Genomic DNA, 144,179 nt, shown 5'->3' on the forward strand with positions numbered 1-144,179 from the left:
TATCTTAAAAGAGATGTCCCAGTCCGAGGTCTGATGTCCTTTTTCTCTATTCCTTTTGAGGAGTGGGGTTCCACTTTTGGAGATATAATACTCATCCTGAACTGGTTGGCCATGAATTTTTTTTCTTCAATTCATAGGAAAAGTGCATGGTTACAGATAGGGAGGTATTTGGTAGCTGCCTGCATATGCCTGCCAAACAAGCAGGGCTTGCTAACCACACCATAAAATGCCAGGCTATAAATCCAAGAGAGTCATCCTAATACTCCAAGACTTGGCTAGAACATGCTCTAATCACTTTAGGGAAACATTGCCAAAGGAACATGTTCCTAGATGTGAAGTCAACATTGTGATGGATCTGAAAGCCATGATTCAACTAATCCTTATGGGGCTTCTACTACGACCACCCGCTGTTCTACGCAGTGTTCTGTTAATTGGTAAAATAGACGCAAATCCCTACTCTCATCAAGCTTTCATTCTAGTAAAAATAGGTACCCAGGAAATAAGATAAATAGGTAAATTACATGGTATATAAGAAAGTAAAATTTTATTTTAAAAAATAATATTAAGAGCCCAGAAGTTTCTCCCAAAAAGAAAAGTTCCAAGAAAGATGTTGTGAATCCAACTGTCAATTCTCAGACCTCATTTTATTTGATCTGTTAGCAAATCAAATGCATTCTTGCCAGTTTCAAAATCCCACACTACTGGTTTCTTCCCATGTTAATGGTTCTTTTGACTTTTTTTTTTTTTTTTTTGGCGGGGGGGAGGGAGACACGCTCATTTCTTCTCATTTCTTCAGCCTCTGAACATCTGGAGAACCCTGAGCTCAATCCTTGACCTCCATCAGTCTACATGTCCCTGCTTGGTGATCTCATCCAGTCTCATAACTTTAGATGCTACTGTCCTCACCAAACCCCCAAAGTTACAACTCCAGTCCAGAACTCTCTGAATTTGCCTACTCAACATATCCACTGGTTAATGTAAATTTAATATAAATTCCTGTTCTTTTTTTCCTCAAATCCATGCCTTCCCACTGTCTTCCCTGTCTCAGTTAATGGTGGTTTCAGCCTTGCAGTTTTAGCTTGGGCTGAATACTTTAGCATGGTCTTTGACTTTCTCTCTCACCCCTGCCCCCATATCAATAAATCTACTTGTTCTATCTTCAAAGTATACCCAGAATCTGCCTGCTCCTCACTTCCTGTGTTACCAATAATAATTCTCCATGCTTCCATCTTTGTCCTCACACTCCCCCCATTTTAATACATCAGCTAAAGTATTTCTATTTTTAATTAAAACATGAATCCAACCATGCCCTCTTCTGATCAACACTTTCCAATAACTTCCCACATAGATCAGTGTAAAAGCCAAAATCCTTGCAGCAGTTTACGAGGCTCTGTATGAACCTTGCTCCCGCCCTCCACCCATCTTACTGACTGTCCCCAGTTTCTTTCTTCTCTGACCACCCCTCTCCAGCTGCATGAGTGCTCCTTGCTGTCCCTAAGTGACACTAGTCACACTTACATCCTAGGACCTCTACATTGGACTTTCATTTGCTTGCACATCCTAAAATAGCTGTGTGGCTCATGCCTCCCATCCTCCAGATCTTGGAGTGTCACTGCAGTAAAGCTTTCCTTGGCTAACCAATTGGAAAATTTCAATTCTTTACCCGGCTTTCCTTTTCTCCTTACCACTAGCCTCTATCATATACATGGTTCATTCTTCGCCTCCCTGAAAGCTCTGACAAATTGTTGTCTGTTTTATTTATTTCTGTTTCCCAGTACCTGGCTCGGATCTGAGTATGTCATCGCTCTCAGCCACAGACACCAGAAACACACTCATAGCCGAACACACTGAGTTTGGGGCTTGTTGCAATGAGGGAGCATGTACACCAGGGGGAATCATGGAGCATCTCAATGAAAGTGTGCATAAAGAGTACTGAGTTTAACTTGGGGGATTTGGAGGAGGATTCCAGGGGCTTGCTCTGAATTGGAAGCTTTCAGGAAACACGAATAATTCTTAGTGGATTTTATCTAGGAGTGATACCTGTCCTGGAAATCAGGATCGGATTGAAGATTAAACACTTGAGAAACACTGAGGCAAGTGTAGAAAGCAAGTTTTACTTAAGAAAGAGAATATAAACAGCTCAAAAAACTTAACACACACACACACATAACCCAATCAATAAATGGGCTAAGGAACTAAACAGACACTTCACAGAAAAAGAAATACAATTAATGAACAAATATATGAAAAAAATGTTCAACATCTCTAGCAATTAGAGAAAAGCAAACAAAAATACTCTGATTTCATCTCATGCTAGTCAGAATGGCAATTATCAAGAATACAAGCAACTATAAGTGTTGGCGAGGATGTGGGGGGAAAGGTACACTCATACATTGCTGGTGGGACTGCAAATTGGTGCAACCACTCTGGAAAGCAGTATGGAGATTCTTAGAAAACTTGGAATGGAATCATTTGACCCAGCTATTGCACTCCTCAATATATACACAAAGGACTTAAAATCAGCACACTATTGTGAGGCAGTCACATCAATGTCTAGCAGCTCAACTCACAAGAGCTAAACTATGGAACCAAACTAGGTGCCCTTCAACAGACAAATGGATATAGAGGTACATATATGCAATGGAATATTACTCAGCCTTAAAGAAGAATGAAATAAATTAGAGCATTTGCCAGTAAATGAAATGAAGCTAGAGACTATCATGCTAAGTGAAAGAAGCCAATCCCCAAAAAACAAAGACTGAATATTCTCTGTGATACGTAGATGCTAATTCATAATAAGGGTCAGGGGACTAGGGAAGAATAGAAATACTTTGGATTAAGCAGAGAGGAGTGGAGTGAAGGGAGGGGGGTATTGGGGTAGGAAGAATAGTATCATGAATTGGACATTAATACTCTATGTGCACATACAATTACATGGTCAGTGTGATCCTACATCATGTACAACCGAATGAGAAGTTATACTCCATTTATGTATTACGTGTCAGAATGCGTTCTACTGTCATGTATAACTAAATAGAGAAAATTTTTAAAAATACAAAACTAAAATATCTTAGTTAAGGTTTTACAGACTAAATAAAATAGTACTTTAATGCTCCCCAAAACAAGAATGAAAGAAAGAAAAGAAAGAGAACAGAGAGGGCAGACTTCTCTGGAGAGTCAGCAGGGCGCAGAGCTGGGTGTGTCTAGCCTTTTTGTAGATCCCAGATTCCCCCTTCCCCTTCCTCCCTCCCACAAAATGTGCTTAAGGGCAGGAAGGAGCAGCCCAGGGGGTAATTGCTTGTGTTGATAGTTTGGATCTCAGGAGGCATTAGCAACCGGTTGAGCAGGAAAGTACAACCAGAGGTGTTAGCAAACCCTTTCCCTTACTTTGATAATCAGTCCTCATCTTTTGAACCTGACCGGATCGATTATTATCTAGGAGGACTACAGGTCCTTTGCTGGTCTCAGAAGGAGGCAAGAAGAAAGAAGCAGCACTCATACAGTGGGAAGAAGGCCATTTTTGGTAATTCTGTGATTTACATACCCACCTTGTTTTGTGTATGTGTGTGCCTAGATAAGACTTAGGAAGTGGTCTTGTTTTTGTTTTGTTTATGACACACTTTCAAGATCACACAGTGGGCTTGTCTAGTGTAGGTGTTTTATGAAAGCATTTTAATCAGGAAAATATTGTGGCCAGACATATGAATGCCAGACCACCTGCTAACGTCATAGAGGGCAAGCTGTTGGAGCCCGGCCAGTTCTCCTTGTCAGAGGTTACTTTTCCCTTTTTCAAATAAAACTTTGGTGAAGGACCAAATGGCTGAGTGTAATGGTGGTTTTCATACATCTATAGGGCTGTTTTGTGGAAGTAAAGTTAGGCTCCTTATTTGGGTAGAGGGGCAGTCCTGGGGATTGAACTCAGGGACTTGTGCATGCTAGGCAAGTACACTAACACTGAGCTACATCCTCATCCAAGGAGTCAGGTTCATTTTCTAAGAATTCAGAGGGTGGAGATGGGACAATTGGGTAAAGTCAGAGAGTGAGCAGCTTTACAACCGAAGAACTGTGACAAAAGGAAGCTCCCGGTGTAGGAAGATGAGTTTCAGTGGCTTGACTTTTTAACAGAGGTTGGAGGGATAATAGTTGTGATATTGTAGAAGTGTCTAAGTGCATGAAAGGCTGGTCAGAAATTTCTGTGACGTTGTGTCAAGATCTGCCAAAGCTCACTGGCCTTGTATCTGCTTCCCATGATGTTCTCTGCAAGAAGCAGACATTGGCTACACTAAGATGAAGGAATAGGTATCCCAATTCTTTCAGACCTTAGAAACAGGGAAATGTGGAAGAAAACATCTCGTAGTACAATTCATTAGGGCGGTTTTAAGTAATTTTCATGAAGGGTGATAGACCCACCACCATCACCACCATGGAACATTTGGCAAGGCCTGGAGACATTTTTAGATTGTCACAAAGGGGGGTGCATAGTTTGCTGCTTACACATAGTCAGTAGAAGGCAGGATGGTACTAAGCAGCATGTAATACAGAGGACAACCTCCCATTCAGTTCATTTTCCGTTGCTACAACAAAACCCCTGAGATTTGGTATTGTATAAATAATAGAAGTTAGCCTGGCACAATGGTGCACCCCTATAATCCCAGAGGCTTGGGAGGCTGAGGCAGGAGGATCCCAAGTTCAAAGCCAACCTCAGCAAAAGCAAGGCACTAAGCAACTGAGTGAGACTCTTGTCTCTAAATAAAATACAAAATGGGGCTGGGGATGTGGCTCAGTGTTTGAATGCCCCTGAGTTCAATCCCTGGAACCTACCCCCACCCCACCCCCAAAATAATAGAAGTTTATTTGGCTCAAGGTAATAGAGGATGGGAAGTTCAAGAGCATTGTGCCACCATCTGCTTGGCATCTAAGGAAGGCTTTCTTGCTGCATCATAACATGGCAGAGGGCATGCAATGGCAAAATAGAGCAAGCATATATCTAGGTCTCACTTTCTCTTCTTGAAAAATGACTAATAATAAGATGGGGTCTTTCATGACCTCATCTAATACTGCTTACCTTCCAAAGGCCTCACCTCTAAATTCCATTAACATATGAATTTGGAGATTGAGTTTCCAACACATGAACATTTACAGGACATATTCAAACTATCACATACCTGCCTCAAAATAGCAATCATGCCAATCAAAGTTTGAGAGACCCTGTTTAAGAGCGAAGGGAAGAATCATAGATACATAGGAAGGAGTAGGTCACGATGACTCTGGGGGTGATGGGGAATTTTTTTTTTTTTTTTTTGGTACAGAGGATTGAACCAAGGGTGCTTAACCTCTGAGCCACATTCCCAGCCCCACCTTATTTGTATTTATTTATTTATTTATTTTTATTTTGAGACAGAATCTCTCTAAGTTGCTTAGTGCCTCACTAAATTGCCAAGGTTGGCTCTGAATTGGTGATCCTCCAGCCTTGGCGTCCTGAGCCACTAGGATTATAGGCATGTACCACCATGCCCAGCTGGGGAAAGATTTTACAGAGGAGGTGGTATCTGAGCTGGGTTTTAAATGAATAATACAAATTCCTGGTAAAAAATTGCTTAAAGCCAGGCACAGTGAGTGGCATACTTGTATGATCCCAGGGCCTTGGAAGGCTGAGACAGGAGGATTGCAAGTTTGAGGCCAGATTTGGCAATTTAGTGAGTCCCTGAGCAATTTAATGAGGCTGTTAACAAGGCTCCACTTCTTGCTCTGGACTTAACCTTGCTGCTTTGTTACTACAGCTTATTTATTTATTTTTTTTAAGAGAGAGAGAGAGAGAGAGAGAGAGAAATTTTTTTAATATTTATTTTTTAGTTTTCGGTGGACACGACATCTTTATTTTATTTGTATGTGGTGCTGAGGATCAAACCCAGAGACTCGCGCATGCCAGGCGAGCGCGCTACCGCTTGAGCCACATCCCCAGCCCATTAAAGCTTATTTTATTTATTTTTTAAAATCTTTTTTCTTAGCTGTTGGTGGACATTATTTAATTAATTAATTTATATAAATGGTGCTGAGAATTGAACCCAGTGCCTTATACATGCCAGGCAAGCATTCTACCCCTGAACCACAACCCCAGTCCCACGGCGTCTTATTTTAAATCTGACATATTTTTTTTTCCTTTCCCCTTTCCTTCTCCCCTTCCCTAACCTTGGGGGGAAGCAAGATTACCCTACTTTCTTCCTGTCCTAGGCCAAGTTATCTGTCCTTGAGCACACATACACAGGAATGAAGTAATTCAGACTTCAGGGATGGCACCAGAAGACCTAAGAAATAGCTCTCTCAAGGCTACAAGTGAATTCTGACCCCTGACAGGGGACACCTGGAATGTAGCCTTTGAGTCACCTCTTTAGAAGGCCTCTGTTCCCCCTGATGGTCAGAATCACAGACTCTGGGACAGGGGTCCCCCGTGTTTCTCCTTTACTAGTAAAGCAGTAAAACTTGTTTTTTCTTTTTCTCAAGACCATGTCCTCATTATTGGATTAACATTAGGGATAAGGACAAAGCTTCTGGTAACAAGACTGTCTCAAAATAAAAAAATAAAAGGGACTGGAGATGTAGCACAGTGGAAGAGCGCCCCTGGGTTCAGTCCCTTATTGCTAAAAACAAAATAAAAGAAAACAAAACAAAATTTAATTTATTATGAATTTGAAATTCTGTATGATAGATGGAATGATACAACATCTGCTGCAAAATAATGCAGTAGGAGAGTCATGTAGAAAAGTTTGGCCAGGAGTTGATAATTATTGAACTGGTGATAGGTACAGAGAGAGTCTTTTTTTTTTTTTTTTCATGTGCTTATTTTTGTTTTTCGTTTTTTTGTTTTATTCCCCGGAGCTTGGGTTCAAACCCATGGCCTTGTGCATGCTGGGCAAACACTCTATCACTGAGCTATACCCCCAGCCTTTCATGAACTTTTAACTTTTGTATATTCTAGAAATTTTCTATAATAAAAAATGAAATCAGTTTTTCTCTTTTTTTTGTAGTAAAATATAAATAACATAAAATTTGTGATTTTAATTATTTTAATATGTACAATGCAGTGGCAGAGAATGCATTCACAACCAGTATCACTATGTATTTGCAGAACTTTTCATCATCCCAAACAGCAACTCTCTACCCATTAAATAACTTACTATTCCCTCCCTCCCTTCCCTTGGTAACCTCTATCCACTTTCTGTCCCAATGAACTTGACTACTGTAGGTACGTTATATAAGTGGAATCCTACAATATTTGTCCTTTTAAGGCTGGCTTATGTCTCTTCCCATAATGTTTTCAAGATTGACTTGTTTTTTTGTTTTTTTTTCTTGGACCTCTGTTTTATTTTATTCACGATCCAGATCTTGTTTTGAAGTTCTTCATGGCACTGAATAAATGCCTTTGAAAGCCAGATCTCTGAATTTATCTCCCTGGACTTTGACTCTCCTTATGAGATCCAGGGTATGCATTTCAACACAAATTTCTTATCTTTCAATTCAGGGAAGAGATATGAAAGAAAGGATGTGGTCTCTTCTGTGAAAGACAAGGAGACACCTGTCACAAGTCCTTCTCGTCTCTTCATCTACTTTGGGCTATTGTACATGAAGACATCACCCTCGCTGGGGCCTCTCATGCTTTCTCATCTCCATTGAAAGGTTCATTCTCCCTGCTTCTTACTTAGAATTCTTGGCCTCATCTTTGAATCTCCTCTTCTTTTTTTTTTTTTTCAAGATTCACTTTTAATACCACTTTTTTTTTGACCCATGTGGTAACATCTATTGGCTGAATAATTTTTCATTATACTATATGCTTCATTTTGTTTATTCATTCATCTATTGATTTAAACCAATTTGTAAAAGGAAATACCTAGCTGGGTATGGTGGCATACCCCTATAATCTCAGCTACTTTGAAGGCAGGAGGATTTGTAAATTCAAGGCCAGCCTTCCCAATTTAGTGAGACCCTGTCTCATAATAAAAAATAAAAAGTCACAGTGGCACATACCTCTAATCCCAGGGGCTTCGGAGGCTGAAGCAGGAGGATCTCAAGTTCAAAACCAGCCTCAACAATAGCAAGGCCCTAAGCAATTTAGTGACACCCTGTCTCAAAAAATAAATAAACAAACAAATAAACAAATAAATAAAAAAAAATAAAAAGAACTGGGAAGGGGTTTGGGGTTGTGGCTTAGTGGCAGAGCACTTGCCTCCCATGCCCTGCATTTGATCCTCAGCACCACAAACATGAATAAATAAAATAAAGGTATTGTGTTCATCTACAAGGACTGGGCATGTGAGGGTGAGGTTAAGTGCCCCTGGGTTCAATCCCTGATACCAAAAAAAAAAAAAAAAAAGAGTTAATTGGTAAGTGTTTATTATAAGATTGAAACTTGTGTTGAAGGGCTCTAAGGAGATTATAGCATGAGTCCTAGATTGATGCAGTTCAGAAGCAAGGGTAATTTGGTGATTCAGTAAAGCTTTGGTAATTTTTATGTAGAGGGCCATAGGGTTAAGGTGGGTCTAGAGATTTGTGATTGGTAAAGGAACTGCAGTCATTTATACTATATTAATAATTTTATGGTTTTAGGGTGGCCTTGACTATCTTTCTCAATTGCAGTTGCAGAACAGGCTTCTCTAATTATTGTTTCTATCCTCTGAGAATATTTTTTGTTAGGAACATTAGAGCCTAGCTGTCAGCAACTTAGGTTATCTTTTTACTTGCAATTCCCCATTTTACTAAAGAGCAGCCCGTGAGACATATTCTGTGAAATTCCATTTCATTATCAAGAGTTCCCTGATCAGAAGGGCATGTAGAAAAAAGAGAGAGAAAAAAAAAGAAAGTTTAGAGAGAATACCCTCTGTTGCTTAATTCAAGTCAATACTTCATAGTCCTTTTGTTGAAAATGAGCTATGAAATCATCAGATGTAATAATGAATACTTAATATCCTCATTTATTTGTTTCCTGGAATCTTTTTAATGGTATTAAAAGCCCAGAGAAATCTGTAAGGATGTAATTATAACATTTTTCTTTTAAGACAGCGTATGTTCTACCTTGAAAAACTAATGTTATATCCACACTCTACAAGTTTATGCCATTTAAGTTTATAACAGAAGTTGCTAAAGTCCTTTCCATTAAGGTTATTCTTTAATTTTCTCCAGAACTTAAAAACTCCTTGTCTAAGATCATGGAGAACCTAATTAGGTGGCTGGTGAGGACAGTGTCAGTTCATACCTGTTGGTTAATTGGTGATAAAACTAAACTGGCTAAGCTATGGATCCAACCTAGGTGCCCTTCAACAGGTGAATGGATAAGGAAAATGTGGTATATATACACAATGGACTATTACTCAGCCATAAAGAAGAATGAAATTATGGCATTTGCTGGTAAATGGATGGATCTGGAGACTATCATGCTAAGTGAAACACTTAAATATGTACATTTAAGTGTTTACATTTTCAAAATTTGTTGCTAGTGTATATTGTGTGTTGATCTTATATCATGCAAATTTGCTGGATTTGTTTATTAGCTCTAATATTTTTTTTGTGGATTGTTTAAGATTTCTATATCTTTGTGTATGTGTGTGGGGGGAAGTTTTGGGACTTGAACCCAGAGACCTTTATCACTGAGTCACATCCAACATCCTTCCCCCCCCACAACGTCCTTTTTACTTTATTTTGAGACAGGGTCTTCCTAAGTTGCCAAGGCTGGCTTCAAACTTGTGATCCTTCTGCCTCAGCCTCTTGAGTCACTGAAGATTTCTATATACTAAACATATGAAATAAGGTCATGTCTTCTGTGAATAAAAATAATTTTGTCTTCTTTTAATTTGGAGACAAGATATGAAAATTAGCCATAAGTATCAAAAACAGTTATAATAGACATTTTGAAAACACAGCAATCAGAAACAATGTTGGTAAGTATAGATCTAACAGGCCAAAGCAGAAAGCCATGGTATTCATGTACAGAATACTGTGGGAGTTCCGATCAGAAACAGCCAAGTCAGATTGCAAACCAAGGAAGACCTAAGAGTTGGTGCTTCAACTGAGTCACTGAGAGTAAAATCTGTCTGGAGGTGGGGGGAGAATATATACTAAATTATAAGTAACTTAGACTAGTAGTTTAATCGCAAAGGAAGGAATACAAATCAGTAGATAATACAGAAAAAGAATCTTACATGGATTGGATTGGGTGGGAATGGAAGGTGGTTTTTAAAATTCAGGTACAATTGAAATAGAAAGACAGTGGGAAGAATTGAAATCACAGGTGAAGAAACAAATTGGGAGAAGATAAGTAGCAATTTTGGTGGCTGCAGAGCTCATGGAAGGGAATAGTGTTAAATATATTTAAATGTCTCTGAAGATAGGTAGGTTAAACTCAGTCTGCGTTAATTTTCAAAACTAGGCTAAGTGAACTGGATCAACAGGGGTGTTCAGTGGGGAAAGTGAAGGATGACACAGGAATGGACATAGGAGTGAGAAAAGGAGAAAGGAGACTTACTTCATCTCTCCTCTTCGAACTTCCAGTTATTGTATGAAAAATGGGCAAGATAAACTGTACTTATAACGAAACAGATGAATAAACTGTCTTATAACCAAACAGATGAATAAACATTTTGATGAATACTTGGTGCAATGTTCTTGAATAGTACTTCTCAAAGTACTGTTCAATCTGGTTTAGGAATTTCTGTGGTTTCTTATTATCTTTCTGGAAGTTTCTTAATATTTAGAATGTGACAATGTTCCGTTTTTTTGGTATCCTTTGTGAATTACCATAGTTAAGGCAAATACCACGTCAAAATTTGATGGATTAATGATGATATTTTTGACAATTAATTTTTTTTACATTGTTGGGGATTGGATTTAGGGCCTTGTACATTTCAAAGCACTTGCTCTCCCATGAGTTACCTTCCCAGCACTCTGAAATTATTTTAACTATATAAGTAATATATGAACATATTTAAAAAAATTTTTTTAGTTGTAGATGGACACAATATCTTTTTTCAAAAAATATTTCTTTTTAGTTTTTTTAGGTGGACACAATATCTTCATTTCATTTTTATGTGGGGCTGAGGATCCAACGCAGTGCCTAATGCATGCCAGGTGAGCGCACTACCACTTGACCACATCCCCAGGCCCTGGACACAATATCTTTATTATTTACCTTTACATGGCGCTGAGGGTCGAACCCAGGGCCTCACATGTGCAAGGCAAACACTCTACCACTGAGCCAGCCCCTACATGAACATATTATTATCATAAAAAATGAAAATATAGCCTGTAGTTCCAGAGACTTGGGAGCTGAGGCAGGAGGACTGCAAGTTCAAGGCCAGCCTCAGCAACTTAAAACATTCAGGGGCTACACACTCCAGCAGATGTTCAGAGTACAAGAAAATGGGCAGGAGAATCATGACCATGTGCTTCTGGAGGTATAAAGTGGCTTTGTTATTTTGTAGCCTCTCCTGGAAACAGGAATAGTCTGTAGAGATGGGCAAGTAGTCCCAGAAGTAGGGATGAGCAGAGTCAAGGGCACAGACTTTATGTTGCCTGGCTTCTGGATTTCAAGAAACTTGGTGTTGACGATAACGTTAGGCACCCAGGGCAACGTAGTAGTGATGGAAGGCAGAGCTCACAGGTGTGATGGGTAATGTATATGAGAAGAATAGGCTAAGTGCTGAGCCTGGAGAAGAAAAACCAGCCAAACCCGTATTAAACCATGTGGACCCCTTGGGAAGATTGTCCTCAGCATCTGGCTTAGACCTCAAATTCCCACAGACCGACAAGTGGATTGTCATTTATTTATTGTTTCTGGGTTTTTTGTTTGTTTGTTTGTTTCTGGGGATTGATCCCAGGGCCATTTTTGTTTTTTGTTTCTGGGGATTGATTCCAGGGCCTCCCACAAGGAAATCTTGCTGTATAACTGAGCTACACTCCCATCCCCTTATTGGTGTATTTTCTTTTTCTTTTCGTTTGTTCTTTTAAACACATGGCCTTGCTGTGTTTCCTAGGCTGGCCTTGAACTCCTGAGTGGGACCATAGGCACCTGCCCCAGTGTGGTTTATACTATTTTTTTTGTTTGTTTGTTTGTTTTTCAACAGTGGGGATTAAACTCTGGGTGTCATGCATGCTAGACAAGCAATCTATCACCGGGTTACATCATCAGGCCTTTAAAATTTTTATTTTAAGAGAGGGTCTCCCTAAGAAGCATACACTAGTCTTGAGTTTGCGATGCTCCTGCCTCAGCCTCCTGAATAGCTGAGATAATGGCGTAGTTATCAAGGTAATAATCATGTAAACAGACTTCCAAGGTGGCTGCACCGATTTAAATCAATGTGCTCACCCGTGTAATTATCTGTATTAACTGCTTATTTTGCAGAGACAGGATTCCCCAAAATGATTGTAGGCCCCAAAACACAAGCCCTGCCTCCAGCCCTGTCCCCGCCCACTTCCCAGGCACTAGCTTAGGCCCTACCCCTTCCGCCCGGTGGTCCCGCCTCTGGGCGGCACCTCCTTTCCCAGGGCTAGTAGCGGGAGGGGCGTGGTGGCCGGCCGTGACGTCACTGCCGGCCGGACGCCATCTTGCTGGTTTGCGGAGGGACTTGGATGTAGCGGCGTCGGTGGTGAGGGCGTGGGGAAGGGTGGGGTGAGGGGGCGAGGCCGCGACGAGCGCGGCGAAACTCTCCTCCCCTTGGCCCCACCGCGTGGGTCGGCGTGAACGCGGTTTTGGAGGGATGTCCGCCTTCTCTGAGGCGGCGCTGGAGAAGAAGCTGTCGGAGTTGAGCAACTCGCAGCAGAGCGTGCAGACCTTGTCCCTGTGGCTCATCCACCACCGCAAGCACTCGCGGCCCATCGTCACCGTGTGGGAGCGGGAGCTGCGGAAAGGTGAGTCTCCTGCGCCTCTTGGCTTCCCTGGCGCTCCGGGGATCCCCTATCCCCCTTCCTCAGCGCCCGGCTCCCAAGAGGGCCCCTACTCGGGCCCCGCCGACTCCGACATCGGGAGATCTGTCTTCGTGCCCTCGCGCGGTGGTCCGCGAGCTTGTAGGTGCAGCGTGCATCGCCCTTCCTGCAAAGTCCGCGCTTAGTACCTATTTATTGAATAAAGAAGGGAATGATACTCTTAAAAAATTCGACTAATTTAATGCAGGTACAGCAGTAGGGGCTTGAGACTCTGCACCCAGCTGGGGCCAGAAACTCAGGCAGTCGGTATTCCTTCCCCCCCCGAAGTTATAGGATGGGGAGGGAAATGGAAAGGAAAATATTGGTGTGAGCTTGGGAGATGGTTCCATAATTTCTAGAACCCAAGTCTTGTAAAATTAATAGATCAATTTTAGAACTGGGAGTCTAAAATAAGAAGACGCGTGATGCAGTAAAAAGAACCCTGACTTTGTAGATTTTTAGAGGATATGGGTTGGTAAATTTCTTTTAACCTCTGTTATTGTAGATAATTCATCTGAAAATGAAAAAGTTAGAGCTAATGATCTAAAGGCTGTTTTTGCTTTATGAGTATATGCTTCTAGTGCAGTGTCTTTGTTTTGTAGAATATTTGACAGTGTTCTTGTAAACGTAGTAAACTTTTTTGAGCAGATGTCTTGCTGAAATATCCAAAATCATTTCACTTATGCAGAGCACCTTTGTGAAAAACAGTTTATGTTAGTGCCAACGGAAAAGAAAAAATTCCACTTTTCTACTTGCTTAGTCTTGAGTTTGTATCTTTATTCTTAATTCATTGGGTTGAGTGGGCACTTTTCTTTATTGTTTCAGACATCCTGATGGACATGATGATTATTAAAGTGTGAAGAGTCTTAACAAACATTAATCAAAATAGATGCTTACTAACTGACTCGTATGAAAGCCAAAATATGGTGGTGACTGTGTAGAATGGAGACCGCCTGTGCTTGTCTTGTATATTTCTGTGGTTAAGGAAATGTCATCCCTTAGAAGAAATTTGAGTTGCAGCCCTGTTTTTCAGTTTATGTAGACATGTATGTGTATTGACTTTGAAGGAGGAATTCATCTATGAGTGGACAAAAACGTTTGCGAAACACTGATAAGGTCTTCAAAGTAACTGTGAACTTGAGAAGTCAATAGTTTCTGCACTATTAGATTTCAAAATCAGCACCTGGTTTATCTTTTGGGGGGCTGGGAGAGAGTATGTAGAAACACCTACAACCAATAAAGTATTAATACCCAGACTACCTTAAGAACTGTTAAAAATTAATAGAAAAATGACAGTACTGTTTTTAAACTTTTCAGGAGGAAACCTGAATGTCAACAAATGATACTTAGTAATGAGGAAAAAATAAACCAGCAAGGTATCATTTTATGTTCATCAGTTTGGCAAAATTAAAATGAATGACAGTATCAAGAACTGCTGAGGATGAAAAGAAACAGTAACTCTTTTTTTTTTTTTTTTTTTTGGTACTAGATATTGAACCAAGAGTTGCTTTACCATTGAGCCACATCCCAGTCCTTTTTATTTTGAGACAGGACCTCACTTTTAGTTGTGGAGGCTGGCCCCAAACATGAACATCAGATCCTCCTGTCTTAGCCTCTCAGGTTGCTGGGATTACAGTTGTGGGCCACCGCACCCAGTGAGAAACAGTAACGCTTAACACTGCTTGGTGGAAATGTAAAAAGGTAAAATAATTCTGGAGGTCAATTTAATAACCTTTAATGAAATTGAAGGTATACACCCTTTAACTTAGCAGTTCTCCTTCTAGGAATATATCCTAGAAATGAGTACATGCTACAGAATTGTTTTATTGCAGCTTTGTAACAAAAATGGAAACAATTTGAACATTCCATTAAAGAATGAGCAACCATATTTTTATATTCATATAGTATAATGCTGTCCAACAGTTTTCATAAATGAACTAGAGCTACATGAAAGAACATGACTGAATTAAGAAACAACAAACAAAATCTTGAGCTAAGAAAACATTAGGTATAGACCAGTATGCCATTTGGTAAAGTTTAGAAACATGTAAGAATGATACTCTTTTTTGTTTACATATAGCTGTAGATATAGTTAAATCATGAATAGCAGTGTTTAACACTATATTCCAAGATAGTAATTATCATAGGAAGAGAGGAAATGCAATGGGATTTGTGCTATCTAATGTTTCATATGTTTTAAAACAAGCCCTTCACAGTATTGCATCTCCCAGTTACTTGGGAGATTGAGAAAAGAGGATCACAAGTTCAAGGCTAATCTGGGCAACTAGAGACCCTGTCTCAAAATAAAAATAAAAAGGATTGTATCTGTAAACTTTGAAAAGTCAAGAATTTACATTGTATTGGGACTGGGGATATAGCTCAGTTGGTAGAGTGCTTGTCTTGCATGCACAAAGCCCTGGGTTCAATCCCCAGCACCACAAAAAAAAAAAAAAAAGAATTTACATTGTAGTGATAGTGTGCTTACCTAACATGTGAAGTCCTGGATTCAATTCCAATACCACAAAACGTTTTAAAAAGGTACAAATATGTGAAAATGATAAAATGTGCTGTTAACTGAGTTTAAGGATGTTTCCATTTTTTAAAAAAAATCCTTCATAATTAGGAAAAAAAAAAAGGCGTATCAATAGATGCTTTAGGAAGGGTGATGATGGTGAATGTAGTGGTGGTGGTGGTGGTGGTGAACATACTGCTGCTGCAATTCTTATATTGGTCTGAATTAGCCTACCAAGAGTTTCCTTTCCTTGACAGTGACTACCTTTGCAGGGTACTTTTTGTGTCCTCTCACCTTCTTGCAGTTTTGTTTTTCAATTTCAACATCCTAGTCTCATGTAGCACAATGATAATGGCAATCACATACTGATTGTGGACTAGGAAACTACCACTTTATATTATGTTGTAGACTGGGTGTGTGTGTCATGTTGGTTATGAAGTAAGGTAGTGGGCTTCTTTGTGTTGTTTTCTTATTTCAATTTTTAGCTTTCTTAGCCCTAGCAGACTACTTTTGTTGAAAGTTTTTGGGTATTTGTTGAATTCATATTCACTAATAAGGTTATAGGTTAGATGCTGGTTTTATGTACTGTACATATCTAAAAAAATTTTTTTGTAGTTGTAGATAAACAAAATGCCTTTATTTTATTTGTTTCATTTCTATGTGGTGCTAAGGATTGAACCCAGTGCCTCACACATGGGAGGCAAGTGCTCTGCCACTGAGCTACTGACCCAGCCCTGTACTGTGTGTGTGTGTATTTATTTTATAAAATATTTGTTTTTTAGTTGTAGTTGGACACAATATTTTATTTATTCATTTTTATGTGGTGCTGAGGATTGAACCCTGGACCTCGCAAGTCCTAGGCAAGCGCTCTACCGCTGAGCCACAATCCCAGCCCCAATACCTTTGTTTTATTTATTTATTTTTCTGTGGTACTAAAGATCCAACCCAGGGCATCCCACATGCTAGGCAAGCACTCTACCTCTGTACTGTATATTTTTAACTGCTTTATTTTATTTGGTTTTAGAAAGTAGAAAGTTAAAGAATATTTGTCAGTTGCTTTAAAAACATATAGCAATATAAATCATTGAAATGGAGATTCTGAATTGATAATTCCATGGCTTCTATACTGTCTGATACTGTTACTTCTTTCTCTTTTAGAGTTAGAATTGAACAAGTAGACAATGTTTATATTTTCTTTCTAAGTTTTTATACTTAAAAGGATTTTATGTTTTCAAGCTGACTTTATAAACCTAATCATATTTTCTGCATCTTTGAAGATAATTGTCAAATTATATTTTGGTTTGTATTTATTTTTTTTACTTTCTTTTTAAAGGTTTTTCACATTCCTTTCCAATAATTAGATTTGTAGTATAAAGTGATTTTTGTAACATTTTGATGGCAGGTTTAAATTATCAGCCAGTAGGCTGATTAAAAAACAAATTATTATAAAAGATGTCAAACAGGTATAAATTCCCATTGTAGTCATTGCCTAGCTTTCACGATTTTAACCTTTAACATCTGAAAAAATTTAGTTTCTTAAAATATTATCAGATATTCAAAAAGTATTTTTTTCCTTGTTATCTTGTTCTTTTTCTTTCTTTTTTTTTTTTAGCCATTTGTTTGATTCAGGATCCAAATAGCTTCCTTATTGCAATTTATTACCATATTCCTTAAATCTATTTACATCTATGGTTTCTCCTTTTCATTTTAAATTTATTCATTGAAAAAAGATCAAATTGGTTATCTCATAGAAATTTCCAGTCTAGACTAGGAATTTCTGAGACTTTTTGGTTTGAGGATTCCTTTACTTTTAAAAATTGTTATAAAGTTAGGCATGGTGATACACACTTGTAATCTAAGCTACTTGAGAGGCTGAGGTAGGATCACAAGTTTAAGGCGAGCCTGGGCAATTTACTGGGATCCTGCCTCAAAATAAAGAAGGGCTAGGACTGTAGCTCAGTGATAAAATGCTTGCCTAGCATGCATGAGAACCTGGATTCATTTCCCAGCACTGGGAGAAAAAAAATATTGAGCACTTCAAGTCTTTTTTTTTTTGTTTTTTTAATGTGGATTAAATCTATTGGTAATTGCTACATTAGAAATTAAAACATTTAAAATAGTTACTAATTATTTAGCTTATTAAAATGACAATACTAAATTGATCAGGTTAACAAAATAACATTTTGAATGAAAAATAATTATATTTTCTAAAAAAAAATTAGAGAGTGTTTTACATTTTTACAAATCTTTTTTGTGTTTATGGTGTTGGTCCAGGGCCTCCTGCATGGTAAGCATGCACTTTACCACTGAGCTATACTTAGACCCTGCAAATCTCTATAATGTCTTAATCGAAAGCACTTGGATTCTCAAGTTCGTTTCTGAATTCAGTCTTGGTGTATCACACATCACATGACCTTTGAAAAACACCACTGCGTGTGTATGAGAGTACAAGAGTTAAAAAAGACAAATGGTAACTTAGCATAATTGTGAAATGGTCTTGAGGACCCCCAGAGATCCACAGACTATTTGTTGAGAACTAGATCATTTCCTGTGAATTGGTGGTAAGATCAAGAACCTACAATATTTTGCTTTGCCTTGAGCAGCCATGTTCCCTTTAAACTATTGATTCCCCTGAAAACTTAGTGAATTTATCAGATTTTCCTTGACCTAAAAAAAAGTAATTTTATTTAACTTTTCTTTCCTATAACATAAATTTAAAATAATATGAGTTGATGTTATTTTGCTATTGGTTAAGCAAATTACCTTGAATTTCTAATAAAAATAAAGGTGTCTTTGTGCATGAAACAAACCTAATGTGGCTGTTTAATTTTATAGTTTTTTTTTTTAAACGAATTTTTTGTTGAAATGGACAACTAGACCTCTCCTGTTCGTTTTCTTTATTCAGAAAACAATTGTTGAACTCCTTCCTCTGTCGTGGACTAATAATGATTCAGCAGATAAAAAAGACATAGCTATCTTCATGGAGCTTACATACCAACCAGGGAAGTAGACCATTAAATAAGTTAACAGTACAGAAATACAAAGGAGAAATATAATTGGACATTTAGTTTAGTTTAGAGAATCTGGGAAGGCTTCTTTTATTTAATTTTGAACTATGAGTAGAATTTGCTAGGAGCTACACAAAGAATGCAGTGTTTCCTATTGCTTTAATCATTTGAATGTAGATTTAGTTAGAACATTTGACATTTTATGTAGAACATTTCAGTTCAGAAATCCTTTTTGTAGCAAGGTTGGATAATATGAATTTTAGGTAAGCCTTTAGTTTTTAATGTATGGAAAGACTTAAAATGGTTTAGGATACATTTTAATCTGTTTGTAAGAATGTATTAAGGGGATGAATTAGACTTTTTGGGTCATTTTTTGTTTGTTTTGTTTTTGGTACTGAGGGTTGAACTCAGGGGCACTCTACCACTGAGCATCATCCTCAGTTCTTTTTCTTTTTTGGAAGTTGTAGATGGATAGCATGCCTTTATTTGGTGCTGAGGATCGAACCCAATGCTTCACACGTGAGAGGCAAGTGCTCTGCCACTGAGCTACAGCCCCACCCCCTCTTTTTATTTTTAAGTTGTTTAGGGCTTGCTAAATTGCTGGGCTGGCCTTGAACTTCTGTCTCCTGAGCCGCTGGGATTACAGGCTTGTGCCCCTGCACCCTGGTTTTTCGGTTGTGGGATGATTCACGGCTATCAGGTGCCCGTCTTACTCTCTCTCTTAAAGCTTCTCTTTAGTTCTTTCTATCTATAATAATTGAGAAATTGAAAAAAAAATTATTATGATATCGTAAATGCTTGGATTTTTCAGGTATAGTTTTTAAACTGTACTCATGTTTGGATAGGTAATAATGTGCACATAATAGAGAAATTCAAAAGGCAAAACAGGGTGGGGCGGCACATCATATATAATCCCAGCTACTTGGGAGGCTGAGGCAGGGAGATCTCATGTTCAAGGCCAACCTTGGCAACATAACAAGAACTTGTCAAAAACTTAGAAATAAGAAATCAACTAGGGATGTAACTCCTTGATAAAATGCCTGCCTAGCATGTGTGAGGTCCCTGGGTTTGACCCCCAGAGAGAGGAAGGGGATAGGGGAAGGAGAGGAAGAGGGAGAGGGAATTTTGTTGCAATTTTTTTTCAATGTTTTTCTTTCTTGTAGAGTATTAAAGATTTCCTTATTCTTTGCATTTTCTCTTTAATATGTCTTTTGAATTGTTACATATTTACAGCATACCTATATGGTGTTGCCTCATTTAAAAAATGATTGCATTGTATTCCATCTTATGGATGCATCAAAATTCATATCACCATTCTATTGATGCACATTTAGGATATATCAGTTTTTGCTATTATGATTTATAAATATGGTACTAAATATTCTAGTGTTTTCTTAATGGTTTCAGCTGGTGTTTTAAGAGACCTTAGTAGAAATGATAGGCATTAGTGTATCATATCATTCTTTTTTTTTTTTTTTAGAGAGAGAAAGAGAATTTTAATATTTATTTTTTAGTTTTTGGCGGACACAACATCTTTGTTTATATGTGGTGCTGAGGATCGAATGCATGCCAGGCCTACCGCTTGAGCCACATCCCCAGCCCAATATCACATTATTCTTTAAAAGTTCATTTTTATTTCTATCCTTTTGAAATGCCTTATCATACATTAATTTTTCATATATATGAGTATTTTTCTATACTGTTATTCTGTGTGTATGTGTACTTATGTCCTACTATAATACTCTATTATTTTCTTTATTTAAAAAAAATGTTTTGTAGTTGTAGATGGATGCAATGCCTTTATTTAATTTGTTTATTTTTATGTGGTACCAAGGATCTAACCTAGTGCCTCATGCATGCTAGGCAAGCGCTCTGCCACTGAGCTACAGCTTCAGCGTATACGCTATTATTTTCATGTGTGAAAGATTATTGCCCCCCTCCATAGTTCTTTTTCAGAGTTTCATTGAGTATTCTTTTGTTTTTCTGTATAAACTCTAGAATCAACTTGTCATTTACAAGAAAAACATTTTGTTATTTTGCAACATATATATATGATTGATTGTTTAAAGAGAATTCACATCTTTATGATGAAAAATCTTAGGAAATTGGGCAATCTTATTTTAAATGTGTCTTTATTGTATTGTTTAAATGGAAGTGGTTCTCAAACTTGTTCAGGTATCCTTTTCTTGATGCTTTTATAAAGATCTGTAAATAATATCATGGAATGCACATTTAAGTTTTAAATAATTGCCCAACATGTGTTATATATATCTGTTTTGTTAGTTTTTTCACCACTGTGACCAAGAAACCTGACAAGCACAAATTTTGAGGCGGGAAAGTTTGTTTGGTGCTCATGATTTCAGCGGTCTTAATCCATAGATGGTCAACTCCATAGCTCTAGTTCCAAGGTGAAGCAGAGCATTGTGGTGAAGGGGTGGGGCAAAGGAAAGTAGCCCAGGACACTGACAGTCAGGAAGCAGAGAGCTCTTCACTGGCAAGGACAAAATATAAGCCCCAGAGGCATGCTCTTAGTGATCTGTTTCTCCTAACCACAACCTACCTGCCTTCAATCACTACCCAGTTAATCCATTCTGGTGAATCAATATACTGATTAGATTAAGGCTCTCATGATCCCATCATTTTACCTCAGAGTGTTCTTTATTGTCTCACTAATGAGCCTTTGGGGGCACCTCCTAGCTAAACCATGATAGTATTTTATTTGATTGTAGTACAGGCTAATAGATGAAAGTGTTATGGGATTCATAAAGACTTAAAATCGAAGAAAATGGTATTTTTTTTGGTAAGTTAGAAAAGTAATATGAATTGGTCGATATTTCTGACAGCATATTTTGGTTCAATTCAAGGCACATTATTTGTTTTTCAAAGCACAGGCTTATAAAAACCTTAGACATTCATTCATTCATTCGTTTATTACATACATGACAATAGTGGAATGCATTCCACTCATTTATTACCCATTTACAGCACATTTTTCGTAACTCTGTATATAAAGTATGTTCATGCCAAATTATGCCATTATACATGTACTCTCTTTTTTGCATTACAATTCTTAATACACATATATACCACAATTTATCATATATCTGTTTGTATATAAGATATGTTGACATCAAATTCAAATCTTCGTACATGTATTTTAAAAACCTTAGATATTTAATCCCGAAAGTTGTCTGCTTCTCTTTATCATTTGCTCAAGTCATAAGGTACACTGTTTTCTATTTTATAGATTATTCTTTAAAACAAATTACAGTTGTTTGTGTAGCCAAGGATTCTATTTTTGCCAAACCAGCAAGAAATTTAGTTTTCTTAGTAGAGTGTTATGAAGTACTATAAAACTTGTAATGGTTAATATGTGTCATCTTGACTGGGCCACAAGGTACCCAGACATTTGGTTAGATATTTTGGATGTGTCTGAAGATATTTCTGGATGAAATTTCACATTTGAATTGTAGATTGCCTCCATAATGTAAGTGGGCTTATCCAGTCAATTGAAGACCTGAATAGAACACAAAGATTCACTCTCCAATGTATAAGAGAAAACTCATGCCCAACTGGCTTGAAGCCAGGGCTTTGTTTTGTTCCTGCCTTTGGACTTGATCTGAAATATCAACTGCTCACCTGGGGTCTCCAGATTGCAGCTTTCAGACTGGTAGTATACTGCTGACACTTCTGGTTCTCAAGTCTTTGGGGTTGGACTAGACCTTCACTGTTGGCTCTCTAATTCGTCAACCGCAGATCTTGGGATTCGTCTCCATAGTTCCATGAACCAATTCAGTATAGTAAATCTGTGTCTCTGTACAGACAACATATTGGCTCTGTTTCAATGGATACCCCTGAGTAAAATCTGAATAAAAGTAACCTGAGCTCTTAACATTTACTAACATTTAGTCAGTAAATCAAATGTGTTTATAAGTTTAGATGTCATTATTTCTATTTTATACCATCAGTTTGTTGACGACTTAGTGATTCTTTTCTCTGTTATGGACCTGAATGTCCACTAAAAAACAGATGAATGGATAAACAAAGGTGGTATATCCATACAGTGGAATATTATTCAGCCCAAAAAGGAACAAAGTACTGATACATGCTGCAGTGTGGATGAACCTTAAAAACATGCAAAGCAAAAGAATGCAGACACAAAAGATCACGTTGTATGATCCATTATATGAAATAACTAGAATAGATAAATCTGCAAGATAGAAATTGGTTGCCAGGAAATAAAGGAGACAAGTGGGGGAGTGAGTGGTTAATGGATGTCATGTGATCTTTGGAGGTGCTGCACATGTACCAGAACTAGATAGAGGTGATGGTTATACCACCTTACAAATATTCACTAAATGCCCCTGAATTGTATACTTTAATGTTTAATTTTATGTTATGTGAGTTTCAACTCAATATCAAGAATGATATAAAAAATTTTGCACTTTAATGTATCTGTGTGCTTTTATGTACTCCTCCAATTTCTTGTTTCTTTTCTGTCCCCTAGTCTCCAGGCTGTAGTGACAACTCCTCTGCAATTTTGTATTCTCTCTTGGGAAGAATTGTTTACCCATCCATGGTCCCTAGTTCTGTTTTTTGAAGTGGGGTTCTTTTTAAAATTCTACTTAACAACCAAAATTTATAACAGCCTAATTTGAACTGATATCAATTTATTTTTAATACCAAACAAAAACTCGTGTTCCTGAATGGCTTTGTCCCTCCTTTACGTTATTGTTGCAAATTACTTTTTTTCCCCTAGTTGTCAATAGACCTTTATTTTATTTATTTATATGCGGGGCTGAGACTCAAACCAAGGACCTCACACATGCTAGGCAAGCACTCTGTCACTGAGCCGCAACTCCAGCCCCTGCATCTTTTTATGTTGTGTTTAATCAATAAACTTGTAAATTGCTTTATGCATTTGGTTTTTAAATCATATACAAAATGAGGTTTTATAAACCAGAAACACAATAATATTGACTTTTATATGATACTCATTATTTCTTACTACTATAAATTACCATCTAGTGTTTTTTCCATCTTAACCTGTAGGTTTTCCTTTAAGCATTTCTTGTAAATCAGGTCTGCTAGTGATGAATTTACTAAAATATTTGTCTCTCTTGAAATATTTTATTTCAGATTTGAAGGGTAGTTTTGCCAGATATGAAATTCTTTGTTTACAGTTTGTTTTGTTTTTCCTTTCAGTATTCTAAATATGCTCTCACTGTTTTTTAGGTGCTATAGTTTTTGAGAAATGGCTTTTAATTTTATCAATGCTCTCTTGTATCTGGCAATCTCTTCTTTCTTACTATTTTTAAGATTCTCTGTGTCTTTGTTTTGATAGTTTGATTATAGTGTGTTTCACTGTGCAGCTGGGTCTGGTGGTGCATGTATGCCTGTAATCCCAGTGACTTAGGAGTCTGAGGCAGGATTGCCAGGTTCAAGGCAGCTTAGTGAGACCTCCATTCCAAAATACAAAATGAAAAGGGCTGGGGATGTATTCAGTTGTAGAGTGCCCCTTGGTTCAATCTCCAGTATAGGAGAGATAGGGGAAGTGATCCAGTGTGGGACTTTTTGAGTTTATCCTGTTTTGAGTCATTTATCATCTTAGATTTGTAGACGGATGTCTTTCCTCAAGTTTTGGAGTTTTTAGCCATTACATTAGTCTCTTCTTGTCCACAGGGGATACTTTCCAAAACCTATATGGATGCCTGAAACTATAGATAATGCTAAAATCTATATATTCTATTTTTTCCTATATATAGTATATACAAATTCAACACATTTTTTTTTATCTTAACTAAACACTTGTCATGCACTGTGGTGGAAATTTACAGTTTGAGGTCTGACAGCAAAACTTCGCATGAGTTTCTTTTTCCTTCTTCACTTTTTTTTTTTTTTTTTTTTTTTTGGTGATGTTGGGGATTGAACCCAGGGCCTTGTGCATGCGAGGCAAACATTCTGCTGACTGAGCTAAATCTCCAGGCCTCCTTCACAATTTAATGTGTGGAAGATTTGTTCTTATTGTGGATCTTAGCAACCACAGTATATGAATTTTTTTCTTTCCTTATTAAAAAAAAAAAAGATCTCATATTCCCAGTTCTTTTACTTTGTTTCTTTTTTCTTTGCTTTCCCCTCGATTGTGTATTCTTTTAGAGTAAAGAATATATTTTCTGCAGCTTCTTATTTTTTTGGTACTAGAGATTGAACCCAAGGGTGCATAACTGAGCCATATCCCTGGCCATTTTTATTTTTTATTTTTTTGAGATAGGGTCTTGCCAAGTTTCTTAGGGTCTTGGTAAGTTGCTGAGGTTGGCCTCAAATTTGCAATTGTCCTGCTTCAGCCTCTGGAGTGGCTGAGATTACAGGAATGCACTACCATGCCCTTCTCCCTAGTTCTTTTTACTACTGTTATTAGAGAATTTATCACATTGTTTTTTAACGGTTCTGTGTTGAATTTATTACTGGAGGGCTGAATCTATTACTTTATTTTGTCAGATCCTTGCACACATAGATATTTGAATAAATATGTGTTAAATGAGTTAAAAGAATGAATATTGGAAAATATGTGGAGTCTGAGGCTCATTGGAAAATATGTGGAGTCTGAGGCTTGTGGAGTTGAAAGAAATTTTAGAATAATTTATTTTTCATTTAAAAACCTTTTAAAGTTTTTGATTTAGGAACTTCTGACTTTTTCTGTCAAATGGTAAAATCCAGTTATGAATGTTTTCTTCATTGATAAAGACCTGAAAATTTTCTAGCCTTTGTAATATGTCATGTTATTCCACTCTTTTCATTCATAAGCATTCTTAGAGACATGGCCTTTAAAATGTAGTCAGCAGAGCCCTGTGGATCACAAGACACTTTTAGGGATGTATAGGTCCACAAGGTCAAAATTATTTTCATAATATTACTGAGATTTTTCCCCATACATTGTGTTGACACATACTTTGATGATGCAGAAGCAAAGGTAAGTAAAAACCAGTAGTCCTAATCATTGGTTAAGGCAAACATGCCAAACTGTACTAAGAAGTCATTGTAGTTTTCATTGTACTTTTAAAAATGTTTTACTAAGCTCATTGAGGCAGCATAAATTACTAATTTTGTTATATACTGGCCCTTGAGCATGTCTTATTTTTTGGTTTGTTTTCCTTACAAGAAATACATAACAGATTTACCATTTTAGTCATTTCTTTCTTTATTTTTTTGCAGTAAGTTCTGGGGTTTGAATTTGAACTTAGGGGCACTTTTACCACTGAGCTACATCCCTAGCCTTTTTTATTTTTTATTTTAAGATATTGAGTTGCAGAGGCTAGCTTTGAACTTGTGATAAATGAAATTTTTATGCATACACACAAACGCACACTCCGCCTTAAAAAGGAATTGCCATACTGTTTTCCATAGTGGCTGTGCCATTTTACAAGATTCAGTGAAGGGGGCTCCATCCTAATGACCTTACCTCTCAAAGACCTCATCTTTAAGTTTTCACCCCTTTGATATTTCACAGTGGGGATTACATTTTAACATGTGACACTTAAACCATATTCAAACTATAGAAATAGCCATCCTTTTAAAAAAAAAAAAAAACCCATCCTAATGGACATGAAGTGGTATCTGTTTCTGGTTTTAATTTGCATTTCCCTAATGACTAGTGATGTTGAGCATTGTTTCATGTATTTATTGGCTATCTGTACATCTTTTTGGAGAAATTTCTATAGAAGTCCTTTGCCCGTTTTTGAATTTTTTGTTGAGTTGTAGTTTAAAAATATATTCTGGCTATTAATCTTTTAGGAGATATATCAGATGCAAATCATATATGGTTTTCTCTCATTCTATGGGTTTTCTTTCTACTTGTTGATAATGTTTTCTTTCTTTTTTATCTTTCCTTTCTTTCTTTTTTCTTTCTTTCCTTACTTTCCTTCTTTACCAGGGATTGAATTCAGGGGCACTCAACTACGGAACCATATCCCCAGCCCAATTGTGTATTTTATTTAGAGACAGGGTTTCATTTAGTTGCTTAGTTCCTTGCTTTTGCTGAGGCTGGCTTTGAACTTGTTATCCTCCTGTCTCAGCCTCTTGAGCTGCTGGGATTACAGGCGTGCGCCACCATCCCCCACCATGCCCGGCTTAATAATGTTTTTGATTTTAAAGCTTTTGATTTTGTCAGAGTCTGCTTTTATATTTTTGTTATTGTTGCCTGTGCTTTAGGTGGCCTAGCCAAGAAGTCATTAGCAGATCTAGTATCTTGAAACTTTTTCTGTATATTTCCTATGGATCTTATCCTTTTAGCTCTAAATGGTCAGATCTTTGATCCATTATGAGTTAATTTTTGAATAGTGTGAAATTTAGGTTAAGGTTTATTTATTTATTTTTTATATACTCATTTGCTCCAGCACCGTTTGTTGAAAAAACTATTTTCCCCCTTCATTGAATTGCTTTTGCACCTTTGTTAAAAATAGCCTGAACATTTTTGTGTAGTTTTCTTTCTAGATTCTCTGTTCTATGTTATTGATTTATGCGTCTCTCCTGCCATTATCACACAGTTTTTATTACTATAGCTATAATAAGAAGTCCTGAAATCAGACAGATTTCTCTCACTGTGTTGTTTTTAAAATTTGTTTTAACTATTTTAGTTCCTTTCTGGGTACAGTGGTGCACATCTGTAATCCCAGCAACTCCAGAGGCTGAGGCAGGAGGATAGCAAGTTCAGGGCCAACTTCAGCAACATAGTGAGACCCTATCTAAAAATACAGAATAAAAAAGGCTGGGGGTTATGGCTCAGTGGTTAAGCATCTCTGGGTTCAATCCCTGGTTACCTCCCCACCCCACCAAAAAAAAAAAAAAGCAAAAAAAACCATGTTCTGGTTCCTTTGCCTTTGTATATACATTTTAGAGTAATCTTGTCTATATCTGTAAGAAAACATTCTACTGGGATTTTGATAAGATTTACATTAATCCTATATATCATTTTAGTGAGAATTGATACCCTTACTATATTGAGCCTTCATTTGGAACTCTTAGACTAGTACTTTTTACTAGTATTTTCTTTGCTTTTGTAGGATTCTTGCTTAGCAAGTTGTATTACTATTTTTTGGTGGGGGGAGTGCTGGGGATTTTATTTAGGGGCACTGAACCACATCCCCAGCCTCATTTTTTAATTTTATTTAGAGACAGGATCTTACTGAGTTGCTTATAGCACCTCAGCCTTCCGAGCTGCTGGGATTTATAGGCATGTGCCACCTACACCTGGCTCGTATTACTATTTTTAATAAGTTTATTTTTAAATTAATTAATTTTTTTTGATGCTGGGGATTGAACTCAGGGGTGCTTAACTACTGAGCTATACCCGTAACCCTTTTTATTTTTTAATTTGAGACAAGATCTTGGTAAGTTGCTTAGGGTCTCGCTAAGTTACTGAGCTTAGTCTCTAACTTGTGATCCTTCTGCCTTAGCCCCCTAAGTTGCTGGGATTACACGTGTGTGCCACCATGCCTGGCTATAGGCTTAATGTAATGGAACTGTGGCCAACACCAATTTTCACTATTTTATTGATTTAAAATGTGCATTTTGTTTTGGTAAAATTTAGAAGAGTAAAAACATGTAATGTAGATAAGTAAAAATTTATTACAAAGAGGTCAGTGACTTCCAAACTAATCTGTAAACCCACAGGCATCTGTAAGAAATTCGTTTTTTTGTTGTTTTTTCTGTTTTTATATTTTGGGTACCAGGGATTGAACTCAGGGGCACTTGACCTCTGAGCCACATCTCCAGCCCTATTTTGTATTTTATTTAGAGACAGGATCTCACTGAGTTCATGAGGGCCTCACTAAGTGGCTTTGAACTCGAGATCCTCCTGCTTCAGCCTCCTGAGATGATGGTATTACAGGTGTGTAGCAACCTCGCCCAGCCTTTTTTTTTTTTTTTTTTTTCCAGAAGTGTAAAGCTAATTCTAGAGATCACTGGGAAAAGTAAACTTGGAAGAAGAGTCAAGATGATTTTGAAGAAAAACTATTAATGGAGGTAGTATGCCATTTTAGGGGTTAAGGCAGACTGTAAAGTCATTTTAATTATAATAGCATGATGTTGGTACAGAATTAGGAATATACACACACACACACACACACACACACACACACACACACATATATGGAGCAGAATACAGTTTTGGAGGAGACTCATTTTATGTAATCCTATGACCTTTTTGTAGTGCAATTTTACTTATCAGTTTTATGCGCTTTATCACTCTGTGGTAAATTAGGCACTTCAAATCCATGGGAGAAGGAATAGAATATTAATAAGTTATTCTTAGATTCCTACATAATACTTTATATAAATTTGACTCTAGTTGAATTAGATACAACACTGAAAAATATCAATTGTGTAAGCATGAAGAAAAGCATGAAATATTATGTAATTACTTCTTTTCTCGGATTGTCAAATGATTTCCTAAATAAGATACAGGCCAGAATTTATGTAGGAAATAGATTGAGCTACATAAAATTATAACATTTCTGAATATGGAAGTCGTAGGACTGTTGACTCACATTAAGGATTTAAAATGTTATCCTACAGAAGTTGTAGGACCTTTGACTCATGTTAAGGATGTAAAATGTTACCTGAAGAACAATAGAAAAAATTTGAAAGATTTTAAGCAAGAAGAGATACAATGAGTCCTTAATATATAATCTTTTCCGAGGGATGGGTGCCTAAAATCTTGTTAATAATAGGCAGCAGTACAGGAGTACATTAGCTTTATCTATTTTTCACCCCAGCTCAGCTATTGCAAAGCAGTCAGCTGTGTCTGTCTGAACCCTTTGTCCTGTGTGGTACAGATGGAATTCATTCAGGAATCATCTGTTGATTATGTACTTTCTATGGCAAAGAAAATAAAGTCAGTCAAAGCAGTTTCTGCCTTCCAACCACCTCTCTAGCTATGACGATGAACATGTCTTCATAATGCCACAGGGCAGAAAGAAAAAGTCCTGAAATTGTTAGAACTTATAGGCTTGGAAACAGTTTGAGAGAATACACACTCAGGATCCAAGTACTTTTCCACAGTGGAGATCTTTCTTTTCTCTTTCTTTTATTGTAGATGGACACAGTACCTTCATTTTATTTACATGTTTGTTTGTTTTTTTTTTTTTTCTTAATGTGGTGCTTAGGTTTGAACCTGTGCCTCACATGTGCTAGGCAAGCACTCTACCACCGAACTACAACTGCAGCCTCCTGACCTTTCTTTTTTGCCTCAGAAAGTACTCATTTCTACCAAGGTCTTCGGAAGCTGAGGCAAGAGGATCACAAATTCAAAGCTAGTGTCAGCATCTTAGCAAGGCCCTATGCAATTTAGCAAGTCCCTCTCTCAAGAAATAATAAGTGCTGGGGATGTGGCTCAGTGGTTAAACTCCTCTTGGTTCAATCCCTGGTACCAAAAAGAAAAAAAAAGTATTCAAGAAATAAAAATTTCATATTTATGAAAATTTCTTTTAAATTTCAGTTTTTTATACTACAATTCTATGAATTCTTAAATATTAAGTTATCCCTTAAGGGTTAAAGGACCGAATTAGAACTATCTCCAGGTTTTCCTGAACTAAAGAATCAGGGTTTACTTGGGAGAGAATCTAGTAAATTGAAGGTAGGCTGTGTAACTGACTCCTTCCTTGGTCTCAAAAGAGAGAACTGGGGATTATTAAGAAAAAAATAATTTAAAAAAATTGTTAAAAATGGAAATGGTAGAGGTGGGAGATTATCCAGAGTTTGGAACAGGCTTTTTAGATTAATTAATTTATTTTTATTAATTGTTCAGTACATTGAAGATTTTGCACAAAACCTTTGTTCATGTCTCACTTGAATTTCACTCAGCTTTTGTGGCAGCATTCTGCATTAAGCTCTAATATGCAAATCTTTTTTTCCCACCTAAAATTGAGTAACATCTCTGATTCATTCTGAATGAGAACTAGAATGGAGGTGCAAAAAAATGAGAAATTGCAATTCAAGATTTTGTAGAATAGAAATTTGCTGTCAGTGAATAGAACTTTTCTTTTCCATCAAGTTCCACTTTCTTACAAAGCAATCCTTAACAAGTGATTAGATGTGGGCAAGGAGGGACTATATAGGAATATAAAAGGCAAATTTTCTGTTATTACAACTCTACTTTTGAATTCTCTCTTTCCTGGTCTTCCTCAGTATTCAGTCTTACCTACTTGAGCTTTCCTAATGTACCCTTCCTCCTGCAAACTTCTAAAACTTCAGCACTTTGCTTTTTGTTTACAAAATGAAATTTAGCCTTATTAATTTGGTATTTCACTTAAAATCCTCAGTTTTTTTTCCTAGCTTCATACTCCGTTACCCGCATACATAATGAACAAGTGCACTGATACGATCATGTGCTAGAGTTTCTGCCTTGAATAATTCTTTTGTGAACATACTGTTGCATTTTTACACTTAAGAGCTTAAAAAGGCTTTTATGAACCTGTCTTTCTTTTATACTTAGTACCTGATGCAGTGTTGGTGAATATGGTATATATTAAATAATTATCTGATGAGTGAATATGTGGCATGAAACCTTGATCATTCATAAATATCCTTTGGTTAAATGTATTTATGGTTCCACCCAACTCAAGAGAATATGATTAAATTATGCTTAACATTTGAGCATTTAATATGTATTGTTTTAGTCAGCTTTTTTGTTTCTGTGATCAAAATATCCAAGAAAAGCTTAGAGGAGGAAAAGTTTACTTGGAGCTCACAGTTTCAGAGTCCTTAGACCTTCACCTCCATTGCTTTGGACCCAGGTTGAGGCAGCATGGTGTTGAAGATGGGCCCAAAAGAGGAAAGATGCTTAGCTCATGGTGGGTTTGGGAAGCAGAGTGGGGTGGAGGGGCTACAGGAAGAACAATTTTTTCAAGACCTGTGCGCAGTAACCCACCTCCTCCGACCATGTTCTACCTGCCTATAGTTACCACCCAGTCAGTCCATTCACACTAGAATGGACTGATTAGGTAGTTCTCACAGTCTAATCATTTTCACCTCTGTACATTCTTGCATTGTCTCACACATGAACTTCTGGGGAATACCTCATATCTAAGCCATACTGTGTACCTACTGTGACTTCATTCTTGTCTATAGCAATTCTTTGTGCCAGGAAAATAAATGAGGCTGTTCATACACTAGGCAAGTGCCTTATTTTGCCACCAAGTTATTACCCCCAAGTCCTAACAGTTGTTAGTAAAACCTCATAATGGATTTTTGTTTTAAGATAATGACTTTTCTCCTGATTTTCTTCTGTAAGACTTGTAGTAATGCTGATTCCTCCAATAGTTATATGTGTGTGTGTGTGTATGTGTGTGTGTGTGTGTATATGCTTCCATTTCTTGCTGTTTTCTGTGTAGACACAGAAAAGGTGGTTCTCTTTAAAAGGTTATTCTTTTGTTTATAGATAACAGTAAGATTTTTAGCCATTTTTTGTATTTATGAGCATTGTCACCTACTGTAGTTTTAAATTTAATCTTCATAAAAGCATGGGTGTTAATTTATACTATGATCTTGTAGATCATAGAAAATGAGTAGGCATGTGGTCTTTACTATTTAAGAAAATAAGTAATGTTCCTCCCACTTTCTCAGTGTTACCAAATAAAATCAGATTATGAACTGATTATGAGTTAGTGAACCTAGATAACATTTCTTTAATTTTTTTTTTACTGCCCAAGTTTATTTCATATTACCTAATAGTGCATACCGATTTCTTCTGAAAGCTTAATAGTTTGATCTTTTATTTGAAATATTTGTGAGACATTATATAACCACTTGTATGATGAACTGAACTTAAGATACTAGGCCCTTGTGGGGAATATGCTCAGCTTTTTTTTTTTTTTAATATTTTGTTATCAATGTATCTTTATTTTATATATTTGTACATGGTGCTGAGGATCGAACCCAGTGCCTCACACATGCTAGGCAAGCACCCCACCTCTGAGCCCCAGCCCTATGGTCAACTTTTTAGGTAATGTTATGTTACCATATATTAGTGGAACAGATTTTGTGTATTTGTGTGTCTGTTGTTATAAAAGGCCCTGGGGTGGGCTGGGGATGTGGCTCAATTGGTAGCGTGCTCGCCTGGCATGCGTGTGGCCTGGGTTCGATCCTCAGCACCACATACAAAAACAAAGATGTTGTGTCTGCTGAAAACTAATAAAATAAAATAAAATTCTCTCTCTCTCTCTCTTTAAAAAAAATAAAAAATAAATAAAAAATAAAAGGCCCTGGGGTGAGAGGAGGGAGTGTTAAGATTTAGTTCAGGGAGGTATGCTATAAGAAAATAGTGCTTTGTAATATAAATATTAAGTGGTACTTATTTGACTTCCCCCTGATTTGGGGAATTGAACTCAGGGCCATGCTGTATCACTGAGATACATCCTCAGACTTTAGTTGTTTTTTTGTTTGTTTTGGTTTTTTAATTTTGTGACAGGGTCTTGCTGTTTTGCCCAGGTTGATCTTGAATTTTTTGATCCTCCTGCCTAAACCTCAGAGTAGCTGGGATTACAAATGTGGGCCACTCTTCCTAGTTTGGCTTGTACTTTATTCATATAAATATAGCAGTGGGACATAATATTTATTTATTTTATTTTTAAAAATATTTAATTTTTTTAGTTGTACACAATACCTTTGTTTTTATTTATTTATTTTTTTGTGTTGCTGAGGATCAACCCAGGCCTCGCACGTGCTAGACAAGCATTCTGCTGTTGAGCCACAACCCCAGCCCAGGATATAATATTTATAATTGCTTTCATGTTGTGATTTATTTGTAGAGAGGTGAAATAAAAGAAGAAAGAAGGAACTAGTGTTTTATTATTTTCTAATTTTCTTTTAGTTGTTGGTGGACCTTTGTTTGACTTATTTATGTGATGCTGAGAATTGAAGCCACATGATAGGCAAGTGCTCTACTACTGAACTATAGGTATCTCAGCCCCTAACTAGCATTTTAGTGATGAGACCTAGCATCTGCCACTTTGTTTAGAACTTGCAAACTACTGATTAACTAGGAAAGATTAATTTTGATCTATGATTAGCATAATCCTGGCATATAACAAACATTGAATAAATGTTATTTGAATTGAACGGAAGATTTACAAAATAGATATCTTTGGGAAAAATCTGTGAACAACAGAAACACAGGAAATGACTAGCTCACACCCCTTGTTTGACCTTATATTCTGTTACCAACAGAGAGATTTTTTTAAGGAATCTTTTTGTTAACTTTGTGCCTTTTCTTTTATAACAAATTAACCAGAATTTGTTTGAGAAATTATTTTTTTTATCATTTACAGCATTGTTTATTGTGATTATTTCCATTAATTATTCGCCATTAAGTATTTAATATTTCCATTAATAATTTCCATTAAGTATTCTATTTTTCCCCCCTCCTTGAAAATTCAAGTAAGGTCATAATTTTTGAGTTTTCTCATTTTTAGCCTGAGTTCTACAAAGAAAAAAACAAAAAAAAATCTTGTTATTTGGACCTTATACTGAATCCATACTTGTAGTATAGAATGTGTCCTTTGAGATTTGTTGGGAAATAGATTTTGAAATCTTGTAAATTTTTATTTTAGTATGCATCATAGAGGCACTTCTGAATTATTTTTGAGAGGTTAATTATTCATGAATCTTTTAATATTCTATATTTTATGGCAGAATAGCATAACATAAATTTATCATCTTAGCAATTTAAGTGAACAGTTCATTAGTATGAAGTACATTAATATTGTTGTGCAGTGGGTTTCCAGAGCTCTTCATTTTGCAAAACTGAAGCTCTGTCCATTAAACAATAACTTCCCAATTTAAATAAAATATTTTCCTCTACCTTCCAACCCCAGAAACCACCCTCATGAATTTGACTCCTCTAGGTACCTCATGTAAGTAAATCAGACAGTGTTTATCTTTTCATGACTAGGTTATTTCACATCCTCGGGGTTTATCCATGTTGTAGCATGCGTCAGCATTTCCTTTTTAAGGCTGAATAATTTCTGTTGAATGTATATGTAACAAATTTTGCTAATCTGTAGAACTTGAATTGCTTCCCTTTTTTGGCTATTGGGAGTGATGCTGCTAACATTCTAAAACATTTTGATTTGAGTTGCTACTTAATAATCTCAGGAGATAATTTCTTTCATTTATGACAGAAGGAATAGTTTAGTTGATTAAGGAATCCTTTGCAGTTTGACTTTATAGATTCAGATCCTGGCTCTTACTTTACTGGCTCTTTTATTGTTGGCAAATAACCTTTTCCATGTTTGTTTGCACTGAAGCAAAATGGGGTTAATAATGGTTCCTTACATTGTTTAGATTAAAATAGATAATACATGTAAATTGCTTAGAGTATTGTGGCCTGTAGCAGAATTTGAATAAATGTTATACTACTAGGAAAAGGAGCCCATTGGTTTAGGTACCCATTCAAAAGTACTGCAGGTGGTCTCTCAATTAGATAATAAGAAAATTTAGAGTTTCTAAACAGATTTGATGCTGAGAAGGTGAAAACCTGATTTGAATGATACCAGCATTTTCTTAGTGGGATTGAGAGGGTTAGGGTAGGTAAAAACGAGACAGGGTTGAGTAAACTGGGACATTGACCTTTATAATCCTTTTCATGGGAAAGGGTCCGAATATCTTCTTAACCATTTAGACTTTGTGGTTTATATAAACAAGACTAGAGACCAGAAGAACCAGAAGTTGTTCTTTATTATTGCCATTTCTTCCTTTGTTCCATGCCAGTGAATTTTGAAAGCATGAAAAGAGGTGAGCAACAACTTTAGATAGGCAGATCAGCTTATATATACAGTGGCATGACCTGAGTTTGTAAAGTCTGATTTGTTCTCTCTCATAATATATTGTTTATTGTGGAAAATTTGGGCTTCTGGTTTGCCCTCATGAAAGATGTGAAACTCTAAAGTGACTTTTTAATACATTGAAGGCTTAAATTTATAAATTAAATACTTAAATCTAGTAAGTGCAGCCTGATCAGCTAGTCTCATGAATAAACACTGGATAATTGATCTCGATCATAGGTTCTCTGTACCATTGTACTGTGGTTGTCACAAGCTCTTTTCCTTCTCAATATAATTGCACTACCATGAATGGTTCAACTTTAATTCTAGTAAAACTGTAACATGAAAATAGTCCATAAATTTACATTAAGCATTGACTTTTCATTATTATGCATATGACTTTTTTTTTTTTTTTTTGGTGTGTGTGTATATATATATTGAGCCAAGGGCCTCACACAAAGCTAGACAAGTGCTCTACCTGTGAAACACACCCTAGCCCATGTGTGTATGAATCTTATTTGAGTCATTTTCAGAATTACTCTGCTACTTACTAACATTGTACCTAGTGAAAATGTACTATGACCCACAGTTGTTGAATTTTGTGTTTCCTTCAGGTGACTATGCCATGTAATATAGTGAGTAGGGGAATATTTTTGTCAAGACAAGTTCATTTATTTAAGGTCATGTAATCCAGAGAGGGAAACATCTAAACTTTGCATAGTGTCCCTAACATTCAATCTGTTAGCTTGGCAAATATTTATTGCATAAATAAAAACATGTAATTTATTGAAGTGGTACCTCTTTCAGCCAATTTTACATTTGTATTCTATTGTTTCACAATGAGTTAACATTGATTTTGAATCAACATGGATATTAAAACACTTCTAAATTTAATGTAAGATTTAGGGTTCCATCTTAATAACATGAATAGTCACCATCTTATTTTAAATGGCTCTATTTCACAGTGTTGGTAATGGTTTTAATACAGTTAAATAAATATAAGATGGAATCATAGAGATGCATTTATATATAGGCATAAGGATTTCAGTGTATAAAGCTGTTTAGTTTGGGAATGATGATAAGACCAGGAATCAGATATGTTAAGTAGTTTGGATGCCTTAGTAAAACTACAAGGAGATGAAAGATCTGTCATTGATCTATCTTTGCTTCTTAGGTTCTCTTTTTTTTCATCAAATGATTATCTTTAGAAGCTGTAGTCAACCTGGTGAGGTTAGTAGCAGTGACTTGATAAGTTTGGTAGTAAAATGAGAAGCTAGGGTTGAACATGATACTTGAAGGTTAGTAGACTTATGTGGTTCTCAAACTGCTTAATTATGGATTGATAAAGTTTGTCTAAGTTGAATGAGAATATTTTAAGTAGATCAATTTTTTTTTTCTTTGAATTTTTCAGCAAAACCCAACAGGAAGCTTACTTTTCTCTACCTAGCCAATGATGTCATTCAGAACAGCAAAAGGAAGGGGCCGGAGTTTACAAAAGATTTTGCACCAGTTATAGTGGAGGCTTTTAAGCATGTTTCAAGGTATGACAATTTGGGGGGTAATAGGTGATCTGTTTTAAATGTGGACAATATTTCCTTTTGCTAAGATTTGCTTTAATCCATATAATAAAAAAAACATATTTCTTTGAAGCTTTCATTTGGAAAGACTTCTAACTGGCATTTGTAAATGTACTAAATGCTTACTGTGAAGGAAATTTCAACTGTTGCTAAGGTAGACATTTTGAGTACTTAAATGATAGCTTTTCTTTAATAGACCAAAAGTACTGCTGTATTGGAATGAACTTCATTGAGAATGATAGACGGTATTGAATTGAAAATTTGTGTACTATAAACTGGTGATCTGGATACACTTAGTTCTCCTTTTCCTTATATCATTTTTAATGATTTTAAGATTTTTTTAGGTATTTGGATGTGTGTTTTAACATTTCCAAATATTGTGGAAATAAAGAATATTTATTTAGGAAAATCAAAAATGTTGAAAAATTTTGCTAAGGTAATTCTGAAGGAGGAAATCTATATTGTGGCTTATAGTCTTTTAAAGACTTATTTCTGAACATTATATGGAGGTATGATAGATTACCAGGCAAACATTGGGATAAATATTAATTTCATCTAAATTATATAATTCATTGGTGAGTGGTGGTGGTCTGTGTTGATTTATATAAGGGTGAAAATCTGCTCACCTCAGGCCATGCAGTTTTAGTCATAGTAGACACATTTTTAAAACATGACAGTGTCAAATGCTGCTGTATGTTGCTTTCTAAATAGATATTATTTCCCTTCCAGTTTAGATGCTGCCTTCTACCTTCTTTTCAAATGTTGGTGTTTCTTAGAGCTAAGTCCTACACTGCCTTCTGGGGCCATGTTCTTCACTTGCCTTCTTGGTGATTTGTACATTGCGTGTATTTACTTATTATCTATACCCTAATGACTTAGAATCTTATTCTTCAGTCCAAATTTTCTTCTGTTCTTGACCTGTATGTCCAGTTGTCTGTTTACATTTCTACTTGGGTACATCTTAAGTATCTCACACTGTTTATTACTGAACTTATAATGTCCAATTCTTCTTTCTCCTTCGCTCTCCATATTCCATATCACACATTTCCTTAGTTGCTTTCTTTTCCTTTTAGTTGCTATAATGTCTTTTTTGTATGTTTATAATAGCCTTTATTATTTTTTAATTCCTATGGGAACATGTAGCTAGCGTTGTAGAGCTAGTGTTACATTTTCTTGCCTTTGAGATCAAGCCTAAGCACTTAAGATTTTCCTTCATGGCACCTCCTACCTTCAGACTTATGTCTTATTTCTAACAGATAAACAGCTTGTAGTGTACACTTTAGCTAACTCAACTTTTTCTAAGTTCTGTCTACCTCCAAGGCTTTTGTATATATTACCTCTCCCTAGAGTTTAATAAAATCTTTATTAACTGCCTACTATGTGCTAGGCCCCAAAAGGTAGTAGCTACATGGATAAATGAATATAAATGAATATTTGTTATAATGCCAGATGACAAATGCTTTAAAGAGACATAGGGCAGGAAAAAAGAAATAGAGAGTATGAGGGTATCCAGTAATAGTATAAGATAATTTGGAGAGATGGCTATTTGAACAGAGACTAAAAAGAGGGTGAAACAAGCCATTTGTCTAGGAGGAAAGGATTCTAGGCAGAGAGAATACTTGGCAGAAATAGACAACTATGTGCAGGGCATGTTTGAGGATCAGCAAGGAGATTTGTATGGGAGAAATAAGTATTGGGGAATGTGGACTATGAGGTTGTCAGGAAGCAGAGCATGTGGGCCTTGTGGCCCAGTGCAAGAATTTTGATTTTATTCTTGGCATGGTTGGTTGTACTTACAGGATTGAGAACAGTATTATCTGATTTAAATTTTGTAGAGTGAAGGAGTACAGGCTGGGAGATTAGTGAGAATGTTCCAGAAATTCAAGCAAGAGATAATAGGGGCTCAGTCTATGATAGTCGTGATGAAGGATTACTTCTAAATGGGTAGAAGTAATCTATTTCTCATTTCTCTCTACATTCAGTCTTCATATCTCAGACTAGGTATCATTTCCTCAAATACTATTCCTTGTCTCTCTTAAATTGGGCAAGATCTCTTTGCTGTCTTTAATGCCTTGTTCTCTTCCATAACACCTATAAATAATAGCTGCTCTAAAACTCCGTTTAATCTCCATGCCAAAGGTAGTTCCTTGCTCAAAAATTATTTGGTGAGTAAATTAAAGACACCTATTGAATATCTCCCGTAGCCTCCCATTCAGCTCTCTTTAGGTTCAGGCATCTTCTTTGTAAACTCATAGGAGCTAGTCCTAAAACTTGTTTAGTTTTTGTAATTTTTTCCTTAAGCAATATGCATCATTCTGAATTGCTGGCCACATAGGATTTTCAGTAAACATCTATATAGTTTTTTTAAGAGTTGAATATTTGATTGTATTTAAAATCATCATCGTGTTTTCCATTGCAGTATGTATTATTGTTCATATTTTTAATTTTTTTTTTCTTTAGTGAAACTGATGAAAGTTGTAAGAAGCACCTTGGAAGAGTGTTATCTATTTGGGAAGAAAGATCTGTATATGAAAATGATGTATTAGAACAACTTAAGCAAGCTCTGTGTGAGTATATAATCTTTTTTTTTTTTTTTTTTTAAAGAGTGAGAGAAAGAGTGAGAGAGAATTTTTTTTAATATTTATTTTTTAGTTTTCGGCAGACACAACATCTTTGTATGTGGTGCTGAGGATCGAACCCCGGCCGCACGCATGCCAGGCGAGAGCGCTACCGCTTGAGCCACATCCCCAGCCCTATAATCTTAATCTCTTATCATTATCTCTTCATTAAAATATTCTTTTATTAAAATTTAAATATTTTTTCAATATAGATGGTGATAAGAAGCCTAGGAAGAGAACTTATGAACAAATAAAGGTGGATGAAAATGAAAATTGTTCCTCTCTAGGATCTCCAAGTGAACCACCACAGGTAAAAAATTTTCACCGATAAGAGTTATATTTTACTTTGCGTGATTACCAAGCCTTATTATTTCATTGTTTTGGGGTACAAGAAAGAAACTACACGAATATCTTTTCTTTCTTTCTTTTTTTTTTTTAAATATTTTTAGTTGTAGGTGGACACAATACCTTTATTTTGTTTATTTATGTGGTGCTGGGGATCAAACCCAGTGTCTCACGCATGCTAGGCAAGTGCTTTACCACTGAGCCACAACCCCAGCCCAAATATCTTTTATTTTTTGCTTAACAAATTGCTTATGTTTGTAGGATGTTGTATATTGTATATTTTTTATAGAAATCATATTTTGCATAGAAATATTTCTTTTTCTTCTGATAAATTCTTTTTTTTTTTAATTTAAGAGGATTTCTAGTTGCTAAGTATGATTAGATACAGTGAGATATCCACCATTTAAAGAGTTTATTTTACGATAAAACATTATGTGATAAGCATATTTTGTTGTAGGATTTAAATACTATTAAGAATTGCATTCTTAGATTAAAAAAAAGAGAATTGCATTCTTAGAGATGGACACTGCTCTTGTGTTTTTCTTTCAAATGTGTAAAACTCTTTTGAAAGATAAGAGTGTTAGAATGGGGGCTGGGGATGTGGCTCAAGCGGTAGCATGCTCGCCTGGCATGCGCAGGGCTCTGGGTTCGATCCTCAGCACCACATAAAAATAAAATAAAGATGTTGTGTCCACCGAAAACTAAAAAGTAAATATTAAAAAAAAAAAAAAGAGTGTTAGAGTGGTAAGTATGTATTCATTCACTAAACCTATATATCACAATGTAAGTCTATGGAGAAGTAAGATAATTCAAATCATTATCTTCGTACCCTAAGTCCTCCCAGGATGGTACAGCATAGCACTTCTTTACCATTAGATGAATTTTAGAAAGACATTTTGAACTTAAATGTGGGCATTGAGTCTTTAAATTTCCCTCTTCTGTTTGAAATATGTATGAAGGACAGATAAAATTTCAAAAGACAAAATGAAGACAGCCTTAAAACAAGGTAAATAGCTTTTTTAAAAAAATATTTATTTTTTAATTGTAGTTGGACACAATATCTTTATTTATTTATTTTTATGTGGTGTTGTCCGTGCTAGGCAAGCGCTCTACCGCTGAGCCACAACCCCAGCCCAAGGTAAATAGCTTTAAGGGCTAGAAATAATACAGAAGTACAACTCATTGTGTGAGCCAGAGGCTGTTTTCTCCTGAGCTCATTTCATTCTCCTCTGGTAGACATGAGGTGTCAAGAATTGGTATCCTGTAGGGTAACAAGAACTGTCAATACTTTATGGAAGTTAGAGGATTGAACCTAAACTTACTGTATGAAAACTTGAAGCTGGGAAGGGCTTTTTCCCTCATGAAAGGAGCTTGAAAGAAAGATAAAAATGATTGCCTAGGAGCTGGGGTTGTGGCTCAGCGGTAGATCGCTCGAGCACCTAGCATATGTGAGGCCCTGGGTTCCCTACTCAGCACCACATAAAAATAAATAAAATAAAGGTATTGTGTCCAATTACAACTAAAAAACAAATTTTTTTTTTTTTTTTAGAAATGATTGCCTAGGACTATGGATTTATATCAGTCTTGGAATTAAGGAGGAAGAAAAATCAGACCAAGGCTCTCGGTCAGGATCAGAGCCAAGCTACCTCTTGGTTCAGTCAGGAATGAGGAATAATGAACTCCTCATGGTAATCATGAAACAGAACTGGAATAGAAAAGTAGTAAGAACATGACATTTGGACCAACCAAGCACTAAATGTGCATCTTTCCCTATTTGCTCATAATTTATGACAGAAAATCATTTTTTTAACATGCCTTTTAAAGAAATATATTTACTTTTTAATTATAGGTGGGTACAATATCTTTATTTTTATGTGGTGCTGAGGATTGAACCCAGTGCCTCACACATGCTAGGCGAGCATTCTACCTCTGAGCCACAACCGTGGCTCCACATTCATTCTTTTTTTTAGTTGTTGATAGATCATTTATTTATTTATACGTGGTGCTAAAAATCGAACCCAGTGCCTCACATCCCAGGCAGGTGTGCTATTGCTGAGCCAAAGCCCCAGCCTCCCCATTCATTCTTAATATTTTTATTTTCTGTGTGCTAAACCTCAGTGATAGCTTTTAAATTAGAATAGCTAATAAACATTAGTAACTTGCTGTCAATGTCATTTTTTATTTTTATTTTTTCAAGAGAAAGAGTCTTTCTATGTTGCTCAAACTGATCCTGAACTCCTAGGCTCAAGCAATCCTCCTTCCTCAGTCTCTTTGAGTAGCTGAGACTAAATGTGATCCTGATAAAGACAGAATTAGGCGAGGCACTGTGGCACACGCCTGTAATCCCAGTAGCTTGGGAGGCTGAGGTAGAAGGATTGCAAGTTCAAAGCCAGCCTCATCAAAAGAGAGGTGCTAAGCAACTCAGTGAGACCCTGTCTCTAAATAAAATACAAAATAGAGCTGGGGATGTGGCTCAGTGGTTGAGTGCTCCTGAGTTCAATCCTCAGTACCAAAAAAAAAAAAAGTAAAGGCAGTATTTTAAAAGTATATGTAATGTCTTAGTGTCTCTGAATCTAGTCTTAAAAACTAAAAAAGAAAAAAAAAGAAAAGATGGGATGGGGATAGAGACTAGTAAAAATAAAACTTAATTATTTTTCTTTGGAGTAAGTTATATTATGAATAGTAACTCCAATAACAAAGAATCACCCTTTTCTTCTATTTTTAACTAGTATGAAAATATTTTAATTGTCCTTTTCTCCTGATTATAGTTGTATGAAAATAGTATTACTAAAGGTGATAAAATCATTTGTTTCCTGGCTAATCAGCATGGACATATTAGTCATTAGATGCATGGAATTTTTTTTAATACTTTAATAGTCTGATTAACAAACCATAGGATAGTTGAAGATATCATATTTGGGGCTGGGATTGTGGCTCAGAAGTAGAGCGCTCACGTAGCATGCGTGAGGCACTGAGTTTGATCCTCAGCACCACATAAAAATAAAATAAAGATATGTGTCCATCTATAACTAAAAAATAAATATTAAAAAAAAGATATCATATTTGAACATAATACCAAAACTATATTTCTTTTATGCTTTACTTACAGCATTTAGAAAAATCAATTTGAGAAACTCTTCTATATTGTATTAGATGATTGGTGTCCCCCTTTCCCCAATAGCCAATTTAATTTAAAATTCAGTAATTTTACAGTGATAATATAATGTGCAATGATAATATAATGCATATATTATACATAAAACTTGTATTCTTTAGGCTGAAATTATAGCCTACTTTCCCATTTACCACTGAGATAGATATCTGCCATATATATAAATCAGTCATTTACCTCATTTGTCTGATAATCAAATATTTGTATACCATCTGCCTTCACTACTAGAGTGTGAGCTCCTCAAGGTCTAGGGCCTTGTCTCATTTACATTTTCAGTAGCTTCTTAGAATATAAAATAAATGGGATTGTCTGTGGAAGCAGTTTGTATTGGAAACTTTGTGTTAGTAGGTAACTCATAAGGATTAGGGATATGAAAAAAAGATTCAAGTCTTTATTAATTTAAGCTTTGGGCTGGGGTTGTGGCTCAGTAGTACAGCCCTCACCTAGCATGTGCGAGATGCTGGGTTCAATCCTTAGCACCACATAAAAATAAATAAAAAAAATAAAGGTATTGTGTCCAACTACAACTAAAAAAAAAAAAACCAAAAACAAAATTAAGCTTTATTTATTTTGGTTCTGAAGTTATGCAACTTTTTAGACTCTAGATCTCGTTAGAGCCTTACAAGATCTAGAAAATGCAGCTTCAGGTGATGCAGCAGTTCATCAGAGGATAGCTTCTTTGCCTGTCGAAGTCCAAGAAGTATCCCTGCTAGATAAAATAACAGGTAAGAAAAAGATGTGATCCAGAACTTTTTTAGGAGGTGGGTTTGGGAACAACATATGTTATTGTTTCTGTTGTATAATAATTTTATTATCCTGTGCTTTTCTTAGATAAAGAATCTGGAGAAAGGCTTTCTAAAATGGTAGAGGATGCTTGTATGTTGCTGGCAGATTACAATGGCAGATTGGCGGCAGAAATAGATGATAGGAAGCAACTCACTCGAATGTTAGCAGATTTTCTTCGTTGTCAAAAAGAAGCCCTTGCAGAGAAAGAGCATAAATTGGAAGTGCGTAACTTTTTTCTTTTTAGTGCTTATTTGTTTCATTTACTTTGGGGTAGGAATTTTAACATATCTCAGTTCTTGCACACCATGCATTTTTGGGAAATAGACCTTTTTAGGCAGTGGCCCAAGTAACTTCCTCAACATCAATGGATTTCCTTCTACTTTAACCAAATCAACCTGTTTAAGTAAACTTTGAAATTTAGAATTAGCAGGATTGCACTTGAAAAATTATTTGTGTGAAATTCCATTGCAGTAGTAGAAGTTTATCAACTTAAATCCTTATTTTCAAGCACAAAAACAATAGAAAAATAACAGTAGGCATGAAGCCTTACCTGCAGTAAATTGGATTAGATTTGTTCAGTCCCTATTCTGAGCACATATAGTCTTTCAGCTATACCATACAGTCTTCAAATTAATCCATCTCTTTGAGGCCAAGAATTCAAGACCAGACTGGGCAACATGAGCTGTTTCAAATTTTAAAAAGAAATTACCTCTTTTTTCCACCTCTGATTCTGATGCTTAACATACTCACACCCTTCTGGCCCGCAAACACTGTTAGTTAGAAAGTTATTGCTCTTTTAAGTAGTGATTGGTACTGTTGATGAGAAGTTTTGGGGTGCAGGAGGTTATAAAAAGAAATATTCTCATATTTCCTTTGAGGCATTGTCAGGGGTAGATGAGCTAGATTTAGTTTAATTTAAATCCTCCAGTTGACTAGTTGTTAAATTGTTTACTAATGTACCAGTTTCTTATGCTAATATGTAAGAGAATTTCTAATTTGTTTGAGTCCCCTTATTTGCAGGTAATTTACTGTAAGTTTATAGGTACGGCATGATACTGCCTCTGTTAGGTCGCTTTTACTTATTTTAATTTATTTCTTAGTTCAGCAATCTCTAATTGGGCCCAAAAGGTGCCATTTGTTACCCATGAGAAAGCTACTTGATTGCTTCCACCCAAAACTCTTAGCTTTTAGTTTAGCACAGTCTCTTCAAATTTGCTCCTCTTCTGTTCACATAAAACACAGTGGATTATTAGCACTATGATTTGCCCTTGAAAAAGTTGCTCACTTCTACATGGAAAGGAAAAGATGGAATTTTGAAAATGATGAATTTGATAATTGTCAGTCTTTGATTTGTGGTAGAAATTCAATTTTAAATATATTGTTACTTGTTGTCTGCAGAATTAAGGGTAAGTAATATACAGTTTTTGTCTTTAGTCTTTTGGTAACATTTCTTTAACTTCTATTGAGCTTCTGTTGCAGATATTGGACATGGGCGTTATCTTCTAATGATGTCTTCACCATTAGCGTATTCTTCCTGCTAAAAATAAATATCAAACTCCAAAGCTTGTATTGTCTCATGTTTTTGAAAATTGAAGAGAAGACTAAAACTTTGTTATTATTCTCCTTTGTACTGCTTTCTCACTTATCATGTTGGCCATTTATCACTGGTTTCAAAAATGGAATTTATGCAGTTGCTTGGGAGGCTGAGGAAGGAGGATCATAAGTTCAAGCCAGCCTCAGCAATTTAGCAAGGCCCTAAAAACTTAACAAAGAGCCTTCTCTAAATAAAATATGAAAAAGGTCTGGGATATGTAGTTCAGTGGTTAAGTATCCCTGGGCTCAATGCATGGTACCAAATAAATAAATAATGAAATTTATGTCTTAAAGTGTAGAAAATATGGCAAATACCACCTCCCCCAACAACTCACTCTTTGCCCAATGCATTCCAGCCAGATTGCATAGTTAATAGTCATAGATGGTGAGACTGATAATAACAACAGTAACATTTACCATGTGTTAGGCATACTGTTCTAGCCATTTAACATAGTCAACTCATTTACTCCTATGTAGCAGGATAGAATATTATCCACAATTCATAAACATGGAACTGAGGTAGAAGGAGATAAAGTAGCTTACTCACCGTCACAGAAAGTAAATTGTTAGGACCCAGGGAATCTGTCTCAGGAGTCATTGTACTTAATCAAAAAGAAATTTTTTACTTCCTATTTTGCTGCAGTGTAAGTCTACAGCAAAAGCTAAAGCCCTATTTTTCTAACTCTGATTCCATTCTCCTCAGAGGTAATAACTGTCATGAAAGAAAGTGTTGTAGGAATTTTTATTATTCAGCATGACTGGATTTTATTGTATTATAAAGAAACTAGCTCAATTATGTTCAACTTCGTTTTTACAAGTAGAGAAATGAGCTTTCTTACATAAACTTGGAATTAATTCAGCAGAACTTTTTGTAAATCATAATTTAGAAATTAGGGATTCTGTTATTAGGAGACCTGAAAATGATTTGAGATAATTTAGACATTCTTTGTACTAAGCAGTTGACATTGCTTTGAAGTTGAGATAGAGGTGAAGATTTATATTTTTCCTATCAGCTGTGATACCACAGAGTTGACAGTTCTCATGCATGTTTGAACATGAAGTGCAATTTACTGGGTGTCATTATTTTCTCTTTTTTTTGAAAAAGGTACATAAATTTGAAAGTATCCATTTATGAATTGGTTATTTAATATTTCTTAAGGAAGTCACTATTAAAGCATTTGTAATGAATGAAAATATTTGGAAATTTAAACATTTTTTGGAAATCAGTAGTCATGATTTTTGAAACTTTTTACTTTGGTAAAAAATAAAAAGTAAGCAGATAACTGTTAGAATGGACCCAGTAAATTTCATTTATATTTATAAGATCTTTTTCATGGACTGCTATATGGTAACTTAAAAAAAATTTTTTTTTGTAGTTGTAAGTAGACAGCATACATTTATTTTATTTATTCATTTTTATGTGGTGCTGAGGATCGAACCTAGTGTTTCACACGTTCTAGGCAAGTGCTCTGCCACTAAGCCAAAACCCCTGCCCCTCATGGATTGCTATATAAATCATTGCACCATTCAGAAGTTGAAAGTGTTACATAAAATAATTTAACTTGTTATGGAAGAAAATATCTGCACAGTACTCATTGCACGAATATTGTTTAAGCTTGCCCCTTTTCCAATGATGTAAGATTGCCCCCAAGTTATTTGCATTTATTATTACACTGTTTTGTGTATTGTAGGTAGGACAGCAGAGAACATACTGGTAATACAGGTTTACATAACTGTATATATGCAGGACTCATTCTCAGTAGAGTACTGTACAGGTGGGTCAAAGGGAATGTGTGTATGCATGTACGCGTGTTCGCGTGCACTCACACACAGTGCTAGGGATCAAACTCAGGGTCTCATGCATGCCAAGCAGGTGCTCTACCACTGAGCAAAACCAGGTTCTGTCTCTTTAAATTTGCCATATAAGTGTATAAACTTACAGTATGGGTGCATTTTTTCCTACAAAATCTTACTCACTGAGTGATAACTTTCTTTCTATTTTTGTTAAATGCCACTGTCATACTTAATTCTTATGTCTACCCACATTTAGTAATGTAGTTCCTTTTCTACTTGCACAGATTTTGATATTTATTTCTAATATTCATGTTTATAATTTTGACTAATTTCTCTTTACTCACTGTTTTGCCTTCATACTTAATATTTTAAGAGACCACATTTTTCGTTATTTATCACATGATATGTTATTCAAAGATAGTGTGGTAAGGATATGGAGAACTGATAATGGAGTAATTTTAGAAATAATATTATAAGTAAGATGGAGCTATGGATTTTTTAAAAGAAAGAAATGTTACTAATTTCTGAATAAATATTTTTGAAATCTTTCTAAAATTTTTCAGGATTTATACAGTTATTTCAGGAACTGTAATCTTTAGCCATTTTTATTGACTGGCAAGTAATCTATTGTAATTATAGGGGAAAAGGCTATATGAGCAAAAAGACAGCCCTGGATATTGGCTCTATTTTATATCCCTTTCATATAATATGTGCTTTTTTACTATGTCATTGTTTCCTTTTTAATGTATAGATACATGACAGTTTACTTAATTACTCTTTTTCTTTTTTGTGATTCCATTGCTTTGGTATTATAAACAGCATTTCAGGGAACATCTCTTTAATTAACTTGCTTGCCCACGTAGGATTATTTCTTATGATAAATCTCTAAAATTACTGATTCATGTTAAAGACTTGATATTTGTTACTAATCTGATTTTTAGTAAGATTGTAGTTGGTTTTATTATCTATAGTTCTTCTTTCCTAGGCCATTCATTTTCTCTAGAGAGAAGTGCCTCAGGTACATGACAGAGGGCATCTATTTTCTGAATAGTATTTTACCTCTTAACTTCTGTGAGTTGAGTCCCTGAATGCAGATATTTTGCTCAGTTTCTTGTCTCTCATCTTTTAGTTCTGTGGGATAAAGGTTTTAACAGATTTACGTAAAGAGTTTCAGTTGGTCCTTATTGTGAACCTTAAAACCCACCATTACATTTCTAGGGGGCTCGTAAGTTCAAAATCCTGAGCTAGTTCAGAGTTCCTCTGGATGAAGTGCATTACTTTTGTTTATTTTGTGTTGTATTTTTTTTTCAGTCTTAAAGTTTTTTTGACATTCATTTACTGTGGTACCCTTTCTTTCTTTGTGATTTCTGCCTGTATAAATTGTTTTACTATTTTGTTGGCATTTTGAGAGGGAGCAGATGAACAATTCCATCTGTCATATAATGGAAAACTTTTTATGTTTTAGTAAACACAAATATATACATTTCATACCTCCTGCCACACCACCCCTAAGTGGTTGTCATACATATATATATTGCCTGTATTGTTAATAGTTGATCATCCTGATCCCTCTGAAATTTCCCTATGTGACTGCAGCCAGATGGATCTTTTAAGAAGAAATGGGGCTAGGGATGTGGCTCAAGCGGTAGTGCCCTCGCCTGGCATGTGTACGGCCCAGGTTCGATCCTCAGCACCACATACAAACAAAGATGTTGTGTCTGCCGAAAACTAAAAAATAAATATTAAAAAAAGAAAATTCCCTCCCTACCCCCCCTCTTAAAAAAAAAATGAAGAAGAAGAAACTAGGTCCCAGCACACCTGTTTAAAACTCTCCAATGTTTCTCATCACATTTTTGGATCTTGTTTTGAATTCATGCATGGCCTATGAGATCACTGGTCATGAGCCTGTAATCTCATTTTCATCTCACTGGTTTATATTTTGTTCTTAAAGTTGGTGAAGCCTGTTGTCTTACCAGGGTTTTTGCTTTACTAGTTTCTAACCGTGACTGAAATGCTCTTGCTTTCTTAGTTTTTCTTAGCCAGTTAATTCCTTCTTTATTCAGTTACAATGTCCTGTTACTTGGTCCTCTTCAGAGGGTCTTCTGTTCCTTTCTTTTGCTTCCACTCTGCACGCCCCCCGCCCCATTGAATTGCATTGTTTTTTCTTTGTGGTACTTACCATTATTTGAAAATTTAAAGCTTTGTGTACTTGGTTATCATGTGTACCTGTTATTAGCATATGAGCTCTGAGATGAAGAACCTTTTTTTGTTATTTGTATTTATTCCCATATCCTCAATGCTTAGGGCAATGCCCTTTTCTTGGTAGGCATTTAGAGTTTATGTTGAATGAATAAGTAAAATTTGGCCTTCCAGTGATAGATAAATGAATGACACTAGAAATGTAATCTGTAAGGGATATATAAAATATATATTTTAAATTATAACTTATTTTGTAGTTTATTGGGAATTTAATGAGTAAAAGTGATTGGAAATACTTGAGGTTTTATGATAGAATCATACCCCCCCCCCTTTTTTTTTTAATACTGGGGCTCAAACTCAGGATCTTGATCATGCTAAGCAAGGTATCACTGAGCTACATCCCAGCCCTGTCTAATTGATTTTTAAGTTGTCTTAGTATAGTACAGTTCGGTAGTCTCCCCCTTACCTATAGCTGATATTACCCAAGATATGTCTGATTTTGCTGATAGTACCAACCTCTGTAAATACTTTTTTTCCCCTCTAAACATACATAGCTAGGATAAAGTTTAACTTACAAATTAGGCACAGTAGTGGATTAACAACAATAATAAAACAATAATTATAACAATATATAGTAATAAGTGTTATGTGAGTTGGTTTCTTTCCCTCTCAAAATATCTTAATTCCTGAGCTGGGGATATAGCTCAGTTGGTAGAGTGCTTGCTTTCATGCACAAAGCCTTGGTTGGGTTCAATCCCCAGCACCACAAAAAATTAATAAATAAAAATCTTAATTCCTCACTGTGTGATAGTACTATTGTTGGAACAGAGTGACCTAAGGTAACTAAACCACAGAAAGCACAAATTTAGCTGTGAATAAAGGAACTACTGTACTTTTAGGGGGAAAAAGAAAGTGTGCTGTGTGTTCAAGGCAGTATCTAGAATGTCAGGTGAGCATTTTGAAAGGAGTAAATAGATATTTTGAAATGCTAAAATTATGTTACTATTTTATCCCCATTTTCCCCTTCAAAAAGAGAGTAACACATTAACATTATACAGAAATGAGCAATAAGTGAACAGTACTCAACAATATTTAAGTGCTGAATTTGTAGAAACAGTGCCACTCACTGGAAGAACTGGAGCTGTAAATGAAATATGAATCCTTAAGCCGGTGTTCTTTCTTTCACATTGTAGTATATAAGAGAGTGGAATTTAAGCTGTAATTGCCCTCTGTGCCTGCTCACTTTCATAGAATGGAAATGTTTAATAATACCTTTATATGCCAGGCAGTAAAGCCCTGAACCATAGAAGGCAATAGCAGTGAAGTGTTGTAGTTTTTTTAATTAGAAGAGTAATATGTGTTTATCAAAGTTTACCCTTTGGTAAGGATGCATATACTACCTCAATCTTTGACAACATTTAGAGGAATAGAATTGTAATATACATGACTATTTTGCAGGGTTTTTTTTTTTTTTTGCATATTTACTGTGAATATTTTCACACAGTTATCATTCTGGTTTTTTTTTTTTTTTTTTCCGTAATGCTGAGGATTAACTCCAGGACTTTGTGAATGCTAGGCAAGCACTGTACCACTGAGCTACACCCCAGCCCTAATATTGGTCTCATTTTAATGCCCAAGTTATATTCTGTTTTACAGAAATAGTATTTCTACCTGTTATTTAACATTTGTTTTTCTTCCTCTTTCTTGCTGTTGAAAACATTGCTTTAAATCACATTTTGACATTTATATTACTTCCAGTTTCTTGCTATTGAAAAACACTGCTCTGGGCTGGGCATCATGGCTCACACATGTAATCCAAGTGGCTTAGGAGGCTGAGGCAGGAGGATGGTGAGTTCAAAGCCAGCCTCAGCAAAAGCAAGGCACTAAGTAATTTAGTGAGTCCCTGTCTCTAAATGAAACACAAAATAGAGCTGGGGCTGTGGCTCGGTGTTTCAGTGTCCCTGAGTTCAACTCGAGCAACCTTTCCCACCCCTGCCCCTGCCCTCCCCCCAAAAAAAAGAAAAGGAAAAACACTACTATAAATAACTTTCTAGCTAAGTTTTTGCTTATGTCTGGTAGTTTGAAAATAAATTCCTAGGGGGAAGAAAAATGAAATTTAAAGCAATAAAGAGGTAAATGGTTTTTATGCTTGAGTCAGCTCTGAGTTAAGAAAACAAAGTGACATCCTCCATAATGACAAGTGGATGTGGAAATAGAAACTCTTACATATTGTTTACATAAATTATTACATTTATGTGAATTTTCTTTTTATTTAAATATTATAGTTTTTTCTTTTTCCTATGTATTTAAAACTTTGACTAGCACATATCCAGGTTATTGGTTTTTCATTAATTTTGCTTGATATTTGATGTGCCCTTCCATTAGACCTAAGTTGCCTTTTATTTTTGCCACTTAATTGTTTTTATAATTTTTCATTAAATTCCTGGTATGTGTATTGAATGGTTTGAAGTTTTTACCCACATTTCTAATTTTTTATTTTTCCCCACTATCGTTTACTTCCTCAATATTTTATTTGTCATTTTTAATGCTATTTTTGTTCTATTTATTTTTCCTTATAGCATGAAGTCTCTGCTTGTCTAATATTGTTAGTAGGGTTAGGAATAGAGATTATTTTGTCAGATTTTTGTAGGTCTCGGTTGAAGAAAGTGATTTATTTTCACATCTACTTAACCTAGTTCACAGTATCTACTCAGGACTAGTAGAAAAGGAATCAAGAGTCAGAAAATCTTAGTGCCAGTGTTTGGTAAGTTTATGGAAACTGACCACACCTAACTGGAACCATGCTTTTATTCTTGCCAGTACACCAGCCAAAACTGTCAAATGCCTCTTCAGTCATAGTCACTGGCTCTTTCCCATGGTTCTGGGAGCCACAGAGGGTCCAGATTGCCTTTTTTTTTTTAAGAGGCTCACTAAATTGCTGACACTTATGATCTTCCTTCCTGAACCTTCTATTACAGGATTACAGGCATGTACCACCATGCCTTTCAAAGATTTCCTTTTAAAAATGACTCAGAGAGCTGGGCAAAGTGGCTCATGCATGTAATTCCAGCAATTCGGGAAGGACAGAAGAACTTCAAGTTCAAAGACAGCCTCAGCAACTTTTGAGACCCCATCGTAAAAAGGTCTAGGAATCTAGCTCAGTAGTAAAGCACCATTGGGTTTAGTCCCAGTACCGCCCCTCCCCCCCAAAAAAATTTTAAGGCGGAGAACAGTCAGCAAGTATAATTAATGTTTGTAATGATCGTAAAATATTTGTGCCTTCAGGGCTTGGCAAAGTCCACTGAAGTGTTCAGACTTTTTTAATGTAAGTGTAAAATACTATTTAAGTAGCTACTATTTATTTTCTGTAAACATGATTGTATGCTTCTTTGTTGGGGTGTTTCTTATGCTTTTGATTTCCTACCAGTGAGCTCAGTTTAAGAATTAAAGAATATTCAGAAATATATTTGATAGAAGCAGTATCCTCTGAATAAAGGTTTAAGGATAATTTCAGTAAGCCAAGTAAATCAATCATAGTCAAATATATAATGAATCTTTACATTTTTATTCTTTAAAGAATATTCAGATAAGTTTCAGAAAATAAATTTTATACTGTGATGGTTTATGGCATTTGTTTTTTCTGCATAGAAACAACTTTTTACTTTTAGGCGTGAGATTTTTGTGTCAGTGTAACATTGACATTTTTTGCTTGTGTAACTTTTGGAACTATCTCTAAACCTTTTTAAGCATCTGCCATTATTAACTTAGAATTTCTAATTAGCATCTTATGTGATTAACTTTTAAAATATGTATCTTTTAAAAAAACATGTTGAGCCAGTATTTCAGCCTGTACATTTTTAAATATTTATTTATTAGTTATAGGTGGGCACAATATCTTTATTTTATTTTTATGTGGTGCTAAGGCTCAAACCCAGTGCCTTATATGTGCTAGGTGAACAATCTACCACTGAGCTCCAGCCCCGAATTTTTTTAAACTTGACATCTATCATTTTTTTTTTTTTTTTGGTGCTCTCACTTTGTTTCTTCTACAGACTTCTTGTGGATATATTCTAACTTATAAAAACGAAAATCATATTTTACATGATGAAGAGATAAGGCCAGGAACAGGGGCCTGTGGTTTGAAAGTTGCCTTGGTTGACTTTCAACTTTATCAGTAAACACTTGGAGAAGCCGTAAACCGTTCAGCTTTGTGATGAAGAGTGGGGACTCTGGAATAGGGTTGTCCGTTGTAATTCTGTTTCTCTGCTTACTAACCCTGTGGCATTGGGCAAAGCATTTGATTTTTTTGTACATCAGTTACCTTGTCTGTAAAGTAGGGATAAAAATGATAAAATCATATCTACTTTAAGTGGTTACTATAGAATTTGAACAAGTTAGGTGCTTAAATTTGTTCCCATATAGAGTAAGTATCTCAGAAGTTCTAGCTACAAACAAAAACCCTTGGGAGTTTTAAAATTTTTTTTAGCTAGTATATATTTATCATTTAATCAATAAAATTGTTGAAGTGATCCTCCTTCTTGTGCTTTCTGAGTAGCTGGGACTACCTGCACACAGCTGGAATTCTTTCAATGTCAGATGTCTGTAATATTTTTCTTTTGCCTCAAAGAGAAATTATTTATTTTGCTGTTTACTGTCTTAGTATCTCAGTGGTTGCAACTGGGTTTCTGAGTACCTTTAAACACATTCAATCATTTTCTGAGATATTGCCTTATCTGAGTCAAGCCTGCTTGTCTGCTGATTGTGGAATCTACCTCTTTTCAAAATTAGGTATAGTATTTGCTGGTAATCAATTTGGTGGTAGTTGTGATTTCTTGGAAGTAGTTGTTTAATATGTCCAGTTGGTAAAGTGTTTTCTATTCTTCTCCCCCAGTGTTTAAGAATGTAATTGGTTAGGGCAGCAGGTCTGGATTCAATTAAAGTATGGTGTTCACCTTAACTTCCTTTTCTGATTCAGATGTTCACTGTCTTTTGTAAACAAAAGCAGATATTCTTGACTTTTTAAGATATTAGACTGAGTTGCAGCTTTTTTTCTCCTATAACAAATAGAAAATAAAATGTAAGAATATAATAAACATAAGACCTAGGATATTCTTTATTGTATTAAGTAAATAGTAAAGATGTATGTAAATATATCTTGTGCATTATGTTACATATCTATTGTATAAAATGTAAAGATAGGTGTAATGAAGAGAAATAAAATTAAAGAGTCAGATGAAATGGAGGGATAGGAGTGGTGAAATAATAGAGTTAAAGGGCTGTGGTGCTCAAAAGGTAGCCACTAGCCACAATCTATTTAAGTTAATTAATATTAAATATGGGGCTGGGTTGTAGCTCAGTGATAGAGTGCTTGCCTAGCACACGTGAGGCACTGGGTTTAATTCTCAACACCACATATAAATAAAATAAAGGTCCATCAATAATTTTAAAAATTTTTTAAAAATATTAAATGTGATATAAAACTCAGTTTCTCAGTAGAAGCAGCCACATTTCAGGTGATACTCAATAGCTACTTATGGCTTTTGACTACTAGTTTGGGTAGTGCAGATACAGAAGAACATTTCCATTGTTATAAATTCTATTCAAATCATTGATGAAGATCGTCATCCTTATTTAATATAAGTATAGATAAAGAATTAGATATATAGGAAATGATATTAAGTTTACAGTATATGAAATGTATAATGTCTCTGCTATAAGAAAGAGAAGGAATGCTATGGGCACCCCAGAGGAGGCAGTATCCTAGAAGATGGAATACTGACAGGACTGAATTGAAGGAAGAATTCACATCTTTGCGTGTACTGTTGTAAAGATGAGAGCATTCATAAAGATTCTTCATGCCACAAGTGAAGTACCTGGAACCAGGAGGTCAGAAGAGCGGAGTCACTGAGGACACTGTAGTGTAAATATTCAGAAGAGTTAACCTCGTGCAATCCTTTTCTAGTCAACTAGCAGTGGTGAGGAAACTGTATTGGACCTGGAACAGAAGGAATAGTGTTCCCTCCAGGTTAAGGGCCGAGAACAGTGGGAGTCATTTGTATATGGAAAACTAGTTGTTGGGGTAGACCATGTAGTCTTGTAGACAAACTAACCAAGCAGTTTTGGAAACATAAAAGAGCAAACTTAAGGGAAAAAACTCTTGAGAAATGCTGATGAAATTTGAACTTAATATAGTAAGGTGATTCTCTACCTGGGTAAATACTGCTGTCTCAAAAATGTATATAAATAAATTCTGTAAATTTCAATATATCAAAATCAGTGAAATACTGTGAGAGCTAATTTTTTCCTTCCCCGAGATTTTTATTTTTTTTTAGTTATAGATGGTCATAATACCTTTATTCATTTATTTATTGCATTGAGGATCATACCCAGTGCCTCACATGTGCTAGGAGAGTGCTCTACCACTGAGCTACAACCTCTACTCCCCAGAGAGTTCTTTTAATTACAGAATTCCTTACTATAGTTATTGGTGTTATAAGTCCCAAGTATTGAAGGTATAAAATTAGGAATATCATAGGTAAGTTGTAAAATATAGACAATGCAGTTTTAAAATAATGTGCCCTTTTAGCTAAATAATAATAAGATGTAGTAGTCAGGAGAAACTGAGAATCAAAAGGCTTTGTTTTTAATGGATTGAACTGGAGATTTTGATGCTGATTTTAATTGTTATCTTGTTGTAATCTTTAAATCTGTCAAAAGATGTGTGACAATTGTCATCTCATTTTTTATGAGGTGTTAAAGATCCCATGAAATTTGAATCTATGAAATTCTCTTTGCATCTGGATAACTGAATTTTTGATGATGAGTCCCAATTCTGAAGCATAAAATTCTTATTTTCCTTTAGAATGTCAATTAGCTGATATCCAGTGATCATCTGGGTGGACCAAATATTTGTCACTCAGCATGTTTGATTTCTGTTCTTGTTTCTCAACACAAGTATCAGCACTCATATTAATCTGTAGACTCAGCTGTATAAAATTGAAGTGCTGCCTATGGATTCATCTTGGGTTAATTTTGACATGTTTGCTAGTGAAAGCTTGAATTTGACATCAGTAAAGCCATTTAGGATTATTGGCATATACTGTAGTAAAGTGAACTTTGAAAGTTAGAGATGCATTGGAGGTAATTCAGAACTGCTGAAAATATCAATACTTTTGTAAATGATGAAAATTGTTAAAAGAGTTCCCTTTAATAGTAGAATACAGGGTGAGGCAAGGGAACAAAAACCGAAAATAGAAAGATGAAGCAAGGACAAGAGGAAAACTGGGAAGAGGAAAGAATATGGATATGACTATATGTGCTTTCTTCATGCCTGGTATTGTGTCCCCTGTCCAGCAGCTGGTCTCACATATGCCAGATGACCACTTAGAATTTGACATCTCCAGGAAGGAGTGCAGCATCAAGGTGTCTAGTACTAGGGAACTAGACTGCTATATTTACTTTGGTCTGTACTCCAACGTTGTTGCCTTTTTCTGAATAATCATTGCCTTTTCCTGACTAATCATTGCCTTTTCCCTTCATTTGAGCATGTGTACTCATACTGACAAATGAAAACCGCTGCTTTTCATCAGGAATTGCAGTTGCACTTGAAGCTTCCAGTAGCTTATTAGAATTAAGATTCACACAATTCCTATAATGTTCCATAAATGAGACCCTCTGTACACTATGTGGGTGAAAAATCACCAGTGTCTGTATACCTAGTCAGAAACTCTGCTGTTGCACTTAAATGCTACTGTAGGGGAGATAATTCTTTACAGTTTAATCTTAATAATACTCAAAATTAACTGTGTGCCAAAACACTGATCTAAGCGCTTTTCCTATTTTTATTGATATTGCAATAAAATAGGAAAGGAGGTAGGATTTATGAATTATTTATGAATGAGAACACTGAAGCACAAAATTGTTAGTATATTCAAGGGAAATTTGAAAAATACTAAGTTCCTTATAATATTATTTTTATGTGGTGCTGAGGATCGAACCCAGTGCCCCACGCACGCCAGGCGAGCACGCTACCACTTGAGCCACATCCCCAGCCCTTATATGTGCAAGGCAGGCACTCTTACCACTGAGCTACAGCCCCAGACCCAAATGTGAATATCTTAAGCAGTTTTATCAAAAATTTAAGGAGAGCCTTTTGTCATTCAGACTAACATTTCTTTGAATTCTTGTCAAGTTTAACTGCCTAAAGTAGAGGATTTTTTTTTTAATTTAAATAATTACTGGGGAAACATCAGAAAGGCAGATTATAGAATAAGAGAACATGGAAGTGAGTTGTCAGCAGCTTTGGAAAGTGCACATGGGCACAAATTTTCTTACATTTTGAGTTGATTAGGGTTGCCTCTGAAACTCATCCATGACTGACTGACTACCTACAATTTAGATGCATTATTATTGTTATAATTATTATTCTAGCAGTACTAGGGATTGAACCTTGGGTCTTAGTCTGTCTACCACTGAGCAATATCCCCAGCCTTTTTATTTGAGATAGGGTCTTGCTAAGTTGCTGAGACTGGGATTCTTCTGCCTCAACCTCCTGAGTTTCTGGGGTTAAAAGCGTGTGTCACTACAACTAGCACTAAGGTATATTTATTGGTTAATGTTCTTGGTAGTTCCAACCATTGGCCCTTAACCATTGTAAATTGAACGAGAATCACTGCCAAACACTGCATTTTCTCATCATCTCTGTTCCCTGCCTCAATATTTTCATTATAAATTCCTACATTTAGATTCTCCCAAGTTAACTGTCAGTATAGGACCCTGCTTAGCATCTCTTCATCAGAGAAAGCTCTGGTGATATGTAGGTGTTAGCATTGTGATGCAGCTAGTATAGTGTTAACTTACACTAATAAACTAAATGTTTAGAATGTGGAGAGTTCTCTTGCTTTGGAAGCAGATTAAATCACAACTAGATGTCATTATTCAACCTGGATTCTACATTATCAAAATAAGTTAACTTGCCACAGTTAATTCTGAGGCAGGGCCAGGGTGGCCAAGGAAATGCAAATAAAATACCTTGGAGAAAGTTGAGAGATCTAGGAAGATCAGAGTTGGGGGCCAGTTAAAATTTATGTGAATATCTGTCTTCAGATACTTCAAAAGCTATCTGAAAAGAGGAATTGAATGTACTGGTTTCAGTGGATTTGTTACAAGTGACAAGACTGTTCTGCCAGTTGACACCAATGTGAAAGGACTATTTAATAAAGTAGTGAATTTCCGTCTTTAGTATCTACATCTACAGCAAACCTTAAACAGCTCCACTCCTAGCCAGATTATCAAAAGCCTGACACCATAGACTTGGTTCACCTCCCTGTTACCCCCGATAGTACATGTTTGAGTTTCAATAAAAGCTAACAAGACATAATAAAAGGCAAAACAAACAGTCTGAAGGGACAAAATGAGCATGAGAACCAGATCTGTGTGGCAAAATTTTGGAATTCTGAGATCATGAATTTAAAATAATTGATTTAATGTTAAAGGTTCTGATGGGAAAAGCAGACATGAAAACAGACAGTTATGTAAGTAGAAAAGTGGAAATGCTCAGAAAAAATAAAAGGCAAATACTGGAAACAAATCACTAACAGATGAAAAGGGCCTGTTACAGTGGACTGGACTCTGTTAAGGGAAAACAGTTGATAAGCTGAGCATAGATAAGTGGAAACTTACCAAACTGAAATGCAAAGTGGAAAAAGAATATGAAAATACAAAGTCCACGACAGAACATAAAAGAATTGAGGGTCAGTTTAGAAAGGTGTGAAAAACGTGCTTAAAATGCCAGAAGGAGAGAATGGAGCAGAAGCATTTGAAGTATCAATGACTTAAGAATCTCCAGGGGCTGGGGTTGTAGCCCAGTGGTAGAGCACTTGCTTCACATGTGTGAGGCACTGGGTTCGAACCTCAGCACCACATAAGATGAATAAATAAAGTATATAAAAGAATTTCCAAAATTAGTGATAGACACCAAACCACTCATCCTGGAAACTCAGAACCTATTAAGACTACATTTAGGCAAGTCACATTCAAAGTACAGAAACCTAAAACTTAAAAAAATATAAGAACCAAGGGCCAAACAACTTATATATCTAAGAGGAACAAATAAAAGAATTAAGTAGACTTCTCAGCAAGCTGTGTAAGCAAGAAGAGCGTTGAAAGTGGTTTAAAGAATCCACCAACCTGAGTTCTGTATCTAATGTAATTATTCTTTGAAAGTTAGGAATAAAGTAGTTAGTTTGCTATTGCTAGTGGTGATGAAGAAGTGGTTGAATGACTAGAAGAAAAAATGAGGTCCATCCTTTCCCATTCGATGTTTAACTGTTAGCTCTGGAAGATGGTGATAGTGTGCAGCAAAAACGTTTCAGTGATTTTGAGTAATGTTGCAAACCAGATTCCACTCTTGGAGCTTCACTCTGGATATTAGCATATTGAGGATCTGAGCAGGACAGTAGCAAGGATATCTGTTTTTTTTTTTTTTTTTGCTCCCAAACACGAGCCCCACCACTGAATTTTGGCCTGCTTTTAAGACCATGTGGAACACTGTTCCATGGGACATCCAATTTGAGAAACATCAGCTTAGATGACATAACCCTGAGATCAGTGTGATTCTTTAGTAACTCTGCAATATAGATTAAGACAGGGAGACCTAAAGATAACAATTAAGTCAGCTTCCTCCTTTAAGTCTCAGTAATGAGGAAATGTTATATGCCACTTCGTAAAGTTGCATCTCTTGATTTTAAAGTTGCCTAGGTAATAGAGAAACAGCCAACTTTTTATGCTGCCTGTCAGCTCCTGGCTTATCCACGTCTCCACTGCCACTACTCTCAAGATCAGAAATGGTAATTGTTGCAAGGTATGGTGGTGTGCACCCCTATAAACCTAGCAGCAGGTGAGGCTGAGACAGGAGGATCTCAAGTTCAATGCCAGTCTCAGCGACTTAGATCCTTTTTTAAAAAATAAAAAAGCCTGGGAATGTAACTCAGTGGTGAAGTGCCTCTGGAACCCATTCCCAGTAGCCACCCCTCCAAAAAATTTTTTTGTCAGTGGGTTCATTTTTCCTGGAATGTGCACCACTGCTGATTGGGTTAGTCTTAGGCCCTCATCTTTCCCCCTGTTTGTTGTTGCTAGTATACTCATTTTTAAAAAATCTCAAGGCCCATATGCTGTTATTCATGAGACAATTACAACTCTCCTTCATTATTAATGCCAGGGATGTTATAATGACAGATTTACCCATTCCCAAAATAACTCCAGAATATGAGAAGCAGGATAATATAAAGTATAAGGATCCTGAAACCAGCCTGTCTATAGTTTTGAGCCCTTTTTCTTAATATTGACTTTGGATGAAGATACCAGTGGTTTATTGTGATTCAACTTTGGCATCTGTAACACATGGTTAGTGTAATCTCTACCAATGAGGATTAAATGGAGAGTGTAGAACAATGGTTGGCATTTAGAAAGCACATGGGAATGTAGTAGCTATAGTGTATTGGTTTTTAAAACTCAGTCAATAGCCATTGAGGCATTGAGTTTCTTGCAGAAAACCTGATACAACATTATGTTTTTTCAACATTTTTGTTAACAATCTAGAAGGTTAATGAAATCTTGCAGTATATGAATTGTTGAGAGAATGATAGTAAGTCCTGAAATAAAGTAAAGGAAGCAGTACAGTTTTGTAGATGACATTCATTTGCACCAAATAATTTCTAATAAGAGGTAATATTTTCCCACAATCCAGGAAGAAAAGGAAAATTCCATCCAGGAGGTTCTGGGTAACATGAAAAGAAATGAGAATGTATTTGCTATATTATATTTTTAAAAATCATGAATTCCAATATTAGATGCAAAGTTTGACCATGTTTCGTCAAGAGCAAACCATTGAGATCTTCATGTGCTTTGCACTCTGTCCCCTAGGGATGGTAACAGAATTGACTAATCTTTACAGTCTTGGAAACTCTCTTAGCCTTGTTTTGAATAGTGGTGTGTGTGTGTGTGTGTGTGTGTGTCTTGACCAATACCCCAATTAACTTTTCCTGTCTAACCCAGCAAGGAAAATCAATCCCAAGGCAAGCAAAATGAAGCAAAAGTAAGATTTGGTGGATTTAAAAAAATGAGAAAGCTTTTTAATAGTTATGTCAAAGCCAGTGGCTTAAGGAAGACTTGTATGTTAACTTCTTTAAGAGACGCAAAGGACATGATGAAATATATGAACAAAACCACGAAGGGGTCAACAGAACAGATAGAAGGAATCCGGATTGTGAAGATAATGCATTCTGAAGATTATGTCTCCCTACCATCTTTGAGTGGAAGATGATTAGTTTTACCTTTAACATCAATTTGTTCTTTTTAAATCCAAGAACCCACTTATTTTAATTCTCCAAATATTTAGTTAAAATTTATTTCAACATTCTTCTGTTTTTGATTTAAGTAGCCAGAACTGGAGGAATTAGGTTTAAAAGTAAGGATATCTATTAAGATTTGCAGGAGAAATTACATTGATTGGATGTTTATATAGATGCAACTTACGGAATTCTGTGGAAATAAGTGTTATGTGGAGATAAATATATAACTGTCTCCATTTTTAAGAAATACTGTTGGGCAAAAAGTGTCTGGTCCCCAGTCATGTCCTCTGCCCCAGCAATGGGAACTTAACCCCAATGCAGTCTAACACTGAACTACCTCCCTAGCCTTTCCCCTACTTTCTCCTCTTGAGATCGTGTTTTGCTAGGTTGCTGAGTCTGGCCTTGAATTAGCAATCCTCCTGTCTCAGCTTCCTAAGTACCTGGGATTACATGTGTGTGCCATCCTTGGGATGGAAAATCTTTAATGATCATGGTAGGATGTCAACTGTTTGCTGGAAAAAAAAAAGTTCTAGGAGATTATTTATATGTATATGTATATATATATATATATATATATTTTTTTTTTTTTTTTTACACTGGATATTGCCCAGCTTAATCATGTTGTTATAGTTGGATAGGGTGGATTTTACAAATAAAAAGTGAGAGAAAGAGAAGAGAGGGAAAGACTCTGACCTTTACCTAACTTGTTTTTCACAGTTTCCTGAAATCTCAGTGAAATACACATAGCTAGCTCACTAGAATCAGGATTCAGCTTTCTGATTTGGTGCATTTCTCTTTGTGTTGCAACAAATGATCTGCAGCAGTGGGTTTAAAATACAGTAAGCATGTGGCTTGGAATTAGTCACAGCCTTTAATTGGGTCCTAAAGATCCCCATGTGGATGCAATTGAAATTCTCCATGTCAACAATTATATGTGAAAGAGAAGAGCAAAATTATTAGCATCTTTAAGAAAATGGCAGCATAGCTGGGTATACACCTGTTGATGCCATCCCAGAATTATATAGCACCACAATTATATAGCACCTTATAATTTTAAAACTTTCATATTAATTTATTTAAGTCTCAACTCTGTAAAATATACCCCTATTTGTATAAAGAAAGCATCTAACGGCTGGGATTGTGGCTCAGTGGCAGAGTGCTTGCCTCATGAGTATGAGGCACTGGGTTCGATCCTCAGCAACACATGAAAATAAATAAATAAAGGTATTATGTCCATCTACAACTAAAGGGGAAAAAAAGTATATCTAAGATGATTATAGGTAGTCCTTGCCCAAGTTTCTTTGGTAGTACACTAAGGAGGCAGTACTTCATTCAGATCTCCCGACTTGATGGAGTATTGATGTGGGTGGAGGGGCTGTTAACCCTCAGTTCTTTCCTGGATGCTGAAGGAAACAGATTTATATAAAGTACATTTCCCTCTAATGGATATGAAATGAAACTAGAAAATGGTAGCAGTTAAGTTCAGAAATAACTTGGGCTAAAAAACAACAGAAACAAAAAAATCAAGTAATAGCACATCATAGTTTGAGGCTAGAGTGGAAAAAGTTTCTGTGGCAGTGTTTAGTCTTCTTGTAGGTCTTAGAAAATATGTAAGGTTTGTGTACTTGGTATATACTAAGTATTAGCTGTATAGAAGTTTTTCTAATGGTTCAGATTGCAAGCTACCTCTGACTCACTTGCAGTGCCAGCAAGGCAGATCAACACCTTCTAATTCACTAGTGTTGAAGTATGATGTCAATATAAATAAGGCTCCTGCCTTTGAGAAGATAAGGACAACAGACAAACATTTGGCAATGCAGAAGTAGTTTTATTTGGGAGCCTGAAGTGAAGGTGGCAGAGATAGGGAAGGACTTTTAGACAAAGTGGAAAAGTATACCAGAATTATAATATGTGAGTAAAAAATTGAAGAAGAATTGGGTTTTTACCAATGAAGAGACTTGGGTTTTTACCAATGGAGGTGAGCCTTGGTGTGAAGCAGGAACTGAAAACACTGACTTGAGGATTGTGAGAGACTACATGCTTTAGGGTAGTAGTGATGACATGGGCAAGTATAGGGTGAATTGGTAAATGAAGGATAGATGTAGGCCTTGTTGACTGAGGAAGATTGCAGGGAGAAGTGGAGCGACTTGTTAGCAGTCAGAGTTGAGAAGAATGGGGTTTGGCAGTGTTTCCCATGCTGTAGTGTTGCCTGAGAACATTTAACGCCAATGTTTAATATGTGGGTCAAAACCAAGATGGACAAACTGTGATTGCATAGATGTTAAAAAAGAAAAAAAAAATTTTTTTTAAAAAGTGAGTTGACTTAGATACAAAATCTTAAATAAGAGTGTAGGTGACTTATACAGACATTATCAAGGATGGCCCTTAACCCAATTTAAGTTTGGAAAATAGTGATTAAAAGTTGGGAAAAGTAAACTTGGTACAGTGACACATGCCTATAATCTTAGCAAATTGGGAGACTGAGATAGGAGGATCGAAAGTTCAAGGACACCCTCAGCAACTTAGATACTGTCTCAAAACAAAAGGGCTAGGTATGTAGCTCAGTGGTAGAGCAGTTGCCTAACAAACACCCTTGGTTCAGTCCCCAATACTGAAAAAAAGAAAAAGTTGGGAAAAGTAGTATGACAAAGACTTCTGGGGTTCTAAAAAGTTTGTATCATGTTCTAGATGTCAGCTACACTGGGACACACACACACACACACACACACACACACACACACACACGTTGAAGTATATACTTAATAATACATACTTCATGGTACCAGGTATTGAAGTAGGGATGCTTAACCACTGAGCCACATCCCCAGCACACACCCTCACCTCCCTTTTATTTTTACTTATTTATTATTTTTTTTTTTGTAGTAGATGGACAGAATGCCTTTATTTATTTTAATGTGGTGCTAAGGATCAAACCCAGTGTCTCACACATGCTAGGCAAGCGCTCTGCCACTGAGCCACAGCCTCAGCCCACCCCCCTTTTATTTTGAGACAGGGTCTCACTGAATTGCTTGGGGCCTCACTAAGTTGCTGAGGCTGGCCTTGAACTTGGGATCCTCCTGCTTCAGCCTCTTGAGTCAGTGGAATTCTAGCCATGTGCCACTGTGCCTGGCCTTAGTTTTATTTATTTATTTATTTTGACATTGTGTTTATATCTGAAATAATATTTATGTCCCCTCCCCTTGAAATGTTAGTTTTATGAAGACAGGAGACTTCACCTGTTTTGTTCAACAATGTATCTTCACTGCTTAAACATGCACCTGTTACTTGTCAGACTGCCATGACAACACCTTGCGGTCTAAAACAACACCTGCATGGTTTTGTGACGGTTCTGGTCTAAGAGGAGTATTATAAAGTGTACATCAGAACCAAAGTAATACATATATATTATTGTAAGAATCATTGCCAGAGAAACGCGGCTGAACTCTCTGAATCTTTTTTTAGACCACCACTGAATCAGTTTAAAACTTTCAGGACTATTGCCTGATTAATACAGTCAGGTAATTGTTAGGTTTCATCTGAGGGACTGGGGCTGTAGCTCAGTGGTTGAATGCTCACCTAGCATATGTGAAGCCTTGGGATCAATCCTCAACAACACACAAATAAATAAAGGTATTATGTCCATCTACAACTAAAAATATAAAAAAAAATTTTAAAGTTTCATTTGTCCTTCAAGCTAATATCCAAAAGTTTACTGCAGGTATTTAAATCTTGCTTGTTAGAGTGATAGAAAGCATTTGACTACAACTTTTGTTCATATTTTGTTGATTATTTCATACGCTTATGAAGAATAATTTCTCATGGGATTATTGAAAGGATGCTGATATGTGTTCAGATTTTAATGCTAGGTATATAATGGACTTGGAATAAATGGAAGCTTTTGTTTATTTTTACTAATTTTTGTGTAGTGTAGCCATCTGACCGAAGACTTTTAATTGCCACATATCATTTGAATCAAAGAATTAAAATATATATGTTTTCTCTTGAGACAGGGTCTTGCTGTGTTGCCCAGGTTGGTCTTGGATCCTGGCCTCAAGGGATCTTCTTACCTCAGCTTCCCAAATAGCTGGAACTACTGGGCACATGCCACTGTACTTGACTTTTTAAGATAGACTTTGAAGAGTAGCCTACCTGGATGCTTTTATATTTGAAGTCATATATAATATATATAGGCTTACTAATGTGATTCAGAGAGATGGCTACACTGTAGCAGCTTGCCGTGAGCAAAAAATGTACCAGACGTGTAGGTATGTAACAGGAGGTTCTGTTGAAGTATGCAACCAGAACTGACCTTGGTGCTTATCTTTTGTATGTCACTCTGAGCTACCATACTGAAACCTATCTCGCATTCCAGGGTATATCACTGGTTAGGGGGAGAAAGCAAGAGGAAAACAAATCATATCTTGAGATTATAGATTGATGTTAAATTAACTTTTACTGCATCTTGACCTTCAGGATAAATTGGAAATGTAGGGACATGTGGACATAACTGGACCAATAGACTTCTGCTTCCTTGGACTGTTTTGTTTGTAGGCTTTCCTGTACTTACCTATTTTTTAAATTTAATTTTTTAAATTTTGTTATACATGACAATAGAATGCATTTATGCACTTTCATATATCATACATAGATGGGATATAATTACTCACTTTTCTGAGCGTACATGTTGCAGAATCATACTGGTAATGTAGTCACATATACATAAAGAAATAATGTCTATTGCATTCTACTATCTTTCCTATTTCATCCCTTCTTTCCCCTCTCATCACTTCCCTCTACCTAATCTTAGGTAACACTATTCTTCCCTAGTGCCCTCCATCTTATTGTGCATCCACATATTACAGAAAACATTCGGCCTTTGGTTTTGTGGGATTGGCTTATTTTGCTTAGCATGATATTCTCCAACCATTTACTGGAAAATGACATAATTTTACTCTTCTTTAAAGCTGAGTAATATTCCATTGAATATATATACCACATTTTCTTGATTCACTCATCTATTGAGGGACACCTAGGTTGGTTCCATAGTCCAGCTGTTGTGAATTTAGCTGCTATAAACATTGATGTGGCTGTGTCACTGTATTATGCTGATTTTAATTCCTTTGAGTATGAATCAAGGAGGGGATAGGTGGGCTGCTGCTGAACCAGAAGTCTCCTTACCTATTTTTGGGCCTTTAGTTTCCATTCTGGTGAAGCCAGAATACCTTCTCAAGTTAACATTTATAAATGCATAAAATAAAATTCATAGCATTATAAGGGAAACAAGTTATTGAATTAAAGCTATCACACTTATAAAATTTGTCCAATAATATATGCTTTCTTATTAATAACATTCAGTGGTAGATGTAAACAGTAATTCAAGATAGCTGTAGCTGTAATGTAATATGAAGCAACTGGTTTCTGTTAGAGACAAAGTCACTGGTATGATAATAACTACTGTAGTTTGTTGCCAATGTTCACAATTGAAAACAGTGCTAAATTTCAGCTTGTGTTTGTGAAAATGAACATGTATTTTTTCATTTTTCTTTTTTTTTTTTTGGTACCAGGGATTGAACCCAGGGATTAACCACTGAGCCACATCCCCAGCCCTATTTTTATTTTTTTTTTAGAAACAGGGTCTCATTGAGTTGCTTAGTACCTCGCTTTTGCTGAGGCAGGCTTTGAACTTGCAATCCTGCCTCAGCTTCCCGAGCTGCTGGGATTACAGGTGTGCATCACCACGCCTAGCTGTAATTTTTCTTGTCCAAACTCAAGAATACCTGAGAATCTTATATGCTAATGTTAAGCATATCAATGTTAGTTTTCTTTGTACATGTGTGAAACTGCAGTTAAAGATTGTAGTATCCCTCTTTGGATACTAAAACTCAAAGAGTAGTCTTTTTAAAATTTGGCACAGTATCAGATTTTATGCAGAGCATATGCTAGATAGCTCTTTGAGTCCCTGAATACTAACAAAAATAATTTGCTGTTACAGGAATACAAGCGCAAGTTAGCCAGAGTTTCCCTGGTGCGCAAAGAACTCAGGTCCCGGATCCAGAGCCTGCCAGACTTATCTCGATTGCCCAATGTCACTGGCAGCCACATGCACCTGCCCTTTGCGGGGGACATCTACAGTGAAGATTGACGACCAGTTTCTTTCCAGGGCCCAGGACTTTGCAAGACATGGAGACGGGTTAGGTGGATAGTCCTGTAGCGTTATTTTTGTATATTGTTGAGAGAGTGATACTAACAAAAGAAGCGACAAGTAATTTATAAAATTGTTTAAAATGTTGATTTGTTTACTATTTTATTAGTAAGTTAACATGACTTAGTTTAAACAAAGTGATGATCTCTGTGTATTAATAAGCTCACATAGTGATTATTTTCAAACAATCTTTTTGTAAATTTTTTTGATCCAGGGCCTTGTGAGAAAGTCCATGTTTCTATTTCTTCATGTATTTTCAATTGTTTTTCATTATTTTCTTTTTTCAGTATCTAATCACTGTATACTATCTAATTCCTAAAGGGGAAGAACTAATCAGGAGTTGGTTGAGACTTTATTATGGTATAGTTAGGACTTGATTATAGAAGGGACTAAATGTTCCAACTTAATCTTCATCCTTCTCCCCAACCCAAATATCGGTTCTGTGCCTCTCCCTACTTTTGATTCCTTACTCTCTAGAGGTCAGTAATTTAACACTAAACATGGATGCCACTTGTAGGGTCAGATCGAAGTCTAGAGAACTTTTCAGATAGCATTGTAGGAGTTCTATTTCAACTGCCATCATAGACTAAAAAGATTGTGAAATAGGGACTCCTTTGATTATACTGTTTAGAATTTTTTGAATAGATTAATATGAAAATGCTATGAATTTTGAGACTCTACCAAGAGAACAACTTTGGTTCTGGAACTGATTTCTATTTGTCAAATCAGTCTCCTTTTAACATAATTGATCCCTTTGATAAAAAAAGCTATCTATGGGATTAAAAGAAACATGAAATGATACTTTTATTATTCCCTCAGCTGTATAACTTAAAAAACAGTAGTATTTTTAGCTCTAATAGTACAAGAACTCGATATTCATTAATGTTCAGTAAAGTAGCCTGGGACATTTTTAATGTTCCCTTCAAGTTTTTGAATGACTGTATATTTGGAAATTAAGAGTGCTACACTACAGGGTAGATCTGGTAAATTTTATATTTGTATATTTACAGATGTAAATACAAAACAAATGTACTTTTACCTTTTATTTCTAACCCTGTGTGTTAGAGCATTTGCATGCTCTCCAGCTTTCTTTTTAAATCATATTGTTAAGCTGTGGATTTGTATTCAATAATGACTTAGGATAAACATTTTTCTCATCCATTGCTTTACATTAGACGTTTCTCATTGTAGGCAATTTCAAAGTAGATAGTCAATAAAACATCTTTTAAATCCCACAAGCCAATTATGTCTCACTATTCTAAATGGCTTCACTTTGTTTCTCAGTATTAGAGATTATAGTTAAAATTAGTTCACATGTGAAAGAGAAGGCAAAATTTAGTTTTGATAGACTGTAGTTCTGGAAACAGTGATTTTTACAATTTGACCTATTTCTAAAACAGATGCATATAAAATAGTCCCATCCATAAATGTCTTACATTCCAAAGTGTTTTAGACAACTTTGGTAGTTAGGACACATTTTCTCACAGAAACAGTAGTAGTTAGGTTCCCTATGCACATTACTATTGAAAGCTCACCTGGGAACCTAATCCACTTAACCATGAATGTACTTAACTTGTAATATGGTTGATAAATTACTAATCATAGATCCTGACCAGCATTTGTAATAACATCACTCTAAGCAAGGAAATGGTGTGCGGCAGCCAGAACCGCACATTGGGGTATCTGCCTGTGCTGTGTACCTCTGTCCCTAGGTATAGGAAATAGAAGAAAAGAGCAAAGGGGAAGAGGTAACAAATGCACAATTACAAAACCTGGTTATACCTGCTGTGAAAGTATACCAAGTAAGTTAGATTTTTTGTTGTTATTAATGTGAAAGCAAGAACTTGTATGTTAACTTATTTTCAATATCTTGACCTTATTTATGATCTGCTAAAGTGGTGATTTATCCATTCAGAATATATATTTTTTCCATTTAAAACTAATTTATAAACTGTGTACTCCTGGAAAGATTTGAAATCTTTTAGAAGTTTGTTGGAATATTTTCACCATTTAAGACAGACTTCTAACTTAGATACTGATTTTGATGCCAGTATCTGCTCTAAATATTTATGATAAAAATGCATTATTTTTTTAAAGAGCTTGATGAGATTTGTGATAAGTGATAGTACTCAAGAACCTGAATCCCACCCCTTGACCAGTCCTCCACAAACCTCAGTTGTTGGTTAGTCCACTAACTGAACACATACAATAGTCTGCTTTAGTCATGTTTTCGGCCTTATGATAGTTAACATGGTAAGCCTTAGCAGTGAATAGTCTTCCTTCCTATAAAGAAGGCTAAATTTTTTCAAGAAATGGGGTTAGGTGGGATACTGTAATACCAAATTCTAAATCATGAGCATTTTGTTCACTGTGTACCTGAGGCAAATCATGCATCTGAGTGCAGTTTGGCCTGGCCCCTCAAGAGAAAAGCATGTCACCATACTTGCAGTAGGGGTACTGTGGTTTGAATGGATACTATCACTCTTTTCTCCACAAACAGTGCAGAGAGTTGCTGGAGTGGCAGTCTGAACAGATTCCCTGGCACTCCCTCTGCTCCTTCCATCACAGTAAGTAAAAGTCCATAGGGGAGAACCTGGAGTCTGAGAAAGTCAGTTGTGCTCAACAGCCACCCTCCCTTAAGGAAAACCATTCCAAATGCAACTTTTTTGGTACCTCTTTCACATGCACTCCGAATCAGGGTTTTTCTATAAGAAATCCTTCAGAATCAGCAAAAGCTGGGGTGACCCAGTCATCTTGATTTGCAAAATTAAAAGAACAAACTTAGGTTGTCAGTTGTCACTGTAGATGAGCAACTCATCTTTTGCAGTATAGTTACTGAACTGGTTCTGAGAACTCTTTAGAGAGAAAGAAAAAAAAAAAAAACCTCAAAAGTACGAATTAACTTATTTTAGGGAAAGATAGAAGGTCCTTTCTGAATTTTCCATTCTAAAAATTTACATAATATGAAATAACATAAAGTTACTAAACTGCTTTGTATTCTATTAAGAAATAGCTCCTAAAGATGTAGTCTTGTTTCATAGCTGTTGCACTATATCAAAGCTTTTTAAAGTGTAAACCCAGTTCTTCTCTGTATAGAAAGGGAACATTGTGTTACTTGATGAGTTTATTTATACAGAGCATTTGTTGCCAACTATAATTCCAGCCATCCACATGAGTCTGTTCTGAGGTGGCAGTAGCACATGGGAAGATGAACTCTCCCTGTTTGTTTACCCCTTTTCTTTGGCTGTATCTGATTACAGTATAAGATGTTCTTAATAAAGTTTTATGTTCTTTTCAAGGTTTATTGTGTAGGTTGTTTTTGTGAATCTGAATTATTGGATGTGGGGGTGGCGGGAAATAATGGACTAGGAGGGAAGCAAAGTCCTGGAAGTGTTCAGTGATATAATGGCAAAGAAATGCTGAGGAGATTGCTGGACTTGGCCAGTGGTCCTAAACTTGAGGAACCATCAGAATCACCTGGAGCATTAAAACTGTTGATGGCTGGGAGCTATACACAGATTCAGTAAGTTGGAGTGAGACCTAATAGTTCACTTTTCTAACAACTTCATGCTGATGCTGCTGGGTTTAGGGACCACATGTGAATAACTGCTGCTCTGAACCAACTTTGAAATCTGCAACTTGCTTCATGATTTAAATAATTCCAGGTAATAAAATATGGGTTTACAGTTCACTGTAGCAGGTTCCTTTGGGGCAGAGAACAAGACCTTTTGTGACCTGGTGCTTACTAGTGCTTATTACATGCTTTCAAGTAAACAGATTGACTTGGTACCTTTAATTGCCTAGCACACATGCTCTCTTGTCACACCTTGAATTCAAAGCAAATTTGGAGAATACTAAAAACCTATGGGACTCTCTAGAACAGTGTTTGCCAAACTTCTTTTATTAAACTTTGGGGAATTTGCAAAAGGAAGATATATCTATAGAGTCAAAACTTTCTGATTCTTTTGACTTAGAAAGTTTGGGAGATGTAGTCCTCTGGATAATATCCCTGGTAATCCTTTCCGAGATGACATCTGGTCACTTTACTTGAATTCAGGTACTTTTCATTCCTATCCATTTCTCCCTGTCCACAATAGTAGGTTTTTATTCAGAGATTATGTTTTCAAAAGATTAGAAATAGATCAAAAAATCTACGTTTTAAAACAAGTCATACAAATCTTTTGACACATGTAATTAATGGACAGTATTTTGAGAAACAATGCCCTACAAAGCATACTTGATATAATAATGGCAGCTTTTATAGTTTGGATGTGAGGTGTCCCCCACCAAAATGCAAGAAGACTTAGAGTTGAAATAATTGGGTTATGAAAGCCTTAACCCAATCAGTGAATTAATCTAGTAGGGATTGACTGAGTGGTAACTGAAGGCAGATAGGGTATGGTTGGAAGAGGTGGATCATTGGGGTGTCTATTTTGTATCTAGTAAGTGGAGTCTTTCTTTGTGCTTCTTGTGTGCTATGTTCCCAGCTGTTTCCCTTCACCACACTCTTTCACCATGATGTTCTGCCTCACCTCAAACCCCAAGAAATGGAGCCAGCCTTATATGGACTTAGACCTCTGAAACAATGAGCCCCCAAATAAATGTTTCCTCCCCTAAAATTGTTCTTCTCCGGTCTTTTGGTCATAGTGGCAAAAAAGCTTGACTGAGAAAGCAGCTCACACAAGTAAGAATGCTTTCTATGCACCAGGAACTGTTCTAAGTACTGTGATATGCTCTGTGATAGATTGATTATGCCATTTTACATATGGGTAACTAAGACAGTGTAAGTTCAGCAGGACTCATGACAAACCAAATGTTGAACTAAGATTCAAACGCAATTCTGAGCGTAGTTCCAATCCTATACTCTGTAACCATGAGGCTGCTTTTTATATTGATATATGGGGTAGCAGCCCCACTATCACCAAGTCTATGTTTTGCATAACAGGTTAAAGAAATTAAAATTATGCAAGTATTCAAATTAAAAAAAAAAACAACTAAAAGCACCATTGAAAGATGGGTGCTTGTGGAAGGATGTTATGTGAAGTATTTTGTTGTGGTGTTTCCCCCCGCCCCCGCCTCGTTTCAGGGATTGAACTGAGGTGGTGCTGAGGATCGAATCCAGTGCCTTGCACATGCTAGACAAGCGCTCTACTGCTGAGCCCCAACCCCAGCCTTCAGAAGTTAAAAAACGTTCTAGAGATGATTGGTGGTAACATATGCACAACAATGTCAATGTATTTAATAGTCAGATTATAGTTAAAAGTTACCAAATGTATACTACACAACACGTATATCTTAACTCAAAAAACAATTTGGCTAAGACAAGAGGATTGCAAATTCAAGGCCAGCCTTGGCAATTTAGTGAGGCCCTAAGCGACTTAGTGAGACTCTGTCTCAAAAAATATAAAGGGACTTGACTCAGAGCCATTGGCTTGTTCAGATACATCTAAAAATAGTTAGACAGGTATTTTTAAAGTTATAATTTTTTTTCTTTTTCCAATGCTGGGAATTGAACCAAGGGGTGCTTAACCACTGAACCATATCCCTCACCCTTTATATTTTTTGAGACAGGGTCTTGCTAAGTTGCTTACACACACACCTATAATGCCTGACTTGGAGGCTGAGGACAGCTTGGGCAATTTAGTGAGACCCTGTCTGGGGGTGGGGGAAAGAACTCTTGAGTATTCATTATGTCTCAACTCATGCCATATCCTTAAACATGCATTCTGAATGTTTTTCTATCTCTTATGAATAAAATAAGAACTTCAGGAAGTCATCACTATTTGACCAGGGTTGGAAGATGAATTGAAAAACATTGCTTTTTTTTTTAGTTGTAGATGGACACAATACCTTTATTTTATTTATTTTTATGTGGTGCCAAGAATCAAACTCAGTGACTAACACATGCTAGGCAAGTGCTCTACCACTGAACAACTCCAGCCTCTGCTATCTGACTTAATGAAGAGTTTGATGGGTTGCTCACAGCTTTGAAAATAGTGCCAACTGGTCAGTAGTGAGCAGTAAGAGGCACATGTTTCCTAAGATTATCCATTGCAGAATCCTTCCTCAGCTTTTCAGTGTTTTATGAGCCTAAGGTGGTCAGAAGCCCAATTAAGAATGGTAGTGGTAGATGTTTGTGGATTCAAAGGGAAAGCCTGTCCCTGTTTGCCATTGTTGTGGTGCTTGTTCTTGTTAGCATAATTTCCAACTGGTTAATCTTAGCCTTTCAGTTTGTGAGGCAGGCCCTAATACATGAAAATTTAAGTTTCAAACTTTCAAGCAGCAGAGAGGAACCAGATTAATATTCAAAGTATTTTTTACTTATTTTTCTTTTTCAGTACAACTTATGAGATTCACCAAACATGGCGTTCTTGTGCATCCATTTTATTATTTTATTCTTACAAGTAATTATATATGGTCACAGGGTACAATGTGATGTTTCATTACATGTGTACACTGTGGATTAAATCAAGCTGATGGACATGCATCATATCAAATATTTATCATTTCTTTGTGGTGACTATATTTAAAATCTTTTAGTTATTTTTAAGTATACATTAACTTAATCCTAACTGAAATGTTGTATCCTTTGAACAATCTCTCTCTCAGCCTCTGGTAACCACCATTCTATTCTCTACTTCTGTGTTCAACTGTTTTGGATCCACATGAGAAAATACAAGATTTGTCTCTCTGTGCCCCGCTTATTTCGCTTAGCAGGATGTCCTGCAGGTTCATGCATGTTGTAGCAAATGATAGAATTTCCTGCTTTTAAAAGGCTGAATAGTATTCCACTATGTATTTCATATTTTAAAAATCAATTTGTTGTTCGGTCATGGTGGTGCAGTTTGTTATCCCATTGGCTTGGGAGGCTGAGACAGGAGGATGGCAAGTTCAAAGCCAGTCTCAGCAATGGTGAGGTGCTAAGCAACTCAGAGACCTTTGAGAGAGAGACCTTGTCTCTAAATAAAATAAAAGTAGGGCTGGGAATGTGGCTCAGTGGTCGAGTGCCCCTGAGTTCAATCCCCAGTACCTCCCAACCCCCCAAAAACTCCATTTGTTGGACTGGGGATATAACTCAGTGGTAGAGTACTTGTGTAACATGTGTGAGACCCTGGGTTCAATCCTCAGCACCACATAAAAATAGCCAGGCACAGTGGCACACAACTGTAACCCCAGCGGCTTGGGAGGCTGAGACAGGAGAATTGAGAGTTCAAAGCCAGCCTCAGCAACTGCAAGGCACTAAGCAACTAGGTGAGACCCTGTCTCTAATAATAGGGCTGGGATGTGGCTCAGTGGTCGAGTGCCCGAGTTCAATCCCTGGTACCAAATAAATAAATAAATAAATAAAAATAGATAATAAAATAAAGGTATCTTTATTTTATTTATTTGTATCTTTCTTTCTTTATTTATTTATATCTTTATAAAATAAAGGTATCTTTAAAAAATTCATTTGTCCACTGATGGCTCTTGGGTCATTTCCATATTTTGACTACTGTGAATAACACTTGAGACAAACATGGGAGAGCTGACATCGCTGCAACATATAGATTTCAGTTCCTTTGGATATATACCCAGAGTGGGATTTAATGCTGGGTACTGAACCTAAGCAAGCAGTCTACCACTAAGCCACATTCCCAGTCTTTTCCAAATGGCTGTACCAACTTCCATTACCACTGGTAGTGTATAAATAGTTCTTTCTTTGTTTTCTTTTTGTGGTACTTGGACTTGAACCCAGGGGTGCTTTACCAATGAGCTATATTCCCAGTCCTTTTTATTTTTCACTTGGAGATAGGGTCTTACTAAATTGCTGAGGCTGGACTTGAACTTAGAATCCTTCTGCCTCAGCCTCACAAGTAGCTGAGATTATAGCATGTGCTGCCATGCCCAGGTAAAGGTTCCCTTTTCCGAAAAGCTTAAGACAGGTGGAGTACAATCTTAGTTTATCATTAAAAAATAAAATTTTAATAAATTTTTATTAAAATTAATTTATATTTTAATAAAATATGTGTGTATACATTTATAAATTTCAGAAAGATTTAAGGTAGCAAAACTGTTACTGTTTATGTTCTGATACAGTTTTTAGACCTAGAAATGAGTTATCTCTAGAGCAAATTTAAAATATTACTATAGAAACAATAGAAAGTTATAAAAGGGAAATTTCTGTACCTTGTAAATCACCTAAATCAAGAGTGTTGGGCTGGTAGTATGACTCAGTGCTAGTGAGCATGCCTAGCATGCATGAGGACCTGGGTACAATCCCCGACACCACTAAAAAAAGAAAGTACGAGGGACTGGGATTGTGGCTCAGCGGTAGAGCGCTTGCCTAGCACGGCCAGGACCCGGGTTCAATCCTCAGCACCACATAAAAATAAAGGCATTGTGTTGTGTCCATCTATACCTAAAAAATAAATAAAAGAGTTAAAAAAAGAAAAAAAAAAAAAAGAATGTACAAGGTACTTACTTTTGCATTCAAAATAGGAATAATGCTAAGATTTTACTCATATAACTATGTATATGAATGAGAAAATAGTACATACTGGATTCGTTTTCTGATAAGGCTACACAGGTGCAGAAGAAATCTGCATGAATGACAGACCCTCTCATTAAGCTCTCAATTTTATTTTGAAAGAAAATGACATAATGAAAACTGTTAAAACTAAAGGAGGAAAAAAATACTATCATTCAATGTCCACATATATCCTTACTATTTACAAGAACTTTCATGTATTTTTTGATCCTCAATGGTCACCTGTGATGTTTTGGTTATTCACTCTAATGAGACGTTTTCCCTATTACACTGAAGAATGCCAAGAAAAGTCTGCATAATTTCCATGTATTCAAAGAATAAATAAATTAAAAAAAAACTTTTCATATTATTAATTAGAAATTGTACTAGAAAAATTTCTTATTTTCAAAGTCCAAAAGACTTCATAGAGAGGATAAGAAATTTCTGAAATCTACCTTTGAATTTTTTTGGGATTCATTCTGACTAAGCAACATTTTTAGTTGAGAGAAGTGTTTCTTTCCTTTTTTCACACTCCTTGAGGAGCAAATGGGTGTTGATTGTCCAGATGTAGGTGTTCTGAAAAAAAAATAAAGATAAAAAAATTTAAAAAACTAAGTTATAATGACAAGTGACAAAATAGTCTTCCTGTACAGATAAGTGCTACTACAATAATTTCTTAGTCTTTTGTATTATGGCTATATATGGGCAGTGGCTGTACTCAGAAGTCATTCCTATTTTTAAAACATCTCCTCGTGAAATATCAGGCTATGGACAACATTTAGGAGGTATATAGGGCAGTTGGCCTATAGGTACAGTGTTATCAGATCTGAGTTCTCTTTGAGCCTGAAGTTAACATTCATAAAATTCTAAGCAAGGACTTTAAAACATATTCCTTTTTCATAGCTCAAACGTGAAAGATCTCCAAAGTGAAGGATCTCAACCAACACACAAAGGTACCTTTCCACTGTATCTTCCCCACTAGATTGTCAGCTCTGTAGGGCAGACATTATATTACTAATTTCTCATTATAGTACTTTTTGACAGTGTCAGGCACATAGAAAGCATCTAGAAATGTCCATTAAATAAATAATTCCCCATCTAGGATGAGTTAATTTCATTTCCTCCAACTGTGTTCTATCCCCTTGAATCCTTACCTGGGGTCTGAGCTCTCCCTTGATTCCCTATCTATACGGTATATGTACAGTATCTACCATTCTTGCATTTATTCATCTAAGAAGAACAGTGGTTCCTTGCTACTCACAAGGTGCTTGATTCCAGGACTCACCATGGATACCCAAATCCATAGATACTCAGGTCCCTTACATAAAATGGCTCAGTATTTGCATATAACCTATGCATACCTTCCTAAAGAGTTTAAGTCATCTCTAGAGTACTTATAATACCTAATACAAGGTAAATGCTTTAGAGAGTTTTTATACTGTATTATTTAGGGAATAGTGACAAGACAAAGAGTCTGTACATATTCAGTACAGACATAATTTTATTTTTCTGAATAAAATCCAGTATGCAATCTATTACTGGCTGAATCTACAGATGCAGAACAGTAGATACAGAAGGCCAACTATAGTCTTGTGTAAATGCAACTTAATTCTTTTAAATAAGCCAAACTTTCTCTCATCCACATTTATCCAATAAAGTAAAAATTGCTATTGAGTTCTTACTACACTAAATATCAAAATAATTAAATCAAAAGTAGGGAAAATTGACTTGAAATTTTATTTTAATTTTTAACCTAATTTTATAAACTTCAAGCCCAATATAAAAAATTCAATACAAAAGCAGAGATAATTCAGTCCTTGCTAGATTTCATCACCAATATTCAAGACTCAGTTTCTCTGTTGTAGCAAAATGTCCCAAGATTCCTTTTATAGTTTCTATGGAATTAAATTTAAACTTAGTGATTAAAGAATCAAGAATTACTAAAATAAAAACATGTATTCAGACTTATTTGAAAAATCCCTATTTAGTCAAATTTCCATAGGATTTCTGATAGAGGAAAGAACAAAAGTAAAGGCTTAAGCAGGAAAGTATACTGTGAGTGATTCAGTTTTCCTGGCACATAACATGAACTAAGGCAAAGTAAGATGGACAGTCAGTTGGTGCTGGATAATAAGGGCTGGAAAGCCATGCTGGAGTATTTGATTCATATGTTGCAGTTAGGTATTAAAGGCTGCTAATCAAAGCTGTGCTTCAGGAAGATGATCAGACTAGAAGGGCTTGAAACTAGAAGCTAAAAGACCCATTAGGAAATCACAGTAATAGTCCTAATAAAAAGTGAATAGGAACAGCAGCAGTTGATGGGAAAAGGAAAACAGATGTAAACAGTATGGAATGAGAATAGATAGAAATTTATTACAAGGACCACGGGAACAGGAGTTGTCGGTTATTCTGCCTTTCTTTTTTAGGTAGGACTATCGGAGAGGACATGTTCATTCACAGAATAAGGAACTATGAGGATGGGCAGTTCTGAGTGGTTAGCTGTTTTGGACATGTAAGAGTGAATATATTTAACAGGCAGTTGAAAATACACCCAGGGAGAGACTGAAAGAGTATTGTACTTAGAATTCATATGTACTAAAATGAGAGTTGAAGATATAGAAATGTGTGATATCAGAGAAGAAAACGGTATGGAGGTGAAATGGGGCCAAGGCCTGATCTGCATATAATATTCAGAAGTATAAACAGAGGAAATCAGATGAAATTCTTGAGTTCACACTGACAATTCAAATAAAACTGATGAATTAGGATACCTGAAAATCAATGCTGGGCTCTTGCCTTTGGAGCCAGGCATATTAGGAGTGAAGTTTGCAAAACTTGGAGACTGTCTCTCTGGTCTCTTAGGGCTGAGTTTGCTTGTAGGAGTGGTATGACTGCTCTTCAATGTGGACAGAAAGCTTCTACTTTTACCATGATGTTTAACCGTTCTGTTGCATGTTTTACAAGTAATCAACTACCAAAAAAAGAAGAAACATGGGTTATATTTTATTCAATAAACCACATGTTCCCTGGATTCTTACGTCTGGTTGCTACAGAAATAAATAACACATAGGCTGCCCTCTGGGAGACCGCAATTTAGCAGTACGAATAAGACAAAGACAAATTTAACATTAGAAAATTTTCAACAAAAAAATTAATGGTTAAACATATTGGTTTTAAAAGAGTTTTTTCTTTTTTTTTTTCCTTACAGATAATGAGCTCACTAGTTTCTCAACACAAACCATGTTTCGGGGGAATTAGGAAGGAGACTAGGAACAACATTCTAACATTTGAATGTTCTTTGTAAAATCAATAGGCATTTAATATTTTTTGCAGATGAACTTCAAGTCTTTTCCCAATAAAACACAGTAGAATATCACTGAAAATTTAAGTGCCCCCTTTAAATCCTTAGCAATTCTGAAAATAGTTATACAATAATTTATAAAAACAAATGAATTATAAATATTCTCACACCTCTTCATTCCTGTCATTAGCTTTAGAGGTTGACTTTCTCTTCAAGATTAATTTTTAAGGCTGGGGTTGTGGCTCAGTGGTAGACTGCTTGCCTAGCATGTGTAAGGCACTGGGTTTGATTCTCAGCACCACATATAAACTAATCAATAAATAAAGGCCCATCAATAACTAATAAAAAATTTTTAAAAAGATTAATCTTTAAAGAAATGGTCCATTGTCTAGCTAATGCCTTTCTTCTACACCTCTCACTCAAAATGCACAGAATTCAGCCCATGCTTCAACACAATATAAACCGGTTTAGGTGAGATATCTTCAGAAGTTCTGTTTGGCTTTATATTTTTCCAAAAGAGGCTTTAAAAGAGGTCAAAATAAATCAGCAAAATCAACACCCCTAGCATCCTTTAGCTGACCTTTAATTAAAATACATCAGAATGTAAGTTTCATGAAGGTAAAATACTGGAAGACAACAAGGAAGCACTTATTATCTTCCCATTTAGGAACATTTAACAAATATGTGGCAGTGATACTTTTTGAAAAATATAATTCTCCAAAGAGAAAGAGTAAATTCTACTTACTCCAGTATTTTCTCTTACCCTTTGAACATTTGATTTTATGACAAAACAAAATGCACTTACTTGTCCAATACTGGTAAACTCCTAAATATGGCAATTTTCAATTCAAGTTATTACTAATTATAGTCTTGGGCCAAACCTAAGCTGTTATAATGTCCAATATCCAGCAGTGCCTTCCACTTGAATCTGGATACTTGAAATATGAAGGATACAAAATACATCTGACACTGGCCTCCACCTAGTAAACCATAAGTAATTTGATTTTGTTTTATTCCATTTTATATCCTTAGTACTAAGCACTGAGTGGCATATAACAGAATACTGAATGAATGCAAGACACTCACCTGTTGTTGGGCAAACAAGTAGTTACACACTAACATGGGGGAAATGAATGAACAAAGGACACTAATACCTACATACATAAAGTACAGCAGTGTGAAGAAAAGAACCGTTAACTGAAAAAACAGTGTAGTGGTTGGTAATTACAGTTCAAATGGAGTCATTCTGATGTGTCCAAGAAATCCTGACATTTTAACTGTTCACCAATGAGATCTGAGAATAATTAACAACATACAATGTTTAGTTTTGAGGTAATTATGAAATTAAACAAATGTACTCTTGATGAAACATTAATCACTAGAAAAAAATTTTATGTATATATTATAATAATCCAGATATACTACTACAAATTTCTGAGTTATAGGCTGATTCTTAACATTATTCTAAGTGACAGAAAGGAATTACAACTTATTAATATATACTGGAACTGAAATCTTACCAATACACTTTTGGAGTCTTTATACTTTTTGACTATTTTTGCTTCTTTAAAACTGAGCGTATTATTTCTTGCTTCTCGATTAAGAAGTTTCTGTATTCTGGGTGTCAATTTGGCCTTGGGTTTGAGACGCACTCTAGAATTATCCAGAACCAACAGCTGGAAACAGTATGGACATGTTTCTTCAAAAGTGCTCTTGTCATCTAAAATTATGCAAATGAAACGATTCAGTAAACTGAACTATTCTATTATCTCAAACAGTTGACATTAAAAATATTAAGAAGAAAAGGTACTGGCATGAGCAGACAATATGTATTCTTTAAGCAAACTTAAAATACAAAAATTTCAAAAACACAAAACTGGCAACAATTTATCTTGCAAAATTCTACAATTCCATCCATTCACTCCTTTCAACAGACAGGCTAGGTCTCCAATATTTGCTACCTGGCTCATTACTTGTCACTACTTTTTAAAAAACAAATTACAGTATGATTTTCTTTTTATAAACAATCATCACAACCAATGCTTATTGAGTACCTACTGTTGAGCATTATTCTAGAGATGCAAGAACAAGAGTACTACAAATGATCAAAGGACAGACATGTCTATAACTTACCTCTGCCAAATGTAAGATTCATTTATATTTACTGAGTGACTATTAAGTGCTAGATATTGTTGTGGGTGTTAGAGATACAGCCCTAAACAAAGGACCACAATCTACGGAGGCATCTTTTAGGTGCTGCCAGGAAAAAAAAAAATGTAAGACAGGAAAGAACAGAGTGTGTTGTAATTTTAAATAGGATGTCTAGGGAAGGCTTCATTAAGTGACATTTACAGGTAGGAATCAAAGCAGGTTTGTGAGCCAAGAGTTCTAGGTAGGGGACAGGGCAGCTCCAAAGGCTCTGAAACAAAACAAACAAAAAAACAGTAAGGAGGCCAACCTACAAGGCTGAAGTCAAATGAACAAATGAGAACAGGTCAGAGAAGTTATGTGGGCCTATCCTATAGGGTTGAATAATCTTTCTAAAGGACTTTTACTCTGACATGGGAAGCCTTTTATGGCAGGGAAGGGTCATGATCTAGTTTTGTCTTTTAATCTCAGTCACTCTGGCTGCTGGTTTGAGAACAGACTGTATGAATGCATGGTAGCTGCTGGTAGTAATCCAGGAAAGGCAGTGGATGCGATAAAAATTGGCTAGACTTGGTGTTTTTTTGTTTGTTTTGTTTTTGTAGGGGGGATTGAACCCAGAGGCCCTTTACCACTGAGCCACACCCTCAGCCCTTTTACTTTTTATTTCGAGAGAGGGAATCTCTAAATTGCTAAGGATCCACTAAGTTGCTGAGGCTAGCTTTGAACTTGTGCTTCTCTTGTCTCAGCGACCGAGCCAGTAGGATTACAGGTGTGCACCACTGTGCCGGCTACAATTGGGAAATCTTAAAGCAAACAGAATTTGCAAGCATATTGATGGGGGATAAGAGGGTTTTTAGGGGGTCAAGAATGGCTCCAAGAGTTTGGGCTGAATAACTCTCAGGGTCAGCACTTACTGAGACAGTAACAACCAAGGCATTTGTTGGCGGTTATGCTCAGGTTTTAGACAATTAAGTTTGAAATGCATACTAGACATTCAAAAGAGGTTGTCAAGAAGGCACCTGACGTGGGTCTCCAATTCGGAGGGGGTTGGGGCTAGAACTTGGTTAGGCCTGGTATTTAAATAGTATGAGACTGGATGAAAAACGATCAGCAAAGAAGTGAGTGTAGCTCGAAAAATGGTCCAAGGGCTGAGTCTGGATCCACTGTAATATTTAGAAGTTGCGGAACCGGGAGGAATCAGCAAAGCAGATCAACAGGTGCTGGAAAAGGTCAAAGATGAATGTGATGACCTGGGGGTCAAATGGAAACTATTTCGAAAACACTGAAAAATGTGTCCAATGTCAAGCAAGATAAGGCACACTCAGGAATGTGGATTTCTCATAAAACTGGGAAACTTCCGCTTTGTTTTGCTTTTAAAACGAGACAAGTGAGTCGATCAGCCTTCTCTTTTAGATCACTCGGAGCGCTGTGCGGAATGGGTACAGCAGGGCAACAGGACCTAACCCCCCAACAGACAGGGGTCCTCCCTACCGTGTGACGAACTGTAGGCCCAGCTGTAAAAGAGAAAGAGACACGTTAGGAGCAAAGGAACACCTCCCGCCCGCTCCCGCTCCCCTCCGTCCCTCTCCTACAGGAGATAGCGGGCCTGGCCCGGGCAGCTCTCGACTAGGTTTCGCGCCGCAGCCTCCAAATAGTGCTTCTGCCTCATCTTCACTACCACTTGCCGCCGAGACCCAGCAAAAAAAGGAGACGCCGGATGTCGGCTTTCTAGCGTCATCAGCGTTGGCCTCAGGATTCAAGTTCCTGTTGGAAACGGGCACCCGCAGCTAAAGGTTCCGGGTTCCTTCGCGTCCCGCCTGGCGCGCAGGCGTGCCCAGCCGGGAGCTCGCCTTCACCACTGTCCTGCACCAGCGTTCTCTGTTCTGCCTGGTCCGCTTAAACCCTCCGCGAGGTTCTTGACCAGGCAAGGGCGGCCAGGTCTGGAACTTAGTGTCTTCCTCTTCCGCTCGCTTGCTCCTTGACAGCTGTGTTATCCCGTCAGGGTCAAGTTTTTCTGGGTAGCGGGAAAAGGCAGGGTTTATGATGAGATTAGTCAACTAGCTAGTCATCCACATTTTTTTTTTCCCTCACACGTTTCTAGTTCGATTTTTATTCTTGTACATTTTTTATTGACATCAAGTGTATCTTCACTTAAGCGTAAGGTTGAGCAGCTGACGTTTCTTTCAAGGTGGATAGCAGGTTATGCAAAGACCCCTTAGGACTTCTCCATCTGCATTGAAATAAAGATAAAATGCAATGAGGACTGAAGGTGTGCCAGGAACTTCTTAAAAGCATCTTAATAAGTATTAATTCATGTAGTCCTCAGGGCAACCTCATAGCACAGGTGAAATTTCACTTCATCATGTAGAAAAACCTTTTAAACGTGGTGGAATCTATTTCTAGACTCTTTGTTCTGTTCACTAACCAATGAAGCAGAAAAGAGGAAACATGCACACACTGTGCCTAGTGCCCAGCACACTTCCTTCAGCCAGTCCTCTCTTCTCACCTCTGAGCATCACACTCCTATACATAAATGCCCCTCAGCATCTCTACTGAAATTGCAACTTCTTTTCTCAGACGAGATGTGGCCAAAAAGCACTCTTGGTCTCTTCCACCATCCTGCCTGGCTGCTCAGTCTTTTTCCATCTTAGCACACCCAACCTCACTGCATTTCCTCTTTCCTGACTTGCAATTGGTCTGCGTACACGTCCTGTTGGCTCTCCACCAACAGCAAACCACTACGCTTTCCACTTCTCTGCACCATCATGTCCATCCTGTTCTCTTGCCTGTGCCTCTAACACAGTCCCCTCCATTCTTTTCCTGATTCCTTTCCTATTCCCCCAGTTCATTCTCAACAAAGCAGACTAGACAGCCTTCTTAAAATGTACAGTAAATGATTTTTGTGAATATAAAATGTTCCTGCTCAGAGACTTCTCAAGGCTCCTTAGTGCACTTAGAACACCAGCACCTGGTCATGCTTTCCAGGGCCCTCTCTGGGCAGATGACTGCCTCCATCTCAGACCTCATCTTGTCTCATCTGCTCACTGCTCTTGCCACAATAGCCTTCTCTTTTGTCTCTCAAACACATCCTGTTGAGACCTCCTCCAGGATCTTTGCTGTTCTCTGCTTTGAATGAGAATCCTTCCCATGGCTGCTTGTCCTTTTCAAAGGCCTTCCTTGACTCTCTGAATAAAAGAGTTTCTCCCTTACCATCAAGTAATTTTCTTCCATTACTTGTTTTTACTTGTGTCATATGTTAAATGAAACTAAATCTGGCCTGAGGATGCCTTTGTACTTGAGTCCTTATGTAATGAGCTATAACCTAATGAGTATGTAAGCTAACTGAATATCTAACAGATAGATATACTTTTCTAATAAATAGCTGAATCTCAGCCAATCATGGTAGCTGAGCCTCATAAAAATCACAGGTGGCCAACTGATCAACCAAGTTCAGATGAGGCAAATCCGGAGCTGTTACTAGTCAAGCTGTCTCTGTACCTCACTTCCATTTTTTGCCCATAAATGCTGCCTGCCCACGTTCCAAATCAAATCTCTCTGAACCTGTTCTGGTTTTGAGGGCTGTTTGGTTTGTGAGTCATTCTTTGCTTGATTAAATCCTGTTAAATTTATATTGTCTAAAGTTCTTTTAACACATAGTAACCTTAGTATCTGAAATCACCTTATTCATTCATTGTTTACCTGTACCTATTCAGAGTGAACTAAGGGCAGTAGAACTTGGTGTGTCCTATTTGCTGTTCTGGATATTGTCTGTTGCCTGGCACAGAGAAGGGGCTCAATAAAGATTTGCTAAATGAGTAGGTTCTCATAGCCCCAGTAGCCAGACACTGTTGTTATTCCTACTCCACTGGTAAGACTGAGGCTCAGAGAGAAGTTACTCAATCACAGAACTGATGTTACACTTGAGCCAGCTCCTTTGGCTCTGAAGTCCCCGATCTTCATGTTGGTCCTTTTCTTGCCTGATTCACCCGTCATTGATCTCCTAACACATCACAAACCTTTAATAGAAGGGTGTGTTTTCTGAGTCCAGGTTGCTTCAACCATATTAATCTCCTCTGCATCATTTCCCTGCTTCCAAAAAAATATGAGTCTAACTAAACATAGTCTAAACATCAAGCTTTCTGTTTATAGCTCACCAGCACCATGTCTCCTTTCTCTAGAGAGCTTGTACTTTAAATATCTCCTGCCCAGAAATTATTTTTCCATTTCAATAAGAAGGCAGAATGAGTGTAAAGATCAGCTGGCACATTTGGACTCTGGTCTGTTATTAAGGGGCTTTGTAATGGTGAACAATTTTCCTCAGCTCGACTGTACCTCAGTTTAGCGATCTGAAAAAGAAGAGGCTAAAACTATAACTAAATGTGGTTCTAGATAAGAATCACCATGTGCATGTAACGTAAAGTTCAGAGTACAAAAGGGATGGGAGCTTGCCTTTCAACTTTAGGCCCCCCAAATCTAGTGAAGGGCTAGTGACCCAAGGACCAGGGCTGTCCCCTACATGTCCACCCAGTCCCCCATGCTCATCACCAGCTGCCTTTACCACCCCACTTCTCTCAAGAGGTAAGAAAAATGTCTCAGAACCATTGCCACAAACTGAAATATATATATATATATATATTACTAATTTGATTTAAAAAACTTTGAGGCTATCTTTAGATAATTACAGGCACAAATGCAAAACCATGAGCTCATTATTTAGTTGGGAATTACTGTAGCAAATATTGATGTTGATTGGGAAAAAAGAAAGGCCTGGAAAAAAGTAGAAAAGAATTACTCATCAATAATTTTATGATTTGGAAAGATGCCAGTACTTTTTTGAGTGTCCATTCTAATACCCCAGAGAAATCAGAGCTCTTGATCTACATGGTTGAATTATTTTGTGGTAACGTTGACTTAAGCCTGTCTTTGTCTGATGCACGAGTTAGCTGAGTCTTTCAGTTTCACATGACATTTAGCAACTTCAATTTGTGAAAGCCAGTCAAAGAAGAGCAACTCTGTCAGGCCCAAGTTCAAGCCTTGTCCAGCAGTCCAGTGGACTCAGAGGGAGGTGAAGTGGGAGACGCTCAGGATCCTGAACAGAGCCAGGGATTCAGAGGGCCACCCCTTTCCCAGTTCACACTCAGGAGTGGGGTGAGTGCCTACATAGGCAACCCAGCAGTGTAGACTCACCTTCTATTCACTGCCTGTTTCAGCTTCTGGAAGGTTTTCCTTTGTGAGAATACATTTATGAATCATGTTCTACCCATAGTAGTTAGTAGGGTTTTTTTTTTAATGTTTATTTTTTAGTTTTCGGCAGACACAACATCTTTGTTTGTATGTGGTGCTGAGGATCCAACCCGGGCCGCACACATGCCAGGCGAGCGCGCTACTGCTTGAGCCACATCCCCAGCCCCAGTAGTTTTGTTTTCAATTTCATTCATTTTGCCCCTTAAATACACATTTTTATCTTGGAAATTTTCAAGTGCAAACGTAATGAGAACATGAAATGAGCCCATCACCCTGTTGTAGGGACAAACGAGGCAAGGCACCAAAGATGGCAGGAAACAGTTTTATTTGGCTGCAGCCAGGATCAGAGGGCACAGCTTTTGCTGTAATCAATCAATCCCCTGAACCCCAAGTTCAGGGAGTTTCAGAGTTTTATACCCAGCATGTAAGGGGAGGAGCTCAGAAGTTCACAGTCTGCAGAAGTTCACATAAAAGCAGCTTTTTTCTTTCACTGTTTTGGGCCAGTTAACCCTTCAAGGACAATACCTGAGAAGGGGAGAGCATCTTCTCCCCTTTCTTTGCTCCCCGTGCCAGCTGTTACCATGGAGCCCATTTATAACTTATCTTAAAATGTAGACATTTCTGTGAAGTCCCAGCTCAAGGCCAGAGGCCTTGTTTGCACATTTCTTCAAAGTACTATACTGGATATGTTTGTGAAAAACTAGTAAGGGGTGTCCAGCACCTGGAGTGCTGGTATCTTCTCCACCAGTGGCCAAGTAAAATAGGGCGACATGAAAATAGGAAGTTTATCTACATTGAACTCTTTTGCAGAGACTCTTTTGCTGGCATTCCTAAAATCAGTCTGGGTGAAGATTTCTGGAGAGGCTCAGCTCAGTTAAGACTTTTCAGTGGAGAAAGGGGGTGCCACTTCAACCCAGTTTCAATAAGTATCAATGAATGGTCGATCTTGTATTGTTTGTACTTTCCTCTGCTCCTCCACCCCTTTTCTCTCCAACTGGATGGATTGTTTTGAAGCAAATGTCTGTAGGGGTTTCAGGATGGCAGGAGCTGAATGATTTGTATAGACAACCAGAATGCAGCTGGAAAAAAAAACCCAGTTAATATACAGGTTGCCAATTTTAAATATCCACCTGAAGCCATTTCAGTCCTTCCCCGTGCCCTTATCATCTTCTGTCTCACCTCTTGCTTTGCAGAAAACTAGAGTCCACTATGTATATGTCATTTAGGAAGAATCAGAAAACTACCAGGAGGGATCAGTGAGAAATCTGTGGGGAGGCAATAGAGATCTAGACTAAGGGAGATCACCAGCGACCCTGGCTTGCTCTGTCTTCCTGCTCCAACATCCTTAGCACGTGGCTTCATCCTAATGATTGCAAGATGGCTGCTGCATTTCTGGGTATGGTGCCTTTTTCCAGACAGAAAGAAGGAAGTCCAAAAAACCAAAGGCCAAATGTTCTCTCTGATACATGGATACTAACTCAAAGCAAAGGAGGGGAGGGAGGGGAAGAATAGAAGTTCATTGGATTAGACAAAGGGGAATGAAGGGAAGGGAGGGGGAATGAGAATAGGAAAGACAGGGGAATGAATCAGACATAGCTTTCCTTTGCTCATGTATGAAAACACAACCAATTGTAACTTCACATTATGTACAACAGGAAGATAGGGATTCTAACTGAATGGTTTGTACTCCATGTATGCATAATATGTCAAAATAAACTCTACAGTCATGTATATCTAAAAACAACAAATAAAATAAAATAGAGAAGTCCATAAACCTTTTTTTAAAAAATTCAGACAATGAAACCTCTGATTCCTTAACCAATTCTGAGTTACATAGCTTCAAGGGGCTCCATGAAAGACAGTGTTTTTGCTTTGTTAGCCTCTGTAATAAAGTTGGGGATGAACTTAGGGTAACCGTTAACAAAGAACGTACAAAGAAGGGGTTCCCTTAGTGTCCTTCCCCTCCCTCCATCATCATCCCTTTTTCCTCTCTCTGTGTTTGGGGGGTTCTCCCTGACAGAGCTGCTCCAGTGTCCTCCCTGGCATCCCCAGGAATCTTATTCTTCAGTTGCCGTCTCTGTCTCCATACATATATTTTCTCTCTCCCCTTGCTTTTCTCCTCAGCTTATAAGTGCGCACACACAGCAGCCATCTAGTTGTCTCTTTTGTTTTTGGCAGCAGGGATTGAACTCAGGGCACTTTACCACTGAGCCACATCCCCTGCCCTATTTTTTTTTTTTTTTCAGAGTAGAAATTAGAAGTTTATTAAAGGACAGCAGAAAAGACTTCTCCCGGAGGAAGAAGGGGACCCAACAGGTGGAATCCCCCCCCCTGCCCTATTTTTAAAATTTTATTTAGAGTTAGGGTCTCACTGAGTTTCTTAGTGCCTCACTTTTGCTGAGGCTGGCTTTGGACTGGTGATTTCCTGCCTCAGCCTCCTAGCTGCTGGGATTACAGGTACGCTCCTGGCTCTAGTTGCCTCTTGATGTTCTGCCTCATCTGCTCCACTGCCCAGCTTCTCAAACTACCTGTCCATACTCAGTGCCTCACCTGTCCCTTCCTGTCCACTTCTCCACTTACTGAAGTTCTGCTTCCAGCCCCATAACTGTCCTATTCTTGTGTCACCGAACTATTTTGTATCACCTCCTCCTCTGTATCACCCATGGTCCTCCATTTATGATGTGATTACATCCCGAAAATATCATAAGTCAAAAGTGCATTGTCTGTATTTCACTCTATTCTTAGACTTCTCGATTCTTATACTTCTGTCTCACTTCCTGCGCGGGATATGAAATTTGGGTTTCCCTTATGTGAAACGTGCTGTTGAGAAACACGGCGAAAAGTCACATGACAAAGAAATAATTTTGGAAAGTGAGGGCTGGTTGGCTCTGTGACCTTAGGGATCCTGCTTCCACACTGCACACTGGAAGGAGGGGGGGGGGGGAGAGAGAGAGAGAGAGAGAGAGAGAGAGAGAGGCCTGTGTTTGCTTTATTTATACAAGAGGGCTTCAAAAGATTTCAATGGAATGTTCTTTTGCTAAATAAGGAGGAGGGCTGTCCAAGCCCAATGGGTAACACCCAAATCTAGAGCTACAGAGCAGCCTCTCTAGCTGATTGAAGACCACGTGCTTTGCGAAATAAGTCACAAAATGACTTGCAAACCAGACCAAAAATCTCCTTGGCTCCAAGGCCTAGCAGAGGCTATTCAGATAGCTCAGGAGTGGCCCCCCACATTTCACCTACAAAAACATCATAGTTTAGCCACATGGCACACTTCAGAATATGGATTGTTTACTCTCCTGACTGCAGGGCTGACTGGGAGCTGTGACTCACTGCCACTGCCCAGCACCACAAGAGCTCTAGGACCACATATCATTTGCTCAGGAAAGTGTCATAAATCAAAATATGGTTTCTACTTTTGCATCACCATAAAGTTTAAATGTTGTAAGTCAAATTGTTGAGAGTCATGGACTATCTGTTCTTGACCCTGGTCAATATCATCCCTCCTTCCATCAGTCTCTGCTTCTCTCTGTGCCCCTCTGTCTCTAGGTTTATCCTAATCTCTGTACAAATCTCTGACTGGTCATCATTTGCATGTCTCTATGTCTTTTTTTATTTATTATTTTTAGTTGTAGATGGAAACAATATATTTTATTTATTTATTTATTTATTTTAGAGAGAGAGAGAGAGAGAGACAGAATTTTTTTAATATTTATTTTTTAGTTTTCGGCGGACACAACATCTTTGTTTGTATGTGGTGCTGAGGATTGAACCCGGGCCGCACGCATGCCAGGCGAGCGCGCTACCACTTGAGCCACATCCCCAGCCCTATTTTATTTATTTATTTTTATGTGGTGGCTGAGGATCGAACCCAGTGCCTCCTGCATGCTAGGCAAGTGCTCTACTGCTGAGCTACTTTTCTCCTCAGCCCTGTCTCTATGCCTTTATATACCTTCCTATCTAGTTTGGCTCCTTTCTGTTTTCCTCTGCTGCCCTTTGGACTCTATAAGCTGGCTATCTTACCAGAGGTATATTTTTTAATTTATGGTCAGACAATCAGAAAGCATATAATGAGCCTATTAATACAAGATAAGTATCAAAGCCAGGCACCATGGTGCATGCCCAAAATCCCACTGCTCAGGAGGATGAGGCAGGAGGATCTGGTTCACAGCCAGCCTCAGCAAAAGTGAGGCCTTAAGCAACTCAGTGATACCCTGTCTCCAAATAAAATACAAAAAAAGGGCTGGGGATGTGGCCCAGTGGTGGGTAAGTGCCCCTGAGTTCAATCCCTGGTATAAAAAAACAAAGTATCAAACCGAGGGTGATGTAGCATCCAGGAGAGCTGTAGAGGCCATGCTGGGACCTACAGAGTTTGTGCAGTTCCAGCACATACACTCTTTCACGGGACAGACTGCTTCCCCATAGGACAGCTATGAGACACCCAAGAATCTTCTCCTGCAGAGCCCAAATATGCCTCCCCATACCTTGACTTCTACATCTCCATTATCCTGATCCTGGTGAGACAGAACCATTCTCCTCTCTCTTCATCATCTTTTGGCCAATATCATGAAGACCCATGTCATGTTTCCCCTGGATACTTTTCTCGGTGGGCTTGTCATCTCCAAGTTCTTCACATATTCCTTAGGTGACACAGTTGCCATACTCCTCCGGGACTGTTTTCCTTGAGCCAGGCACCTCTGGTTTGTCTTAGAGTCTTTGGAACATGGCCCTGGCTCTTCCTATGATGCTCCATGTGTGTGCTGTGAGCTGGGCAGAGATGGTAAGTGCCTGTGTTAGAGTAGTAGTGTGTATTTTATGACCTTCCTTCTCTTCATTTTATAATGAATTGATTTAAATCCATGAACTGGGAGCTCCAGTTGCACAATCGGTTAGCGCTCGGTACTTATAAATCCATGAACTGATAATGATATCTCAAAAGCTACCTCATTGCTATTGGAAGATAGTCATTATTTTGAAATTTGTAAATAAAGGAAAATAATTAGCCATTCATCCTGTGTTTCTTATACTGTAATGGGACATGTGCACAGAAAATGAAGAGACATTTGTTTTTGTAGAAGTATTCATAAAACAGAATACTATTACTCATTTCATTAACAAATGAAGAAGGAATCACAGAATTAAAATATTGCCCCTCTGCATTTCTGAGTGAATGAATGATTGGGCAGTAAGCATCAACAGTTGCTGACATCACCAAATGAGGCAAGCAGGTAAGCCTGTGTCCTCTGATGAAAGAGCATACCATCATCCATGAGGTAGTCTTTTCAATAAAATCAAACCCAAATCTGGTAAAATCTCTGTATCCCACTGCAAAGTTACAGAAAATACAGAGGACAGAGAAATCTGTTAAACCATACCACAGGGCTATCATTTAGGAAAATACAGACCATAGGAAACTCATAACAGTAACTAATTTTCTTCACTACAAAAATCACAAAGTGAGGGGTTGGGGTTGTGGCTCAGCTGTAGAGTGCTGGCCTAGCATGTGTGAGGACTGGGTTTGATCCTCAGCACCACATAAAAATAAATAAATAAAATAAAGGTATTGTGTCCAACTACAACTAAAAAATAAATATTAAAAAAATCACAATATGAGAGAGATGGAGAAGTAACTTAATAAAAAGGGACGAACAGGTCTACCCATTTGCAATGTGTGGACCTCACTTGGATTCTGATGCAAACTATCAAAACCCCTACTGCTTCATGATATTTATGAGACATCTGGATATTTGATAATATTGAAGAATTATTATTAACTTTTGAATTATCATGGTCATTTAAAAAACATATATTAGAAATATACAGTGAATGTTTACAGTTGAAATGAGAAATTCCTGGGCATTGTTGAAAAATCAGATTGGAAAGAAAGCTGAGGGGCTGAAGATGTAGTTTAGGGAAAAAAGGGAGGGTGTGGGCTGGGGTTGTGGCTCAGCGGTAGAGCACTTGCCTAGCATGTGTGAGGCACTGGGCTCGATTCTCAGCACCACATATAAACAAATAGGTGAATAAAGGTCCATCAACAACAAATAAAAAAAAAGGGGTTGAATAAACCAGATTGACCACAACTAAGCGATTGTTGGCAATGAGTTTGTTATACTTATCCTTTTTCATTTAAAAAAACCTTATTATAGAAATTTCAAACATGTACACAATGAAAACAATAGTATGATGGAGACTTGTCTATATACTGAAGTTGGATAATATAAAGACAAGGCTCCATCAGGCTCCTTCCTGAGCCTCCCAAGTCACTGGGATTATAGGTATTTACCATTGCACATGCTAGGCACCTAAGGTGAAATTTAAATTATTGGTTGTGAGCCTCTCTTCCTTTCTAATGTACTTTTTTTTTATGGTACTGGGGATTGAACCCAGAGACTTGTGCATGCTAGTCAAGCACTCTACCAACTGGGTTATATCCCCAGCCCTCTAATGTACTTTTAATATATATATATATATATATATATATATATATATATATATAATTTATTTTTAGTTGGACATTATTTTATTTATTTATTTTTATGTGGTGCTGAGGATCAAACCCAGGGACTTGCACATGCTAGGCAAGAGCTCTACCACTGAGCCACAACCCCAGCCCTCTAATGTACTTTTTAAAGGCTGTGAATTTCCCTCTAAACACTGCAATTGCTTCAACACACAAATCACAATATGTTACTTTTCATTATCATTCACTTTGAAATCTTTTCTAATTTTCCATGTAATGTTTTCTCATGCACATATATCGCTTTAGAAATATGTCATTTAATTTCCAAGTATTTTGGACTTTTCTGGATATAGTTATTGATTTCTAATTTAATTCCATTATGGTCAGATAACATATACTGTACTGTATGTAAGTTTCAATATTTTGAAGTATAGATGTTTCCCAATTTACCTAAAATATGAATTTTAATCCTTTCCTGGCCTATTAATAAGTGGTACTCTACTCTTTTGTGATGCAGGGCCATGGCAGTGAGCTGTAACTCCCAGTTAGCCACTTGAACACCAGCTTAAACAGTCAACACTCTACAGTATACTGTGTTGCTAGGCTATGCTATTTAGTAGGTTAAGTGTAGTAGATGCATTTTGTTTTACTTTTAATATTTTCAGCTTATAATGGATCAGGACGTAACCCCATCCTAAGTCAAGGAGCATTTGTGTGTTGAGAGAGATTTTATGGCCAATCATATGGTCTATTATGGTGAATGTACTATGTTAGTTGAAGAGAGTGTGCATCCTGCAATTGTGGAGTGCAGTGTTCTATAAATATCTATTAGGTTAAAATGATCTGAAGTAGGAATTAGCACATTTTTCCTGTGAGGGGCCAGGCAGTAAATAATTTTAGGCTGCTCAGTCCATATGAACTCTGTTGCATCTACTCAATTTTGCAAAAGCAGATGATCATAGACAATACACAAATGAACAGCTATGGCTGTTTTCCAATGGAACTTTATCTGTGGGATTTGGCTTGCAGGTCCTTTTTCCAGAAAAATAAAACAAAACAGACAAATAAACAAAACACAAGCCCATACTGTCAGTTAACACCAGTGAGACCTATGCAGGACTCCTGAACTCCAGAACTGTAAGATATATTTACATTGTTTTAAGCCACTAAGTTTGTGCTAACTTGTTACGCTGTAATAGAAAACTAATACAACACATATTTTGAGAATCTCCACAGATTCCTTCCTGCTAGAATTACCTCATACCGCCCACCCCCCCGCCCCGCCCCAGCTTTCTGATTCTTCTACCAGTCTCAGACAGTTTTGTTCCCTTCTAGACATTCAGGCTGTGGCTCCCTGAAGCTGGAGCTGCTCATGGATTGGGCGTTGTTCTTCGGTGAAAGACAGCACACGAATCTCAACAATTTTGGTCCATTGTTTTAAGAGTAGAGTGTCCCCTCCAGTTTCCACTTTCTTTTGGTTAATTCCTAATGTCTTCAAATAATTTTTGAATGGGTTTTAATCAGATTTCAGACTTGTTATTTGCAGAAGGATTAGTCCATCATTGCCAAATGCTGGATGCTCTTTGTACTCTTTTGCCTACTAAACGTTTGCAATTTTCCTTGAGATAAGAAATAAGAAAAAAGCGGTGGCGTGGCAGGTCTTAACTTTCATTCTCAAGAGTCTAAAGCCTAAAAATGAATTTTCCTTTCTTAATATGGCACTTAAATTAAAATGCATTAAGAAAAAAGTTTTCAAAATCTTTGATGCTGGGAGGGGAGACCCCAACCTGAGCACCTAGGGGAAGGGAAACTTATTGGGTCTGTTCCGTTACGTGCAGTTCCAGAAAGACACCAGCAGGGGGAAAATAGTTTTGTATTTTGCACCAAAGCCCGCGCGGCGCGGCTAATTCTCCAACCAAAGGAAGAAAGGGAAGAGCGTCCGGAGACCTCGGTCATTGCTCGGGAAAACTGGACTGGAAGAATCACTCGGAACGCAGAGGACCCGCGAAATTGGGTACACATACTCGCAGTAGTCCTCTCTTTCGAGGCACACGGGGTAACTTGGCTGAGACTCCCTGGTGACTGTCCAGCTCGGGACTCGGCTGCAGCAGCGCAAAGCTTCCTCCAGAGCGCTGCGGGCAGAAGGGACCCAGGTGTGGCCGCGCCCGGGGCGGAGGGTACCAGGTGAGCACGCACCCCAGGCCGAGTGCGATCCAGGTGAGTGTAGCCGGAGTCCATGGGGGACCCAGCGAGCCCGCGCCCAGGTGCGCAGCGGAGCCAGGGCAGCCGAGTCCAGCGATACTAGGGTCTCGGTCAGGTTTGGGTTTAGGACTTAAGCAGTCTGTGGGCAAAATGAGTTGCAGCGAAGAGCTGCGCGCTCATGATCCAGGCTACGGGCCTGGGCACAGCTGTGTGGTCAAGGGCTGCGGCCAGGCGATGGCTGAAAGGACCTTCTTCCCAGTATAAGTGGTAAAAACAAGTGATGGTAATGAGACACTGTGAGGGAGGGACCAGGAGAGTAGTTATTTTAATAGATCTGAGCATTAATAATTCCCTTAGGACCTTGATTGAACTATTTGGTAACCATCGGCAGAGCCTGGCTCAGTGCCCCTGAGTTTGAGTAACTGCGTGGGTAAATAAGCTGCAGAGGGGGAGAAACAGCCGGCGCTTTTAGCATGCTGTAAGTCAGTGGATGCTGAAGGAGCGAATTAGACTGAAAACGGAAATCAAAGAATAGAAAGATAAGAAGCTAGATATGTGAAATTAAAAAAGGAAACCGCATGAAAACAGCCCGAGGGCTCGCTCCCACAGCTCGGTGGGGGCGCGGAGCTAGAGCGCTATTTTGATAGACATTTGCCCCGAGGGGCGCGAACCCTGGCAATCATTGGAGTCCAGGGGAGGTCAGCGGTTAAGCACCCACTAGTTGTCTTTGTTGTTTTAAGGTTATCTTGGTAGGAATAGAAACGAGAGCAGCATGTAGGCAACAAGTTTTCTTTTGACAAATGATCAAATAGTAAGATGCAAAATTTAATTGGATTAGGAGATCAGTTGCGCAGTGCTGTGCTTTTCTATACCCTGTAGAATATCCAAAGAGGAAGTTCTACAAATGCATTGTGTGTAAATAATTAGACATTAGTACTAAAGAGTTGCAAAACAGCACAATAAATGACTTATTTATTCTAAGTCTCAATAATATTGTGTGCAGCAGTAGTAGTACTCTAATTATATTTAAATACATTCAAGAAGGTGCCTATTTTTTTTAGATAGTTAACTGCTAGTTTAAAATAGATGGGACTACAAAATATCTCAATAATTTGAAATATATGCAAAAGTTTTGCCAAACTCTACATGAAAATGAGTGAAATGATAACATAGCCAAGTTCAGCTACTTTTCAAAAGAAATCTATTATGCTAGGCTGCTGTCCTTTGCTCTGTATTTATATTTGAGGGTTGAAGGCTGTTTGTCACTGCAGACTCACACCTGTGTGCACCACTCAGTCCTACAACGCGGAATGAAAACCCAGTCCCATTGTGTTTTCCATTTTCAGTTTGCCAGTTCTAGGGTCCTCCTGTGCATACCTGTAAACAAACATCTTGTTCTTGTTTTCAAAACTTGCCTATTCCACTTAGTGTTTTTAAAAACGTGGAAGGAGGGGGAAAAAACAGGTTGCCTTTCTGTGGATCAGTCATGTCAATGAGCCTCAGTGACTTAAGGGGGATTGATGACTGAATGAAAGAGTAGAAGGTGGATGGGATAGCCTTGTTTGAACTTTGCATATTATTTCTTCCTAAATGGCGAGGCATTGGGAACAGGAATTCAATGTCTACAAGAATGTTTTCCTTGCAAGACATTAAAGGGTTTTCTCAACAATGTTAATTTGAGAGTATTATGGAGACTCTTAAGTTTTCTTTCTTTTTTTTTTTTTCATTCATTCATGTGTATGTGTATGTGTGTGTGTGTGTGTGTGTGTGTGTGTGTGATGGTGATTGAACCCAGAGGGGCTCTACCACTGAACTACATTTCTAAACTCTTTTTATAAAAAAAATATTTTTTATTTTGCTTATCTACCTTTATGAGGATCGAACCCAGTGCCTCACATGTGCAAGGCAAGCGCTCTGCCACTGAGCCACAACCCCAGCCCTAACCTTTTTTTAAAAAATTTGAGACAGGATCTTGCAAAGTTCCCCAGGCTGGCCTTGGACTTGTGATTCTCCTTGCCTCAACCTCCTAGGTAGCTGGGATTACAGGTGCACCATGGCACCTGGCAAGAAATTTGGAGGCTGTGTTAATGCTGAAACAGGGAGGGAGGGAATGTAAACACTATTAATTTATACAGCCAGTAGAGCTAGGCTTTAAATTTTTCTTTTCTTTGTGTGTGTACGTGTGTGCGCGACTGGGGATTGAGCCCAGGACCTCATGCATGCTAGGCAAGCTTCATACCCAGCCTTCAACATTTTCTCATAAGCCCCCAGAACTGACTCCTAGTACCAGAGCCAAGACACTTATCACTCGTGCTTTAATATATTTTACATGGTTCTAGTAGAAGTTAACAATCAGGATATGTGATATTAGTTATATATAGTTTTCAAACAGAAAATGTTACATCGATTGCCACAGTCTTTGTATGTGATTCTTTCGTTAGTTGTTCACATTTGAGCCTGGGCCCACTGTTTTTAATTAAGAAAAAACCAAAATAACCTTTGCATAAGTAACATGGAGGTCTGTATTTTTTCCAGTGTGAGAACACTGGAAGGAGGCAGTCTTTAGCTGATGTGGCAGCTCCTCTATTTCATTAGGAACCTAGGCTTCTCTCATTTCTGCTATTCTCAGGGTGCACTTCTTATCTTCCAGGTTGACTTATGGATAGAATTTGACTGCTGAAGTTCCAGTCATCACACCCACATTCTAGTCAGAAACAAGAGAAAAGGGTAGAAAGATACCTTATAGCTGAGTAATATTTAACAAGTTACTTTCACTTAAAAAAATTGTGGTAGATTGTCTGCCAAGGGCTGCCAATAACTCCTATAGGCCCATATCACTTTTCCCATCAAGAAAATGGAAGCTGTTTCTCTTTCCCTGTGTCAGGACTGGCCCTATGACTTGCCTAGGAAGGACTTGTGCTTCTATTTTCATCCTCTTGTGACCCAGCCACTGTGTAAAAAAGCTTGGATTCAACTAAGGAGTTATGAAGCACTGTGTGAACAGAGGCCCAGCACAGCAATATCCAGTCAGCTCTGGCAGGAGAGGGATGTGGCTCTGTGAGGGTCTTGTCGACCATAGGGGCTGTGGGAGGGGCAGGCTCCCTGGGACAGTGCCATGAATGTGGCCATCAATGTTCTTCTCTTCCAGTGTTGTGAGCAGGAATGAGGCAGGGGAGGAGCATAATGGACATGGTGCATTTGCCCTTGTGCTCAGGAATAACTGAATCAAGTCCTGGCTACACTCCTTCCTGCCTGTGTGACCTGTAGCAGGCTTTGCTGCACTTTGTCTCAGCTTTCTCAACTGTAAAGTGGGACTATGGTGCCCATTTCAGAGGGTTGTTGTGAAGATCAAGTAAAATAGGTAATATGTGCTCCACTAAGTGGGAGCCATTATGTACTGTTGTTGAAACTTACATGAGCAACTGTGGGCTCCCTTTTGGCATCCATGTTTCTTGAAAAGTTAGTTATCAACCAATGGCAGTTTCCATACAGATGTGCTTCATAAAATTGAGAATTCTTTCTACTGAAAGGGTTTTTTTCTACTGATATCACTACATTTAAAAACTTATTTTTTATTAGCATTCCTTTCAGGATTTTTTTCTTATCAATCTTCTGTGTATGTTACTTTTGATTTTTCCCTCTTTCATATTATTATTATTATTTGGTACTGGGGATTGGGGATTGAACTCAGGGGTGTTTTATCACAGAGCTGCATCCCCCAGCCCTTTTTATTTCTTATTTTGAGACAGAGTCTCCCTAAGTTGCCAAAACTGGCCTTGAGCTTGCCATCCTCCTGCCTCAGCCTCCTGAGTAGTAGGTAGGAGTGCAGTCACGGTGCACAGCTGTTAATGGCTTTCCTTCCTTCCTTCCTTTCTCTCTTCCTTCCCTGACCCCCTGGCATAGACAGATATTTATTTAGGAAAGTAAATACATATTCAAGAGAGAATAGGGCTGATCTTAAGATAAGGCAAGTAACACACATTCAAGAGAGAATGCAGGCTATCACCACAGGAAGAGACAGCTTATTAATGACGTACTAATTCTTTCTTTTCAAAAGAATTTGACATAGGAGGCCTTTGAAAAAGCAAAGGAGACTGAGAATGGAACTCAGGGCCTGGCAAGTTAGACAAGTGCTCCAGCACTCTATAATTTATTTTATTTTTCAATATCAGGGATTAAACCCAGAGGCACTTAGCCACAAAGTTGCATCCCCAGCCCTTTAAATTTTTTTTTTTTTTTTTTTTTGAGACAGAGTCTCATTATGTTGCTTAGGGTCTAGCTAACTTGCTGAGGCTGGCTTTGAACTTGCAATCCTCCTGCCTCAGCCTCCGGAGCCACTGGGGTTACAGGTGTGTGCCGCTGCGCCCAGCTCAAACTTATTTTAAAATACTGCAAAACTTTTTTTCAACAATCATGAATCAAGAGGAAAATTATTCAGGTATATTCAAATGAAAAGTCTCCCCATCTTGCGTTTACTTGCTTTTGCTCTGTCTGGGGTAAGCCGGGGTTTGCAGTCTGGGATCAGGAATGTCCTGCTACCTACCAGGTCATGTGATCAGCAAATGCTTTTTTTGGGTGGGACTGAGACTGCACCCCTGGGGGAAGGGTAGTTTGAGAGAAAAGCCAGTGATGTCTGGGGGCTTAGCTGCGCCTTAACACAAGGCATCGGTGACTTTCCATGTGGGGAGTGTGTTTTTTTTTTTCCCTCTGAAGTGGGTTCTCCATAGCTGCTTATTTAATAGCTATAGGTAAGGAAGTACAGGTTGTTGGTGTATTTATTTGATTATTTTCATAAGTGTTTACAATAAGAATATGCCTGCCATTCTGCTAATGATATATCACTAAAACTTTTGCTTGCATAATATATTCATTATATACACACATATATGTATATAATTTTCTTACAAAATAACTCCTCACAGAGGATTTTTACCTTCCTACGCTATTAGGCACTGGAGAAGGGCACAGATCACTACCATGCTTCAGTCAGACATTACCTTACTTGGTTAGAACATTTCTTTCTACATATCGTCATGTCAGGTGACATCACACCTAGAAATTGATGATGGATTTTGGGAGCTTGAGGCTGGCATGGTTTATAATGCCTCGTTAGAGAATATATTCACAATTTAGTGCAGTTGGTCAATATGCAAATGAACAAACAAACACCAAATAAACCTACTCACAATAACTTTTCCTAAAACATCTAGTTTTGACTTATTCGTAAACTAATCTACTCTTATGAAGGTCAGACAGGGCAGGAGGGCATGAGACCTCCCTACTCTTCCCCTCCTCTGAGATGGACCACAGCTGCTGGGGTCTCACCCTCCTTCCAGTACTTTCTGTATGCTCAAAGACACATGGTACACATATCTCGTTTTTGTTTTGCCACAGATTCTTTGAGCCCGGATGCCTTGTTCTGACATCTGTTTTCTATCTCCATGCCTGTATTCCCAAATAGGCCATGGCTAAAGAAAAATGCTTTATTAGTTGCTTTGGTTTGTTCCTTTGTTTTTAGTATTGAGGATTGAACCTAGGGTGCTTTACCACCAAGCTACATTCCCAGCCCCTCCCCCCCCCTTTTTTTCTGCTTTGAGACTAGGCCTCACTGAGTCGCTGAGGCTGGCCTTGAACTTGTGATCCTCCTGTCTCAGCCTTCCGGGTTGCTGGGATTATTGTCATGTACCACTGTGCCTGGCTAGATTTTTTTTTTTTTTAAATTTAATTACAGAAGAAGAGCATGCCCACTGTAGCACATGTAACAAATCAGAGATATGCTGTTTTAAGAAAAATAATAATCCACTCTTTGCCTCTAATTATACCCTTCGAGGTTCAATCTGAACCATTTAATTTGTAACTTTCCACATCCTTCTTTCTGTGTGTATGTGTAAATATATGTGGGCTTTTTCCCTTTTATAGTTGTTCAAAAATTCAAAAATAAACTTCTGAGTTGAAGTGTAGCTCAGTGGTAGAGCACTTGCTTAACATGCATAAGGCACTGGGTTCAATCCTCAGCACTGCAAAAAAAAGAAGGAAATAAAAAGGATAAAACAAAACTTCTCAGTACACAAATCAAAACAATACAAACTCTCTAAACAATATGTCACTGAATTATTTCCAGATAAATATGCATAAATGTAACTTACTCCTTTTCCTGGTTACCTAGTATTCCTTGACACAGACATTATAATTTAGCAAGCCATTCCTCCATTGTAGATATTTAGGATGTGTCCAGTTTTATCTTTCTCTTCTATTGTAAACACTGCTGGTGCTTTTATTCTTATAGGAGAAAGTCCCCAAAGTGGAACTGTTGGTCAAAGGTGTTGTGTATATCCAATTTTTTGCTGCTCACAAGATGTCCAGCAAATTGTTCATATCCTTTGCTCAAGTGTCCAATGGGTTTAAATGTGATGGCCTTGACCAGGACAACTTCCAAGGCTGGAGGAGGATACAGCAGAAGGGAGAAGTGTGGGCACAGATTAAGGGTGAACAGGGGGTGTGGAGGGTCTTGTCCTCTGAGCAGTTTCCACCCTCACAGAAGGATGGGGATGCTCACTATGAGTACCCCCTTAACCATCTCTGTCCCTAGATCATGTCCAGGGCTTCTGAATGGCACAGCTCCAGGGGTCACATTCATAGGAAAATGGACAAGGAGTATCAATTCCCACAGATTCTCAAAGATTGTGTCCCCTAAAGCTGTGTGCTACTCTGGCCATAGCACTTGATGGGTTGCAACCAAACCCCTGTGTGTTTATGTCCCATCTTTTCAGACCCTGAGCTTACTAAACTCCCCAATGTTTAGTACAGTGCCTGGCACATCATCGGGTCTCCAAGGTATTTGCAGACTGAGTGAATAAAAGTATCTGCAAGAGCTGGCAGGTCTCAGAAGGCTGTGGGTAAGGGACCCGGGCCAGCAGTGTGTATGCATAGAAATGTCAGGATGAGCATTGGCTTTGGGGGCTGGAAGGTCGGCTCTGGACATGGAGGAGAGGCACCAGCAGGCTGGAGCCCTCTGTCCTCAACGGCTTCCCCCAGAGATAGTAGCCTCGGAAGCCTTTCTCCTGTTCCCTCTCCCTCTGACTTGTCTAAGGAGTCACTGTCCTTCCCCAAGAACTACCTCCCACACAGCTCCAGGGGCCTGTCTGCACAAGGGCATGGGTTTGTGTTAAAAGAGGCCAATTATTTCCCATTAGCTTACTCTGAGAACACAGGGTCAGCAGACCAACATTTGACTTGTGTGTGGTTCAAAAGAAACAGGCCCAACCCCAGAGAGTGCTCAGAAAAACCAAGAACGACTATTAATGATTCAAGGGGCTGAGAGCGTGTATGTGCCTGAGGGGGGCGGATCGGGTTTGTGGAATGAAGGGGTGAGGGGCTGGGATCAGGAATTGAATGGACCACATTTTCCTCATGTCATGTCTTCATTTTTCTTCCATCCGTTCACACAACAGATTTTGACAAGTTCAGCGCTCTCAACCCTTTAGAGCTCAAGAATTTTCTGGGAGTCTCATGAAAGTGAGTGGCATTTTCCATCACAAAGCTCCCCATGTATACAAAAGGCTTGCATACAACTTCAGTGTGGGGGGGTGCTTCACCAGTCCTCCCCCCCCAGGCTGCTAGGTTTCTCAGCTCTCTGCCTGTAGCCCCAAAGAGAAGAATCTAGAGGCATCTGACTTCCTTTATAAAGCACTATTAACCACATTATAATTACTCCCCCCCAATGCTAATTAAAGAACCCACAAAGCACCACGATTTACTTAGTTGGGTTGAGTCACAGTGGAACAGTTAAGGAGGCAGGGGACGGAAGCGAATAAAGCCAGAGCACATGAATGCAGGTAAAGATTAGGAAAAAGCCGCAGAAGAAAGATAAAAGGCAGGATTTTCACTTTGAACTTGAAAAAAACATCCACGGGGCACAGAAGCATGTGGCCAAAGTTAAATGAGACAAAAACAAACAACTGAAAGTGTTCAGAAGTATAATCATGAGCATTTAGAGCCGGGCACCTTTTCAGGAGGTGCATAATGCATTCACCCTCAGGGTGTTCTTCTCCACTGTCTCGGGCCTTTGTCATATTTTCCGATCTGAAATCCAAATGTCCTCTTTATCATCACTTGATAGGAAAGGGCCTTGCAGGGTATCCAAGCCAGAGGCCACATGCTGACCCCCCCGCCCCCCCCACAGTGATGACCCCAAGGTGATGGTGGGTGAGGCAGGATTGATATAGCAGAGAACCTTCTGGAAAGATGGCTGGGGGAAAAGAAGGGGAGATCTCTCTTCCATTAATTTCCATCCTGAGGGGTTCAGGCACTGAGAGTGCCAGTCTTCTCACAGAGACTATTTCCCTAGGATTTTATTTTCTCACCTGTCACTAACAGGAGGACCATCTGCAGTCTTTGAACATTAATTTTCTACATTAATAAATGTCAGTATTTTATGTTCACAAAGTCCTGTACCTTTGAATGGAGATCTTTCCAGAAACCTCGAAGGTTTTGAGCCCACTGACTTGAATGGACTGCCTTGTTTGGGGAGGGGGGCAGGCAGCAGAGAACGAGCCCAGGATGTTTGTTAATGCCCTGGGAGCACAGAGGACATGCCGGCTCTGAAGAGCTCCAAAGTTGGCCTCCTTCTCATTGAAGTGCAAAGGTGAATGTGGGACGGCAGACCTGGAGGTAGTTTAAGGTGGCTGTTTTCTCTACAAGATGAATTGTAAACAGAACCCACCTGTTCCCATAATGCACAGTACTTTCTTAAATGCCAGAAAGCTCTTCCTTTTCCTTCTTCTCTGCCAGCCTCTGCCCTTCGATTTTCCAGTGGCATCCAGAACACTGCTTATGCATCTCCAATGCATTGCGGTTCTTAAGTCTGCTCTTGTACCTTACCAATGTCGCCGTTGCTACAGTATGCAGGAGATGCATCTCTTATCGTTTTCAGATTTTAACAAAGCACACCTTGTTCGCGAAGTGCACTTTCGCCAAGACAATTCTAGACCATAGCTTCACCATGATTTCCTTGATATTTTGCTGTTTTACTGAATCCCAAGCAAAGGCACTATTTGAAAATTACATTGTTACTATTCTGAGGCCGAGAGTCTTGCAGAGTGCTGCTCCATTTATTAAGCTGTTGTTGCTTTGCTGCAAACTCACCCTGCCCAGTCCAGCCTTGCTCTGTGATGCTAGGAACAGTCCTGTTGCACACCTCATTTCTGCTTGTCTAGTTAGGCCCCGTCAGTAGGGGGTGCTAGAGGGAGAGGCCTCGAGGCAGGAGGAAGAAGGGACTTGCTCCAGCCTTGGCTTCCGAGCTTGTGGTTCTTGTGAGCATCAGCTCAATGATGATTTTTCACCCATAGAGGCAGCTGGGGCCTCTTGGTTGCTATTTTTAATTTGTCCCATATTTGGAAAACCAGTCTCATCATGCCTCTGTGAGAGACACCCAGTGCCTCCCTCAAGGGCTGAGTCCCAAGTCCACTGAGCTCATCATGTCCAAGCTCAGGACACCAGCACAGAGTGGTTAGTGCCCTCTCTTCAGGTCCTAGGCTGCTAATCTGAATCCCATATCTCTAAGAAACTCACAAGCAACGGGCTGCTGGAAGCAGCTTGCCCTTCTGTGTCTGAGAACCCCTGCCTTCCCTTGCTAGAAAATTTTCTCATGAAACGGAATTCCCTAATGACATTTTATTTTCTGATTAATGTCTTGGACCATGAGCTGAGTCATTGAGCGTAGAGTGATGGACAGGAAAAGAACAACAATATCCTCAGACTCTTTCCTCGCTAAGGGGGGGGGGGGGCCCGCATCTGTAGCAGTGTCATGTGCTGTCCTCAGGCAAACCCTTGGTTCTGTAATGACCATTGGGTACAGTTGCACAAATCCAATGCAACTCTGGAAGCTCTTTCTCAGCCATGCATGGGGTGTACTTTGCAAACAGCTGGTGAAAATGTGACACCTTAGAGAGCCTGGAAGATTAGATTTTCCTTCCAGGCACCAAAGTTTCAATTATTTAGAAAATAGATGCTTAGGGCATTGGAATATGTAATAAAAGTCAATGTGTCCTTTTCCCCCACTGCTTAATATCAGAGGCACAGGCTTCATTTATAAGGAAACTGGAAGCAGCACTAAACAAATCCATTTCATCAGCCTTAGACAACTGCCCAAGAGAAAGAATGCTTTGAAATACATTTATCTGAGAATTCCACACATTGTCCAACAACTCCACGGTCTGGTGATTCCTGTCATGAATCACTTTGAAGTGGACAAGTCATTCTTCAGAAAATGTATAGCTCAAGCAAACATATTTGTTCACTGAAACCTTTTGCCTTTGGCTGAGCACTGAGCCAATTTCCCCCTGAAAACCTCTTCCTCCTCTGTGGTTTCTCTCTCCTGAGCAGGGCAGTGGTCAATGACTTTAACAACAAAAGTGTAACTCTGTTGGGAATTTGACGGACTGTCCTTTCTGCTCTCTGGTGGCCCACCATGCTGATACTTGCCCTTGGTTTAAGTTTCTTTTTCTCAAAGCCTAAGGCAAGGGTTTTGCTGTAGGCAGCTTGTTTGAGAGGTGATTCCAGGAAAGACAAGAGTCAGATAGAGGAGTGGGGGTTGCCTCTGTGGGTAGGGGCTCCATTCTGTCAGGACCTGGGGTTGCTGGGTGATGAATGTCGGTCAGAACTGCTCGTAGAACTTGGCCTGGGGCTGCAGTGTTTCTCCTGGGCTCAAATTACCCGTGAGTTGAAGGCTTCCTGGGCCTGCTCACTGTCTTGTCCTTCTGAACTACAGTAGAGGGCTCATGTGGCCACATGGAAAGGCACAGCATGACAAGATGGGGGTGGGAATGCCAGCATGGCTCTCCTGGAATTGTCCCTACAGCTGTGGCTCCAGTCAGAGGTAGCTGGGATAAACATGGTCACAAGGGATGAGCAGCTGGCTTTGGAGCCAGACCACCTTGGATCAGGTCCCTAGCTCCATCATTGATTAGCAGTGGGATCTTGAGCTAATAACCAATCATCACTTTCCTCATCGGTGTAATGGTTGTAATAACAGAACTGTCCTGACTACGTCAAGTGTTGTGATGAATAAGGATTAGCTATGGTTACCAACGACATTCTCCATTCTCAATGTGTATTGATCTCCCTTCTGTCTTTTAAGGTAACCACAACTTCTCCAGAGCATTCTATCAGTCAAGGTAAAAATTATTATCCTATTATCAGAAAAAGAAAAATATTCATGTTTGCCAGGAGATATGACCCTCTTTCTTAACAGTATGTAAGCTCTAGAGTGGTTAAAATCGATTTGGAAAGTCTAGGCTGCTGCATGTTGACATTAGCTGAGATACTTCAGCTTATTCGTATCTAAAGTGTCACCCAAAGTGCCAACATTCATCCAGGACTGGTGCTGTTAGAATGTTATCAGATTCTGTCTGAGAAACATAAACATCAGCACTCGCAAGAAAGTACAGCTGATTGTAGGGAATTTTTCAAAGAAGTATAACGTGATACCAACCCCATGGGACTGAGGCCAGCAGCTGCAAGAGGGCACACTGAGAGGTGAGCCCTGCAGCTCCTCTGCACCCTGAGGATAGACAGGGCAGAAAGGTGGAGAAGAGGCCTGAGTCTTGTGGGATGTTCTTAAATAAGAAGTTGAGCTGCTTGACTTGATGCAGCAGGAGAGAGAGGGGACATGCTTCATGGGTGCTGGCATGGGCCTCCACATTTCCCTAGAGAACTAAGGAAACATGGAGAAATTGTGGAGGTCTTAAAAGATGAAAGGGAGATTGACACACCATTGAGAATAAGAGAATGTCATTGGATAACCCTAGCTAATCCTTAGAGATCACAACACTCAATGTGGTCAGGACAGTTCTGTTATTACAACCATGGTTATTAGCTTAAGATCCCACTGCTAATCAGTGATGGAGCTAGGGACCTGATCCAAGGTGGTCTGGTTCCAACGCCAGTGGCTCATCCCTTGTGACCACGTGCATTCCAGCTACATTTCACTGATGTTTTCTGTTATATCCACCTTTTCCTCTGGATAATTAATTCTTATTTTAATTGCTCCATGAAAATATAGAGTGTGTGTAGATTATTAATCATTTCAAACTCTGGATTTCTAAAACTTGCTATGTGAGATGTTTTTAGTTTCCAGTGGATTATTGTCTAATACATCAGAGGATATGTGATTTTTAGCTGGGATGTCTCTGATTGTAGATTATAGAAAATCCCATCCGAGGCACAAGCTTGAACATTAAAAGGAATTTATTGGGTTTGTCTGCTGAGCTAAGTGGGGGACATGACCTCTGTAAAATGCCTTGTCATTCATTGAGGGGCACTAGTCTATTGTATGTGGTTTTTGAGTTCCCCTTGCAGAGCTGTGGCTTGGTGATATGCCACACAGAACAAACATAATTCTCGGTATATGAATGAAATTGTCTAGGGTGGGAGAATGGGCAGCTCGGCTGGTAAGGATGAAACCCGCCCCAGGAGACCATCTTTGCCATTTCTCTGCCAGGCTCAATGGCCTGAGGACCTGCCCAGTGCCTGTGAGACCCAGTGCTTGCATCTTGCCAGGTCTTGGAGCTGAGAAGTGGAATTTTTGTGGCTTTGTCCTCTCTCACAGGGAAAACCAGGCCAAGGTGGCCCAGGTTCTTTTTATAACAGGGTAAGTGCTATGTACTTTAGATGGTGTTGTCACCTTTTCAGTAATTTCCCGTCAACTGCTTACCACCGCTCCGTATTTGCACTCACTTCTACCTAAAAGAAGGAATGAGGAAATTGAAAGGGCCATTTGCTGAACCCACTGTTTTTGGTGATGGCACAAGATGAGTGAACCAGACAGTTTTTGCCCTGAGAAACCTTGCTGCATGTCTATGTTAATAAGGTGAGAATCTCATCTGTATGGATCCATTTGGAATATGTGCAGGGATAATGTGTGCTTGGTAGTAGGATGCACCAGGGAGGACAGGGTAGGGACTGGGAAGGGCAGGTCAGGGCTGGGAACCAGCTCAGCTAGAAGGTTCACCTCGAAGGGAGTAGCCATCCCTTCAGATTGCGAGGCTCAGAGGTCTGTGGGCAGTCCTGGAATCATGCATTTGGAATACAGAATGATGTTGGGCTGAGACTTTGGTTCTTGGGTCCAGCCTGTTGGTCAAGGCCCTGGGGACCGGAAGCCCTATCATGTGGACATTGTGAATACTGGGATTTTTAGAAGGTCTTACCCTGGGCTCACATGCTGCTGTTCTGTGAATAGTTCATCTGGTTTCAGGCTTCACTTGCTGATGAATAGAGGGCAGTGTTGCAAATATGGGGCCTGTCCAAGTGTATATTGGTTTGGAAGAATCTGGGGTTTGGTCCATAGTTTCAGAGCCTCCAGAACTCCTGTTTAAATAATGTGGTAAGGCAAACACCATGAGGACTACTGTGTACAACTGTACTTTCTGCTCTGCATGAAGCCCAAGGGTGGGTGGGGCTGAACTCCAGCTAGTATGTTCTGTACCCAAGTCATACTCCTAGGGACTGGTGTAGGTCTATGCAGAGGGATTCCTCTTTATAATTTGTACAAAGGCATGGTATGGATTTGTGCTGGCCCTGAGGACAGACACTTAGTCATGAACTCCTCTAGGGCAAGGACTGTGTCATCTCTTGTTCTATCCCTGGAGTCTGAAAGAGTTGGGCTCACAGCACTTCAAAAGCTTAGCGAATAGAAAATGGGCCCATGTCCCTTAGGTACACTTATTGTGCTCTCTCCTGCCATTCTAGTGAGTATGTATTAGTAACTCGTGGTTTTAATTTTCATTTTCTCTGCTGACAAATGATGTTGAACACTTTCACGTGCTTACCAGTCACTTCTTCGTGTTCCTCTCTGAAGTATCTATTAAGTCTTCAGTTCATTAAAAAAAATTAGTTTCTTTGTGTTTTTCTTATTGAACTGTGCATATATATTCTTTACATATTCTGGATATTAATCTGTTGTGAACTATGTTTTGTGAATATTTTTACTCTTATGGATTTCTTATGCATTTCCTTAATGGTATATTTAAATATATATATTTAAATTGTAAATAGACACATATCTTTATTTTTTATTTTTATGTGGTGCTGAGGATGGAGCCCAGTGCCTCATATGTGCTAGGCAAGCGCTCTACCACTGGGCCACAACCCTAGCCCCTTAATGGTATCTTTTGATGAGAATTTTTCACCTTTTATGATGTTAATTTAGCAACCTTTTACTTTTTCTTCCTCTTCCTCCCTGCCTTCCCCCTCTTCCCACGCCTCCTCCTTCCCCTCCTCCCCTCTCCTTTTCCACCTGATCCTTCTGTTATTGCTCTTTGTAGCCTAAGAAATGTTTGTCCATTCTTAGGTTGCAAAGATTTTTTTTTTCCCTAAAAGAGTTATAGTTTTAGCTGCATTGTGTTTAAAAGCCTATCATTTATCTGGAATTATTTTTTTGTGCATGGTTTGAGATAGAAATTGAGATTTTTTTTTTTTTCCCGTATGGCTAGCTACTTGTGCTAGTGTCATTTGCTGAGAAGAGTTTACTTTTCCCATTAGATTGCTTTGGTAGCTTTGTCAGTTGTTAAGTGAGCTTGTTAAGTGTTTGCTATTTCTAGGCTCTCTATTCTGCTTCATTAATGCATTTGTGTAATCTTTTGCAAGAACTGTACTAGTTTAACTAATGGAGTCTTGAAGTTCAGGTCTCATAAGTTCTCCTATTTAGTTCGATTTTTGTCAATATCGTTTTGGAGATTCTAGGTCCATTGCATTTCCATGTAAATTTCAGAATCAGTTTGTCAATTTCTCTAAAAACGTGCTGGAACTGTGATGAGGATGCCATTGACTCAATTTAGGGAGATCAATTTAGGGAGAATGTAAATTTTTAAAATATTGAGTTTTCATTTATTTAGGTTTCTAAATTTGTGGTTTTCTCTGGAGAGATCATAAACATCTTTTGTTAACTTTATTCCTAATCATTTAATGTTTTAGACATCAGTATAAATAGAAATATTTTTAAAACTTCATATGCTATTTTTTTCTGGTAATAAATAGAAATGTAATTGATTTTTGCATGTTGACCTTACATCCTGTGACCTTGCCAAGTTCATTTATTAATTCTAGTGGTTTTCATGGAAACTCTTCCGGATTCTCTACCTAAACAATGATGCCATTTTTACACAGAGTTTTAACTCTTCATTTAAAAAATTTTCATGCCTTTTGTTTTACTTACTGGATATTGAACAGAAGTAATGCAAGTAATCGTTTTTGACTTGTTTGTGGTGATAAAAGAGGAAAAGTGTTTGGTATTCCACTATTATCATAAATGGAAGTTGAACTCTGCAGTTGTTTCTGTTTACAAAACGGTTACATTTTTGCTTTCCTCTTTATTTTATTGATACAGTAGATTACAATGATGATCTTAATATTTTAAATCAATGTTGTATTCTTGTGATAAGATTCATTTTGTTCATGGTATCATTTGTACATATTTTTGCATTCAACTTGCTAGTAGTTTGTTGAGGATTTTGTACTTAGCTTTATGAGGGACATTCTGTAATTTTCTCTCATTGTAATGTCCTTGTTTGGTTTGGGGTATTAAAGTTGTATAGACCTCATAAAGCCCTTGAGAGAAACTTCCCTTTCTTCTGTTTTAAACAAGAGTTTATTCAAAGTTGATGTTATTTCTTCCTTAAATGTTTAATAGAATTTACCATCTGAGTGTGGAATTTTCTTTGTGAAACAGTTTTTGATAATACAATTTTTTTTTTAGTAAGGATAGGGCTAGTTACTTTTTTTTCATCTTATGTCAGTTTTATTTTTTCAGGAATTATTCTATTTCATCTAAATTGTCAAATTTATTGACATAAAGATATTCATAATATTGCCTTATTATTCTTTAGATGTCTGCAAGGCTCTATTCTATTCCCTCTATTCTTGCTACATCCCAGTGGAAGTTTATCATCTTACTGATATTTTTAAAGAACCAACTTTTGCCTCTGTTGTATATTGTTTGACTTTTCCATTTCATTGATTTTGGGTCTTTGTTATTTAATTTCTTAGTATTTCTTATAGTTGACACTGAATTCACTTAATTTCTATTTGTCTGAAAATATCTTTTTGGGGGGACCTGGGGTTGTTGCTCAGTGGTAGAGTGCTTGCCTAGCACATGTGAGGCCCTGGGTTTGATCCTCAGCACCACATAAAAATAAATAAAGAAAGAGAGAGAGAGAGAGAGAGAGAGAGAGAGAGAGAGAGAGAAATATTGTGTCCAACTATAACTAAAAAATAAATATTTAAAAAATATATTTTTTTGGGGGGGGGCTTGAACCCAGAGGTGCTTTCCCACTAAGTTACACCCCAGTCCTTTTTTAAAAATATATTTTTGTAGATATTGATAGACCTTTATTTTATTTATTCATAAAGCAGTGCTGAGAATCGAACCCAGTGCCTCACACATGCCAGGCAAGTGTGCTATCACTGAATCATAGCCCAGGCCCCACCTCCAGCTCTTTTTATTTTTATTTTGACACAGGGTATTGCTAAGTTGCTCAGCCTGTCTTTGAACTTGCAATATTCCTGCATCAGCCTCCTTGATACTGGGATTACAGGTGTGCACTACTGTGCCTGGTGAGCTTGATTTCTTTTTATTCTTTCTATTTCTCTGCAGAGATCTATCTATCCATTCATTAGGGGCTTCTTTTCCTCTACACCCTTGAACAGTTTTTGATGCTTTAAATATCTTTGAGTACTAAGTCCACTATGTGGATTCTATTATGACCAGGTTCCACTGACTACCTTTTTCTTTTGCATATGGGTTAACATTTCCGTGTGTGTGTGTGTTTGTGTGTGTGTGTATGTGTGTGTGTGATTGTATGTATGTACACATACACTTGTGTGTGTCCAGTGATTTTTACTGTATTCTGAACTTGTGAATAACACGTTGTGTAAGCTATGGTTTCTATTAGAATTCCTCTGAAGAGATTTCAATCTAAATTTCTGTCTTAGCAGACAATTAACTTGGTTGAATTCAAATTCCATAGCCTGTCTTAGCTGTGGTGAACAACAGCTGATGTCTCTTTGAACTCTTCCAACCCTAGGTGGGTTGTCTCATACATTCATACTTCAAAGGCATTGAGAAATTTACGGTTTAGATTCTGAATTTGGAGTTCCTTCTCCTTGGCTCTCTTTTCATGATTTCTTTCCTCACTGCTCGGCTGTGGCAATAGCTCTGAGCTTCATCCTTTGATTTCCCAAGCCAGTAAGACTGCAGGTTTCTATCTGACTTCTAGAATCTGGGCGGTGCCAAGTGGGATCAAGAAGCCCTTAGGTGAGAATCTGTGAAGACAGAAAATTCATTAGTGTGGATCACTTCTTTCAAGTGTAGAAGTGTCTGCCTGCTGTAGACCCCTTTTCTGTGCTTTAGATTGTTAGTTTTAGATAGTCTTAAAAAATATTTTGTCCAGACTTTACAGCTGTTAGTTGCAGAATATTTGGTCTTATACATATTATTCTACCCATTACCACGTTAGTTCTCTTTTGACTTTGTTTATGACATTTCTTTGACATGCAAACATTGGTTTGTTTTTGTTTTGTGGTACTGGTGACAGAAACAAGGGACACTAGACCACTGAGCTACACATCCTGTTCTTTTTTATTTTTTTGAGACAAGATCTCATTAATTTGCCCAGGCTGACCCCGAACTTGTCATCCTCCTGCCTCAGCCTCCAGAACTGTGGGGATTATAGGTGTGAGCCACTATGCTCAGCTATTTTTATAAAGGTAAATATGTCACTATTTTCTTGTATTGTTTCTGGATTTTGTGTCACAGAAAGCCTATTCTTCACACCCACATTAAAGAAAAATTGACCCATGTTTCCTTTTAGTGCTTATGAAGATTTTGTAAAATTTTGGAACATTTTTCCTAACACATCTGGAATTTTATAAAGCAGGAGGTATGTACCTAATTTTATCTTTTTACAAATAGTTGATCAGTTATCTCAGCAATATTCATTAAAAAATCCATCTTTGTCCCAACAATATGAGAAGAGACCTTTATCGTATTTCAAAATTCTCCAGGGTTGACATCTATTTTGAGCTTTTTATTCTATTCCACCAGTCTTCATAGTCACTCACCACTACCTCATTGTTTTATTATAAGACTGCAATATATGTTTTAATATATGGTAGGGTTAGTCCTGCCTTGTATTTTTTATTGCTTTTCAATTTCTGCACATTTATTTATCATGTAAATTTTATTTGGATTATAATTTACATATCTTGTATTGAACCCTTTTAAAGTATGCAAATCAATTTTTTTTTAGCATATTCACCGGGTGTTGAAGCCATCACTACCATCAAATTTTAGAACATTTTTCTCTCTCCTAAAAGAAATCTTGCACCCATTATCAGTCAGTCCCTGTTCCCTGCTCTATCCTCCTCCCCGTTATAAGCAATCACTAATCAATCTGTCTCTATAAATTTGCCCATTTTGGAGATTTCACATAAATATATCCATGCAGTATGTAATCTTTTGTGACTGCTTGTATAAATTTCAGTTTCAACTTACCTAGCTTGATAAAAAATGCTTTTTGGCAATTCTGTTGACATTTCATTACCTTTATAAATTAATTTGAGGAGAACTGATGGCTTTATGAAGCAGCGTTCCTACCCAAGAACAAGAGTTGCTTTTGCCTTGGTTCAAATCTACTTTTCTGTCATCCGGAGTTCGAAGTTTTTCTCATTTAGATTTTGTGCGTTTCTTATTGCTTATTCCTACATATTGTCTTCATTTCTTATTGCTGTTTGTAAATGGGACTTGCTCTAGCATTATGTTTGTAACTGGTTGTTGATGGCATATATGAAGAATATGGTTTCTAAAGGTTAATTTTGCCTTCTTTTACCTTGCTGAGTTATATTATTGAGTTAGTTCTGTCGCTTCTCTAGGTTTTTGCAGGTAAACTCTCATGCTGTCTGCAAGAAAAAAATCCGTTACTTCCTCTTTTGCACTTCTCTAACTCTTGCAGTTCTCTAAATGCCTTTCCCTGTCTATAAGCCTTGGCAACTATCTGCAAGACAATGTTGGCAAGATAGAAATCATCCCTACCTTGTTTCTTATCTTAATAGAATGCTTCTAATAAGAAACAAATCCTTTCATTACTATATACATCCTGAATGGCTTATTCTTGTTTCATTAGTGAATGAATGTTTATTCCTCTGCATCTTGGACTAATGATTAACTTCAAATTTGTGCTTTGAATTATTAAATCTGTTTATTTCATAATGCCAGTGATAACAGATTGCATAGAGTTGTGTTACAAACTATGTTAGTGTTCCAAATCTCTCACAACTTCTTCAACTTGGGTCATCTACACTTTAAAGATTTTTGCTTACTCTTTTATTTAGCGAAGTACTGGGGATTGAACCCAGGGGTGTTAATCACTGAGCTACACATCCTGTTCTTTTTATTTTGAGACAGGATCTGGCTAAGTTGCCCAGGCTGGCCTCAAACTTGCAATCCTCCTGCCTCAGACTCTTGGGTTGCTGGGATTACAGGCGTGCACAACCATGCCTGGCTGCTTTTCGCTTATTCAAGTGAGTAAAACGTTACCTTTTTGGCACAAGTACTCTGGTATAGTTTATGGCAGTATTTATTAAAGCAATATAATATGATCCAGTAATTTCCTCGGTGTATAAACTCAGGAATGATCACTGTGTCCACCAAAAAACATGTGCTAGGATGTTTATAAAAGTTCTATTCATAGCTAAAAAAAAACTATCAGGCAACCCAAATTCTCATCAAAAGAAAAATGGACATATAGGGATATATTCAAACAATGGAATACCAAGAATGAACTGTCTATGCCTCTTTGCAACCAGGTGGATGAACCTCACAAACATCATGATGAGTGAGAGTAACCAGAAACGAAAACACCGCTTATCATATGTGTCCATTAATACAAGGTCCAAAACAGGTAAGAGGAACCAGTGATGCCCGGGGTCATGAAACCGAGAGGGGAAGGAAGTGTAAGAGGGTGGTGGGGGCAAGTGGTGTTCTGCCTCTTGATCTAGTGCTGAAGTCCTGGTTCTCTTTTCATCATGATTTCTGAACTTTTCTGTATGTATATTATACTTCCATTAGAAGCGTATGTTTTAAATTAAAACTTTCCACCAAATTCCAAAAGGAAAAGGTGACCTTTTCCTTTTTATGGACCTTTAGGAAGGAAGTTGAGAAAGCTGAGAAAATTCTCAGTTCACTGCACAGCTCTCACTCCCATCCTCTCCTTCTGGACCTATAAAACTGTCTTGCCAGGGTAGATTGGAGCCTGCATATTTAACATTTGCATTTCCTTACACACTTTGAATATTGCACCGGGAATTGCTCACTTTGAAGTCGAGGAGCCCTAGCTTCATATGGGACTCCTAGTAGATGCCTGTTTTCCAAAGGGAATATCCTCTTTTCCTGTGCCCTGATTGTCCGAACATATGGGTCAGAGTTTATGGCCAGTAACTGTTTTGGGTGAGAGGGCACTTTCAAATTCACCACAGTCTGATGTTTAGCAAAAGCCTGGAAGATTGCCCCAAGGCTGTGGCACATGTTCACAGGAGTTGGCTGGGAATGCTGGTCCCTAGACACAGACTGGGCCCCCTGGCCTGTAGCGTTGCTTTTACCTCATTGCAGTTCCTAGGTCAGACCACCAGACTGATGTTGCTGAAGACATGCACTTTGTGACACACTCTGCTTTACAGAACCCTTTAGAGAAGAAATGCAACCTACTTGAAAAACAGGAAACTGGTCCTTTTCAGCATGCAATTTATTTTTATCTTAAGAACATGTAAACCAGGTAAGCTTCTCCTTTCAGTGCTAGCAGTTTCTTTCTTTTTTTTTTTTAATTTTAGGTGGACACAATATCTTTATTTTACATTTATGTGGTGCTGAGGATCGAACCCAGTGACTCATGCATGCTAGGCGAGCACGCTACCACTGAGCCACAACCCCAGACTGCTTAAAGCCAAATGTGTTCAGTATGTACCCAGGGCTTTACCGTATGCATGTTTGTATTTACAAATCCCGGGCTTCATTTTGTACCTCTAGACTTATTTCTTTCCTTCTTTCTTCCTACTCTTCATTTATGTTAACTTGGTGCATATTCCATACCTATTTTTAGATTGACTTTCAGTGATGTGCTAGAACGCTTGCTTGCACCTGCTGAATATCATGGAACGTTGTGAGGCCCTTCTTGAACAGTTGATAGCTTGAAATTAGCCACCATAGGAGTATTTCCACCATCCATATAGACAATCACCGCAAAATACATCTTTACTTTTTTTCTCCCAGGGAGCTAATATACTAGCACACCACTGTTTATATCCTTATGGGAAAGGTAAAGTCAAAATAAATGTGTTTTTAAAATTATTATTATGGGGCTGGGGTTGTGGCTCAGTGGTAGAGTGCTCGCCTCCCACTTGCGAGACCCACATAAAAATAAATGAATAAAATAAAGGTGTTGTGTCCAACTACAACTTTATATATATATATATATATATATATATATATATATATATATATATATATATGTATATATAATTATTATGAATAATCTACTTATTTAAATATTGTCTATTATTTAAGATCTTTCTCTTATTCTTTTAAAAGTTTTAATGAAACATTTTTAATGGTTAAAAGAGTGCTTTAATTTTGATTTCAGGTAGTGTCAGAGACATAGGGGGCTCTTCAAATACTGCCAAAAGTTACTGTAGATGCAGAGTCTGGGTGATGAGGAAGTTATTAATGGCCAAATACATGGGAGGAAATGATACTCAGAAGAGAGGAATGGAGTTCTGTTTTTGGCGAGTGGAGAAAAGAGCTGCAGCTGAAAAGCGACAGAATGGTTAACGGATCTGGGATACTTTCGAAAATGGCAAGAAAGCAGAAAACTGACAAGAGTGTTTTAAAGTAAAATGAACCATACTCGATGGGATCATCTCATTGGGCAGCAAGGTGCAAGCGCTTCTGCAGCTGTCGGAGCGCCCCCGAGGACCTTACCACTCGAAATTTATTTTTAGTTGATACTTAAAGACATAAAATTGTACATATTAATGGGATACCATGTGATATTTCGATAGCTGTATACATTGTGTAATATTTAAATCAGATCTCCTCAAATACTTCTTTATTTGTAGTAAAAACTTTAAAAATCCTTCTTCTAGCTTTTTGGAATCAGCCGTGACTAATTAGTATCCTTTGGTCAACCTCTCCCACTCCCACTCCTTAGCCTTTGGTACCCACCATTCTACTCCCAACTAATATGAGATTGACTTTTTAAAAAAATTTAACATATGAGTATAGTACTTGTCTTTCTGTCTTGGCTTACTCACTTAACAAAATGATCTCTAGTTTCATCCATCTTGTCTCACATGATAGGATTTCATTCTTTTTTAATAGCCGAATGGTATTCCATTGTGTATGTATACTACATTTTCTTTATGCATCTATAAGTTGATAGATACTTAAGTTGTTTCTATTTCTTGGCTATTGTGAGTAGTGGTATAGGACACATGTGAGTGCAGATGTTTCTTTGACATTTTAATTTCATTTCTTTTGGGTATATATACCCAGTATTGGGATTGCTGGATCATATAGTAGTTCTATTTTTAATTTTTTGAGGAACCCCTGGTGGCTAATTTCAAGCTATCAACTGTTCAAATAATGGCTACATTCATTTGCATTCCCACCAACGGTATACAAAAGTTCCCTTTTCTCATCATTCTTGCCATTACTTGCTATCTTTTATCTCTTTAATTATAACCTTTCTTCCTGGAGTGGGGTGATATCTCATTGTGGTTTTGATTTGCATTTCCCTGACAAATTGAGCACTTTTTCATATACCTGTTGGCCATTTGTATACTGCCTCTCCCAACCTTATAAGAGCAGTGAAACTGTTTTGGACCCAAAAATGTTTTAAGGGGAATACATCCTTGGGATTACTTTTATTGATGGCAAGGAAAATGTAGACTTCATTAAAATGTGCATTCTAGTCAATGTGGCGATGATGTAATTTTTTGGCAAAGGAGGATCTTTGTGTTTGTGGATGTGGTGAACGCTGTTTACATTTGTTTATCACATATTAAGTTGGTATTCAGGAAGAGCTCAGATTCTGGTACATTTAGCAGTATTAGAAGGAAGCTAGCATCACATTCAGTATGTGATGGCTGCTAAGGGACCATTCAATGCAAATTAGAAGTAACAATAGCTCTAGCTTAAAAGGGCAAAGAATTAGGGCCAGGAAGGGAAATGAGTCCCTGTAGAGGACAAGGGTTTTGCACGGACAAATGGGAAAGCCTGCTACACAGCTCCTCTTTTTGCTTCTGGGGGTAGGGGTGGGCTGGAGACATGGAAGCAAGGAGGACTGGGGACAAACTGGAGTGAAGAAATGGTGACAGGAGATCAGGTTGCTCTAGTATCAGAGAAATCAGCTTGTGTTGGAATTAAGTGCAAATAGCTTACAGAAAGCAAATTTCTTATCCAGAGTTGATAGCCCAGCGATCTTGAACTTCAGTAACAGCATAAAAAGAAGGGAGTAAGGTCCCTGATAGTAAAATGGTAATCCCTGAGTCACAAAAAATGCTGTAGGAAGCTATAAAGTGCCCCAAACTGGAAGATCCCCAAAGGCATTGCAGCAAGATGATGCAATTCACTGACCAGGGGAAGAATTAAGGATGACCTGGATGACTGTGCGCTTACTGCCAGGTAAAACTCTCTACTTTGTATTAGCCATTTAATCTCGCAACAGAGAAGACACTGAATTGTAGAGGGGTGCCCAGCGTGATTTCCCAAGGTGCCCAGAGAAACAGAAAAGGAACCAAGATTTAAGCCTCTGCTCCTAACCACTCAGCCCTGAAAGAAAGCATTTGTATTAATGGCAAGGGTCTAAGGTGCCAGTGATCAGGAGAGGGGCAACAAGTGAGTGAAGATTGATGGCCCGAAGATCAGGACACATTGAGGGGTAAGGACCATACAGAAGACCTACAGCCTTGAACCAGAGGGAGACAAAGCCCACCTAGAAACCTTGCAAACCTGTCATCTATTTGGCCACAAAATCCTATCCATCAGGACATTGCTGAGGCTTGGTACTGATAGAGGCAGCCACAGTGGTGGAATTTGAGGGGTTGGGGTGATTAGCAAAAGTCCCAGCCAAGGTTTATTCAGCTCTTCCCTTAGTAGTTCAGAGATATCCTGCATTGAGATGGAGCTGGCACCAGGTCAGAGCAGTTCTCTAAAGAAGACCTTGCTGAGCTGCATGTGCATGGCCCCATAATCCAAGAGGTAGATTATCATCACATAATCTACCTGGGTGGGGATTGGATCAGAGATTCAGAGTCCTCAAGACAGTCAGGAACAAACCAATGTAAACACTGAGCTAGATTTAATGGAGAAAATGGGAATCTCTGTGTAAATGAAATAGGCGAGCATAGAAAGTATTGCTGGATGAGCACTGTTTTTTGGATATGACTTGAGTGAGTCTCCAAGGGTTCATGGGTTGGGAGCCTGGTTCCCAGTGTGGTGATATTAAGAGGTGATGGGACCTTTAAGAGGTGGGGCCTAGGGGCTGGGGCTGTGGCTCTGTGGTAGAGCGCTTGCCTATCATGTGTGAGGCACTAGGTTTGATCCTCAGCACCACATATAAATAAGCAAAATAAAGGTCCGTTGACAACTAAAAAAATGTTTTAAAAAAGAGGTGGGGCCTAATGGGAGTCAGTTAGGTCATTGGGGGCCCTCCCTTAGTAAGAAATTGATATACTTTTAGTGGGACCCTGGTTAGTTCTCTCAAGAGTGCTGTTATAAAAGAGTAAGTCTGGCCACTCCCTTCTCTCTCTTTGACTTCCTGTCTCCCTGTGTGATCTTTCCCTCTTATACACATTCCCACCATAATGCTGTCGGTCATTAGTTATTTGCTGAGCTGAGCCAATGCTGGCACCATGCCCTTGAACCTCTCAAACTGGCTGTTAAATAATCCTCTTTTCTTTATATATTTCCTGGCATCCAATAGTTTTTTATAGCAACCAAAGAATGGACTATAATATCAAGCAAGTATTGGTTTCTTCCTGTGAACTCCATTTGTTCATCTCTGAAGACTACTTCTATTATCAAAGAGTGCCAGACGTAGTATTCTTCACTGGCTGATACAAATTTTTATAGGTTGTTGATCAAAGAATTGTGGATTAAATTACCACCCAAACATACCTGGAGTCTAGACCTTGTTCTATCTGAGAAGCTCTTAGATGGCACATCATAGAATCCTGACTTCTGCAGATGGCTTTGGAATTTCCAGATCCAGCAGTAGTGAGATCAAACTCTGGCTTCTGAGAGGGGAGGAGCAGCATCCTCCCAGAGGACCAGTGTCTTTTCTGAATAATTTTTCTTTTTTCTACGTTTCATTGAGATGTGATTTATATACTACAACATTGGCCTGCCTTAAGTGTCCAAATCAATGTTTTTTAGTGTATTTAAAGAGTTGTTAATGTACTACATAGTCTAATTTTACAACATGTCCATCATTTCATAAAGAAGCTTCTGACTAATTTGCATTCACATCCCATTTTTACCCCCAGGCCCAGTCAAGCATTAATCTACTTTTTGTTTTTAAATCTTTAATGGTTTTAAATGTTGATGACACAGAAGATGTTTTTGCCAACACAGCTTCTGCCCTGCACCTGGGGTGAAGCAAAACACAGACAAGTTAACTGTTTTTACATAAATTGATGCTTAGCCTCAAAGAATTTGGTAACTTAATTTTTTGGGTCATTTTTAAAATTTGTTCTAATTAGTTATATATGACAGTAGATGCATTTTGACACATCATACATAAATGGAGTATAACTTCTCATTCTTCTGCTTGGGTAACTTAAATTTAATGCATTAAAAGATACAGTTACCTGTTGCTTTTATCATCTTCTGGACCTCATGAGGAAGTTGGCCTAACATTTGAACTTGCGGGTTGTGCTAATTTTCTGTAGTGCCAGATGGTTCAGTTTGGAGCACTTCCTCTCCTCTCTCCCAGGGGCCCTGTGATCCTGTAGTCCTCCCCTTCCCCTTCTGCATCATTTCTTATCTCTGCTGAATTATTTGCAAAGAGACAAGCTTGCCACAATTTCTTTCATTTACAAAAACCCTCTCTGTGAGGTCCCTTTCAGATACGCCCATTATCTCTGATTCTCTTTCCAGAAAATTCTATGATGGAACTCCCTAAATTAGCTGGGCTTTCCTCTTCTCTGATTCCTTCCTTTTTTTTTAATACTTTTATTTTATTTATTTTTTGAAATGTGGTGCCAGGGATGGAACCCAGTGCCTCATGCATGCTAGGCAAGCGCTCTACCACTGAGCCACAACCCTGTTGGCCCTGTGATTCCTTCTTGAATCCACTCTAGGCAGAGCTCTGCATCAACAGCCCAGAGCATTGCTGGCAGTACAATGAGCGGCCTCATGGGGCCAACCCAATAGTTAATCCTCAGCCTCTCTTGGCTGTTCGATTGCTTCTGATGCATTGATCATGCTTCCCAGCCCCACTCTATTTTGTGGTACTGGGGATCAAACCAAGGGGCGCCCTACTACTGAGTTACATCCCCAGCACTTGTTCATTTTTAAAAATTTGAGACAGATCTCACCAAGTTACCCTGGCTGGCCTTGAACTTGCGATTCTCCTACTCAGCCTCCTAAGTGGCTAGGATTACAGGTGTGCACCAGAGACTCAGCCACACTTTCCTTCTTGACACCTTTTTTTGGCCTGGTCTTGGGAACAGCTCTCTCTTGGTTCCTATCTGCCTCTCTATAGCCCCAGATCAGTCACATGCTGGCTCCTGCTGCTCCGCATATCAAAACTCCTTGCTGGAGACTTCCAAGGCTGGGTTCTCTACCCTGTCTGCCTGGGACGCCCTCCAGGTCATTCTATGCGACTGGTGAATACTTTAACTACAATTATGCTGACTTCTAAATTTCTATCTCCAACCCAATTGCTTCCCCCAATTGTGGGAGTTCAAGAGGGTATTCATGTAGTTCGAAATGTCAGAGCATCTTCCTTGGATAGCTCTTCTTTCTCTGCACCCCCTCCCTCCCTGGATGGTCTCCTGCTTTATTTTAATAAAGTGCAGCCCATCAATATTTTCTTTCATGGATCATGCTTCGGGTGTTGCATCTAAAAACCCCTGAATAAACTCCAAGTTACAACGATTTTATCCCAAATTTTCTTCTACGAATCTTATGGTTTTGTATTTTATACTTCAGTCCACAATCCCCTTTGAATTCCTTTTTGGAAAAAGTGGAAGGAGGTCCGTGTCTATTTCATGTTTTTGTTTATCAACATCCAGTTATTCCAGCGCCATGTTTTGAAAAGAACATTCTTCCTCCACTTTGTTGCCTTTTCCCTTTTGTCAAAGATCAGTGTTTGTGTGGCTGTGTTTCTGGGCTCTTCTTTCTTCTGTTTCATGCCATGTGACTTTAAATACCACTTAGATGCCAACATCTTTATACATCTAGTCTGAACTTCTCCCATAAAGTCCAGATGAATATAACCACGGCCTCCTCAAGGTCTCCACATGAATGTCTAACCTAGGGCTCAACTGAACGTGCCCAAATGAGCATGATGTCCCTCACCCGCACATGATCCACTCTTCCTCCCGCCTCAGTTAATGGCAGCTCCATTGCTCCTGGGACTCAGGCCCAGAGTCTGGACTCCTACCACTCTCTCATACTTCTCATCAAATAGGTCAGGAAATTCTATTGGCTTCAAAATAGCTCAAGTCTTCAGCCCATTTCCCGCCATCAACACTTGCCAAACTGCCCAGAGCCCTTGTGTCTTGACTGGGTTACTCAGTCACTGCCTGCTGGTCTTGCTGTTTCTGTCCTTGCTTTCCCATAGTCCATTGTCCGTGGGGCAGGTGGAGGGACCCTAAGCTAAGTCAGAGTATGTCTCTCCTCTGTCCAGTTCCTTCCAGTGTCTTCCTCTTGAATCCAGAGCACATTGCAAAGACCTTCGTAGCTGTTATGATTTGGATATGGTTTGCATGTCTCCCAAGAATGCACATGTTGGAATTTGACCCCTGTGGTGAAGTATTAAGAAAGTGGAGACCATCCCATGATGGTGTTTTGAGGCAAAGGCCTTTGGGAGGTGCTGAGTATTAGGTAAGGTCCTCAGGATGGACCCCAACCATTGCATAATGGTGGCTTTGTAAGAAGAGGGAGAAAGACAAGAAGAGAGATATAGTCATGCTCCCTGTCTCCGGCCATGTGATGCTCTATCCACCTCAGGTCTCTACCAGCAAGAAGACTATCACCAGATGAAGTCTGTAAAATTTGTACCTCAGAAATCATGAGCTATTTTTTTAAAATAAAATAGCCTGTCACTGGTGTCTCATTATAGTAACAATGGCAAAAAGAAAACCATAATACAGTAGTTTATAAAATTATTTACCATTTGCCTTCTCTGCTCACCTCTCTAGCCTCACCTCCTACTGCTCCCCTTTATTCACTCTGCCCCAGCCACCCTGGCCCCGTTTCTGCTCTTTAGAACTTGCATAAGCTCTTACCTCAGGGTCTTTGCACCAGTTCCCTCTGCCTGGCATATTCTTCCCTGATATAGCTACAAGGCCTATTTTCTCGCCTCCTTCAAGTCTTTCCTCACTTGTTACCTTTTCTGACCAACCCATTTAAATCCCCCTTGCTGTTGGCACTCTTAGCCCCTTACCTTCCCTCAGTCCCCCTTTTCTCCCCTTCTATCACATAACTTTACCAACTTGACAATCCCATGAGGGCCGGCCTTTCAGTCTTTGCTACATTTTCATCACCTGAGTTTTTCCCACCCCCTGGTGTTTGCAGGGGAGGAATGAGTGGCAGGAGGGGTGGTCTCTGGTTAGGTGTCTGCACATGCAGTGCACATGTTGGGCAGAGGGATAAGGGCCTATGAGAGGTGGACAGAGGGGCTTAAGGCCTGTCCTTCGATGAGGTTGAAAGGACGGTGCTCCCCTGCTGGGTGGGCATTGAGTCACTGGCTGGGCTAAGCCTGTGGGGGGAGGGAGATGCTGGAGGCTGGAGCCAGGGTGCGGTTGGAAGAGGCTGAGTGGGACAGCCCTGCCCTGTTCCTGGGTGAAGGAAGGGTGGGGTGAGGAGGCCTGCAGCCTCTGAGGGAGGCTGTGTCACTCCTCCAAGATGCAACGCTTGGACGCCCCCTTCCCAGCATATGATGCAGCTAGCAGCATTGACCTTGAAGCACCAGACGAGGGCAATCATAGTCCTGATCCTTCCTGCCCATCCTTCTGCATCGCCTCTCTACTCTCTTGCTGAGAGGAGGGGAGAATATTGGGTGCTCCAAGCAGAAGCCTCCTCATTCTGGCCCTGTGGGTGAGTCTGGCCAGACAAAGGAAGCCTTCTTCTGTGAGCTGGACTAGGCTGGGCTGAGGTCTGAGCTCTACCAGAAGATCACTGAGGGAGGGAGAGAAATTCCACCGAGTAGGGCTGAAGGTGGTAGTTATGGGACACAGCAGCCTGTTTTGTTAGCTCAGTAAAGCTTCTGAGGGAAATAAACAATGTTTTGATGACTGAATTTGCAAGTCTAAATCTACGAAGAACAGCCAAGAGTCACCTTTGCTTTGGGAGCAGCTTTACTCAAGATAGAGATAAAAAGTAGAAAACAATTTCCTGAAAATATTCCCGATTTTTTTCCAAGTATCTTCAAAACCAAATTTGATATACTAGGCCACAAACCCTGGTCTCACCTCCTCTCTATTTGGTTTCCACAGGGACCAGTAAGCAGAGTTGGCACTTTGACTTGAGTTCCTATCTCACCACCATATGTTGCTGAACTGGATTATGGGATTATAGAATTTGGGAGATAAAAAACATGAGTTAGTCCAATTTTTCATTGTATATAAGATAAGATAGGCTCAGAGCAGTTGATGGCATTTTTTAGGATCACGGCAAATTGGAGGTTGTGGTGGACAGAAGAACCGACCCTCAGCAATGTCTGCATCCTAATCTCCAGAATGTGTGGACATGATCTTGAGATGGGAGGTTTTCCTGGAGCATCCAAGTATGATAATCACAAGGGTCGCTTTAGAAGGTGGCAGGAGGGTTAGAGACAAAGAAGGAGGTGTGACGGTGGGAGCGATGCCGTCAGGAGTCAAGGAGAGCACGTGGCGTCCAGAAACCAAAACACTTGGGCTCACTCAGACCTCAGCAGTCAGAGCCACCTGCAGCCCCCAGAGCAGTCTTCTCCATGAGGGTGGAGGGGACGACTCATAACTGTGGGCTTCCCCTGATGGCCCCCCAGGAAACAACCGCCTAGCAGCATGGAGATGAGTGACAGTGCCCAGGCAGAGTGGTCAGTCTGGGTCCAGCCATACAACAGCCATCCTTCTCTCAAAGCAGTGATTTTGGGGTGGGCAGGTCACAGAATTAAGAATACCAAATTAGAAAAACTCATAACTAACCACACACACACACACACACAGGAAAATGGCCTGTCATTTTAATTAAGAAACAGCCTCTATTTTTTTCCTTTTATTTTTGCTGCAAACTTACCTGTCAGATTCTCTAGAGGGGATAGAAAGATCCTATGTTCTACTTAGCATAATTTCTAATTTCTGCAATTTCCTTTAGGAGATTGACCAAATTCTATTTCTCCTGGAACCACCAGACTTCCTTAAGACAAGATATGTCAGATATATTAAAATGTGATCTGGTTTGTTGGGATACATAAAACATGTGACTGTCACATGGATGTACTTGTGGTGGTGTTATCTTACAGGTTATGTCCCATACACAGAGATTTATGATAACTTTTTTTTGTCTTAAAAAGGAAGAGTATGGTATATTTGTAATTGCAAGTTTCATTACTGAGACTCTTTCTGAATTTTGGAGATTAAAAACATGAGTTAGTCCAATTTTTCATGGTATATAAGATAAGCTAGGCTGAGAGAGGTTGATGACTTTTTTTTTAGGATCACAGCAAATTGGAGGTTGTGGTGGACAGAAGAACAACCCTCAGCAGTGTCCGCATCCTGATCCCCAGAATGTGTGAACATGATCTTGAGATGGGAGGTTTTCCTGGAGCATTCAAGAATTATAATCACAAGGGTCGCTATAGAAGGTGGCAGGAAGGTCTAGAGAGACCTTCCATTTTGATGAGGTTCGATGAGAACTGAGTTAGTCTTCTGCTCAGTGTTTTACATGCCTGATGATTTGAGGAACTGTCCATGGGTGTCTGCTGTCTGCGGATATTTCAAACCTTGTGTCTCCTACCACGTACTTCTGATGCTGGGCATCTCCAACAGGTTGATATAATAGTACATCCATCGGCCCTCAATCTCCATGGCCAGGCCAAGGGAATTAGCCAGGAAGGTGGTAAGACTTCTTTGGAGATGTTCTTGTACCAGGGCAGCTGGCAGTAACAACTATACAAGGAAGTGACTTCAGTCCACATAAATAGATCCCTCTAACCTCAAACTAAATGCATCCCCAGCCTGATTTCCTTGCTGCATCCCCAGAGGCCTGTGACCACTTGTTCCACTGTCACCTGTGACATAAGGAAGGTCAGAGTAGAAGTAAACAGTAGTCTTATTCAATTGTGGCTGAAATATCTTACTTCTAGAAATTTCACGTTAACTTATGACCATGTTTCCAGGGTCTTGGAAGTGACCTGTGGAAGAGAGGGACCCTGAAGCCAGGGCAGCAGGCATGTGGCCGTGAGCAGAAAGTCACCTTCCATGCACAGCTCCAAACTAACCTCTAGCTTTTGGCCTGCAGATCTGCTTCTAGAGGTGGGTTGACTTTGAGATCTGAGGAAGTGGGGACTTTTTTCTCCATTTGTTGCCAAAAGATCACTTGAGCTTTACCTATAAAAAGGGACACCATCTCAAAAACTCTAGTCTCCACCATTTGGGAGGCAGAAAACGTCTTGAAATTTTTTAAAGTTTATCCAGTATCTACTCATTAAGAGGTAAAAATGAAAATTTTTTCCCCCTTCTGTGAACCAGACATTTCCCTTTTTGGATCTTTGAGGCCCCCTTGCTAGTATTTGAGTTACCTGGTGTTACTCACTAAATTAGTGTTTGGTAAACTAGAGTCAGCATGTTCTTGAAGAAAATTTAAAAATGCTCTGTTGAATAAGATGCTGTAGGCATCCTGAAAAAGATTGGCAGTTGCTTATAAAACTAAGCATCCAATGACCATACAACCCAACATTCTTACTCTTGAATTTTTCCCCCCAGAGAAATGAAAAATTATGTTCACACAAAAACCTATATGGGAATGTTCATAGCAGTGTTATTTGTGATAGCCCCAAACTGGAAACAGCCCAGATGTCTTTCAGTGGGTGAATACTTAAAAACTGTGGTCCATCCACCACGGAATGCTACCCAGCAGGAAGAGGTGCAAAACACATACAACATCCTCAGTGGATCTTGAGGGAATTATGCTGGGTACCAAAGACAATCCTAAAAATGTTGTGTGCAATATGATTCTCTTTATATATCACTGTTGAAATGACAGAAGTAAAGAGATGAATAACAGATTAGTTGTTGCCAGGGGTTCAGGCCTGTGTGTAGTTATAAAAGGGTAGCTCTGGGGACCATTGTGGTGATGGGATTGTTCTGCCTCTTGACCGTGGTGATGGAAAAACAAGCCTACACATGAGATATAATTGCATAGAGCTAAATGCACACGAAAATAAACGCAAGTAAGTCTATGTCAAACTTGCAAAATCTGGTTGGATTAAGATGGGTGGATTGGGGGGCTGGGGTTGTGGCTCAGAGGTAGATCACTCGCCTAGCGTGCGTGAGGCACTGGGTTCGATCCTCAGCGCCACATAAAAATAAAAAAATAAAGATATTGTGTTCACCTATAGCTAAAAAATAAAAAAAAAATGATGGGTGGATGGTATCAATAGCAAATTCAGTGTGACATTACTGTTTGTATAAGATGTTACCATTAGAGATGTGACCATTGTTATTATTTCTATAACTGTGTATAAATCTACATAAGAAACTTAATTAAAAGAAAAGTTATATGTATATATTTTTAAATTTTTTTTTTAGTTGTCAATGTACCCTTTATTTTATTTATTTGTATGTGATGCTCAGGATCAAACCCAGGCAAGTACTCTACCACTGAGCCACAACTCTGAATATCTTGATGGCAACAGAAAGATGACTTTCAGTATTTGCTGGATGATCTGTATAATCATCCAGCCTCAGAACCCAGTTCTCTGGTGGGCTACTTGTTTGTAAAGAATATTTGTTGCCAGTCACTTTACTCCCAACAGTGACAATTGACTGTTGAGGACTTGAGTCAAGGACAAGTTCTCCCCTCCCCCAAGGGTAGACCAAGTGTCAGACACTAGTACCATCCATGGAAGGTTCTGCAACACAGAACTGAGAAAATTTCTTATGGATCCCCAATATTGACTTTATTATTATAGTGATACTTAAATACATGCAAGCTCATATACAGCCATAAAGCCAAAACAAATTCCCAACTGGAATATGATAAAAATCTATAAACCCAGTGACATTCAAATTAGTAGCATTCATTTAATTGGATGAAAGATGCCTTTGTGCTGAAACTAAGTTGCTGCTCACGAGGTGGACAGAGCTTTCCTACCATTTTTATTCATTCTGAACCAAGAATACTTACAATTTGAACTTTCCAGGGAACCAAGGAAAAGGAAGAAGAAGCCTCAGAACTTCCAGGATAAATGCATCAGGGATTCTTGTTCCCTACCTGAGTAACGCATCTTGCTCAGGCCCAATTGGCCAACCTGGACATCTAGTTTCCTTGCCTTTGTAAATATGTCTGTTGGGGACAGAGGACTGCTTCTGCAGGCTGTCCCCTCATGAAATGACAACAGAGAATCTGACAGTTATGGTAAGATTAAAAAATTATGAAGAGCAGACACAGAACCTAAATATTTTAGTGATGGAAGGGAAAAGACACAGAGCTTCTGAGAAAACGGCAGTATAACTGCACCAGGAGATAAATAATGTTCGTGGTAATGACCCTGAGCAATAAATGAAAGGTTGAAGTATGTTGAGAATCTCCTGTTTAGGAAGGTTGGACAATCCCAGCTGGACCCTTTTGTATTTTGGGGTTCTGGTCTTTGAAAGAGCACACTTCCTCTATCTTCGTGCCTGTGTGTGTGTGGAGAAGGATGGCTGTGTGTGTGTGTGTGTGTGTTGTATGTGTGTGTGTGGTGTGTGTGATGTGTGTGTTGTGTGTGGTATGTGTTGTGCTTATGTGTGGGATGGGAAATTGAATTCTGTGACATCCAGAACAAATGGCCTCATGTGATTAATGGTGCCCCCTCCCCTTCTCCAGCACTCAAGGCTGCTACTAATTGTTTCCCGTTGCAGGATTTTGAGGTGACACACACGACCTTCTGAGCTTTCATATTCACACCTCTTCATGCCTCTTATGACAGATAATTATGGCTAAGTGTGAGCATCAACAGGAAAGCAGAACTCTTATCTTCATGTCGGGCACTTAAATGAGCATTTTAAGGCAAATTATTAATAGCTGTGCTTGAGAAAATATCAGCAAGAGCCTTTGAGATATTGAATCATTGTATTCTGACTGTGGAAGAAAAAAAGCCATTTCAATGATAAATAGGGGAATTTTTATGAAGTCATTTAATCCATCCAACAAATATTTATTATATACCCTTAATATCCAAGATATCTTATCAGGGACCACAGGATATATGATTCAGTTCCTGATCAAACAGAGTTTTACACAAGCCAGGAGTTTCAAAAGCATTTATTATTTAAAAAGACCAACAATGTAAAACAAAAATAAAGCATGGTCTGAGAACTGGAGGTGTGGAGCAGAATGTCTGGTGAGAAGGGAGCCCTGAGCTGCTTCTGGAGGGACAGGCGGCCCAGCGCTGGACAGAAGAGGGGAAGGGGACAGTCCTGTGGTGGAAATGTTGTGGGCAAAGTGATAGGGAAGGGAGGCAAGGTGCAGCTGGGTCCTTTAAATACCCATTGTTGGGTAGCTGGAGAGAGAGGCAGAAATATTCAGGTCAGTTCTATTTCTGTATATCATCAATGAATACTTGGATTTGTAATGTCAAGCACAATGTGACTTACATAGAACCAAGAAATAGTAGACAGAAAAAGATGACTCTGATAAAGATCCATATCACAATGCTTACAGATTTCTGGAAAAATAAATGAAAGAATATAAATAAATGATAAGTTAACCTGTGATCATAGGTAAGAAGCTTCCATGTTAATGTCAGCTATCTCCAATTACAAAAATCTATTGACTACAATCATGATAACAATCCTAATACATTGTTTCACAAATACCATATATGTGTATACACTGAAGGTCTGATAGCTACATAAACCAGTAAAATTCTCATATAGTTTGGATTTTTTGAGGGTTTAAAAAATTTGTTCTTTTTAGATATACATGTAAGTAGAATGTATTTTGACATACTATACATACATGGAGTATAACTTATTCAATGAGGATTTCATTCTATTGTTAATTTTTTTTTAGTTGTCAATAGACCTTCATTTTATTTATTTATATGCAGTGCTGAGAATCGAACCCAGAGCCTCACTAGTGCTAGGCAAGCGCTCTACCACTGAGCCACAACTGCAGCCCTAGGATTTCATTCTTGAGGTTGTACATGATGTGGAGTTTCACTGGTGGTGTATTCATACATGAACATAGGAAAGTTATGTCCAATTCATTCTACTGTATTTCTATTCTCCTTCCCTGTTCCTTCCCTTCCTTCCCCTTTATCTAACTCAATGAACTTCTGTTCTCTCCATCTGCCTAATTGTGTGTTAGAATCCACATATCAGAACATTCAGCCTTTGATTTTTGAGGATTGGCTCATTTCACTTAACATGATAGTCTCCAGATCTTTCTATTTACCAGCAAAAATCATAAAGTCATTCTTTTTATGACTGTGTGTAATATTCCATTGTGTATATATATATTACCTTTTCTTCACCCATTAATCTGTTGAATCACCTATGTTGGTTCCATAACTTAATATTTTTTTTTGTGAATTGAGCTGCTATAAACATTGACATAAGCTACATCACTACAGTATGCATATCTTAAGTCCTTCGGGTATATACCTAGGAGTGGGATAACTGAGTCAAATGGTGGTTCTATTCTGAGTTTTCTGAGGAATCTCCAAACTGCTTTCCAGAATGGTTGAAACAATTTGCAGGCCCACCAGCAAATTCATTCAACATTGTCCCCCACATCCTTGCCAACATTTATCGTTACTTTTATTCTTGATAATTGCTATTCTGACAGGAGTGAGATGAAATCTCAGTGTGGTTTTAGTTTGCATTTCTCTAATTGCTAGAGTCAGTGAACATTTTTCCACGTATTTGTTGACCATTTGTATTTCTTCCTCTGTGAAGTGCCTGTTCAGTTCCTTTGCACATTTATTGTTTGGGTTATTTTTTTGTTCTGTTTTGTTTTTTGTTCTTTGAGTTCTATATATATCCTGGAGATTAATGCTCTGAAGCACAGGTGGCAAAGATTTTCTCCTGTTCTGTATGCACTCTTTTCATCTTTCTGATTGTTTCCTTTGCTGTGAAGAAGCTTTTTAGTTTGATACCATCCCATTTATTGATCCTTGATTTTACTTCTTATGCTTTAGGAGTCTTGTTGAGGAAGTCGGTTCATAAGCAGAAATGATGGACAGTTGGGCCTAAATTTTCTAGTAGGTTCAGGGTCGAGGTCCTTGATCCAGCTTGAGTTGAGTTTTGTGCGGGGTGAGAGAGAGGGGTTCAATTCCACTGCTTCCTATGGGTTTCCAGTTCTCCATTATATGTTTATGACACCTTTATCTAGTATGAGATAACTGTATTTATGTGGCTTTTTCTGTTTCATTGGTTTCTATGCCTGTTTGGTGCCAATACTGTGCTTTTTTTGTTATGATAGCCCTGGAGTATAATTTATGGTCTGGTATTGTGATGCATCTTGCTTTGCTTTTTCTTGCTATGGATTGCTTTGGCTATTCTGTATTTTTCCAAATGAATTTCATGATTGCTTTTCCTATGTCTATGAAGAATGTCATTGGAATTTTAATAGGAACTGCATTAAATCTGTATAGCACTTTGGGTAATATGGCCATTTTGACAATATTAAGTCTGCCTATCCAAGAACATGAGAGGTCTTTCCATCTTCTAAGGTCTTCTTCAATTTCTTTCTTTATGTTCTGTAGTTTTTATTGTAGAGGTCTTTCACCTCTTTTGTTAGATGGATTCCTAAGTATTTTTTTTTTTAGGCTATGTGAATGGGATAGTTTTCTTAATTTCTCTTTCAGCTGATTCATCATTAGAAACAAAGTGCTTTTAAGTAAAGCATCTTCAATGCCAGGCTAAGGAGTTGAGCTCTGCTCTTGGAGCAATGGGGTGACACACAGGTGGCAAGAGGGCAGACAATTAGAAAGGAAGGCGGATGAGAAGGTCATTGCAGGGTCTAGGTAGAAGGCTTCCTAGGGGAAGTAGCAATTTTTAAGTAGACCCAGGGAGCCTGGCTGGGTTGTGCTAGCAAAAGTCTAGAGGGGGGCAAGCCTCACTTTTGGCCAAAACTCACACTATCACAAGTCTGGGGCTGGCACAATGCATGTGGTAAGGCTGTATGGATAACTGCAGCCAGGGCCTGGCCTTCAGGATATCTGTATTCTTGGAGAAGGCCTTCCCCAACCTTAAGATTATAAAAATTATTTACTAAATTTTTCTGCAGCTTGACATTTTGTAACTTTTTTTATACTGGGGATTCAACCTGGGAGCACTCTGCCACTGAGCTACATCCCCAACTCTTTTTATGTTGACACATTCTCATGAAGTTACTGAAGCTGGCCTTGAATTTGAGATCCTCCTGCCTCAGCCTCCCTAGAAGGTGGAATTACAGGCATGTGCCACTGGGCCTGGCAACAATTTGTAATTTTGAACTGAATCTGCAGACATAGGATTTCACGAGACGTGCCTCCCGTCTCCCAAGAAGGTAACCCACACTCACAGTGGAGTCCTAAGCTTATCACTAGAGTTGGTCAGGCCCCTTCCCATTTGCCAAGAGAGTGCCTGGTATATAGTAGGTGCATAACCAATGCAAAAGTTTATAACCTTGGCTTTTATGAAAGGCCTTGCTTATGTCATGAATTGGTTTGGTCATTTAGCCAACTACATGAGCCCTTACGACAGGCTAGGAGCCACACTACCTCTCTGGCTTCCAGTTCATCCTTCTGGGGGTAGAGGGTATTGCAGGTTTGCCTGCCAGGTGGGACATAGATCTGAGCACTAGAGAAAAATGGGCTGAAAGTCATCTCTGTGGGGAGCCTGGGGGGTCAGCCATGTCATCATGTCCAAATATGTTATCTGAAGGAAACAATATTTTGGCTATCTTACTCTATTCAGGCTGCTCTAAAAAAATAACAAACTGAGTGGCTTAGAACACAGAAATATATTTCTTAACAGTTCTGGAGGCTGGACAATTCAAAGTCAAGGTGCCTGGCTTGTGGTCAGCTGACTTTTCCCTGTGTCTTCACATGCCTAAGGGAAAGATCATCTCTCTTGTGTTTCTTTTTAGGAGGGCACTAATCCCTCCAATGGGGCTCCACCCTTGTGACCTAATCAGCTCTCAAAGGCCTTACCTCTTGTACCATCACATTGGGCATTAGATTTCAGCAGATGGATGTGGGGGTGGGGGGAGTATAAGCATTCATTCACTGATGTATATGACAGTAACAGTGGCTACTAGTCCTCTGTGCCAAGCACTGTGGTCTAAGCACTCTATGATATAAGCTGTATATGAACTAAGAACAATCAGACTCTAAAGCTTAGTCCTTTAACCTCTCTCCTCTCCCTTCCCATATGAAATAGGATTGCATTTGGCTGTAGGTAACAGAATCTGATGATGACCTAAACAGATGAGGGGTTCACCAAACCTATTTCCAGTGCTAACACAGAGCCTTGTACATATTAAATGCACAATAAATGTTTATTAAGTAAATATAAGAGTGATTGCTGTCCTTAAATAATAATTCTGTCTTGCATTAACATAACATTTTATTGTTAGCACTCTTTCCTGGTAGTTTCTAGAAGTACTAGCATTCTCATTTCAGGGGTCACAGAGAAGCCCCTATGTTATTCTACCTGTGCAAGCAACTCTGCAGAGATCAGGACAGGTTTTAATATCTCCATTTTGCAGAGGATAAAAAAAACTGAGGCTTAGAAAGTTTAAATGATATGTCTGATGTCATAGAATAAGGGCATTGTAGTGTAGAATTCAAAAATCATTTTTCTGGGGTCAATATGCTCCATGGGTATCCCTCTCCCTCTTAAGAACTTGGTGGAATTCAAAAATCTAAGATGCATGCATATATATATATATATATATATATATATATATATATATATATACTTTTTTTCCAACAGTACTGTTTTAAAATGAGTATAGAGATTTTACCATTGGACTCTTTTTATTAGATGCAATAAGCTGGGTGCATCTAGGGCCGGGTGCTGTACGGGAGGTGTGGGCATGACTGGCTGGAGCTCTTCCCTCCCTCCCTCCTCCTCCTCCCTCCCTCCCCCTTCCCTCCCTACCCCCCTCCCTCCTTTCCTCCCCTTCCTCTGTAGTCCTGGGTCCTGCTTTGGAAGCAGCTGTGAGGCCCTGTTCTGAAGGCAAGGGGGAAAAGCATATTAGTTCTCTAGTATGATAATCATATAACGGAAATTTATGGTGCCCCAGAGGGAGAGAATTACAAATGGATGAAAGGTGACTGCTTAATGTGCAGGCCAATTTTTTTAGGGTGTAAAAATAAATAGAGGAAAATGGAGTGCAAATAGCACCGGAGGCAAATGGAAGGCAAATGGGCCCGTTTTGTTGGTGCTCCCGCTGCCACCCACCACCCCGCATGACGACAGCCATTTTTAACATTTCCTACATTGTCATCTTTCAAGTGGTGCTACAGTCTCTCAGTTATTTGCCAGACTTCAGGAGGTTTCTAGAGCTCCCAGTGGATGAGAAATACCTTTATGCCGGTCTCTCCTTCCCCTGCTTCTGCAGTCCTGTCCTCCCCACCGCCATAGGGCCCATTGCTGGTTCAAGCCATGGGCTGGGTGGGCAGGGATGGGGCAAGAGCTGTGGCTGCCTCCCTCGTTGTCCCTTGGTGCAATCCGTCATGTAAGGAGTATCTGCATAGGTGTGGGGGCACACCACAGGCAGCCCCTCTGAGGGGCGTGAGGGACCAGGAGCCTGTCTTCCATCAGGCCCTTACTGATGCACACGCTTCAGGGTCCTTCAGATGTCCTGGCCTCTGGCTCAGGCCTTCTTCCTCCCAAACGACAGGACAGGGCATCTGGAGCTCTACCCCCGCTATAAAGCATACCCAGGGACCTGTGCCTTGAATGCATAGCCTAGGTGGGAGTTTTGCTGACTGTCCTGTCCTGCAGGCCTCGTCCACCCTGGGTCTGACCTGCACCCTCTCAGGAGTTCCTGGTGGGGAAGCTGTCAGGACATGCAATGTGACCCATTTCTGCCCCGAAATCCACCTGTGCTCCACCAAGACCACTGGCTATTCAGTAGGTGACTTCTCTCGGTTGCCAAAATCCTTCCCCATTCCAGGCATCATGACTCTTCTGGAGGCCCCCAACACTCTGCCTGTTGCGGATGCTATGAGACTTAGTAACCAAGGCACTCTGTCCCCTTTGTCTCTGCCTGATGCCCTGGCTATGTGCTAATTTCCTATTCCCATCTCCTGCAGGTGGGTGATGTGTTTCAGGGTTTGCTTTGGGCTTCTCTTTCTGATTCTCCTTCTTTCTTTACTTTAACCTCTCTTGGGTCCAAATACATCATGCAGCCCCATCTCAGCAGGGCCGTAGAGGAGGAGACTGGTTCCTCCAGGACTAGATAGGGAGGGGATGGAGGGGGAAGGTCCTTGGCAGCAAGGGGCCACAGGAGGCTTGGCTTGTCCTCATCTTCTTGGAACACAACCCATTTTCTACTGTTCAGGCCCTGTGTGATTCTCAGCTGCCTGAGACTTATCCCACTGCCCTTCCAGCTGAGCCCACCATGTGGGCCAGGATTCTGACCGGAGGGATCAGGGGAGGCCCAGACTGCAGCCTCTGGGAGGATGCTCCAGAGGCAGCTCTAGGGGCTGTCACAGACTGAGGCTTCGCCCCTGCCTTCCCACATTTTGGTTGCCGGTTCCCAGTGACAGTGGAGATCAACCAGTTCTCCAAAGTAGAGGGCATGTGCAGGGACTCCTTCTGGGGTTTACTCATTGTGGCCTCACTCACCGTCATGGTCAGAGCTGGGTTTGCCCTTGTGTCTCCATGGGCTTTCTCCCCAGCATCCTGGCTGCTTCTGTACTCCTTAGTGTCAAAAATACAGAGCCAGGGTGCTGCACGTGTTCGTGGTTGGAAGCTGATGGTGAGCCCAGGGATATCTTCCTTTCTCTCTCACCGAACTCAATAATGCAGCCCATTTCTGTTGTCTTCCAAGGTGAAGTGTGCAGAATTTCAGTTTCTTCTGAGTTTTGTCAGAATGAGCCAGCACCTCTGAGCTCAACTGCTCATGGTTATGGATGATGTCTGGCATCTGGAAGCAGAGGGCCAGACCCAGAGCTGGGGGGACTCCACTGGGTCCCCAGAAGTGGGCTGCTGGCTGGTGGTTCTGTGATACCAGGCTCTTCTTTATCAGAAGCCCTTTTCTAAGCCCCTAGAACACATCAAAGCCTTAAAAAGTATATAATAGCTGGGAGACAGGGCAGAATGACCCAGAGACACAAGGAATCATAAGCATAAGCCAGAGGGCTATTTACCTGCCCCCACTCCAAGAGCTTAGGAAGGGCAAGGTCAGGCAAGTTGGAACTTCTTGGAAGAAAGTTCATTTGATTTTGTAGGAGAAAAAAATGAAATAACTCATCAAAAAAAATCCACATCAAAATGATATATAGGAGTTTTTTTTAATAAAAATAAACCATGAATAAGACATAAATCCTCTACAAGCCCACTGGAAATGGATAACAATAATATTGGGTTTACTGCTTTGCTCCCTAAGTGCAGATATTTATTATAATTCAGGGCAATTCATTGTGCTAGTCTAGCATTTATAAAATTCTCATCATGGAATTAGAGTAAGAACATTTACTAGGAAGTATTGTTATAATAACTGTAATTAGTGGCTTGTAAACAGCCATAATTCATTGTTTAGAGGGGGGAAAGTGTGGACAGTGAAATGTGTGCCTGGCCTCTCTCCTCTGAGCGTTTCCATCACCTGGAGTGCATGTCACCCAGGCGGCCAGGGCAGGGTGTGACATTGGACATGGCCAGCCTCCTTGATCCAGGCCAGTGGGTTTTCCCCTATTGATGGGAGGACAGTGCCAAGGCCCACTACCCATGCCAGCCTCTGTTCTTTTACAGCTTCTGCATCTGGATGCACAGCAAGTTGGATTCTCCAAGCAGAAGCCTGGTGGCCCACCTGAAAGAGGAAACTGGCCAGGCAGGGGCAGGCTGGTCCCACTGTGACATGGTGTGAGTCCTCGGGCTACAACACAGGACCCGGGCGCTGTTCAGACCCCTCGTGTCTTGTGTTGCAGCCGGAGGGACACAGGTCTGCAGCAGAGCCTGCCCCGTGGCCCTCCAAGGGACTTGGTTCAGGGAACTGAGACAAAGACTTTGGGGAAGCTGAGGTGGAAGAGGGGTAGAGTGTCCAGCAGACTGGCCAGTACCATCACCCTGGGAAGCACCCACCTGGCCAGGCCCACCCTTGTCCAGGTTCCTTCTTGTGCATGGGTGGCCCCCATTCCCAGACCCCACTCCAGGTAGCTGATGCTAGGTGTGGGTGGTATGTTTTCTGCAAGGGGTGGATTAAACCACTGGCAGCATCAGGGCGGTTTCATTAATGGCATTACTTTCCAATGATACAGAAATTCCAGAAAGAAATGAAATCACATGACTTTCAACAGGGAAGAAGCCCCCAAGGAGGACCCTGAAAGCAAAGTTGGGAAGTGTCAAAGACAAGCTTCCTTTATCCACTCAGGTGGTCACAGCACTGGGGCAAGGAGAGCTGGGGCCTCAGGCTCCAATGAGTGACCACTACCTTTATAACTGGGGTCTGGGGGTCATATTTCTTCAAGTTGCCTGCTCAGGGGAAGCATCCTTCAGTCAGATCTAGATCAGCCTCAGTCCCCAGTACCGTCCAGGTGTGACCTTGAAGGCACCTGCCCTGCATCCACTTATTTCTTCATTTTTCAAGAGTCTCTTGCTATCACAGTGCCTCCTCTTTTACAAGAAATGTGCTAGTTTTCTTTTCAGTGGGTTGGGGGGAGGTACAAGGGTATTGGGGATTGAACTCAGGGGCACTCGGCCCCTGAGCCACATCCCCAGCCCTATTTTGTATTTTATTTAGAGACAGGGTCTCACTGAATTGCTAAGCACCTTGCTTTTGCTGATGCTGGCTTTGAACTCATGATCCTCCTGCCTCAGCCTCCTGAGCCACTGGGATTACAGGTGTGTGGCACAGCACATGACTAAGGAATGCACTAGTTTTAAAATGTAATTGCTTCAGTGTTTTACCTTCTCCTGAATGATTTGGAAGGGAGTAGAATAAAATGGGAGCCGTCATTTAAATCTAAACTAAGAGCAAAGCCAGGAAGTTGGTAGGTTTGAGATGAAGGGAAGGCCCTGGACCATAAGGTTCGGCTACAGCACAGGTAACAGTCAGGTAAAGGCAGCCTCTGCTGAATTGTGTCTGGAAGCCTGGACACTGTCTTGGTGAGGTCCTGCTTGAGAATGACTGTCAAGAAGCCAACCCCAGACTGGGCCCAGAGGGACAGCTGCAGCGCACAGACAAAACTAGAGGAAAAGTGATCGAGCAAGCTCTGGATTCCATCAGGACCCGGCAAGTCATTTGGTAAGGTTTTTATTACTGTGTTTTCATTGAAAAGTTACAGTTGGCTCTTCTTTTTCCTTCCCTGTCGGAACAGTTCTGTTGCAAAACCACTAGGTGGAGCTGAGCAAGAGGGGCCTGAGGCCGGGAGTCTCAGTGGTTCAGAGCAGGACTTTTGACACCTGTGGGTGAGGTTGGTGCTCTGGGGCTTGGGGAGCTGCTTAGTGGTGGGGGAGGAGTCAGGCCCCCGCAGGGTGAGGAGGGCGTCCACGCTGTCGGGTGGGACTGGGCTCGTCAAGAACAATCTAATAAGACACCTATAATAGTATTTAACTCTGTTTCTTTATATGTGCTGTTGTTTTGCCTGTTTTACTCTTTCTCTGTGTTCTGGACCCAGCCATACATTGTTAGGGCTTTTGCTTTAAGTGATCAATAGTGTTTCAAAACCTTTTTGATTTCGAAATAGTTGCAGACTCTCAGGAAGAAATGAGTACAGAGAGTCCTGTGCATCCTTCCCACCCCAGCCCCACGAGTACCATCCTACCTAACTAGAACCCCACATCAAAAGCAGGAAATGTATATTGGTATATTATTCTTAACTGTCATTTTCAGATTGTACCAATATTCCCAGATGAGTGAGTATACGTATTTCATACAACTTTGCCACATGTGCTGATTTATGTGATTACCAACATAAGCAAGACTCAAAAGTGTCCCATCACTTCGAAGGAACTTCCTTGAACTACCTATTAGAGTCATACCGCCCTCTGACCTCCTCCTATCCCTCCGGGCAACCATTAGTTTGTTCGCCATCTCTGTATTTCTTTCAATTTGAGAATATTACACAAATGGAATAATATAGTATGTCTTCTTTTTAAGATAGACTTTTTTCACTCAGAATTATGCCCCTGAGTTCCATGCCATAGGCATCATTTATCAATAGTTTGCTCCTTTTTATTGCCCAAATAGCATTCCACTGTAGAGATGTACCACAGTTGCTTATCCATTTGCTTTTTTAGGACATTTCTGTGTTTTGGTAATTACAAATAAAGCTGCTATGAACATTCATGTAAAAGTTTTTGTGTGAACATAAGTTTTCATTTCTCTGGGATAAATACCCAGGAGTGCAGGTGCTAGGTCATATTCATGTGTGTTAATTTTATAAATAGTTGCCAAATTATTTTCCAGAGCGGTTGTCCCATTTTACACTCCCACCAGCAATGTAAGAAATACTCAGTTTTCCCACATTCTTACCAGCATTTACAGTTATTATATTTTGTTAGTTGTTCTATGAACTTTATAATAATAGCTCATTGTTGTTAATTTTCACTTATCTAATGACTAAGTTGCATTAACCTAATGCTAAACAACTTTTGTTATGTTTATTTGTCATGTGTCTGTCCTCTTTAGTGAAATGTCTGTTAATGTCTTTTGTGAGTGTTCTAATTGGCTTGCTTTATTTCTTTCTGAGTTTGTGAGTTCTTTGTATATTCTAGATATAATAGAATATTATCAGATATGTAATTTGCAAATATTTTCTCCCAGTCTGTATCTTGTCTTTTTCATCCTCTTACAGTCTTTCACAGTAAAAATAAGTTTTTTAAAAAAATATTCTTTAGTCATTGATGGACCTTTATTTTATTTATTTATACGTGGTGCTGAGAATCAAACTCAGTGGCTCCTCACACATCCCAGTCAAGTGTGCTTACCACTGAGCCACAGCTCCAGCCCGAAAACAAATTTTAATATATCAATTTATTTTTTCATGAACTGTGCTTTTGGTGCCAATTTTAATGGCTAATGATGTTGATTCAGCTCTAAATTCCAAAGATTTTTTCCCCCTGTATTTTCTTCTAAAAGTCCTATAGTTTTGCGTTTTACATTTAAGTCTCTAGTTCATTCTGAATAACTTTTTATATAAAGCCAGAGGCTTAGATTGGGATTTTTTTTGTGTGTGGTTTTGCTTTGTTTTTCTCCAGTTGCTCCTGCACCATTTGTTGATTAGACTCTCCATTCTCCACTGAATTGCTTTTGTACTTTTGTGAAAAGATGGTTGGGCCTATTTGTGAGGCTCTTTTTTTGGGTTCTTTGTTTTGTTTCTGTGTGTCTATTTCTCCACCAATATATGCTGAAGTCTTTGCATCACAAACATGGTCTTGATTACTGTAACTAAAAAGTAAGTATAAAAAATGGGTAAAGCAATTAGTTCCCCTTTCTTCTTCTTTTTCAAAGCCTTATGGCTATTGTCGGACCTTTGCCTTTCCATAGAGAATAAACTTTTCTTCGACTTTTTTAAAAGAAAGACTTTTAACCAGTCTCTTATTTTTGTCCCCATATTTTACACTTTCTAAGACTCTACTTCATCCTACAGATCTGAGCCTCTAAGATTGTTTCTCTTTAGCATTCTTTTGTAGTGCCAATCTGTTGTTAATACATTCTATTTTTATTTGTCTAAACATGCCTACACTTTGTCTTCATTTTTGGAGCGTATTTTTTACTGGATGTAGAATTCTAAGTTGACCAATATTTTCTTTTAGTGCTTTGAAAAACGCCATTCTACTTCTGACATCCATAGTTTTTTGATAGTCAGGCATGGTGGCACACACCAATAATCCCAGCTGCACAAGAGGCTGAGGCAGGAGAATGGCAAGTTCTAGTCCAGCCTGGGCAACTTAGCAAAACCTTATCTCAAAGTGAAAAACAGAAAGGGCTGAGGATGTAACTTAGTGCACACCTGCATTCAATCCACAGTGCTAAACAAACAGAGCAATAAATTTGTACCCTAGTGTAATATGTTCCCTTTCCCTTAAAAACCGCTTTAAGGATTTTTCTCTTTATTCTTTGGTTTTTGGAAGTTTGGCTATGATGAATGTAGGTATTTGGTCAGCTTTTTTGCTGCTGTGACCAAAAGACCTGATAATTTTTTTTTTTTACTTTTACTTTTAACAGTAAACGTTTACTTTGGGGCTCACAGTTTCAGAAGTCTCAGTCCATAGAAGGTCAACTCCATTTCTGGAGGCTCGAGGCGAGGCAGAACATCACGGTGGAATAACATTGCAGAGGAAAGCAGGTCAGGACATAGCCACCAAGAAGCAGAGAGACGGAGAGACACACAGAACTCCACTTTTCAGCGACAAAATATAAACCCCAAAAGCATGCTTTTAAGGACCCATCTCCTCCAGCCACATCCTGCCCACAGTTACCAAGTTAATCCTTATCTGGAGATTAATGCACTGATTAGGTTAAGACTCACATAACCCAATTATTTTACCTCTTAACTTTTTTGCATTGTATCATATGTAAACTTTTGGGGGGCCACCTAATATCTAAACCATAAGAGTAGATATTATATTCATCTGCTTGGGATACACTTAGGTTCTTGGATCTGTAGATATATTTCACCAATTTTGGAACAATTTCATTCTTTATTTCTAAAAACATTTCTTACCCATTCTGTATTATCATTTTGGGACACACATTCTCTCTCTATTAGACTGTCTGATAACGTCTCACAAGTTTCAGATAGTCTTACTCTTTAATTATCATCATCATTATTATTATTTACTTTATGTGGTTTACTTTGTATGTTAGGCAGCTCTTCATAGCTGTGACCAAAATACCTGACAAGAACAACGTAGAGGAGAAAAATTTTATTTTGGGCTCACAGTTTCAGAGATCTTAGTCCATGGTCAGCCAACTCCATTGCTCTGGACCTGAGAGAAGACTGAAGATCAGGGTGGAAGGACATGGCAGAGGAAAGCTGCTAAGCCCTTGGCAGTCAGGAAGCAGAGCAAGTTCAAAAAGTTGGGGACAAAATATATAATCCCCAAGGCATACCCAGTGACCCACTTCCTCCTGCCATGCCTCACCTGCCTACTGTTATCATCCAGTAATCCACTCAAATTATTAATCCACCAGGTAGATTAATCTATCAGGTGGATTAATACACTGATTAGGCTATAGCTTTCATAATCTAATCATTCCACCTCCTGCATTAATGTGTGAGCTTTTGTCGGGGATGCCTCATATCCAAACCATAACACTTTGTTGTATTGATTTAACTTTGAGTTTACTGATCCTTTCTTCCTCTGTGCCCAGTTCTTAGTTAATACCTTCAATAAATTATTTATTTCAGATATTATGTTTTCAATTCCATGAAGGATGGATTCTTTAAGCATTTCTCTTTCTCTTCTGGAATTCCCCATCTACTCATCCATTTTATGTATTTTCCTCTAAATCTTTGAATATATTTGTAATAGTTATTTTATAAAATTACTCTTCAGTAATTTTGATATCTGAGTCTTTTGTGGGTGGGTTTAATTTGCTGTTTTTCTTATTGATTAGGGACCACATTTTCTAGTATTTTTTTTCTGAATGCTAGACATTATAGATGATATATTGAGCAGCTCTAGACTATGTTGACTTTAAGATTATTAAACTTTGGGCTGGCAGGCAGTTAAATTATTGGTGGGTATTCTTGGTCTTGTAACTTCTTGG

At 38.6% G+C, this 144,179-nt stretch overlaps 2 protein-coding genes and 2 long non-coding RNA genes across 16 annotated transcripts; 3 read left to right on the top strand and 1 right to left on the bottom strand.

The window, feature by feature from the left end:
* The first annotated feature begins 12,608 nt into the window (after positions 1–12,608).
* Positions 12,609–71,223, top strand: Rprd1a (regulation of nuclear pre-mRNA domain containing 1A). Of its 3 annotated transcripts, none has more exons than XM_027935676.2 (7): positions 12,609–12,894; positions 36,697–36,826; positions 39,323–39,429; positions 39,693–39,790; positions 43,596–43,722; positions 43,829–44,004; positions 67,712–71,223. In XM_027935676.2, the coding sequence occupies exons 1-7, from the start codon at positions 12,744–12,746 to the stop codon at positions 67,859–67,861; spliced, it is 939 nt and encodes a 312-aa protein (XP_027791477.1). In that variant the 5' UTR covers positions 12,609–12,743; the 3' UTR covers positions 67,862–71,223. The 3 variants fall into 3 exon arrangements, with proteins under 3 accessions (XP_027791477.1, XP_071458903.1, XP_027791478.1); XM_071602802.1 differs by lacking the exon at positions 67,712–71,223 and adding an exon at positions 45,251–45,345; XM_027935677.3 differs by lacking the exon at positions 67,712–71,223 and adding an exon at positions 45,263–45,345.
* Positions 52,971–83,606, bottom strand: C16H18orf21 (chromosome 16 C18orf21 homolog). Of its 6 annotated transcripts, none has more exons than XM_071602805.1 (6): positions 83,469–83,604; positions 83,368–83,390; positions 81,249–81,448; positions 79,199–79,398; positions 76,883–77,003; positions 52,971–54,423 (listed from the first exon to the last, which is right to left on the bottom strand). In XM_071602805.1, the coding sequence occupies exons 1-6, from the start codon at positions 83,543–83,545 to the stop codon at positions 54,397–54,399; spliced, it is 648 nt and encodes a 215-aa protein (XP_071458906.1). In that variant the 5' UTR covers positions 83,546–83,604; the 3' UTR covers positions 52,971–54,396. The 6 variants fall into 6 exon arrangements, with proteins under 6 accessions (XP_071458906.1, XP_071458905.1, XP_071458904.1 ...); XM_071602804.1 differs by lacking the exon at positions 52,971–54,423 and adding an exon at positions 55,317–55,364 and having other exon boundaries at positions 83,469–83,605; XM_071602803.1 differs by lacking the exon at positions 52,971–54,423 and adding an exon at positions 71,836–72,005 and having other exon boundaries at positions 83,469–83,606.
* Positions 83,607–95,493: 11,887 nt separating this feature from the next.
* On the top strand, positions 95,494–118,805 carry LOC114093047 (uncharacterized). 6 transcript variants are annotated; one of them, XR_003582842.2, is made up of 5 exons: positions 95,494–95,800; positions 115,242–115,357; positions 115,643–115,737; positions 116,445–116,607; positions 117,472–118,805. It is a non-coding gene; the product is annotated as an uncharacterized lncRNA (long non-coding RNA). The 6 variants fall into 6 exon arrangements; XR_003582843.2 differs by having other exon boundaries at positions 116,513–116,607; XR_011704819.1 differs by having other exon boundaries at positions 95,494–95,767.
* A 19,615-nt stretch (positions 118,806–138,420) lies between these two features.
* Positions 138,421–143,818, top strand: LOC114093011 (uncharacterized). The gene is made up of 2 exons (XR_003582839.2): positions 138,421–139,706; positions 142,632–143,818. It is a non-coding gene; the product is annotated as an uncharacterized lncRNA (long non-coding RNA).
* Positions 143,819–144,179: the final 361 nt, after the last annotated feature.

Source organism: Marmota flaviventris, chromosome 16 (assembly GCF_047511675.1).
Source record: "Marmota flaviventris isolate mMarFla1 chromosome 16, mMarFla1.hap1, whole genome shotgun sequence".
NCBI classification, from domain to species: Eukaryota; Metazoa; Chordata; class Mammalia; order Rodentia; family Sciuridae; genus Marmota; species Marmota flaviventris.

Excerpts from the sequence above, each read along its gene's own strand:
- Rprd1a (XM_027935676.2), top strand. The coding sequence starts at position 12,744 with ATGTCCGCCTTCTCTGAGGCGGCGCTGGAGAAGAAGCTGTCGGAGTTG. Across the intron at positions 36,827-39,322 it reads GCTTTTAAGCATGTTTCAAG|TGAAACTGATGAAAGTTGTA; the intron begins GTATGACAATTT and ends TTTTTTCTTTAG. Across the intron at positions 44,005-67,711 it reads AGAAAGAGCATAAATTGGAA|GAATACAAGCGCAAGTTAGC; the intron begins GTGCGTAACTTT and ends TTGCTGTTACAG.
- C16H18orf21 (XM_071602803.1), bottom strand. The coding sequence starts at position 83,545 with ATGAGGCAGAAGCACTATTTGGAGGCTGCGGCGCGAAACCTAGTCGAG. Across the intron at positions 81,449-83,367 it reads GGCCTACAGTTCGTCACACG|ATGACAAGAGCACTTTTGAA; the intron begins GTAGGGAGGACC and ends GCATAATTTTAG. Across the intron at positions 77,004-79,198 it reads AGCCCAGCATTGATTTTCAG|AACACCTACATCTGGACAAT; the intron begins GTATCCTAATTC and ends TTTTTTTTTCAG.